Source organism: Girardinichthys multiradiatus, chromosome 24 (assembly GCF_021462225.1).
Source record: "Girardinichthys multiradiatus isolate DD_20200921_A chromosome 24, DD_fGirMul_XY1, whole genome shotgun sequence".
Lineage (NCBI taxonomy): Eukaryota > Metazoa > Chordata > Actinopteri > Cyprinodontiformes > Goodeidae > Girardinichthys > Girardinichthys multiradiatus.
This window is the reverse complement of record NC_061816.1, coordinates 18793810-18907070: the sequence shown is the minus strand read 5'-3', so window position 1 is coordinate 18907070 and position 113261 is coordinate 18793810. Positions and strand designations below refer to the sequence as shown.

Below are 113261 nucleotides of genomic sequence, written 5' to 3'. Positions count from 1 at the left end.
GGCTTGGCCCGGCCGGGTCCCGCGAGGAGCAACCCGGCCACCAGGCGCTCTCCGACGAGTCCCGACCCCAGGCCTGGCTCCAGGGTGGGACCCCGGTTCCGCCGTACCGGGCAACGTCACGTGCCTCGATATTTTGGTCCTCATGAGGGATTCTTGAACCACTCTTTGTCTGACCCATCACCTACAGTCTGTTTGCCATGGGAGACCCTACCAGGGGCATTTAGGCCCCAGACAACATAGCCTCTAGGATCATTTGAGCACTCAAACCCCTCCACCACGTTAAGGTGGCGGTTCAAGGAGGGGCAAAATTGCTTATGTTGTTTATTGTTTCAGAGGTATATTCCAAGCCAGTAATAAAAGAAATACAATGTGTAAATTCTTCATACTTGATAAGAGAACAAAAAGAAAATAAATATAATGTACTACAGACTACAAAAAATAAGAAATAATAATAATAACTTGGAAAGGAGTGGGATAAAGAAAAACCTATTTGCTCTATCCCCCATTCCTTAATGCATTAAATGATTGCTGCCATTTACAGCTTAGTAACTAATTCTTCACTGTCATGTCAACCTAAGGTATTATATCAATACCAATACACATAAAGAAAATAATCAACATATGTAATATATTCTTATTATAGCCACAATATCCAAATATATATTACAGACCCAGTCAGAACCTCCCTGACAACAACAATCATGCATGTATTGTGACCAAACCATTTCCTTGAATCTTGATTTAAATTGATGAATATTTGGACATTGCTTGAGCATGTAACTAGAGTTTAATGATTATAACAACCAATCCATTGTATATAGAGGTTTTTTATTAGGTAAATTAAAGAACATATAGGTGTATTATAGGTAAATAGTGTTTCATATCAAGTTTTCTGTTTTATTTTTGATTTGTGGATATTTAGCTTTGTCTAGTATTGAAAGTAGTACTAAAATTAATATATTTATTTATTTGTTTTTCAAGAATACATTTATTGCTTCCAAGGTGATGTTACCTCTCACAATATGGACTGAGGTCAAGTGAGCCGACAGTCACGCCAGCCCACGGTCTTTCTTAAAGATTAGCGTCGCTCATACCAAGGTGCATTGCGCTTAAAGAGCAGAGCGGACACCGATCCTGGCAACTGTTGAGAAATTAAGAGGAAAACAGAAAAGTAACATTCAGAACATTTATATTAATGACATATTTAGAACTTTCACATACATGTTTATGTAAAAAATAAATATTTAAGAATTTTACTGTAGATTGTTGGAGAAATAGTACCTACTAATGCTTATCCAGTATATGCATTTGTGTCACTTGTGTCACAGAATTTATCTCTCCAAAATCATAAAAGGTGACAACACCATCTCTTCAAATTATTTTAAGGGGTCACCTAAACTATAACCAGAGATTAAACAACTTTGCTAACCTTTTATTTAAGATAAACGGAAATGTATTAACAAAAACAGAACAACAGTTATCAAACCAAAAAATGATCTAAATCTAACTAACCAACAACTTCAAAGCCTGAAAACTATTAACACTTCTATTAGTGACATAGTGGGCAGGCCCATGCTGTTTTCTCCCTTTCTGGCACCTCTGCAGGATCCATGTTCATGCATTGTAAAAGGTACCACCAAATGCATAAGTCACACTGAATCTGTAAAATTCCCACACAAATGTTAAGTTCTTGTCAATATTCATTGTAAGTTTCTTTTTGGTCATTTTATAGGTGTGCCCACTCTCTAACCCAAATCTTTGCTTGAGGTAGGCACCAGACTCCCAGCAACCCTGTACAGAATTATAGGAAATTAAAAAACTTTATTGATGGATACATGCATGTGATTCAAATGTTATAAATCATCTATCGATGGTGATTCACTTTTATGTTTATGATAAATAAACCTTTATTATATATCACTGCAAAATACTATGGGTTCTACAACACTCACCCAGTCAGTGACGGCTGGCCCTGGCATTGGTGGTTTGGATGCTGAGCACATTGTGCTGTTGTTGTCCATGTCAAAAGCTTAAATTAAAGTGTGTATTATTTTTCTACATTAAGAAATGAATATCGCACAGGAAAAAAATGAAAATTACCCAATTACCTCATGATTCAAGAATTTTCAGTGCAAATGAAACCCGGTCATTCTTGGCTTGCCTGGAAATGCCTCCATGACTGCCATTGCCATCTGTAAGAAAAGTGTCATCCAATAGGTACGGTATTCCTTGGTCTAAGATAAGAATTCTTCATAAGCTTGATCATCTGTCATGAACAACAAAGCGATGAAAATTTTGTTGTTAAAGCCAAAGACCTGACAATAATTTTGAAACTAATTTACTTGTCACAGGTATTATTAATTACATTTATCAATGAAATGTACTATGTGAGCCAGCAATTGTGTGAGAGGACTAACATGACCTGACATCAATCACTTTCATTGAATTGCTGTGTTTGTATTAACTGATTTAAAAATGGTCACACAGTTTTTGTGAAGTGATTATTTTCTTGATAAATGTGAAAGACACAGTCTTAGCTGAAAGGGAGGGTGGGACACAGGATTAGAGAGTGTCCATGTTATTTATATTAGAAACTCCCCTTTTTGTTTTATTACAGATAAAGCTTCCCACATTCAGAAGTGTACTTTAATTATTAGATATAGTTACTTAAAGATTTGTCACTATATGATGAGTTTGTGTGACAGTTTGATTCATTCAGTTGGCTTGCTTAGATATATTCTGTCCTGTGTGATCGCTCGTTTATTCAGCGGTTCAGAGTGTAATCATTTATCTTTTATTCAAGAAGCAGACATGTGCTGAAATGGGTCTGCTCATGTTGAAACCAAAGTATTATCACAATCGGGAAATAGTGTTGTACTGTGATCCCATCTTAATTTTTTAAAGAATAATAGTTTAACCAGTGCATTACCTTTTTGTCTGTGGAAACTGGTATTATGCTTGCTGTGATGGTTACATGTTTTGTGCATCTCTGCTTTGTTATTCAGGTTTGTACAAAAATGGATAAAAAAAAGCTTACTGTAGTTCTCCAACAATATCACTGAGTAAGAGTCAAAACCAATTTCACCAACCACACTTGTGGCTGTAGGAAGCATTCCCCTGTCTGGGGGAATGCTTCCTACAGCCACACCTGAAGCAACCCCTTGGACCTACATTTTAAACCACCACAAGCCAGCAATCCCAACAAGAGACAAATTGAATGGCACTTTCAAAGATGCCACCAGACAAAACACTAAGCCCATTAATTGCTGTACAGATATGTGACATTATGTTCATTTTTACCGGAATTTTGGGCTGCAAGGTATGACTACAATTCGATTAAATTCAGTTTATTTATATAGCGCCAATTCACAATACATGTTGTCTCAAAGCACTTCACAATAATCAGGTACATATATTCTAATTAATACTAACAATTGAACAGTGCAGTCGGAGTTAGCTGTTTATTCAAATTGGATGAAACGTTTTTCTGTCTAAGGAAACCCAGCAGATTGCATCCAGTCAGTGACTTGCAGCATTCCCTCCTCCTGGATGAGCATGTAGAGACAGTGGACAGTCACTGGCGTTGACTTTGCAGCAATCCCTCATACTGAGCATGCATGTAGCGACAGTGGAGAGGAAAAACTCCCTTTTAACAGAAAGAAACCTCCAGCAGAACCAGGCTCAGTGTGAGCGGCCATCTGCCACGACCAACTGGGGGTTTGAGAGAAAGAACAGAGCAGAGACACAAAAAGAACAAAGAAGCACTGATCCAGGAGTACACAGAGCCAGGCCAGGTGTAGCTTCTAGGAAGAGAATAGAGAGAAAACATAAAGTTAAAAACTGAAATAACAGCAAATAATGCAAAATTGGAGAGTAGTGTGAGAATGTAGTGAAGAGGGTGAAAGTGGTCGTTATGTCCTAAGCCTATAGCAGCATAACTACACAGATAGTTTCAGTTCAGATTATTTAGTTAAACGGCGCTTATTTACAACAATGTCATCTCAAGGAACCCCACAAAGGGTCCCACTGATGGTCATTGTTATACTAAAAATCATAAGGATTGGGATACCTCCCTCTGTCAGACTGATTATAACCATTGGAAAAGAGAAGGGGTCATATAGGTAACAGAAATGGAGGGTGTGTTTGCACCTCAACCATAATTGAGCCGGTTTAGGCTAAACCTGACTCCTCCTTACTCCATCCAACAGGGAGGGAGGAAGGCTCCCTCCCTGATAACCTAAGCCACTCTAACTATAAGCTTTATCAAAAAGGAAAGTTTTAAGCCTAGCCTTAAAAGTAGACAGGATGTCTGCCTCACGGACTAAAGCTGGGAGCTGGTTCCACAGGTGAGGAGCCTGATAACTAAAGGATCTGCCTCCCATTCTACTTCTAGAGACTCTAGGAACCACCAGTAAACCTGCAGTCTGAGAACAAAGTGACCTGTTAGGAACGTATGGAACAATCAGATCTCTGATATTTGATGGAGCTAGATCATTAAGAGCTTTATATGTGAGGAGGAGAATTTTAAATTCTATTCTGGATTTAACAGGGAGCCAATGAAGGGAAGCTAAAATAGGAGAAATATGATCTCTCTTTTTAATTTTCATCAGAACTCTTGCTGCAGCATTTTGAATCAGCTGAAGGCTTTTAACTGCATTTTGTGGACATCCTGATAGTAATGAATTACAATAGTCCAGCCTTGAAGTAACAAATGCATGGACTAGTTTTTCAGCGTCACTCCTGGACAGGATATTTCTAATTTTGGCATTTTTCCGGACATGAAAGAAGGAAATCCTAGAAACCTGTTTAATATGGGATTTAAATGAGATGTCCTGGTGAAAAATAACACCAAGGTTTTTTACTGTATTACCGGAGGTCAATTTTATTCCATCCAGGTTAAGTGATTGACTAAGCAGTTTGTTTTTTAAAGACTCTGGTCCAAAGACAACAACTTCTGTCCTGTCTGAATTTAGAAGCAAAAAATTTAAAGTGATCCAAGTTTTTATATCTTCAAGACATGCTTGTAGTCTATCTAACTGGTTGGGCTCATCAGGATTTATGGATAAGCAAAGCTGAGTATCATCAGCGTAACAGTGAAAATGTATCCCATGCTGCCTGATAATTTGACCTATTGGAAGCATATATATAGTAAAGAGAATTGGCCCAAGTACTGAGCCCTGTGGTACTCCACAATTAACCCTGGAGTTTAAAGATGATTTATCATTTACATGAACAAACTGGAATCTGTCAGACAGATGCTCCTTTGAACTTTTTGAAGGGTCCCGCAAGTACACAAGCCCATCTGCTGCATGCATATGCTGTAACCATGGAAAGAAAATATTATCACAAAATATAATACTTGAATATGATTTGAAGAGATTGTGTTGTCACCTCTTATGATTTTCGAGAAATAAATTCCTGAAAGTGACACAAATGCATATACTGGATAAGTAGTGGATTAGTAGGTACTATTTCTCCAAACATCTACAGTAAAATGATTAAATATTTATTTTTTACATAAACACATATGTGAAAGTTGTAAATATGTCATTAATATAAATGTTCTGAAGGTTACTTTTCTGTTTTCCTCTTAATTTCTCAACCGTAGCCAGGATCGGTGTCCGCTCTGCTCTATAACCGTAATGCACCTTGTATGCGCTACGCTAATCTTTAAGAGAGACCTAACGTCGGATGGCGTGACGCGTATTCCTGATTGTCGGCTCTCTTGACCGCAGTCCATATGACGGACGTACTTGACGCTTAGTTTATATGGCGCCGCAAAACCAATGCGTCTTCTACTCCTCTTCTTTAAATGGTAGTTACACTTATATTCCAGCAGGTGGAGGTGTCGGACTACGTCAGCTTCAGACCAACGCGTAATTAAGGTAATTCAGTGGTTTGCAGGTATGAAAGCACAGTGGTAATGTCGCACCATTATGCAGACATAACAACTAACACGTTAATTACACTGATGCGTTAGCAGAGCAGGAAAAAACTATGCCCGTAGGATGTGGGTCGGAGATATGATGGGTCGCTTAGTTTGCAGTGCTGTCCAATTGGATACCAATACACAGAAAATGGGCGTGAAGCATTGTCGGAGTTGTTCTCCGGGTTCCTGAGCTGCGGCGTTCGCTATGAGCGACGCAAGTTTGAAGTTTTGCTCAGCTACAATGGCATTGTAAAGCTGTATTATTGTAGGGATACTTTAGAATCCCAACGTTCCCGGTCTCACCTCGGAATTACTGTGCTCCTCTCAGTACCTGGCTATTTGATGCAAGGTGGACTGTGCCATGGCTTCTGCTCCGCCTGAGCCGAGGAAGTTTACCAGGGGGCTCAATAAGCCTGGGACTGCGGCGGAGCTCAGGCAGAGCGTCTCCGAGGCTGTTAGAACTTCAGTGTTGATGGTAAGGAGAAAACAGCTCTCACTCTTTCTCGGCCCTCGTACAAAAACGTAGGTACTATATGAGGCAAAATCAAACCATCATTTTAGGTACATTAAGAGATAATGAGAAACTGCTGCCAACTAGATTATTGATGACGTTTCACGTACACTGTAGTCTGTGTATGTTTGTGTGTAGTTATTCTATTTGCTACCACTGCATGTTTCTCATGCCTGACTCTTGTTACAACTTTCTCAAAGAGGTTGCCAGGTAACTGAAATGCATACTGGCCACTTTAACTGGATGCATGCACACCAACTGGTACAATCTGTCACCTGATCCTATGCACCTTGCAACATGATAGGTTTGACAGAAAAAGTCCTCTAAAGACAAAAAATAGAAGGAACAAGTGTACTGTATCTTTCAGTTGTTTTTCCGAAGATATAGGTGTACAACCCCTAATTTAGTTTTAGGTAGACACTACTTTATAGGTGGTGATTATGGTGTGATCAGAGTCAACCCACTTCCAGTGTGATTGTGTCTTGTTGCATAACAGTACATATCAATATGTACTGTTATATACTATATGTGTTTTTTTTTCTTCTTGCTAATTGCTTTCTCTGTCAGTTGCAGTTCATCGGAAGCAACTTTATTGGCCAAATTCTGTTGCACACAAACAAGACATTTGACTTAGTTTCCTCTTTGCCCTTCATATGTAGTCATTTATATATAAACATTTGTAAAATATATATTTATATATTCATGTGTCTCAATACAGTATGCAAATTTGTGCTGCATTGCAAACATATTCGTAGCCCTGGAATATTTTCTCATTTTGTCATGCTACAACCTCACTCTTCACAGGATTTTACTTTGATGTTCTGTAATAGATCAACACAAGATAGCACACAATTATGATTAAAGGAGGATAATGATGCACAGTTTTGACAATTTTTACAAAAACTAATCGGAAAAGTGTATTGTACTTTTGTATTGTGTAGAAAAACCTTTCACTGCAGTTATAGCTGCATGTCTTTTGGAGTATCACTCTACCTGCTTTGCACATCTAGAGACTGAAGATTTTGCCCATTCTTCTTTGCAAAACAGCTGATGGTCAGTCTGACTGGATAAAGTGCATCTCTAAAGGTACATCATTTAGGTATTCTCTGCTGGATTTACATCTGGACTTGGACTGATTTGTTGCTCTGGCTATATGTTTCCTACTGAACGGTGAACCTCCAGCCAAGTCTCAAGTCTTATGTATTGTGTAACAAGTTTTCTTCTTGGATTGCTCTATATTTTGCCTCATCGTTCCTCCTTTCAACTCTGACCAGCTTCTTTGCTCCTGCTAAAGAAAAGCATCCTCACACCATGATTATAGTCCTGTTATACTCCTACAATTTATATATATATGTATTATCCATGCTTTCTCAAAAGTACACAAAATGGAAGCTTAAGTAAACCAAGTGGTTGGCCCTGTGGAACTCCAATACAAACTTTGGTGTGGGAGGACAATTGGTCATTTAATTGAACATGAACATGAACGAGTGTTCACTGGGTTTTCAACATAGATACTGTAGATCATCATGTTTTGTTCTTTACATCCCTGCCACCTCTGCATGACATCTTTCTGTCCATGGAGACATGGTTTTGGAGTTCTAGAAGCTGCTTCTTGACACGTCAAAGTAAACATTTTTGTGTTTGGTGCCTGATGCACAAATATCTGATTGGTCAGAATTTTAAGGTGGGTGTGGTTATTGCTCTAAACTATTCTGCAGCGGGAGGGCCCCATGAGGACTTTCCAGGAGTTTGAAGTTTGACGATTTTCTTGTGAAGTATAAAATGCTCTGGCCAAAAAGAACATTCTTCTTGATACTTGATGCTGAAGTAAAACCAAAAATGTCTCTGTTCCTTTGGAGTATGTGCAGGCCTTAATATTTTGTATTTTGGTAGCAGTAAAACAGGATATTTACTGCATATCTGAACTAGTTTTGGGTTTGGCTCTAAAGAACTTAGTCCCTGTTGAGCTCTGGACTGTATCAAAGTATGTCATCTCCAAAGATTTGGCAGATATTGCCAGTAGGTGCTCACTTTAGATGGATTCAACCAGCTGGAGTATATGGATATTTTTACAGTTTCTCTAGCATTCCAAATCACAAACCTTTGTGCCTAGCCAGGATCTAGCCTTCAGAGGCTGGACCATCCAACCCCATGGTCTTTAATTAGCTGGCTCGCGTATTCCTCATTTAGGTCAATCAAAGACAAAATGTGCCTGTGTTTCCCCACTGCCAACCAATTCAAATCAAGTTTCATCTTCAGTAAATTCAGTTAAGCTCTTAACTCAGACATGTGCTTGTTGCTGAGGTTAGCTAAAACTTTAAAAATGAAATTAAAGATCTCACGTGGAAGCGGTTAATCTTTTTACTGGACTTATTAATAATCCTTCTTCCAGGTAAATATATGGTCTTTATATCGGTCTTTATTTCATTGTCTGCTTGGCAATTAGGCCCCACAGGTTCATTAATTGTCCTCTTGCACACAGTGTGTCGAGTATCATAAAGGATACAGATCAGAACTCTGGGTTGCATTTAATAATGCATGAGATGATGTTGGGTGTCCGTGCTATTTTTACACCTGCCCCCTTTACTTAAGCAGCTTGGTGTCACACTGAGCACTCTAAGGACCATTAATTATGAATACCTGTGCCTGCAATAAATCATCTAGACCTGTAAGTGAGGCCACTTGCAAACATACACTACTATAAAAACATATCTACCCCTTTGGATTTCTTCTGTTTTTGCTTTTTGTTTGCTCACACTTAATTGTTTTACACCACCAAACACATTTTAATTTCAGACGAAAATAACATAAGTAAATACAAAATGCTGTTTTTTAATAATAATTTAAAAACAGGGGGAAAACTATCTAATATAATCTGCCTGTATAGAAAAAGTAAAGTTCTGAAGTAACTGTGATTAACCATATTTTCTGGCTAGCTGAGTTCAATTTCACCAACCACACTTGATAACTGCTACACCCATTGAATGAAGAAATAATTTAAATAGAACTTGTCTGGCAACATGAAGTATACTAAAGGATCTAAAAAATCTACGCATCATGTCCAGTCTCAGGATATTCAAGAAGATATCTGGAAACAAAGTGGTTAATGAGGGTTTAGGACTCCAATGAACCACAGTGTGAGTCATTATCCACAAATAGAGAAAACATGGAACAGTGGGGAACCTTTTCCCAGTAGTGGTTGGCCAGTTGGCCTAGAATAATTACCCTAGCACGCATCTATCACTCATCCAGGAGGTCACACAGGAACCAGACTAACAAATGAAGCACTTCTGGCTTTACTTGTCTCAGTTAAGGTCAGTACTCATTATTCCACAACAAGAACGACACGGGGCAATATGGTATCCATGGGAGAGTTTCACTTCTGGGAGTGTTTTAGTCTGGTTTTAAAACTCATCACAGCTCTGAGTGATGTTTTATTGTCAATCAATTCGGGTGTTTGTTCTTTTGTACTGTTGGACCTGATAGCTGGTTATGACATTGTAGATCATGTAATTTCCAGGCTTGAACAATGGGTAGGCATCACTAACTCAGCTCTCAACTGGTTTGGGTCATTCCTCTCAGACAGAAGCTTCTGTGTCAGCACTAACATTGTTTCCTCCACCTCTGCTACTCTCTCATGTGGGGTACCACAAGGTTCCATTCTTCCATTCTTGGACCTCTATTTTCTCTCTACCTGCTTACACAAGGCTCAGTCTTTAGGAAACAATATTACATTTCATCTCTATATAGACAGCTTCTCCTGAGAGCATGCTTTGCTCACCTTCATCAGGTGAAAAATGCTGCAGACTATTTAAGAAGGACTCCAGTTTTAGCCTCGCTTTACTGGCAACCAGTTTAATTTCAAATTTGATTCCTGCATCAATATAAACCATCTTGCTTTCTTAGGTCAGCTGACCATAGACTTTTAGTAATTTCAAAGACTTGATTAAAACTCAGAGGTGACAGATTGTGTCAGTTGCTGCTGTGAGACTCTGCAATGGTTTACCAATGCACATCAAACAGGCTTTGTCAGTTGTTTTTAAATCTCACTTACCTCCTGGCCTTCAACCCAGATTGAGAGTTTATCTGTGGTTTTACTTGTTTAATTTCTTGGATTCCTTTATTTTTTTTTATCACTGTTGTATCTCATGGTTCTGTTACTTTTTACCCTGAGTCTGTCTTCCTTTGATTCCATGTTTTTCTGTACAGCACTTTGGTCAGCATTATAGTTTTTAAAATGCGTAATAAATAAAGTGGTATGGTAAATTAAGAAAAACACTGTTGACCAAAAAGAACAAAGGGTTGTCTTACGTCTGGTTTAAAACTAAGACATTTCCAAAAAAAAGTATCATACTGATGGTAATGCATGGTGGTGGTAGTGTGATGGTTTGGGGCTCCTTTGCTGGTCCAGAACCTGGATGACTTGCAGTAACAGATGGAACCATGAATTCTAATCAGCAGGTTTACAACTTAGTGGCTCAGAAGGAACAAAATTAGGGTCTTGAAGCGGCCTAGTCAAAGTCCGGACTTGAATACAATGAAAGTGCTGTGACATGACAGGCCATTTATGCTTTAAAGATCTTCAATGTGGCTAAATTAAAAAAAAATCTTCTAAGAAGAATGGGCCATAGTTCCTCATGGACAGTTATTACAAAAGCTAAAAGGCAGCTGCTGCCACCAAGGGTGGCACTACCATTTAATTGGTTTGGGGAAAAATTTGATTTTCACTTATATCTGGTGTTTGATCTGAACTATAGGTTTTACAAAAAGCAAATAATGAAGAAACCTGTAACATGGCAAATGCTCTTTATATTGTGCAGTGTACTATAAATAATTCAGGCGGGGCTGCTTAATAAATAAAAGTGGAAGCCAAGCCATAAAGGCAGCCCCTGCAGGTTTAAAAATTACCTCCAAATGTGTGAAATGTTGGCACTGAAGTCTCTGTTGGCTTTATTCATCTCTTTGTTCTTTCAAGCATATTCAACAGACATTGTATGATTCATGAAAAAAAATTATGAACGTTTTTTGTATGCCTTCTTCAGAGTTAATTTCTTGCTCCCTTCACAATCATGGACAGTGCCTCCTGAAAGCTTTGCCATCTCCAGTTTTTTAGGTACAGTAGCTAAACCACTGCTATTTGAACTAAGAGTCAACTCTACTCCAGAGGATTTGGTCTGATTAGACCGTAAAAATCTGCCACAGATAATCTGTAGATTTGCAGATGCTTTAGCACTGCTGACCTATATCTGTGCTAGGATATGGAGTCCGGTTCTCTGCTGAGCTTTGTTGTCTTGAGTAACTGCAGCTACTGTTTTTTTGTGGTCACGAGGGTTCTTTTCCTAATTGGGCCTGCTAATGTTTTGTGGCATCCCAGTGCTTGAAATAAATATATTTAAGATAAAATACAGTGGCTTGCAAAGGTATTCATATCCCTTGCATTTTTGTTTTACACTTTGTTACATTACAGCCACCAGCTTTTAAGCCATTTAAACAATCTCAAGTCTTTTGCAGCCTCTAACAGGTTTTCTTCCAGGATTTTCCTGTATTTAGCTCCATCCCTCTTCCAGTCAACTGCGACCAACATCTTCACAGCATGATTCTACCACCACCATGTCTCCTTCTGGAGATGGTTTTCCACAACAATATCCCTGACCTCTCTGGTGTGTATCCTTCTCTTCATGATTCTGATCACTAATTTATGCACCCCACAGGATGATGCTGGCCCCTCCATGTTACAATGTGGGGGTGGTGTGTTCAGGCTGATGTGCAATGTTAGTTTTCTACTACACTGCTTTGGACTACATAAAATTCAAATAAGACACACAAGGTTTGTGGTTGTAATGTGACGTGTGAAGGGTGTGACAGGTTTCTCTTTGCAAGGCGTTGTATGCTGGTAAGAAAAGTTTGCTTCATGTTTCTCTTACAACTGATTGGCTTAAATGTAGTCGTGAGACACCATCAGAAAAGGAGCTAGTTTTTCATGGCACATTTGGACAGCGACCCTAAAAATTAGCTTCAAGCCAGCTGACATCATTTCCATCCAGCTCTGTGGAGCATGGGTAAAAATATCCATTTAATATGAAAAACGTTCCCCCCGGTGGCCAAGTTATGTAGTAATTGGTAAAACTGGAGCACCCCAACTAAGGGACCCACTTAGAATGGGGTCCAAAGAAATAGGCAGGAGTGTGAGTCTTTATAGTGATGTTTCAGCCTGCAAGAATACCTGCAGGCCTTTCATTAAACTTTCAATATCTAAATCACATGTGTGTGACCCAGATTCTGCTCTAACAGTCATTGTCATTAACCTAATTTCCTAATCAAACACATTTTCAATTCAGACAAATAAACCCAGAGCAAATACAAAAACAGTTTTCACATGATGATTTCATTTAATAAGGGCAAAGCTATTCAAAGCCAAACTAAACCCGTGTGAAAAATAATTCCTTCCTAAAACTCATAGCTGGCTATGCCACCTTTGGCAGCCTCAACTGATATTAAGCATTTTGCAATAACTGGCGACGGGTCTTCTACATCACTGTGGAGGATGTTTGCCCCAGTATTCTCTACACAAGTGGTTTAATTCAGCCACATTAAATGGTGTTTAAGCATGCCTGCTTAAGGTAATGTGACAACATCTCAATCGGACTGAATTTTGGCCTTTAACTAGGCCCCCCAGAACCATTGCACTCTTTTTTTTGTATTGAGATAATCAGTTAGTTGTTTTTTTTTTATTTTAATTTTAATTTTAAAGAAATGTCAGACTTTTGGATCTTTTTTGGTCAACTGTGCTTTTGACTATAAACTTTCTCATGGATACCATTTTTGCCAAGTCTCTGTTTTATTGCTGACTCATGAACACTGACCTAAGCTGAGGCAAGTGAGGCCTGCAGTCCTTTAGATTGTTTGGTTTCTTTTCTGATCTCCTGGGTGAAGTCATTTTGACAGGCCTGTCTCTCCTGTGAAGGTTTGCCTCTAGTCCAGGTTTCCTCTCACTGTGATTGACAAGGGTCCTACAGTCCTAGAAATGACTTTGTAACCTTGTCCCTTGACTTGGTTTTTCACGAGTTCTTGAATTTCTTCAGATTAGGACATCATGTGGTGCTTTTGAGGTATATTTGCCTACGTCATGTTGTTAGAGGGGTTCTATTTAAGTGATTTCTATATTTTACAGTTGAGTCAGTAATTAATCATGGGTGTGGGTGGTGATATTAAAATGAAAAATATCTTACCAACAGTAAATTGGTAAGGGAACAAATAGTTTTATTTGTCCCCCCATTACCCTGGACACGTCACCAATCCATCTGTGATGGACTTACACTTATTACTTATAGCCTGGGACAGTTTCAACAAGTCATTTTTATCAAACATAAAGTAGAATTTTATCACCAAACAGACCAAAAAGCCCAAAGGGCTGTGGGTCAGACCTTCCTAATGGAATGAATCTCTTAAGTTCTAAGTAGAAAAATATTGCAACACTTTTCCATGAGAATGCATGTCTCTGGTACTCTTTGTAACCTCCATATGTTTTTGCAATAACAATCAGATGTTTACATAAATCTCATATTAATTTAGGGCTCTTGAGGGTTTATTCTTTTTTAATGGTGAAATAATTGAGGAATAAACAACTTTATTGTGTTCCAAAAACAAGTTGAATGCATACGCTTGCTTTTATTGTGGATTTTGTCTAATCCACTCAGGGTTAAAACCGTACACAAAGGCTTAAATATATACACACATTCTCCTTCAAATCATCAAATCATTTAATATGTAATGCTGAAAGTCTTAAAATGTCTATTAACTTAATCATTATTACTTACTTTTTGGAGGAGACTAAGAAATGACCCCTTTCTCCAAAATCAATATCTTCAGTCAGGATTAAAATCTGTAGCTCCACATGGACTAACGAGTTGCCCTCTGGAGAATGGATTTACTGTCAGATGAGACTAGATGACAAGAAGAATGTTTGGAGGGGTCAAGGTGAGGCTTTCAAACCTTTATAACAGTGTACCAGCTGTCAAGCATGGCAGAGGTAGTGTCATGCTGTGGGCCTGTTTTGCTGCAAATGGCACTGGTGCATTGCACAAGATATGCGGAATAATAGAGCTCCGCACACCTCAATAATCTTCAGGTTCACCTTAAATAAATTAACAGAACTTTTAAACTACTACCCAATCGGTCAGCACTGGTTTTGAAATAAATAAAGCAGGCTAACATTAGGAATCTGGAATAGTCTTAAAGCCTGGTCTCAACCCATTTGAAAATCTGTGGACTATATTTAGAAGTCAACTCCTTTCCCAGACCCAAATGAACTATACAAATTTTGCCAGGACGAATGGACAAATATTCAGCCAGAACTATGCCAGAAGCCTTTCAATGGCTACAAAAAATGTGTAGTTGGGGCAATTTTTGTTAATTAAGCCAAATATGTCATATACGTTTACATTTCAGCATTTAATTAATTAGTAGGAATTAAAGATAATAGACAATACATTTAAACTCTTTCATCCAATGCTTGTTTTTCACACAAGCATTAGAAATTATAAAAATATTAAATTAATGTAGATATTGAGTGTACTATGTGTTCTTTTGGCTGCAACTACACATGCATTTATTTTTTCCCTTGTTTGTCACAGTCTCCTAAAGTAGCTAGACCTTAAAATACCCCAAAATAAAAAAGAAATAAAACGCTTAATTTTTGCTTTTATTTATTTATGTATTTTTAACCCCTTGCTTTTAAAGCACATGGCATAGAAGTAGAGTGTGCAACCAATTTACAGAGGCCTCCGTCTTCGATGCAGGCGTCCCAGGTTCGAGTCCCAACCCTGCTGCATATCTTCTCTCCAATCCACTTCCGGTCTGCCTACTTTGGAAAAATAACAAATAGAAATGCCTCTGGGGCCACAAAAAAAGCAATGCTTTCATAACTATGGCTGGCTGGCCAGTTTTGCACAGACTTGCAGTAAGTCTTGCAGCATTTCTGTATGCTGTTGTTTTTGTGGCTATAGAGGAATTTTTCTCCAGATCCATTTGGACAAATGAGGTAAGGACCACTGAGGTTTTTTTTCCAGTGAGTCATCAGATTTCAGTGCAGTTGCAGAGTTTTTAAACAGACTGTTGGAGGCAGCAGTGATGCACGTCATCCGCCTTGGCAGCTCTTGTTGCATTGTGGAGAAGCAATCATGGTGTAGGAATTCAAACATGTAAAGACAAAGAGTTGTGCCTTTTCAGAGCAAAATGGAAAAATTATGAGTGCATTACTCACTGCAGGAATCTTTTTGTATTCTATATTTTCATTTTAATTTATATCTTGTTTAATCTGCATACTTTGTAATTAATAATTGCTTTCAACCAATAAAGTCTTTCTCTAAGCTTTTATCTAAAAGCTAGAAACCTTAATTTATCCCTTTTTTCACATTTAATTTAGAAACTTGAATGTATTTTATTAGATTTGAAAACAATGTGGTGCATATCAGTAAGTGAAAGGAAAGTGACATGTTGTTTTTGAAACCTTTCCACAAATACAAACCTTAAAAATGTGACGTACATTTGTATTTAGTCCCCTTAACTCTGGTACCCCTAAATAATAATATAGTGGACCCTGTCACCTTCAGAAGTAACCTACGCAGTAAATAAAAGTCCACCTGTGTTTAATTTTACTTTTAAACAGGAAATGTACCTTTTATGGAAGAGTTGCAAGAATGTGCTATTGTTAAAAGAAAGCCAAAGAAAGTGCTGTCAGTGGTATTGTACAAACCATGCAGGCAAAACATGTAGAAGACTGTACTCTGGTCAGATGGGACCAGAAATATACTTTTTGGTGTACATTCAAAACACTAAAAACAACATCTCCATGTGGAAACATGATGTACGCAGCATCATGATGTGAGTATGGGTTTCTTCATTGAGCACAGGAACGGTAGTTGGAGTTGATGGGAAGGTGGATGGAGCTTAACACAGGGATATAAATGCACACTACAATTTTCAGATTTTGTTTCTAAAACAGGTTTTCTTCCACTTCTCAATTGTGTGCTACTTTGTATTCATTTATCACAAAAAATCTTACTAAAATGCATTACTTTTTGAGGCTGTAACTCAACAAAATATGTGAGAGAAAGTTCAGCAGGTTTGAATTCTTTTGCTCTGTCTGTCTCAGTCGTTGTGTCCTTGGGGAAGACACTTCACCCGCCTTGCCTACTGATGGTGGTCAGAGGGCTTGGTGGCCCCTCTGTATGGCAGTCTCACTTCTGTCAGTCTGCCCCAGGGCAGCAGTGGCTACAATGTAGCTTACCACTGTCAGTGTGTGAATGTGTGTATGAATGGGTCTCTGGGGACTTGATGAAGCACTATACAAGTACAGGCCATTTACCATATAATTTGACTTTAACTTTTTTAGGACAGAAAATGAAACCATTTTACTTCATTGAAGGTCATGGAAAAACATTGGGAGCCACAAATATAATCAGAGAAGGATGTGTCACTGTTTTGAGGGTTCAAATCTGAAAAGAAGCTTTTCTTGTGGTTTTTTCTTTTTTTTTTTTCCTAAAAGGGAGATTTTTGTTCATGATTGTTGTGAATTCTCTTAAAAATAATGTTATGCTTAGGATGTTAGGTGCATTACTGGCTGAATTCTGATTTAATTACATTAATGCCTCCTCTTTGACATAGCCAAAATGCAGTGTTGCTGAGACTATTTATAAAGGCTTAATCTTCATCTTATGTGGTTTTTCAAGAAACTGCATGGATTAAGGGGGGTGGGGTGTCAGATGAGGCTGAGGTTGATGGTTCAGTTATGATGAACCATGAATTTGTTTTGTTAGATGTTCTGGGTCTAATTCCATTATGGCCGCCACACTTACAGTCAACATTGCAGAAATAACTGTTTTATTTGCAGTACTGTCAGTTTATATCTTGCTATATAAATAAACTTGACTTGACTATAAGTCACTCACAAGTATAGTACTATACAGTATAGACCAAAAGTTTGAACACACCTTCTCATTCAAAGAGATGTCTTTATTTTCATGACTATGAATATTGTAGCTTCACACTAAAGGCATCAAAACTATGAATTAACACATGTGGAATTATATACTGAACAAAAAAGTGTGAAACAACTGAAAATATGCCTTATATTCTAGGTTCTTCAAAGTAGCCACCTTTTGCTTTGATTACTGCTCCGCACACTCTTGGCATTCTGTTGATGAGCTTCAAGAAGTAGTCACCTGAAATGGTTTTCCAACAGTCTTGAAGGAGTTCCCAGAGATGCTTAGCACTTGTTGGCCCTTTTGCCTTCACTCTGCAGTCCAGCTCACCCCAAACCATCTCGATTGGGTTCAGGTCCGGTGACTGTGGAGGCCAGGTCATCTGACGCAGCATCCCAACACTCTCCGTCTTGGTCAAATAGCCCTTACACAGCCTGGAGGTGTGTTTGAGGTCATTGTCCTGTTGAAAAATAAATGATGGTCCAACTAAACGCAAACCTGATGGAATATCATGCCGCTGCAAGATGCTGTGGTAACCATGCTGGTTCAGTATGCCTTCAATTTTGAATAAATCCCCAACAGTGTCACCAGCAAAGCACCCCCACACCATCACACCTCCTCCTCCATGCTTCACGGTGGGAACCAGGCATGTAGAGTCCATCCGTTCACCTCTTCTGCACAGTGGTTGGAACCAAAGATCTCAAACTTGGACTCATCAGACCAAAGCACAGATTTCCACTGGTCTAATGTCCATTCCTTGTGTTCTTTAGCCCAAACAAGTCTCTTCTGCTTGTTGCCTGTCCTCAGCAGTGGTTTCCTAGCAGCTATTTTACCATGAAGGCCTGATTCACACAGTCTCCTCTTAACAGTTGTTCTAGAGATGTGTCTGCTGCTAGAACTCTGTGTGGCATTGACCTGTTCTCTAATCTGAGCTGCTGTTAACCTGTGATTTCTGAGGCTGGTGACTCGGATGAACTTATCGTCTGCAGCAGAGATGACTCTTGGTCTTCCTTTCCTGGGGCGGTCCTCATGTGAGCCAGTTTCTTTGTAGCGCTTGATGGTTTTTGCGACTGCACTCGGGGACACTTTCAAAGTTTTCCCAATTGTTCGGACTGACTGACCTTCATTTCTTAAAGAAATGATGGCCACTCGATTTTCTTTACTTAGCTGCTTTTTTCTTGCCATAATACAAATTCTAACAGTCCATTCAGTAGGACTATCAGCTGTGTACTGTATCCACCTCCTGCACAACACAACTGATGGTCCCAATCCCATTTATAAGGCTTGAAATCCCACTTATTAAACCTGACAGGGCACACCTGTGAAGTGAAAACTATTTCAGGTGACTACCTCTTGAAGCTCATCAACAGAATGCCAAGAGTGTGCAGAGCAGTAATCAACGCAAAAGGTGGCTGCTTTGAAGAACCTAGAATATAAGACATATTTTCAGTTGTTTCACACTTTTTTATTCAGTATATAATTCCACATGTGTTAATTCATAGTTTTGATGCCTTCAGTGTGAAGCTACAATATTCATAGTCATGAAAATAAAGAAAACTCTTTGAATGAGAAGGTGTGTCCAAACGTTTGGTCTGTACTGTACATCCATTTGTGGACATGTTCCTTTAAGGTTTGAATGTACAAAATGCAGAGAAAAACACAGTTGTTGGTTTTTCTTTCTAATACATGTTAGCGTGGTGACTGAGCACTATTAGCTAATGGCAATTTCGGATGTTAGCCAGAGTGGCTAATTTCTTATCTGCCACTCTGGAAGACACACTGAACGGAGAAATAATCAGACACTGTTACAGGAGCAACGCTAGAGCAAAATTAAGTTACTGAGCTCTTGTGAAATCTGGAAATCAGAGACAAAGTGACCTGAAATATGTAGTCATTTACCAGCACAAACACAAATTGGGATTGGTAAACTGAGGAATTATCAGGAAGAAGACAGTCTGGTTGTCATAAAATAGCATGGATGGATTTATGCGATTCATTTAATACATTCTTGCTAACAGATAAATATAAAAGTGAATTTCTTTCCTTGCTGGTATGAACAGTTGTTTCCCTTTGTGTAGGCCACACTGACACATTTCTTGCCCAACTAGACATAAACTAGTTCTGTAATTCAGAGACAACACCAAGTAGTTCTCCATGTCTATGCAGAAAATGTTCAGCAGCTTTCCATCAGTGCAAAACTGGTTTTAATGAGTCTGGATGACATTTAATCTTCTCTAACTTAATATATGAACTGGTCAAACCTGAACTGATTTACTCTACATGGATCTAAAATTAACTGTTTTCAAGATTTGGAATGGATTTCCTTCTTAAATTTTTAATAGTGTTCTGCTTTCCACCTGCTTTGCAGAATAATCTGCCTAAAAGTGGGTTAGTGTGTAATTTGCTGATGAAACACAATCTATCAGAGAGAAGCTACAGTATATCCCAGGGATCGTCAAACTATAATGCGTCTTGCTATAAACAACCCTGCATGCTTCAGTTATCATCCATGTCTGTAGAAATAAATAATGATGACAGGGAGATGTTTAAGAGGGTTTTTATGCAGCCTGGAAAAGTATGGAATTCAGTTCAAGCATTTTACATGTCTGAATATGTATAGAAATATTTGAATTTCCAGACTTCACACCAGCAGTGTCAATCAATCCATTGTCCGTCCATCGATCCGTCCTTCCATGTGTTTGTCCATCAATTCATTTGACCATCATTCAACTATCTATCTGTATGTCCCTCTGCCCATCCGTCCGTCCCTTGACCCATCTATCCATCCGTCCGTCCGTGCCTTTTCATCCATCTGACTTACATAACCAACCAACCACCCTTACACTCTGGTGTTTGCAGGTTCCATATTTAAAAGCATAATCACACTAGTCAAGCCTGACATAAAATTGTAGGGATATTGTTTTTACACTTCAAGAAAATGCTAAAAATGACTGAAAACCATGTAAATATAAGGCTGGTTACAGCAAGGAATCTAGGCATGATAAATGTGTATGAACCCAGGACAACTCACTGTTGATTTGTAGAAAGTTTGTCCTTGTTTTGCTTGCATTAGACACATTGCACACATTAGAGACAATGTATTGGTTAATTGTAAGTGTTAACATCTGTTACTGTGCAGCTCAGATAAAAGAAATAAAATTATTCCTTGCCATGCCTTTGAGCATTCATATGACATCAGAAGGATGACTACAACACTTGTAATACCACTGTCAGTGGGAGAAAGAGGAAGGAGGGAAAGACGCAGGGACAAAGAGTAAAACATTGTCTGCACCAGCTGGTTTATGTGGAGGTTAGCTTGTGTATGCGTCTTTGTTTGTACCAGTCTGCTTATACTGTGTAGAAAGCATGCAGAGTCAGTGAAATGACTAGGCTTTTTGAATAGGAGGAGGAGGGAGACGAAGGAGTTAATAAATGTAAGTGGCTGGCTTGAGTAAGTGATGGCAACGTTAGGGAAAGGAGGAGGGAGCAAGCTGAAGAGGGAGTTAGCGCCTGAACGTTCGCATCACCCCCAGCAGAAGGAGTGAGGAAGTAAGAAGAGTCAAACAAGCTGACGCCCTGCTTCGAATGAATGAACTGAATGAGCACACGCCATCCCTCACCCCTCATTCGTCCCTGCTGAGCATCACACAATAGGATATAACTCGCTGACCCATCTCCCAAGCTTCACTCTGATTTCCAGTATACAGAGGCTCGGTTTCAAGTGGATAATTCTAAGTCTCTTTTAGCTGTGGAAGATTAAACCTTTTTAATTGCACCTGTAAGAAGACTTTGTCTAGATTTATGTTGGAGGTAAAGTTCGGAAGAAATGTTTGGGGCTTCTGATCCTAAGAAGACCTGCAGTGGAGGTTCTTGATCACAGTGGAAGTGAGTGTCCATTGTCACCATGGGATGCACAACCAGTGTGGTTCTGTTGCGTTCCATCCTCGAGAGGAGCTGTAGTTATGTCAAAGGTTCAGTGGAGCTTCGAGCTCTGGAGGAGGAAGAGGAGACGCACAGTCTTTGGGGATCTCATCCATGGATTCCCACCACCACTCTGGTAAACAACATCTCTACTTTAACCTCAAAGCTGCTCAGGAGTCTTTAGCCACTTTGCCATTTCCTACTCACATTTCACATCCTTGCATTGCCATTTCACCTTTTCTTCTTTCATTATATGTCCACAAACAAGCCCTTTTGAACTCATGAACCATTATGTGTCACGTTGTTTTTAGTTGACGTTTTTCCAGAAATTATGTTAATGAATATTCATAAAAAGTTACAGTCTCACATATAATTCAATTTAGCTATATATTATTGTCTGAAAGCTTTAAATTTCACCATATCTCCCTTTGTTTTGGCTCTGGTTATTTGGCCAAATAACTCTAAACGACCTGCCACTGGGAAGATTTATTGTTGTCATAAAACCACATTTCCATACAGAAGACTGAGAATAATATAGAATATTTAAATAATTTATTGTCAGAAAGGGTGCGGATAAGTTACGTAGCCTGATATGGTTGTTAGTGCCAGACAAACTGGTCAGAGTAATTACAAAACTATCGGCATTTGCAAGCAAAACAATCTCTGGTTTACAAAGAATGGTCTGAAAAAGAGAAAATGTCCAGTTAGCACTCGCTTTGTTATTGAAAATGTCTTGTTGAAGTGAGAGGAGAATAGAAAAACTGGTTTGAGATGATAAAACAGCAACAGTTGCTCATTACAACCAAATATATGGAAAACCATTTCTGAATGCTCAACATGGAGACCCTTGACGCAGATGGGCAACAGCAGCAGAAGTTCTCACTGGGTACCAGACTTATCAGCTAAGAACAGGAAACTAGAAACTAAGGCTACATTTGGCACAACCTCACCTCATTGGACAATAACAATTAGCAAATGCATTTCCAGCTCCGATGAGTCTCGGTTTTGGTTCTGCCATTGAGAAGGTTAGTCAGAATTTGTTCTGAATAACACGGAGGTGTGACTCCATCCTGGCTTGTATCCTGGCTTGTGGCTGGTAGTGATGGTGTAATGGTGTAGGAGATATTTTTTGCTACCAGCTGGGCATTGTTCCTAATTGTGCTCTATTCTTTTACTTCTGTTTTTAGAGTGTGTGTGTTTTTGTGATTTATGTTTAAACTGCCCTCCTTGGAGATGAGAGTTGTTTGAACCACTTTAACCTTCTACTGGCTCCTCTAGTCTGTTTAAATATGCCCAGAGATCCAGAGTCCAACAGTTTACCAACTATTAACACCAGGTATGTGTTGTTAGCACGGGCTGCACTGTTCTGATACCTGAACTGACATTTTCCTGGAAGCTGAGGGAAACAGGACCAGTGTCAACATTGAATATCAGACACAATGGGGACCAGTCATCTGAATGTGAGTTCTTCCCTTACAAGATGGACTGGCTGGTGGAGCTCAATCAGCACTGAATGGAAGACCTGGAAATAAGCCCATTGTAACAGGCTGACCTAATCTGGGCAGAATATCACACGGGAAGGATTTCATGATCTACAGGTCAACATAATTAGGCCAAATGAGAAATCTTCTGCAGCCAATATCCATTCAAGATATAGAGGCTTTTGCCTGCTAACTGATTTCTTGTCTTTTTGTTTTTTTGTCACACTCACATGTTTCAGATCTTTAAATGAACTTTAATATCCACCAAGGATAACCTAAATTAATAAAATATGGAGGTCTCAAATAATTATTTCATTTTGTTTTTCAATAAAAATGAAATCATCTTTTCAAAACTGCTTTTTGTGTGACAAAATGTGACCAAATTAATCATGAACAGGGGAAATCGGTGAAGAGGTAAATACCTTCTGACGCCACGGTACTCTTAGAGTATCATCTTTACTGGGCTTTTGATGTAGTGGTTAATTTCATTTATTATAATGGGATACAGAAACAGTTACATCAGTATGTGACATCTACTTCTTGTAAAGCAATTATATTTAGGGACTTTCTGCACTTCAGGATGTGTGAGTATTTGTGAGAAGTCTGCCATTAGCACTAAGGAAACTCCCATCTCATTAAGTTGTGAGATATTTTTTCTTGTTCTACTTATTGCCTTATATTGTTCAATGCTTTCTTGGTCTAGATTAATAGCAGGTGAATGTGCATTCTAACTTGTATCAGATCATAGCTTTGTGAACGGATAATTGGATTCAGGCATACCATTGTTATTGTATTACTATGAACAACAGGATGAATTTTCTCCGCTCTATAAGCAAGACTGTCACACTTTGTCTCTTCAGGGAGCCAGTAGCAACGGGTGACTCCCAAATATTACGTCAAGACCGCCCTTATGCAATCCTCTGCAGACTTATAGAGCTCCGTCTCTTTTATGTGCACATGTGCTGGGCTTTGGGCGCACCTCTTGGGAAGGGTGTAAGGGGCTGACTTGTTATAATTGGTTCAAGCTGAGTAAAAACAAATGGACGTCATCCCTCTCCAGTCCCTTCCCCCCTTCTTTCCTCCGTGAGAGCTTCATCTTTTTCTTCTGTAAAGCTCTTACACAGATGGCCTTGTGAAATCATTTGTCCTCACTCCACTCATGATCACTTTCTTAGAAAATAAGACACTTGTGGTATCACTAACATGGTACCAGTGGTAGCAATAGGAGGTTTGATGGTGTGAGAATGCTGATAATGAGGGAGGATGACCTCAGTGTGGACAGCGTCTTGACAAGAGGCTGATTATCATGCAGGTCTCGTGATACTGTCACCATATGCCTTTTGACTCTGTAGGGACAGTAGTGATGCAGCATAGTCCTTTTAGAGCTATGCTAGAGGCCACTAAGCCTGCATAAGAACCGTCAAAAATAAAACAGCATTTTTTTCTAATTTCTCTCATCTCTCATTTTTCAGCAGTAAATAAAGCTACTCCAGGTGGGGAAAAAACTCTGCAAATCTGTGTTGTTAGCATAATAACGTTATCATTGGTGAGAAATATAGAAAACAACTGGACAGCCACAGTAGCAAGTATTACATTTTCAAACAAAACAACTATTTTAAGAGTAGCTTTGTAGAATCTTTTATTTTTAAGGAAATGGAGCACCTGTGGCTTCATTTCTGTCCTTCCTATGCACCAATGTCCCAAGAGTTTACCAGATTGTTGCAAATGTTGGCAATGCTACAAACTAATTTATCATATTTTAAGAAAATCTATTAATAAAGTGCCATGTAATGTTGCACATTTTATTAAGTTACCATCACAAGCTTCTTTGTATTTTGTTTCGATTTCATTGGATAGCATAAAGTAGTGCATAATTGTGAAGTAGAAGGAAAATGGCAAACAGTTTTCACACTTTTCTACAAATAAAAATCTCACCAAATGAAAGTTGATAACATAAAATCCCAAAACGTAGCCTGATGTTTGTGTTATCATCTGACAACACAGATGAATCATTGGCATCTTGATCTTATAAATATCGGCACATTTCTTTCCACTAGTTACAAAAACAATAGAGCAATGCTTGAAGTCTGAAGTAGTAACTCCAACTTTAAAATCCTACATGGCTACTGTGCATCTGACATGCAGTGAAATGTGCCGTTCCTGTTTACTTACATTTCTGATGGCTTGTGTCTCATTAAATCATTGGTAAATATAGTATTGTATCAAATTTATTTCTGAAAATGACTTGTTCAAATACATAAGATGCAGTTAAATAAATTGCTATCTGCTTGTTTTGTTAATAGTACTAATGGTCACTTAGCTTAGCCGTTAGCAAATGCCTCTGGTGTTTCATTGTGCAAATTTGTTGGTTGTGATCTCATTCCCAGATCTGAGTTATGAGTTGGAAATATGGATGGAAGAAGAACGGATTATTGTTATGCTAAGTGATCAGGCATGCCAACATTAATAGGCCTAAAACAGTGTATTCCTTTATATTTTATGCCTTCAAACACTTGCACACAGAAATGTTTTGTAGGTGCTACGTTTTGCTTTGATCTGATAATATAGAAATCATGGGGTAAAAAAAGCAAAAACTACTGCAACTATTATTACATTTTACAGGTTAGACATGTTGAATTCTGAGGTTGGTGATGTAAATCTAATATCTTTATTTAACTTTTATTTGAGAAGGAAGTACCTTGAAGATGTTTATTTTTTTCAAGCAAGAGGCAGCCATGAAGGCACATTGTTTCAAGTTACATGCTAAAACTTTAAGGTTAAAATTAACAAAATACCTAAGATTGGGGTAACAGAACTTTTTAAAACAATTTTAACTCTTCCAAAGAGCAAAAGCATTAAGTTTTATTATGCTTAAATGTTTATTCCACACCCAGCATATAGAATAAGAGAAAACACAGTTCTACCAATTTCAGGAAATGATTCTGGGTTTTCTAAAGAGAAAAAACGTTATAACAAGTGTTTCAAGATGTTAAGAATCTACTGTGTAGCTTTGTACATAAAACCAGTGCTGTTGTCGTGCAAATAAAGCATGAATATAAATTGTCTCTGTCGTGAAGAAAAATTTTAAATGTGGGCTGAACATGTTTTTTTTTTCCTTGCTGATAAATTAAAACAACCTGCATATTAAGACTAGGAGCTCAGTCCATTCTTGGACTTTTTTAGTAATTGATCAAGAGGTACTCAAATCTTGAACAATAAAATTAATTTAGTTATATTCACACTAACAAGCAAATTTAACCTATACAGTGATGCCTGTTGCAGGGGAAAGGCATATAAAGCTCATTAACAGCCTGCCTCAAAGAAAAGCCCAATGAAAAAAGTACAGTGAAATCTGCATGATGGTGAACTTTAGCAGTATACATATCCTTCTCAATGTTAATAAGAAACAAATACAAATAAAACAGGGAATAAAGGTAATCATTGCAGCACTGCTTTCAAAATCCTCTGAAAACTGGACTAAGAACACAACGTTTTTCCACAGATTGATTTATCTGATGGGTAGCTTCTAAACTTGCCCAAAGCCCTTCAGTCAAGTGAATTTCACTGAGTTAGAAGCTCATTAGCAAAAGAATCAAATGGCGTGGGAGAGGTCAAAACACAGCACAGCACATTTTTATTCAAAGCAGTAATAATTTTAGTAATGACAAATATAACTCCTGTTCTGGTACTTTCACTTAAGATGTTATTGTCAGCCAGAAAGTGCTTCAGTCTATGTTTATTTTAGATTGTAGAATGTTGACAAGAGTGGAAAGATTGGATATTGGGTGAGACATTATTCTGATGGAGCCTCATCCACTAACTAGAAAAGAATGGTAACTAACTACAGTGACCAGGCTAAGAGTAGATCAATGACCACAACTATTAGCAGATCCATCTGGTTTTCTCTCTTGAATGTGGATCGCTGTTAAGTTGGGCGTCATTCCCAAATCTAAGTCCTAATATTTACCGTGCTCACATTGGTGCATTGGTGATATATAACTGTTTGTCTTTGCATTTTCCATGGCACCTCCATGGCACCTCAGCCCATGGCACGTCTAGATATGCTGGTTATACATCAGATCTTCCATCCCTGCTCCAGTGTTTTTCTAAGATGGGGTTTCTCTGAATGGTGCATTTCAGCCTGTCCCTTTGAAGCTGGTACTGTTGAAACAACTTATGCAAATTATCTGAGAACCCTGCAGTGCGGAAAGTAAAACTCTCACTCAAGCACACGCTCACCCACTTTTGTGTTAAAATTTCTTAGTGGCGATGGTGCTGAAACTACAGTGGAGGAAAAACAGCCTTTAAAGTCAACCTGACCCCTTAGCTTGTCATCCCATCTCCCCTCTGCCTCAGTTTGTGGAGTCAGACACACTTCCAACTTTACTGCCAATGGAGACAATTGGATGAGTTATTAATCTTTCTCTTTGAGTCAGAAAGATTCAAAACATCACTGTGGTGTGGGAGCTGTGTACAACACGACATGTTTTTGTCTGAATGCTATCAATGTCATCATTTCAAAATGCATACTGTGATAGAAACAGCTGAATCATGGCCCCTTTGCTGCTAGAAGATGTAAAGTAAGCAACTGTCTGCAGAGAAAGAGCTGAGTGTTACAGGAAACACGGGAAAGCTCTTCCAGAGTCCTTGAACTTTAACAAGAAAGTGTGTGTTGCACCTTAGAGACGGAGAAGAAGGAAGTGACCCCGCTGTGGCGGTCGGATATACTAGAGAAGCAGTTCAAAGCAAAGGAAAAATAGCAGTATAGGTGTGGAAATATGAAATATCATTACTATAGCAGCTTTGTTATTTTGGGGCATTTGTTCTGTCTTACAGGAAAAACTGATTATAAAGGGTAATCTGCACGAGCAGTATATAAAAGAGCCAAAGAAAAGGACTTTCTTTCGCCTGTTAAGTAGTTTTTAAAATGCAGTAAAGGTTTTGCTACAGCCACTCTAAGGCAATGGTTCCCAAACTTATCAGCTTCACACCTACAAAATAACCAGATAAGACTCTTGACTATCGTTTGAGTATACATTTATTTCCCTTCAATGAAGTAAAATAAACAGGAGTATGATGACAGCACAATCTGTATCTGTTTTTAAGTAGTTTATTATCTCTCCTTACATTTCTAGTATATATACAGTGTCTACACACACCTGTTTTGTGATGTAAAAAAAATGAAACCATCAAAAAATGTTCCACCTTTAATTAGCCATATATTTGGTATATTTCAACCGAAAGACAAAATTAATATAAAACAATAATTGAGCTGCCATAACCTGGGTGCATAACTGTGAACATCTTGAAACTAATACATTGTTAAAACGTCTTTTGATTCAAAACTAGCATTCAGTCTTCTTGAGTAGAAAACTATCAGCATGATATGTCTTGATTAGTTCATATTTCATAGTTCTGCAATTTGGCTAGACCATTTAGGAGCTTTAATTTTCTTCTGGTGGAGTCATTCTGTTGTTGGTTTAGGCTTGGACTCACCCTGATGCTAAACAATTTATTCGGGTCAAAACTGACTGGTATTTGGAACTGCTTATAATGTCCACCTTGACATAAACTTTACTATATTGCCAAAGGTATTTAGTCTATTTTTACATGAACTTTGATTACATCCTTTTCTTAATCTATAAGGTTCAATTTGTTGATGGACCCACCATTGGCAGCAGTAGCAACTTTTAACTATTCCGTAAACATCTTCAACAAGGTTTAAGAGTGTGTTCATAATTAGATGAGAAAACCAGAATTGTAGCCTCCACTCTAATTCATCCCAAAGGTGTTCAAGAAGGTTGAGGTCTGGACTCTGCAGGCCGGTCAAGTTTCTCTACACCAGACTCTATACACCTGCAGCCATGGAAGTGACGGGAACACCATGTTTTACTTTGGACATGGTGTTCTTTTGTGCCACAAATATATCTTGGGATGGTAGCACAAGAAATTATTTTTATTTGCAGACCATAAGGAATTCTCCTATTATAAAATTCAACTACAACTGGATTTGGGACTGCTTCTTAGTACAGTAAGAATACAGGTGTTAGTGTGATTGGGGTCAATGTTTTGATGCATTGAGCTGTAATATGGGCCAACCTCTGTGAGTCACACCAATGCGTTCACATTTTGACTTTTATTTTTGACTCATGGCTAACCAATATAGGCTAAATTGTCAGGCCTTCACCACTGTGCTTGACAGTTGGTAGGTATTTGTACTGATATACTGTATTTAGTTTTCTTTGAATGCCTTCCTGTTTATTATGGTATAATGTCTCATTTTCCTGTATCTGTCCCAAGAACATTGTTCAAGACATAGTTTGTACTAAGGTGGTTTTAATAACATACTGTGCTGGTAAGCCATACTTGTTCAGTATTTTTGTCTGTCTTATCTTGAGTATTAACATGTGACAAAGTATGGGCTGCAGAGTCCTGTTTTTGTTTATTTTTCCTCACAAAAATTCTTCAGTTTGGCTAATGTTTTTGTAAATTAATAGTCCTTGTAATGCATCTTTTACAGTTTACCATCTGAGGTTATTATGTCCAGAGAGGATGTCCTTTTATTTTATCATGACAGTAGATAAATAGACAAGTGGGGCTGGAACAAGATGACATGATCTCTGGGCCTTTTCCAAGTTTTTAATGAGGGAGGGGTAGTAATACCGTCCTCTCCTTCTCCTACTATGCACATTCTTACAGCTGTACAGCTGTGAGGGAGGAGTCCTCCTTTTCTGATGAGAGACAGAGCAGGGGAGAGAAAGGGAGAGGGAGGCTGGGCCCATGGTTTAGTAAAAAGAGGAAAACTCATTGGACGTCATCAAAGCTCTTGTAAGTTTCAGAGACAGAAGCCATCTTTCTGAAATGGATTCTCCCACCTGGTGATAAGGTTCACACTGGCAGGACTGACCACCATGCAGGGTCGAACAACCAAAGCCCCTAAAAGGGAGATGGTGATAGAGAGTCCACAGCAGTACAAAAGTTTGACTGAGATTGAGACAGAAGTTGAAGGACTGCCACAGGTGCCAGTGGTAAGTATGTTTCCATTCTGCTTTTTGTTGAATCCTTCAGACACAGTTTTAAATATCTTTTCAAGGGGCCGACATAATGATGGGAAGTAGCAGCTTAAGTGTATGCCTCTCAAGGGAGCAGATCTTTTTTTGGAAATGGAGCACTTGTTGCTTCTTTTGTTCATTAACCCTTCCTGGGCAACAGAGTCCAAGAGTTTGACCAGTCTGATGAAAAGTTTTTGTTAAAATAATTCAAACTTGTTTTTTTTTTTAAATGTACAAATAGATATTTTACTTAACACAACTATGCCATTAGCAGCTGTCACGATAAATGTCAGACTCACATATGAAATGCATTAATGCGAGTTAATTACTGGCAAGCCATTGAGTTCACAGCTGCTTGTCTGACAGGCCATTATCCCGTTATAAACTGGAGCTTATGACTTTATGCTTATCAGACCATCTTTAACATCCAGAGGGTTCAGATATATGGAGGCGGTCATTGCACTGCATCACTGGGAAAATTGCTTGAATCAAAACTTAAATCTACAGGCCGACGTGTGTTTAATTGGCCTCACGTGTTTGTTGAATCTAGACCAAGAGGCTAACCCAAATAGTTAAATCAGTGGGCATATCGAGCAGCAACATAACTCAGTAATATGTAGTTCCTGAATTTGAACTTTTTTGTAAACTGTTCTTAGTAGGCACTGTCTTGTTGGTTGGAGCAGTTTGATCTATTCTTGGCTTCTCGAAGACTGCACACTGAGATAGATAAACGTCTATAATGGATCACCTGTGTCTCAATAAGAGTAGTAGTAGTCTGGCCATTGGAGGCTTGTTGGTTCAGTTATAGCTTTGCCCCACTACATGTATGAGTCTCTTTGCGCATGACAATGAACCTCCAATTGCCTATACTGTTCTGCATATTGGTGAGGGTTTGGGGGAATGTTACTCAGCTGGTCAGTATGACTACAACAGGATTATATAAGTTCAGTCCACATACCATTTCTCCATAATCCATTTTTCTGTATGGTTTAAGGAAAATTGAACATGGTATGATAAATCTAAAACGAGCTGTGCTAGCTGTATAACTACAGTTGGTAGTGTTGTTCTGTCCATCTTACTCTTTTTACTTTTAGCTTGAATCACATGAAAGTTTGGGCAAACAGTATCACAGTAACACAAAAGGTCCAATGTGATACTGCTATAAAAAGCTGTTGCATGGAGAACAAAGCAATTTATCCTGTTGCTCCTGACTTGTGTGCCTGAGTATCTACGGCCTGCGGGAAGCAGTTAAAACTCATCACCTGCCACTTTTACCACCCTATCTAACTTTATAGAACTGTTATTGGTAAGGTGAATAGTTTGACAGCAGTTTAAAACACGTATTAGTCTGCTTTACATTTCCAGTTTGTTGAAAACTAATAACCTTTACATCACTATTAGCTGTTGCCTAGTTTGTGTTCGGTGCTTATTAACAACTGTCAGCAGCATGCTAATATCACAAACCAAGAGGATGGACATTTAGCTACTATGAAACAAGGTTTTAACACTTTTACTGTCTATGTGTTTGTTTTCATCGTGACTATTAATCAATATTAAAAGTTTTATGAAAGTAAATTTTGACAAAGACCACTTATAAATGATATTATTCTTTCCTCTTATTTTATACATTTTCTTTCACAAATCTTAAGAATTTGAAATATTTTTATGTATATTAATAGTAAACTAGTATATATGATTTTGACCAAGTTTTATGCAGTATGTATGATATAGTAGTAATAGTAATACACAGCCCTATTAATTCTAAATATCAGTAGATTGAGATATTTTATGATTTATTTCAGTATTAAAGATCTCATTTATTTCAGTATTAAAGATCTCATTAAAAAAATTTAACAAATAAATCCACGAGTATATTTAAATGAATTTATATATAAATGTATATATTTTATAGTCTGAACATCAGAGGCTTCACGACCGAATTGCATTCAAGCTCCATATATGTAGATGTAACCAACCAGCCTTACTTTTGTGAACTAAATCAGTAATTTCTGTTTTTCATTCTGGCATTCATACAAGGATCAAATATTACCTAAGCATTTTAAACTGAATCATATCAAAGCTGCAGATACTATAATTTATTAGCACCCAGGTTGTGAAGCATATTTTTACTGTGTGGTGGGGCGATCACTGAATAGACATGCAATTTAGCAACAGAAAATGTATTCAGGGCAAAACTGACGGATGCCTTTTTTTTTTTCACTTTTTTTTTTCCTGCCATGTTGAACATTTGGGGCACCCCCAATGGTTTGTCGCCCTGGATGGTGAGCCATATTGCCAGTATCCAAACCCACAACTAATCATAATTATACAAGGCTCAAATAATAGTGCATTTTGGTTCGAAGAGATGAGAACTTATGTTGCTCATCACTCTTCTCTCTGTACACATTTCCGGAGGCCTGGATTCTGGATCCCAGTTGTTAAGGTTTTTTAAGGGGGACACATCTCAGGGGTTTTCCTGTGGAATGCAACAGCTGAGGTCTGGAGTGTCAAGGGAGTATAATGTCAGAAACTGAGCTCTGCTATCTTGCTTACTGTTCTTTATGCTTCAATGATATAATCTGGAATGATGACCTACTTTAGGCAGTTTATTACAGCTCAAATAATGTAAATAAAATTGAAATAGATTATCATACTTCTTTGGCATCCACAGTCGCAAGACTTCAATTCAGTACAGCACCTTCGAGAGGTGGTGTAACAGGACATTTGTGTTACGGATGTGCTATGGACAAATTCTCCGTAACTGTGTGATGTTGTGATTTTTGTATTGTCCACAATGTCTGAGAAATCTTATTGACCTCTGAATCTATACAGGTAGTTGCAAGGTATAATCAATAAAGTGGTCGGTTAGTGTAGATCGGTCTGTGTTGCATACTGGGATAAAGAGGTTATGTGTACTTCTGAGAAATTAATATTCCACAAGCTCCACTGGCCATCTATTTAGCTCAGATACTGAACATGAGGTTGTGACACTGTGACTGGTACAAATACTCACACAATCTCTAGCTTGCTCGCCTGCCCCTTCCATCATCCAACATCTCCTCTCGTCCATATTCATTGCCATCTCTGTGACAGTTCCTGCGTCTGGTGCTGTCAGTGAAAGAACAATAGCGACTTGTTGTCCGCACACTGTGAATACCACAAATTTCCCATTGTGAATGAGTCCAGAATGTATGAAATGGTCCTGTTGTTCTTGTACAGTCATTGAACAGCCACAGTTCCTTTAAGATAAATCAAACAAACTTTAAATTAAAAAGTTTGGCCTGATGTTGCTTTGTTCCTACAGGTAAAACCAAAGATCATAGAGCCCCTGGACTATGAGAATGTGCTCCTCCAGAGAAAGACCCAGATCATAAGTGATGTTCTGCGTGACATGCTGCAGTTCCCTATGGATGACTTCCAGGTTAGCAAAAGTAATTCTGAACATGTTGATGGGTTAATTACTTCCTTTAAATCAATGATTACCTCTGAGAACTATTATTATAACAGCATTTTTAGTCTGTTTTTGTCAATTTCGAAAAAGAAATACATCAAATCCATATTCACAGTTATTAAACAATTAGATGCACAGGAAAAGGTGTTTTGGATCCAAAGAGGTCCTGCCTGCTTTCAAATATAAAGTAATTCACCTAAAAAAATTTTGTGTGCTCTCAGAATTCTTGCTGTTTGTACAGGTATCTGACTCTGCAAGTTGAACTTATATTTTTTCCTTGGTCTCTTTAATGCCTTCTTTAAAAGTCTGCTTTTACATTTTTGCTTCTAACTCTTGGATTCTCAACTTTCCCTTGTGTCTGTGCCTTAGTTCACACTGCACACACAGTTTCTTCAAGCTGAGACTATGCAGGATCAAACCTTGGTAACCAGGCCTCTGTTGGCAAGCTCTTCCAATCCCATGTCCTAGCTCCATGTGTTCCACAAATATTAATTTTAATTTAAGTTGTATATTTAAATTGGTCCAGCAATATCTTTTAAAAACAACAGACATTTAATTTAGAAGACTGTTTTCTGCATCTGAAAAATTCTTGCAACCCTCATGGGTAGTGTTGGGAACGTATGGGTTCACCTGTTATTAAGGGCTGCCTGATCCTAGTGTACCCAAAGCGAGAGCTGTGTCAGCGTTCTCGGTACAAAGTGAAGCTTGTTCAGTGGGAAGACTGCCCCTTGTCAGCGGTCCAGTTTTAGGTGTTGATGCAGAAGATCTTAAGGTGTGGCTGTGGAGAAGAGGGTCTCTTGTTTGCGGACGTCAGGGGCAGCAGCAGTCATCTTTGTTTTTTTGCAGGTGATGTGGTTGTGTTGGCATCTTCAAGCTATGACTAAGTGTGCACTGGAAGGGTTCACAGGTGTTGGAGCAATCTGTCATTCAAAGTGGTTCAGGCATCTGATCAAGATGCCTCCTGGGTTCCCTTTTTTAGGAGGCTTTCCAGGCATGTCCCTCTAAGAGAAATTGCAGGTTTCAGATCAGGTACCTACTAGAAGGAGTATATATATCCTACAATCCCCCAAGATACATTGGAGAGTGTTGCTGAGGAGAGAGATGTCTTCTTTTCCCCACTTGACCTGTTCCACCCGTGACACAATCTCTAAAAAGAGAATAGATGGATGGCCACAAGAAAATTAACGGTACAGCCTGCAGGAAAGTCAAGGTTTATATTAAACAGTCAGCTGGGGATGTTTGGGTAATTTATGGTAATGTCTCTTGGTCACCTGCATTATAAATTTTTTTGCAAATATCCAATTTGGAGAAAACTCCTTGGCAAACAGATCTTGTTAAAGGAATTACACATCCCATCTGACTTGGGGAGACTTATGGATGCTAGAGGAACAGGATATTGACAGTTGGGAGATGCACGAAAATTCCCTTATGGGTCTTTTACCAACATGACCCAGCTGTGCAAAAGCTGAAGCACATGAAATAGAATAGATCGAAAACCTCAGATTGTCAAAACTCAGATTGTCGAATGTGATGAGTTTACAGTCTTTTACTTTACCAGACAGTAACTAGTTAACTTAATTCAGCTGTTAATTTTATTCTATTTAACTTACTTTTACTTTCATTTATGTTCAGCAAGAGTAAGTTCAGCATACTTTACAGAGGCAGTTCAACTATAGTCCACAATATAGTTTAGTCTCCAATAACTCATTAGATAGATACCCCTCTGTTTCTATATGTTGTTGCTGTTTTTTGCAGCAAAAATAGTGGAACAAGATGAGGTTACTTTAAAAGAAAATACAATCATATTTGTATATTAACTGAAATGCACTAAATCTAAGTGCAGTGTTTGGAAATAAACCTCCTGCTCTTCCCAGATTATTGTGCAATCAGTAGATGATTTGTGGTTTTCATTAAAAGGCTTTCTGCAGTATGTTCTCTATTAGTAACTGACCAGAACCAGTGTGTGAGATATGTGTATAGAAGTGTGTGTGGTTTGACCCAGTCTGTCCATTTATTCAACACACCACATGTTTCACATCACTGGGCAGAGAGAGACACAGCACTGAGACAGCCAGACATATGGGTGTGGCAAGCACGAGGGCTGCTCAAACACAGTGAAAAAACCCAGTTATCATTGATATAAAGAGTAGGGGTGTAACAGTACATTAAAGTCACAACTGAAGTCACTGTTCGGTATGTGTTTAGTATAGTTATGGGAAGATAAAAACACATTTTTTCCCCTTACATTCAACACTAAAAAGTTTGGAACTCAATACATTCTTTATTAAGTAAAACCTAAGCTACACTCATCTGGGTTGGAACATTACTCTGTGCTAGTGATGTTTGCTTTCACATTATCCTGATTCAATTCAACAGAGGGATTAATTAAGTTGGAGGTAGAGCTAGCTAAACACCTTATTGCTGTTATTTTTTAAATATTTAAATATGTATGTGTGTGTTTGTATATATATATATATATATATACAGGTCCTTCTCAAAATATTAGCATATTGTGATAAAGTTCGTTATTTTCCATAATGTCATGATGAAAATTTAACATTCATATATTTTAGATTCATTGCACACTAACTGAAATATTTCAGGTCTTTTATTGTCTTAATACGGATGATTTTGGCATACAGCTCATGAAAACCCAAAATTCCTATCTCACAAAATTAGCATATTTCATCCGACCAATAAAAGAAAAGTGTTTTTAATACAAAAAACGTCAACCTTCAAATAATCATGTACAGTTATGCACTCAATACTTGGTCGGGAATCCTTTTGCAGAAATGACTGCTTCAATGCGGCGTGGCATGGAGGCAATCAGCCTGTGGCACTGCTGAGGTCTTATGGAGGCCCAGGATGCTTCGATAGCGGCCTTTAGCTCATCCAGAGTGTTGGGTCTTGAGTCTCTCAACGTTCTCTTCACAATATCCCACAGATTCTCTATGGGGTTCAGGTCAGGAGAGTTGGCAGGCCAATTGAGCACAGTGATACCATGGTCAGTAAACCATTTACCAGTGGTTTTGGCACTGTGAGCAGGTGCCAGGTCGTGCTGAAAAATGAAATCTTCATCTCAATAAAGCTTTTCAGCAGATGGAAGCATGAAGTGCTCCAAAATCTCCTGATAGCTAGCTGCATTGACCCTGCCCTTGATAAAACACAGTGGACCAACACCAGCAGCTGACACGGCACCCCAGACCATCACTGACTGTGGGTACTTGACACTGGACTTCTGGCATTTTGGCATTTCCTTCTCCCCAGTCTTCCTCCAGACTCTGGCACCTTGATTTCCGAATGACATACAGAATTTGCTTTCACCCGAAAGCACTGGGCTAGTGCTGCTTCTCTGTAGCCCAGGTCAGGCACTTCTGCCGCTGTTTCTGGTTCAAAAGTGGCTTGACCTGGGGAATGCGGCACCTGTAGCCCATTTCCTGCACACGCCTGTGCACGGTGGCTCTGGATGTTTCTACTCCAGACTCAGTCCACTGCTTCCGCAGGTCCCCCAAGGTCTGGAATCGGCCCTTCTCCACAATCTTCCTCAGGGTCCGGTCACCTCTTCTCGTTGTGCAGCGTTTTCTGCCACACTTTTTCCTTCCCGCAGACTTCCCACTGAGGTGCCTTGATACAGCACTCTGGGAACAGCCTATTTGTTCAGAAATGTCTTTCTGTGTCTTACCCTCTTGCTTGAGGGTGTCAATAGTGGCCTTCTGGACAGCAGTCAGGTCGGCAGTCTTACCCATGATTAGGGTTTTGAGTGATGAACCAGGCTGGGAGTTTTAAAGGCCTCAGGAATCTTTTGCAGGTGTTTAGAGTTAACTCGTTGATTCAGATGATTAGGTTCATAGCTCGTTTAGAGACCCTTTTAATGATATGCTAATTTTGTGAGATAGGAATTTTGGGTTTTCATGAGCTGTATGCCAAAATCATCCGTATTAAGACAATAAAAGACCTGAAATATTTCAGTTAGTGTGCAATGAATCTAAAATATATGAATGTTAAATTTTCATCATGACATTATGGAAAATAATGAACTTTATCACAATATGCTAATATTTTGAGAAGGACCTGTATATATATATATATATATATACATACATACAGGGGTTGGACAATGAAACTGAAACACGTGTCATTTTAGTGTGGGAGGTTTCATGGCTAAATTGGACCAGCCTGGTAGCCAGTCTTCATTGATTGCACATTGCACCAGTAAGAGTGTGAAGGTTCAATTAGCAGGGTAAGAGCACAGTTTTGCTCAAAATATTGAAATGCACGCAACATTATGGGTGACATACCAGAGTTCAAAAGAAGACAAATTGTTGGTGCACGTCATGCTGGCGCATCTGTGACCAAGACAGCAAGTCTTTGTGATGTATCAAGAGCCACGGTATCCAGGGTAATGTCAGCATACCACCAAGAAGGACGAACCACATCCAACAGGATTAACTGTGGACGCAAGAGGAAGCTGTCTGAAAGGGATGTTCGGGTGCTAACCCAGTTTGTATCCAAAAAACATAAAACCACAGCTGCCTAAATCACGGCAGAGTTAAATGTGCACCTCAACTCTTCTGTTTCCACCAGAACTGTTCTTCGGGAGCTCCACAGGGTCAATATACACGGCCGGGCTGCTATAGCCAAACCTTTGGTCACTCATGCCAATGCCAAACGTCGGTTTCAATGGTGCAAGGAGCGCAAATCTTGGGCTGTGGACAATGTGAAACATGTATTGTTCTCTGATGAGTCCACCTTTACTGTTTTCCCCACATCCGAGAGAGTTACGGTGTGGAGAAGCCCCAAAGAAGCGTACCACCCAGACTGTTGCATGCCCAGAGTGAAGCATGGGGGTGGATCAGTGATGGTTTGGGCTGCCATATCATGGCATTCCCTTGGCCCAATATTTGTGCTAGATGGGCGCGTCACTGCCAAGGACTACCGAACCATTCTTGAGGACCATGTGCATCCAATGGTTCAAACATTGTATCCTGAAGGCGGTGCCGTGTATCAGGATGACAATGCACCAATACACACAGCAAGACTGGTGAAAGATTGGTTTGATGAACATGAAAGTGAAGTTGAACATCTCCCATGGCCTGCACAGTCACCAGATCTAAATATTATTGAGCCACTTTGGGGTGTTTTGGAGGAGCGAGTCAGGAAACGTTTTCCTCCACCAGTATCACGTAGTGACCTGGCCACTATCCTGCAAGAAGAATGGCTTAAAATCCCTCTGACCACTGTGCAGGACTTGTATATGTCATTCTCAAGACGAATTGACGCTGTATTGGCCGCAAAAGGAGGCCCTACACCATACTAATAAATTATTGTGGTCTAAAACCAGGTGTTTCAGTTTCATTGTCCAACCCCTGTATATATACACTACCTGTCAGAAATTTGGACACCCCTTTGTTATTCAATGGCATTTCCTTATTTTTATTACTTTTTACACTGATATCAACCATTATAACAACAGGTTTGAGTGAGCTTAAGAAGAGGGTGCAGTCAGGAAGGAATGCATGGAGGCATGTAATACAGTGTTGTTGTTACAGAGGAGATGGAAGGTATAGGGAACGTTTGGTACATGATTTACTTCCTTAAATGAGTAACTAGAATAAGACATGATGCTGTAGATGTGACAAAATGCTGTTTCAATGTCTGTAAAAAAACAAAAAAAAACTTTTTGCAGAATGAACCACTGATATTTATAATAGCCAATACAAAAGTGTGCATGTCGAGCTACGGTAAACCTCATGAGTGTATGAAAGAGAGATTTCCGACAAACAAGGTCATTATGTCTCCGCTTCCAGTTCAAAAACCAGAGCACTCATCCTTAGCAAGGGTAGGAGCAGGATCCAGTAATTTTACAGACCTTCCAGCTCAATATCCTTAAGAGCCTGAGGCACATTTGCTATGGACTTATCCTCTACCTTTGACAGTATAATAAGGCAAGGGGGAGAAAAAATTGATTGACTCAGATCCTGCAACACCACTACTCTTTGAGCCCATCTTATTTTGTCCTATTTGCTAAATACTTTCATTAGTGTTGTATTAATCATTAAGAAGTTAGTTAGATTAAGATATAAAACACACAAAAACCCTAGTTTGCAACATAGCTCAGAATGTCGCAAGGCATAAGCTCCAAGCATTCAGCATGCTTAGGTGAGGGAATAGTTTTCAGTGAACACAGAGCGTCTACATAGCGCATCATAAAATTAAGCAATGTTATTATTGGGTTATTGGAGAGACATTTATATAGCATCTCCATAAATTTTGTATCAGTGAAGCATATGAGAAATATATATGCATCTTAGAGTTATGGGGTTCATACTACGGTTTAAAATAGAAAAAGGAAATCTGTTACACCCTGGGTTTGGTTGTGATTAAATTGCATATTCTCAAGTATAAGATGCCTAAAAGAAAAACTATGGTGTTATTTATCTACAGCACTGTATCTTCGGACATAATTTAAATAAAATGAAGATATACAATAGTTTGATGGTTGAGAGGCAGCCAGTGCTGTGAATTTCAGTTAACATAGCTGTAGACATTAACATGGGAAGTGGGGGAAACCCTGGGCTGAAAACCCCCCTGCCAAACGTTGGCGGGGCTGAAAAATTATGCCTTCAGGCTTGGTTGTCTCTGGAGAACACTGAAAAAGTAGGCAAGTATCCAGAAGCCAGAAGGATATATATATATAATTCATATATGGTGATCAGTACATTTCTATGTAATCTTGATGTCTTGTCAAATGAAATTTACCCCACTATATAAAACATCAACAGAATGGATGTGCTTGTCATGGCTGCTTTCTGTCCTCTTCCTTCAGATCTCCACCCTGGGGCGTCAGGGACGGACTCTGCACTCCACTGTGCCAGAGGCTGCTGAGAAGGAAGCTTCCTCTCTGTTTGTCCAAGAGGTAAAACCAATATATGCATGGATGCTAGCCTGGTTTGACCATTTTTTATCCCTCCATGCTTTCCAAAGGCTAGGCTTTGACTGAAGCCCCCCAATGTCTTTTGGATTGTTGTGCTGCCAGGTTTGCTATACATTTAGACAAATACAATTTGCTTTGCTTCTGTCTAGTCAAAGTACCCGGATTTCATTACCCTCAGACCAGACGGATACTGCAACTCTCAAATCAGACATTAAACTCATAATAAATTTACTTTGATTTTCTTGTGCAGGTAAAACTGATTTAATTTCAGAGAGGATTGTTGAGAAATACAAATGCTGATCATCCATTTGACGTTGAGAAGAGGGAAAGCTCGTGGCGCACATTTGGAATGTGACTGTTGGCCTTTATGTGAACTTTTATTTGTGTTCTCCACCCTCAAATTTCCTGACAGTAAGTGTTCAGTGGATTGTCCAGAAATGGAGTCCACGCTTTATTGGTACTTGACATCATGTTGCTGCAGAAAAACATGTGTTCAGTACAGTTGGGATGGAACTCAATATAAAGCACATGATAGTCCCCCATTGCTATAGCAAGGCATTACATCATAACTCCATCTGGGACAGCTGGGGTTACTTATACAGATAGATGTTTTTTTTCCCTGAATTTATTTTCCCACTTTTGGCGACCTTTTGTCCTGGACATCATGTGTTTTTTTTTTGGAAACTCACAGAGCTAAAGAACTCACAGTGAGATAAGGGGAACTACAATTAGTTTCTGTACAATGCTCTAAAAAGTAATTGCCCCCTAAAGATGTACTAAATTTTAGCTATTTTGCTACACTTGAATGTTTTAATTTTAATATCAGACAAGGATAACTTGAGTAAATGCAGAATGCAGTTCTCAAGTGATGATTTCGTCTAAGAGAAAAAGCTACCAAACTGCTGACAATGAGATTTTTAAGGAGTTTTGAACTTATGCCACAATTTAAGCTTATGCCAATTTAAGCTTATGCCACAACGTTTTAGTCAGATTTAAGTCCGGACTTTGTATAGGCCACTTAAAAACCAAGATGTTTTTTTGGGCAAGTGTGTATATTAGCTAAAAACATTGTTTCAGATACAAAAGAAGAATTTTACACATCTAAGCTTTTGTTATAATATCTTTAGTCTGAAAATATTTGAAGGTCCATGACTTCCCTGCTGTATTTGGACAAAGGAGTGGATTCTCCTATACAAGTTAAAACAGATGCCTGCATCATTTAACTTAAACAACAATGACTTTTTTGCCATAACTAAAACCATCTTAACTTGATTTGCTCTCCTCTTATGACAGCTCATCCTTTTTTGTCCCTTTCTGTCTCTGCAGTGCATTAAAACATACAAGTCTGACTGGCATGTGGTCAACTACAAGTATGAAGAGTATTCTGGAGACTTTCGGCAGCTTCCACAGTGAGTGTGTGCTAACCAAGGCTTGTGGGCTTTGACTGGAAAGATAATGTGTACCTCAGTGGTTGCTTAGCATTTGAAGCTTTAAATATACAGGCAGAAATTAGGAAACAGGAAGTCTTTGCAGCAGACTGGTCATTATAGGGTTTGCACAGATTTCAGGCAGGTCAGATTAAAGAAACATTTAGTTGCACTTTGAAAATTGTATTAGGCTTTGTTTTTTTACTCTAGACTTAAAATGTTAGTATGTCTTGGCCACTGCCAGTTATATTTTAAATGTGTTTTTGTTTTGTAATTGTCACAAATTTAAATGTTATTAATGAAACTGTAGGATCTATAAATACATGTACTCCTTAACTAATGTTCCCTAGAAGGTATTTAGCGAATCTTATTGTGCTTAGTGACCCTGCCCTTTGTTTTCCTTCACTGTGACTTATGTAGACAGATCTCTAGAAACAAGGATACCTGCCATGAAGGTACTACAACAACAATAGAGGACTTCCTGTGTTTTTCATTTCTGATACAGAGAACTATTTTGGGAGCAATGTTGACTAATACCAGTTAACAAAAGGAAAATTCCACAATGCATTGTGTGTCCTTGGCCAACCCACTTTCCGTTAGCACAGGAATGAACTGTGCAGATGTTGTCATGTTTAAATCATCAAAGGGCCCATGCTAGACAAACCCTGGCCTTGGTTTGGACACTGTTTAGAGAAATAGTTCCACAGAGAAAGTTGGGTTTTGTAAAGGTCAAGGGTCAAAAGGTGTGTGGTTTAACCTGAACATTCAGAAACAGCTGCAATTTTCCTGGAAGGTAGAATAATTAGTAATACTTATTTGCACTGTTTGTATGCTTTTTGGGTTGCAGAACACACTTTATGTACAGTCCGTTAGAAAGTACTTATACTCTTTGAACTTTCCACATTTTGTCATGTTACAGCCACAATGCTTTAAGTGTGGTGGGAATTTGTTTTCTTCCTCCTCAAATCAATACTTTGAAGTCTTTTAGGGTATGTCACTGCTAGTTTTTCACATCTAATGACAAAGAGTTTAGCCCTGTCTTTTTTGCACAGTTGCTTAAGTTCAGTCAAACTGGATGGAGAGTGGCTGTGAACATCGTTTTTCAAGTCTAGTCGCAGCTTCCTAGTTGTATTGAGGTCTGGACATTGACTAGTATGCTTGGCTCCATTGACATTCCTCTCAACTCTAACCAGCTTTCCTGTCCCTTTTGACAAAAAGCATCCCCCACAGCATGATGCTGCCACCATTATGGATCAACAGATGTGGAGTGTGAGTTTTTCTCCTGGAATTTGTATGCCAGAAATATCAATTGTAGTCTATATGATAGGAGTACCTTCTTCCACATGTTTATTATGTCCCCTACATGGCTGGTGGTAAATTGACAATTGGACTTCTTCTAGTTTTCCTTTAAACAATGGCTTTCTTCAAGACATTGTTCCAAAAAGGCCAAAATTGTGAACCACTCAACAAATCAGTTTGTCCCCCTTACAGGTTCTTCCCACATAGCTGTGGATCTCTGCAGCTCCTTCAAAGTTACCATGGGCTTCTTGGCCACATCTCTGATTGATGATCTCCTTCATTTCTAATCTGTCAAGTGTTTCTTGTTCTTCATGATCCTTTTTGTTCACTCATGTTCCCTAAAAAACCTCTTAGGCCTTCATAGAGCAGCTATACTGAGATTAAATTACAGACAGGTTGGATTTTTGTTTTTAGATAACTTTTGAATGCAGCCCTTTCAACTGGGTTTTATTTAGGGGTATCAGAGTAATACAAATTCACTTTTTTCAGAATTTAACTTTTAAAAAATCCTTTCACCTTACAATTATGTACTACTGTGTTGGTCCATTGCATGAAATTGCAATAAAGAAGTACATGAAAAGATATGACAATGTTTTTGTGGTGTGAATACATTTTCATGGCATTGCATATTACTGTGATGTCAATAATTCAGTAATAGTTCCTACAGTGCAGACCAAAGGTTTGGACACACCTTCTCATTCAAACAGTTTCTTTATTTTCATGACTATGAATACTGTAGCTTCACACTGAAGGCATCAAAACTATGAATTAACACATGTGGAATTATATACTGAACAAAAAAGTGTGAAACAACTGAAAATATGTCTTATATTCTAGGTTCTTCAAAGTAGCCACCTTTTTCTTTGATTACTGCTCCACACATTCTTGGCATTTTGTTGATGAGCTTCAAGAGGTAGTCACCTGAAATGGTTTTCCAACAGTCTTGAAGGAGTTCCCAGAGATGCTTAGCACTTGTTGGCCCTTTTACCTTCACTCTGCGGTCCAGCTCACCCCAAACCATCTCGATTGGATTGACGCAGCACCCCATCACTCTCCTTCTTGGTCAAATAGCCCTTACACAGCCTGGAGGTGTGTTTGGGGTCATTGTCTTGTTGAAAAATAAATGATGGTCCAACTAAACACAAACCGGATGGAATAGCATGCTGCTGCAAGATGCTGTGGTAGCCATGCTGGTTCAGTATGCCTTCAATTTTGAATAAATCCCCGACAGTGTCACCAGCAAAGCACCCCCACACCATCACACCTCCTCTTCCATGCTTCACGGTGGGAACCAGGCATGTAGAGTCCATCCATTCACCTCTTCTGCGCCGCACAACGACAAGGTGGTTGGAACCAAAGATCTCAAACTTGGACTCATCAGACCAAAGCACAGATTTCCACTGGTCTAATGTCCATTCCTTGTGTTCTTTAGCCCAAACAAGTCTCTTCTGCTTGTTGCCTGTCCTCAGCAGTGGTTTCCTAGCAGCTATTTTACCATGAAGGCCTGATTCACACAATCTCCTCTTAACAGTTGTTCTAGAGATGTGTCTGCTGCTAGAACTCTGTGTGGCATTGACCTGTTCTCTAATCTGAGCTGCTGTTAACCTGCGATTTCTGAGGCTGGTGACTCGGATGAACTTATCGTCCACAGCAGAGGTGACTCTTGGTCTTCCTTTCCTGAGGCGGTCCTCATGTGAGCCAGTTTCTTTGTAGCGCTTGATGGTTTTTGCGACTGCACTTGGGGACACTTTCAAAGTTTTCCCAATCGTTCGGACTGACTGACCTTCATTTCTTAAAGTAATGATGGGCACTCGTTTTTCTTTACTTAGCTGCTTTTTTCTTGCCATAATACAAATTCTAACAGTCCATTCAGTAGGACTATCAGCTGTGTACTGTATCCACCTCCTGCACAATGCAACTGATGGTCCCAATCCCATTTATAAGGCTTGAAATCTCACTTATTAAACCTGACAGGGCACACCTGTAAAGTGAAAACCATTTCAGGTGACGACCTCTTGAAGCTCATCAACAGAATGCCAAGAGTGTGCAGAGCAGTAATCAAAGCAAAAGGTTTGAAGAACCTAGAATATAAGACATATTTTCAGTTGTTTCACACTTTTTTGTTCAGTATATAATTCCACATGTGTTAATTCATAGTTTTGATGCCTTCAGTGTGAAGCTACAATATTCATAGTCATGAAAATAAAGAAACTCTTTGAATGAGAAGGTGTGTCCAAACCTTTGGTCTATACTGTAGTTGCACTAATTAACCTGAAACTAGGGAGGTAAAATCCTACTCTTTGAATTTTTTAGTAATGATTCAAAGTCACTATTGAATTTATTTACTATTGCCTTTATACAAGGCAGTTGAAGGTGTTTAGTGAGTGAAGTAAGGGTAGGAGATCCTCCTGATATGTCATTAGTCAGTTTGAGGGTTAATACATTGCAGTTGTTCCTATGTTTGTCTGAGTGTCTACAGAGCTGTTAAAAATTGTTACCCCTTTTCCAAATTTCTTCTGTTTTAACATGTTGAATCATTATTGACATGTTGTTATCATGTAAGCACCATCTGTGTAGTCATTACTCAGGAGTAGCGGCCTGCAGGTACCCAGTGTGAGTCAGGCCATTTAAAGCTCACCCAAAATATTTGATCTTAAATCCTAAATCCCAGCTATGACCCTTAACCCCTTACACTACACATCTTGCTGTTCTTAAATGTAGGTCAGGTTTCTGGAGTGAATGACTGGTAGTTGTAGTGTCGACGGATTCTCCCATTTGAGTTTTGGATCTGTGCATGATTGATCAGTATTTAAAAGTTTATAATTAATAGGTAAAATTCAAGGGATTCATTTGACACACTTAGCTTAAAGTGGAAAAAAAGGTGAACACCCCCATTGTTATTTAATGCAAATGGTAAGATTGTATGACAGCAGAAATCTTCATTTAACTTTTAACCTCCTGGTGGATATTCCTAGTCACATGGTCTAAGGTCACCCTGAGTGATGTATGCTGCAGACAAATTCAAGTTGAAACTGTACTATGTGGGCCATGTCTAAATGGACGTAACCTTTCTCTTTCAGTAAGGCGTTGAGATCTGAGAAACTAGCTGCCCACGTGTTTGAAGTGGACGAAGACGTGGAAAAAGACGAGGTAGTTACTGTTTCCGAACATCTCTCCTCTCCTAGTAGGAAATCATGTTGATCCACTTCTTTTTTAAAAGATCTAATAAGTATAGAGTAATATTACTTGCCCCAAGCAAACATTTGCTTAAGACAATTTTTTAACATTGATTAAGGTTTGATAAAATCTTATCCTAAATCTGTTATTCAGCGTTTCTTCTATCTCCTCCAGGATGCAGCATCTCTTGGATCTCAAAAGGGAGGAGTGTCTAAGCATGGCTGGCTCTACAAAGGCAACATGAACAGTGCAATTAGCGTTACTATGAGGGTGGGTATTCTAAAGAGATTGTTCCCCTTAAATTAAAATGTCTGTTTGGTATCCATCCTTATAGTCATCTTAGTCTTACCCTCTAAAGCTTATGGAACTCGTCTCTACATAATGGGCTTCTTATGTGGGACCCAAGAACAATCGGATACCCTATTGAGGTCTGATCTGGGTATCCAGAAAATCAGTTCTAAAAAAGCAGCAGATCTAGGACCCATATGAGTGTCCCATTTTGCCCAGAGTTGTCCTGATTTAAACCCATACAGAGGTGGGTTAGATGGAATAATGCTCTTCCTCTCACACCTGTTTCATAGTATTTACATGAAAATTAAGAACAAAAATGTTTAGCAAGATCTGTCTAATTGTTTTTATTTAATACAAAAAAGCAACTATTACATTGCTGAAGCTAATTTATTAATGTTATGTCAGGCATTTATTCATTTTTAATATAATTTTGAAACATACAAGGAGCTATTTGTTTGTTTGAAATCAGAATTAACTGTTTCCTGTACTCATGACAGTAATACACAAATAATTTATTTCAGCTAAAGATAGTTTGAAATATCAAATAGTGAAATGAATTTATAGACTATCAAGCTTAAGCAGTCGGGCGTCGTAGAAAAGGTAGATATACACGGTGGTGGGAGACTAAGGAAAATATGGATTAAACATCTGCTGAATGTATTATTGCTTCTTGTTGTTCTGCTCCTTATAGAGTAACACTGAGTCTAACAAGCTGATATATGCTGGTTAATTACCCAGCCTATGGACTGAGATGTGATGTGACGTTATATAGAAAATCATATGTAATCTTGGGGATCATTAAGACTTTTTTGGGGGCAAAGAGAGAGGGGCCTTTGTATTCTGTTTGTCCAGCAGTGGTTTTGACCTTGAAACATTCCCATGGATGCCATTTTGTCCAGTCAGTTTCTCATTGTTGAATCATGAACTCTGACCTTAACTGAGGCAAGTGAGGACTGAAATGTTTTAGGTGTTTCTGGGTTCCGTTTTGACCTCCTGGATGAGTCGTTGATGAGGTCTTGGAGTAATTGTGGTTTTCACTACTGTTTTATATTTTCTCCATTTAAAAAGCTCTCAGCCATTCCAGACTGATAGATATCAGTGATGGATATCAGACATTCCTACCCGGTGCATTATTTATTCTGCCTACTGCCAGAAGAAAAAGCTATTTAATAATTAATCCTTTCAGTTTTTGCCATATATGAGTTTACCAGAGTAATTCTATAAACATGATTTGAGAAACCCAAAAACATTCATTCCTTGAGTGTGCTTTTGCATTTTAAGGCAATCTATTTTTAATTTTTTCCTTGCACATATGGAAATCAGATTAGGCCGTGCTATGGATAACCCATGTTTTCACTTTACCCATGGAGCTTTCCCATGCCCTGTTTCCACTTTATTTTTAGAATAGGACTGATAAAGAACACTGGGGTTGTTAACATTCTTTATTTTAATCCCCCAGTCCTTCAAGAGAAGATACTTCCATCTGGCTCAGCTGGGTGATGGATCCTACAACCTCAACTTCTATAAAGATGAAAACACCTCCAAGGAACCCAAAGGAACTATCTTCCTTGACTCGTGCATGGGGGTTGTTCAGGTAAAGTTGCTTGCACAACCGTTTTTAAAGTTTGCAGGAAGGATTCTTTGAAAGTTAAATTGGAGAGTAAATCCCAATAAAGTTTACGATTTTGTTCTTTCAGAATAGCAAAGTGCGTCGATTTGCCTTTGAGCTGAAGATGCAGGATAAGAGCACATTCCTGCTGGCTGCTGACAGCGAAGCAGAAATGGAGGAGTGGATCAGCACCCTCAACAAGATTCTCCACAGCAGCTTTGAACAGGCCATGCAGGAGAAAAGGAATGGAGACCTGAATGATGGTATTTTCTTAATCAGCTCAATTATTTTTGTATATTTTTACCTGTTTCACACTGTTTGTGCTGCATTTGTTTACTATTGCTTCTGGGTCTTTTAAAGCTTTTTGCACATGTGATTTAAAAACACCCTTGGGAATAATAATACCAAAGAAGTTCCCCTTTGAAAATCATTTATGCATGACAAGCAACTTCCTAACATAAGATTTTCTATCTTTTGGTGTTCTTGGAAAGGCAAAAACCAAAACTTCATTATGTTTCTCCTTTAACAACCACATCTAAAAAGGCTAATTTTGGTCTCTTTAACAGATGAGGACCATGGAAAAGCAGAGATCTCATCAGGAAGCTTTCCAGACAACTTTCAGGTAGACTGCTAATCTAGCCAAGATGCATCCTCAGTCATGCCACCCAACAAATCAAATCTGTTACTATTTGTAAGTCATAATAGGGTCGGATGTGCAGTAGAACTCCTAAACGAGTCTTTGTCGTAACTGGAGCTTCGAGCTGATTATTTAAATGTCTGTGATTCCTGCAACCACATTTTCCGCTTGGTGGTAGTGCTGCACACATCTGGATAAGTGGGTTTTGTTCTCCAAGTGGAATACATTTGCTCAGTAGGACTGCACAGTGGAACGTGGCAGTCTGAAAACAAGCAATTATCAGTAGGACCTATTCTGCGAGTTGCATTTTTTTTTTACATTTGTTTTGTAATAGCAGGAAATGACAATGCCCCAAATTAGATTTATTATTGACTCTGGACCTGCTGTTACCTTTTGTAGTAGCATTTCAGTATATGGTTTTGGTTTTTTAAGCAATACCTTGCAAAAGTATTCACAGCTCTTAAACCTTTGCACATTTTGTCATATGCCAGCAACCAGCAACTATGTATTTTGTTGGGATTTTGTGTGTTAGACCAACACATTATTGTAAATAATTTAGAAATAGATGGAAAATGATAGATTTGACAAACGTTGTTTGGCACGTCACAAATGAGGCCTTTATTGAAGGGTGGCAAAAAGAAACAACAGAACACGTCCCATTTGCAATGTTTGCAAAAAGCCATTTAGGGAACACAGCGTGTGGTAGAAGGTCTAGTGTGAGCAAATCTAAACGATTTGACCTACATGAAAAATTTTATTTGTGGCAGAAAACAAACATCCATAAATATCCACCCTGAACACACCTTTCCCACATGAAACACAGTGGTGGCAGCATCATGCTGTGTGGATACTTTGCTACAAAAGGAAAGCTGGTCAGAGTTAATGAAACATGAATGGAGGCAAATACAATGCTGTGACAAGACGTAAAACTGAGACAGAGGTAAATACATATGTATGCCACACTATTCAGATTTTTATTTGTAAAAGAAAAAGACTTGCAGCTGTTTGCTGCAGGATGGCACTGTTGCCTTGCAGCAAGAAGGTCCTAGACCCTTTCTGCATAGAGTTTTTATGTTCTCCCTGTACCTATGTAGGTTCTCTCTGGGTACTCCGGTCTTCTCCCACAGTCCAAAGACATGGCTGTTGGGTTAATTGGTTATTAAAAATTTGATTGCAAGCATGATTGTTTGTCCTGTTTATCTCTCGTTGTCCTATGATGGACTGGTGACCTATCCAGGGTGTACCCTGCATCTCGCCCTGAGATTTGACTCAGGAGGTTTGAATACAAATGCGCATAAAGGTCACGGTAACAGTATTTTTACAGCTCTCAACAGATATGAGTTTCAAGCCCAGTCTCCTTTTGACTTTATTATGTTGTAATCTATCCAGGTACCTGATATTTACTCCAATAATCTGTGCAAATCACTTTTATAAAACATCTTATAATCATTTGATTTCTACCAGACTGCCAGAGATATTGAATCCAAAATGAGAAGTGAAGCTCGTCTGAAGCTGTTTACTCTGGATCCAGACACTCAAGTGAGGACGTTCTGTTAACTCCACTGTCATAAATGTTTATTTCGACAAGATTAAGCCTTTAACATTGACTACTGTTTGTCACAGAAACTGGACTTTTCTGGCATCGAACCAGACGTGCGTCCGTTTGAAGAAAAGTTCGGAAAGAGAGTCCTGGTCAGCTGTCACCACCTGTCATTCAACCTGCAGGGTTGCATCACAGAAAATGAAGAGGGGCCAACGACTAACGTATGCTTGAGTTTTTTTAGATGCATATGTTCTTGAACAGAAATGAAAGTCTAAAATCATGCTTCAGTGTAATCCAGGGAAATATCCTTACTCAAATGCCAGAGAGCTTTAAAGCATTCAAATGGTCCATTTGGATGGTTGATTTTAAAAGCTGATATTGCTGGCTCAATATCCTGACTCCCAGCCAGGGCTTCACATGAAGCATTAGCACTAAATGTGGTTTCCTGACGTCACTTTCAAGCTTCCTGTATCAGTGAAAGGAGAACTCCTTCTGACATAAGATACCTAGCTGGGAAAACTCAGCTATTAACGCAGAGTTGGACAAATAGCCTGGTGTAATGGGAATGCATAGTGGATAGAGAAAACAAGAAGGTCCATTTGGGCCTGGTTAAAACTGAGAAGTGAATGTAGGAGAATGTTCCTCTGTTGCTTTCTTTTTTACCCAATCTTTCACTGCTTCTGTCTTGGACTTTATCAATGTAACTTCCATCACAAAACATTTAATTTTCTCTCCTTTCTGTTTTTTGTTTCTCAAAGGTTGAACCTTTCTATGTGGTTCTGTCCCTGTTCGATGTCCAGAACAGTAGAAAGATCTCAGCCGACTTCCATGTGGATCTCAACCACCCAATGGTTCGCCAAATGACATGTGGTCATGTTAGTGGGTCCAATTTGGAAATCATTGGTGATGGTCTGTCGGAAGGCCTTGGGCTGGCTCCTCACTATCCCACACAAGGGGTCTTCTCAGTAACTTGCCCTCACCCAGAGATCTTCCTGGTTGCCAGAATTGAGAAGGTCCTTCAAGGAGGGATCACCCACTGCACTGAACCTTATATGAAGAGTTCAGACTCCACCAAAGTGAGCAACTTAGCAGAGATGTTTTCCTAATTTCATTAGTAGATTAAAACATTGAACAAATGTGTTCTTGTTTAGGTGGCTCAAAAGGTGTTGAAGAACGCCAAGACAGCTTGCAGCAGACTGGGACAGTACAGGATGCCATTTGCCTGGGCTACAAGGTGTGAAGTTGGCTTGTGATAGATTTAATTTAATGTATAGATGGACAGGAAAAGAGGTGGTCTTTAGTTGTATTGTTGTTTGTACACCTAGGTTACATTCATTAAAACTATATTGTATATGTCTAATGGCTGATCAATAAAATTACTTTTATCCAAAGTATGTTTATTTATAAAAAAGTAAACTAAGAAAATGTAACATAGAATATATATATATAAATATACGTATATTTTACAAAAGATTTGAGAAAAAAGTCACATCTAATAACACTGTCAACATCTGCTTGCTATTGATGAAAGAAACTACTAAAATTAAGATGTACATAATTATTATCTACAAGACAAATAATACTACTTCTAAGCTGCATGCTACTAGTTGATTTGAGCTATTTTCTATAAGAATGAAGCTGATCAAAACACCTTAAAAGTTATCATTGTGTCAAAAGGAAGATTACTTTATGAGCCTAATTATAAGTTATCCTAACCTGCAAATCCAGGTTCTTATTTTATGTCTCTGCAGGCCTGTGTTCAAGGATGCATCAGGAACTCTGGAGAAAAACGCTCGCTTCTCAGCTCTTTACAGGCAGGACAGCAGCAAGCTGTCAGATGAGGACATGTTCAAACTCCTCAGTGACTTCAGAAAGTATGTTATGCTGTAATGTGTTGTTATTCTTTTCCTGTCCACCAAACTTGCTTTGATAAATTTGTATTGGGTCCTTCTTCTTCTGTTTTCCCTACAGGCCAGAAAAAATGGCCAAACTCCCTGTGCTCTTGGGGAGCATAGATGTTACCATTGATAGTGTTGCACCGGATGTACCCAGTAAATCCTCCTTATGTTTTCCAAACCTCTTCTAACCATCTATTTAAATGACTATACTTTGATCCTCACCCAGTAAGTGGTCTTTTTTGCTGCTTGCAGACTGTGTCACTTCCTCATACATCCCCGTGAGAAACTTTGAGAAAAATGGTCCAGGCAGCGCTCTTCTGGAGGTGGAGGAGTTTGTGCCATGTATTGCTAAGTGTGCCCAACCATTCACTATATACAAAAACCACCTCTATGTCTACCCAAAACACCTCAAGTATGATGGGCAAAAATCTTTTGCAAAGGTATGTATAGAAAAGGTAGTCATTGAATATAATGCCATAGTTACTGTACTTTGCCATTACAACAAAAACCTTCAGTGTGTTTATTGGCATTTAATAACATAGACAAACATAAATTAGTGGATAATTGTGAAGAGGAAGGAAAATAATCCATTTTTCAATATTTTTGCAAAAAGATAAACAGGAAAATAGAGTGAGCATTTGTACTCAGCCCTTTTTACTCTTATGCCACTAGATAAAATCTAGTTGAACCAGTTGAAAAGCAGCCAAAAGGTCCATGATAACTCTGTGTGTGAAGGAGAAATAAAAACGCACTCCGCCCTAAACACCACACATCACAGTGTTGGCAGCATCATGGTTTTCTTAGCTGGGACAGGAATGATGGGGAGAATTAATGGGAAGACAACATACTAAACAAACCGCTAGAGCTAAAGTGGAATGGTCCAGTTCAAAACATGTTCATGTTGTAGAATGGTCTAGTCAAAGCCCAGTCCTGAATTAAATTTAAAATTTGTGGCAAAACATAAAAAAGGATTTTCGCAGCTGCTCTCCATCCAAGCTGACTATGTTGAGTTATTTTGCAGAGAAGAGTGAGCAAAAGTAATGACTCAGGGGCTGAAAAACTCTAAAAGGCATGTATCATTTTCCTTCCACTTCGTATTTATGCCCTAACTTGTGTTGGTTTTTCACATAAAATTCCAATAAAATATATTAAGTCTATTAGCTTTTATGTTGTTCTGCATAGTCAGATACGCAACATTAACCATACTTCCAAAGCATATAAGCTATCGCATTTGGAAAGAGGTTCCTTTATTTGGCAGGCATTCTCATGTAATCATCAGTCTGTGCTCCTGTTTAGCCTATGAGACTACTGGCAACAGCCTCAAGCTCACTTAGGCTAGCTGCAGAGCCGCAGAGAATTATCTTCCTGCCAAGCAGCAGCTTTGTTTAATACATTAAAGGTTTTTTTAAATAGGTCAGCTCATTATAGGAAATCAAACTACACAGGTCTTTAGTCATCCAATTAAATGTCCTCATATATTAAAGAAAAAATCAAAACTCTCAGAAATCTACCTTAAGTTTTATATCTCTTTAACAATTGCCTTGTTCATCTCCTGATTTTAATTTGTATTTTTGTGTTGTTTCCTCCCTCTTCCAGGCAAGGAATATTGCTGTCTGTGTTGAATTCAAGGACTCTGATGACGATGAAGCCCAGCCACTAAAGGTACTTTTACATGAAACAGTATGCTCTTTCATTATAGCTGTTATGGTGCTCTAGGCTGAAAAATCAACCAAATCAGGTGGGGCTCAAATCACATGGCATGTGAACAAGGTGAGCTTGAGTTTTTTACTGAGTAAAAAGTAACTAAAAAGACAACAAAAAAATTTGTTTACTTTTTTTGCTTAAATATATGCTGTTGAAATCCGCATTCTTCTGCAAATGTCAAACGCTGCTACAGCACATGTGAAGGAAAACCTAACACTGCACTCTGAAGACACCATCCATTTAGTGAAACCTGGTGGTGGCAGCATCATGATGTGGGGATGCTTATATTCAACAGGAAGAGGGAGGCTAATCAGAGTTGATGGGAGGATAGATGGAGCTACATACAGGACAATCCTTTATGGATTATAATGTTTGCAGATGACATTGTGATTTGTAGTGAGAGTAGGGAGCAGGTGAAAGAGAGCCCACAAAGGTAGAGGTTTGCCTAAAGGTTACTAATGGTTTATCTATTTGTTCAATCATTTATCTTCTGCTTTTATTGCCATCTTATTATTGCCATCTGTTTTGATTTGCTACAGTGCATCTATGGGCGTCCCGGAGGACCTCTGTTCACTAAACAGGCATATGCAGCCGTCCTTCACCATCAGCAGAACCCTGAGTTCTATGACGAGGTATTTCTGCCTGTGTTGTTCATCATCAGAGTTCATTTATGTAGCAACTTATTCAAAGTATCTTGAATCATCAGCTAAAATCATCCTTACATTTTCTTCAACCACTCTTAATCAGAGCCATTATGAATCTGTATATTTTTGCCTATAGATAAAAATAGAGCTGCCAACTCAGCTGCATGAGAAACATCACCTTCTCTTCAACTTCTATCACGTCAGCTGTGAAAACAACAGCAAGAAGAAGGATGCAGTAGAGACTCCTGGTAGGCTGCTAAATATCTCTGGACATACAGGGGTTGGACAATGAAACTGAAACACCTGGTTTTACACCTACACCACACTAATAATTTATTAGTATGGTGTAGGGCCTCCTTTTGCGGCCAATACAGCGTCAATTCGTCTTGGGAATGACATATACAAGTCCTGCACAGTGGTCAGAGGGATTTTAAGCCATTCTTCTTGCAGGATAGTGGCCAGGTCACTACGTGATACTGGTGGAGGAAAACGTTTCCTGACTCGCTCCTCCAAAACACCCCAAAGTGGCTCAATAATATTTAGATCTGGTGACTGTGCAGGCCATGGGAGATGTTCAACTTCACTTTCATGTTCATCAAACCAATCTTTCACCAGTCTTGCTGTGTGTATTGGTGCATTGTCATACTGATACACGGTACCTCCTTCAGGATACAATGTTTGAACCATTGGATGCACATAGTCCTCAAGAATGGTTCGGTAGTCCTTGGCAGTGACGCGCCCATCTAGCACAAGTATTGGGCCAAGGGAATGCCATGATATGGCAGCCCAAACCATCACTCTGGGCATGCAACAGTCTGGGTGGTATGCTTCTTTGGGGCTTCTCTCCACCGTAACTCTCCCGGATGTGGGGAAAACTGTAAAGGTGGACTCATCAGAAAACAATACATGTTTCACATTGTCCACAGCCCAAGATTTGCGCTCCTTGCACCATTGAAACCGACGTTTGGCATTGGCATGAGTGACCAAAGGTTTGGCTATAGCAGCCCGGCCGTGTATATTGACCCTGTGGAGCTCCCGACGGACAGTTCTGGTGGAAACAGGAGAGTTGAGGTGCACATTTAATTCTGCCGTGATTTGGGCAGCCGTAGTTTTATGTTTTTTGGATACAATCCGGGTTAGCACCCGAACATCCCTTTCAGACAGCTTCCTCTTGCGTCCACAGTTAATCCTGTTGGATGTGGTTTGTCCTTCTTGGTGGTATGCTGACATTACCCTGGATACCGTGGCTCTTGATACATCACAAAGACTTGCTGTCTTGGTCACAGAGGCACCAGCAAGACGTGCACCAACAATTTGTCCTCTTTTGAACTCTGGCAGGTCGCCCATAATGTTGTGTACATTTCAATATTTTGAGCAAAACTGTGCTCTTACCCTGCTAATTGAACCTTCACACTCTGCTCTTACTGGTGCAATGTGCAATCAATGAAGACTATCTACCAGGCTGGTCCAATTTAGCCATGAAACCTCCCACACTAAAATGACAGGTGTTTCAGTTTCATTGTCCAACCCCTGTATATTATATGTGTTCATGCTGTGTAAATTATGGGCATATAATGCATAATATAAGGCTGGTGCACCAGTCAACACCATTAGTGGTGCTAAATAACAAACTGCATCTTTTTCCTCTCTTCAGTGGGTTCAGCTTGGCTGCCACTCCTGAGGGATGGTGGCAGAGTCATCATGAATGAACAGCAGCTGTCTGTGGCTGCAAATCTACCTTCAGGGTATCTCATCTCCCAGGATGGAGTCAACAAGGTAAGAGGAGTGAGTTGTTACTAGAAAAAGCTAGATATTAAATTTGTATGTGAAAGGTTATTTGGGGGTTGGGTATACATAGATGTTTGACTCTTAGAAGATTACAAAAAAAGTTTGCAAATTAATTTGAATCCATGACTTTAATTTGAAAATACAACTTAGCCAATGCAGTTTCCTCAAGTGTCTCCACTTTGTATGAAATTCATTTCAAGGTTAAAAGATCAAAATCCTGTTTTCTGAGATTGGATTAGGACATTATGCAGGTCTTACAGGCGTTTACACCAGACAGCTTTGAAATCGGTTTAGCTTTAAAAATGTAATCTATAAAACAAGCCTCTGAAGTCTTTGATGCAGGTCTGCTTTAACGTAAACTTCATTACTGCCATTTTCTAATCTTGGCTAAAGTGTTTTATAATAAAACCCCTTTCCGCTTTTGCGTTTCTGCCTTATGCTTCAGTAGTGAAGGTAGATATGCTGCTTTAGCTAAATACAACTCCACCATGGCTTTTATGTGCATCTGATTCTTTAGCATATTCAACTGACTCAACTGCTGCAGCCCCTCTTTAGAGAAACAGTGTTCCAGTTTTACCTGCTTCAACAAGAACAAAACAAAGGGGAATTTTAGTAAAACAGAAGAAAATCAATATTGATCAATACAGTTTTGTTTGAATTTCTTGTATTTCTTTTATATCCCCTGTTGTGTAAAAATAAAAAATAAAATCAATAAAGTAAAAACTTTGATAAACCGCTAAAAGCAAACAGCTTCATCAACCTTTAATAGTTAAAAAAAAATAATATGTGTTTTTGGTAAATAACCATAAAGGTTAATTTGTGTAAAGAAACACAGCTAGTTATTAAAATTCAATATTAGGAATTGATACATTAGACATTGAAAAATGGAATAAAATGTGAGATGAACAAATTTAGCAAGCTCTTCAGGTCAAATGCTTTTTTAGCCAAGCATAAAAGAGAAAAAAACAAAATTTATTACATGGTTTAGTATTTCCTATACTTCTTTAGTTTTTCTCCTACTTTTGCTTTGTCAAAAAAGGTTTTATGTTACGTTGTCGTAGGACTACTTTATGTTTAATACTCAAATTAAGTTTCTATTTATAAGCCCGCCTAGTGTTGGATGTTTGGCAAATTTAGTTTTGCCATCAATAGATATGAACTTCATTCACTTCTCAGTTGCGATGTCTGAGATAATGTAACAGATGTTTCAGATATCATCACAGGTAACTTTTGAGCTAGCTAGCAGCTAGCATAGTTGTCTAATTCTTCGAGATTCCAAAAATCATCCATCTTTAGTTTAATCTTTTGGGATATGCACATTTCAGAGCCATTCAGGCCTAAACTCTTGGGGGATTTAGGTTAGATTAAGCATGTTTTTTGCAGTGTAGCAAAAAGTATGTGGGTATTGCCTAGCTTAATGGATCATCTAAACATTCAACCCATAGGTGTATGGTTTCATTTGATTCATAGGTTCATGCTGTCAAGGTTTTTGACAGGGTAAGGTGTATTTTATAGGCCAAAAGACTTTAGTATTAGTACCACCTGCTGGTGAGAGATAGTGAATGTACAGATAAAGCACATAGCTTGTAGCAGAATGTATTTTTCAGGGTTTGGCTGCAGTGGGAGGTTTTATCTGAGGAAGAAAGAAAGGATAACAATAGGGTCCATGCTACGCTGAAGGTATAGAAACACCTTGCCTCTGATAGGTTGAATCACTAAAATAACCAAAGAAATAGGATCCAAAACTATTTAGCAAAAAAACAAAAAAAAAAGAAGAAAAACGTCCAACTGCAGTTATCCGGCCAGCAATTTATTTAAATGCATGCTTTGGATTAGGGTTAACAGGGGTCCTGTTAATATGACATTTTAGGTAAAGAGTATTCTATGAACAGTTAATATGGTGAATTTTTATCTGAGGCACTGTGCCATGTGGGCATAATGCTTTTATTGGTTTTTGTTTTTCAAATTTGAGGAGTTGCTTTCTCATTGATCAGTGTGCAGCACAGTAATTCATACCCATTTATTACTGCAGCAGTCTGGCTCAGAGATTAAATGGGTAGATGGAGGCAAACCTTTGTTCACAGTCTCAACCCATCTTGTATCTACAGTATACACTCAGGTAAATAGACTTACTTCATGTTATATCTAATAATGTTTATCTGCTGCATCACTGCAGGGCTTTCTAGATAAAGAACAATGATTCAGTCTCATAAAATGCAAATAATTAATTATTTCGCCAGGATCAGCATCTGCACAACTTCTTCCAACACTGCCAAAGCATGGACATGTCAGGACAAGCTTCAGAAGGAGAGCTGATTAAATATCTGAAGGTACTATGAGCTCCATTTACCTTTAAATGCCCCAAAGAGAACCGGACACCGAGTTCATTTATCGACCCATTAAAAACCCTTTTATCTAAAAGCTGAGGTTTGAAAATATTACTTATTGTTTTCAATTCCATGCTTTCTAGAGTCTTCATGCTATGGAAGGTCATGTGATGGTCAACTTTCTGCCCACCATCCTTAACCAGCTCTTCTGTGTCCTCACCACGGCAACACACGAGGATGTGGCTGTCAATGTAACCAGGTAAGGCCTGTGCACTGATGCACGTAGGGGAAGCTGCAATAGCCTTTTCCTTTTAACAATGTGCATGGCTGGTATTTAACAACAATAGCTGTTTTATCTGATTTCTAGTTAATACCTGCGTTCTTCTTTTAATTGGACATTTATTACACTTATTATTTATTTTATGACTTATTTTCACACTGACTTACTCAAAAATATGAGTTATTCCTTTCTATTTTTCTTCAGGGTAATGGTTCATGTAGTGGCGCAGTGCCACGAGGAGGGACTTGAGCATTACCTGAGATCCTTCGTCAAGGTAGTTTTGTCATAATATCAATGATATTTAGTGTGTTCATTAAACAAATAAGATATACTAGTGATATTTTCACTTTTGTTTCTCCTTTCAGTTTGTGTTTAAGCCAGAGCCGTACTCCTCCATCTGTCTACGAATGGTTCACGAGGAGCTGGCTAAAGCCATGACAGCCATCCTCAAGCCCTCCACAGACTTTTTAACAAGCAACAAGCTGCTGAAGGTAACCCAAATCTGTTTCTTATTCTACTGTGCATAGGCAAGGGAGGGATTAGACCCCTACAAAATCTGAAGATTTGTACCTTGCAAAACCATTTCTGTGCCATTCCTCAAAGAAAGTGAAAGAAACTCAACAACTATATGGAATAGGTACTCGATTTGTGATGTTATGTAAAAGGTTACATGACAAAAGGTTAAAATGACACTGAATCTTAACAGGACTAAGTTACAGATGGTCTAGCAGATGGAAGTACAGTGCTTTGCAAATATATTCATACTCCTTGAACTGTTTGCTATCGTGACATAAGATCAGATTTGAATGATTAGCCCTACATACATTATTCTATGGGTTGCAAAAAATTTACTGCATAATCTTGAACACAGTATCCCAATGGTTTAACATGGTGGTGGGAGCATCATGTTGTGTAGATATGTTTTTTTTCAGCAGGGACAAAAGATGGTTATAGAATACCAACAGAAGAGATTCTGCTAATCCAACGAACTGAGCATAGAGCATAAGAATGATTCTGTTCTCCAGTGACAGTTAAAGTTGAGTGAAAATTCAAAAATAATTTCTTAATCCCAAAGGGAAATTAAATGTCATGTAAGACCTGTAACTACAAGTTTTTTTTTTTGAATATCTTTTTTTTTAGTCATTAACAGTTAAAGAGCATACAGTAAAACTCTTTTTTGTGAATTGTTAAAATAGGTCTGAACATTTTTAAAGCATTTTATGATCAGTAATCATCTTTTCCATCAGTCATAACAGGTAATTTAGTTCTTTGCCACATAAAATGGATGACCTTCCTGTCTCCATAGGGAGATGGTAAGAACAAAACAGTCAAATAATATGCATTTCATGGAGGCATGATTGAAGAAACATATTTTAGATCAACACCTCTATTCATAGCTTTCAGACCATATGAGAAACAAAAACGGCAGACAGCTCAGAAAGATGAAAGGAGGATGGTTTACAGTGCTTGTTAAGGCAGATGGTACAATACTGGACCCATCACTGTAAAGGAAAACCTTTGCTCAAGGACTATTGAACTGTCACAACTTAGTTTCCATTTTTGCTTTTTAACATGAGCTTGCCAGATTTTTGTCCATGTTATCTACAAAGAAAATATGGTTGGGCCATTTTTTTATATTTTGTTCCACTAGTTGCCTTTATTCATTAGTAGCTTGACAGAGGGATGTGCAGAAAGAGATAAGGAAGACATGCAGTAAATGACTCAGGGTTGGGAATCTTACCAGTGTTGAGGACATAGTCTTCATATATGGAGCGCTGAACCTTGTGGCAACACAATCTGGGGCCTTTTGGAAGCTTTTCCCAAACCACCATATACCGCTATCACATCAGTCAACACACTGAATATATACAGGTCCTTCTCAAAATATTAGCATATTGTGATAAAGTTCATTATTTTCCATAATGTCATGATGAAAATTTAACATTCATATATTTTAGATTCATTGCACACTAACTGAAATATTTCAGGTCTTTTATTGTCTTAATACAGATGATTTTGGCATACAGCTCATGAAAACCCAAAATTCCTATCTCACAAAATTAGCATATCATTAAAAGGGTCTCTAAACGAGCTATGAACCTAATCATCTGAATCAACGAGTTAACTCTAAACACCTGCAAAAGATTCCTGAGGCCTTTAAAACTCCCAGCCTGGTTCATCACTCAAACCCCAATCATGGGTAAGACTGCCGACCTGACTGCTGTCCAGAAGGCCACTATTGACACCCTCAAGCAAGAGGGTAAGACACAGAAAGACATTTCTGAATGAATAGGCTGTTCCCAGAGTGCTGTATCAAGGCACCTCAGTGGGAAGTCTGTGGGAAGGAAAAAGTGTGGCAGAAAACGCTGCACAACGAGAAGAGGTGACCGGACCCTGAGGAAGATTGTGGAGAAGGGCCGATTCCAGACCTTGGGGGACCTGCGGAAGCAGTGGACTGAGTCTGGAGTAGAAACATCCAGAGCCACCGTGCACAGGCGTGTGCAGGAAATGGGCTACAGGTGCCGCATTCCCCAGACCTGGGCTACAGAGAAGCAGCACTGGACTGTTGTGGTCCAAAGTACTTTTTTCGGATGAAAGCAAATTCTGCATGTCATTCGGAAATCAAGGTGCCAGAGTCTGGAGGAAGACTGGGGAGAAGGAAATGCCAAAATGCCAGACGTCCAGTGTCAAGTACCCACAGTCAGTGATGGTCTGGGGTGCCGTGTCAGCTGCTGGTGTTGGTCCACTGTGTTTTATCAAGGGCAGGGTCAATGCAGCTAGCTATCAGGAGATTTTGGAGCACTTCATGCTTCCATCTGCTGAAAAGTTTTATGGAGATGAAGATTTCATTTTTCAGCACGACCTGGCACCTGCTCACAGTGCCAAAACCACTGGTAAATGGTTTACTGACCATGGTATCACTGTGCTCAATTGGCCTGCCAACTCTCCTGACCTGAACCCCATAGAGAATCTGTGGGATATTGTGAAGAGAACATTGAGAGACTCAAGACCCAACACTCTGGGTGAGCTAAAGGCCGCTATCGAAGCATCCTGGGCCTCCATAAGACCTCAGCAGTGCCACAGGCTGATTGCCTCCATGCCACGCCGCATTGAAGCAGTCATTTCTGCAAAAAGATTCCCGACCAAGTATTGAGTGCATAACTGTACATGATTATTTGAAGGTTGACGTTTTTTATATTAAAAACACTTTTCTTTTATTGGTCGGATGAAATATGCTAATTTTGTGAGATAGGAATTTTGGGTTTTCATGAGCTGTATGCCAAAATCATCCGTATTAAGACAATAAAAGACCTGAAATATTTCAGTTAGTGTGCAATGAATCTACAATATATGAATGTTAAATTTTCATCATGACATTTTGGAAAATAATGAACTTTATCACAATATGCTAATATTTTGAGAAGGACCTGTAAAGGTTTTGACCATTCCTCTACTTGCCAACACTTGGTCAGCCAGTCATTTACTTGTGTATTCACTCTTTCCTTCTCAACTTTGCCAAAGCAGCAATTGCTGAGGTAGAATTTGTTACTTTGTACCTGTGTGAAAATGTCACCACACACATCAGATTTAAAACAGTAGCGAAATCTGTTTACTGTGTTAGACAGATTTGGTTTCAGATCAAATTTTACTTAATGTGATTACTGCTTACATATTGCATGGTGGCAAAGTTGTTAGCCCTGTTGCCTTGCAGCAAGAAGGTCCTGGGTTTTAAACCCAGCCTGTGTTTTTTCTGCATGAAGCTTGCATGTTCTCCCCGTGCATGCATGTGTTCCTCCGGATACTCTGGTTTCCTCTTACGGTCCAAAAACATGACTGTCAAAATTGTCCCCACATTTGTCTGTGTGTGCATGCATGGTTATTTGTCTTGTGTGTCTATGTGTGGCCCTGTGATGGACTGGCGATCTGTCCAGGGTGTACCCCACCTCCTGCCCAATGATTGCTGGAGACAGGCACTGGCAGCCCTGCGACCCAGCACAGACAAGTGGATGTAGACAATGGATGGTTGGATGAATGAAATTAGTACTAAATTCAGTTTGCAATGATTATGAAGTATCCAAATCTTTCCAATTTAAATGAAACTCCCTCCCTTTGTCTTCTGTTATTTGATGTAATTTCAGCAGCATTTATCTGATGCTTTCAGCACATTCAGGGCATCTGGACAAGTCACGTCGAACATAAAGTTTCACTTTATGTCGACGACTTATTACTTAAATTTATTTAAAAACTCTAGATAGTGGCGTTGCATGGTGTAGCGGTAGAGCGGGCACCCATATACACAGGCTATAGTCATCAATGCAGCCGTCCTGGGTTCGATTCCCAACCTTGACACCTTCGCTGCCCATCTTCCCCCCTTTCTCTTATTATTTCCTGTCTGGTAACTGTCAATAAAGGCCACTAGTGCCAACAAAATAAAAATAAAATAAAATCCCCAGATTTCTTCACCATCTGTGGTGTCTTTGCTTCCCCAATTTGGTTTCTTTTCAGGTTAAAATAAAATTTGGTAAAAAGTTAACTTTGCATTATGGATGAAGAAGCTCTTAAATCTTACTTGTCATCCCTTTCATGCGGTCAAAGAACAGTTTATCTGGGAAAAACAATAATAAGAAAGTACAAATGTCTTCACAGAGTTTTGTCATATGGATCACGTGATCACTATTTCTATGTTTTTATATTTATTTCAGACATTATCTTTTTTTTAATTATCAATTCCTTTTTGTTACCCTGAATTCTCTTCTTTCATTTTACTTTTGGAAAAGCTAATGTTCCTGAGTATCTAGCAAGTGTTACCCAAATCCAGAAGGAAACCGTTCTGCTTTTATTATTGGGAAACTATCATTCTTTAAACTACTGGTCACAATTCAGGGATGATATAGAGGTACATCTCAGTAAACTAGAACTTTGTTTAAATTTGAATGTATTTCGTTACACGGAATGATATGCTGTTAACAATTAGTTCTGGTAATTTGGATAATTCTGGCTTACAGCTAAAGAGAAGTGAAAATTCTGTTTCTCAGAAAACTATAATGTTACGTAAGAGTAGTAAAAAATATATTTTTTAAGACAGAAATGTTATGCTATGGCCATGTTGAGGAAGACTGCTGATAGTTTACTGACAACATCTACAGCTGGTAAGGCACAAAAAGTCAGGCCAAATGTCATTGCTAAAGAAGCAGTGCACAGAGCACTGTATCCAGGCATATTAATGGAAAGTTGAGTGAAAGGAAAAACTGGGGTAGAAAAAAGTGCACAAACAGGGATACCTGCTTATTTGCTTGGGATTTGTTTTTGGGTATTGTTTTGTGTATTGTTGTTATATCATATCAATATATTTAGCCAAAAACTGTAGCAAAAAATTAAATGTTGACCCTGTGCTTCTACACGTACACTGATGTTTTTGTTTTATATTTCAGCACTCATGGTTCTTCTTTGAAGCTCTGGTAAAATCGATGGCTTATTATCTCATAGAGAGTGGTAAGGTCAAGGTAAGTCTCTTTTTCTCTTTTCTTCTCTTCCTGAGGTTATCCCTTACAAGCCTAACTCCTGTCTGCCTATTCATGTTGTTTCCTGTTCCTAGCTCTCGAGGAACCAGCGTTTTTCCACTTCCTTCTACCATGCTGTAGAAACTCTGGTCAACATGTTGATGCCGCACATTACCCAGAAATATAAGGATAATCTTGATGCTTCTCGCAATGCTAACCACAGCCTGGCAGTTTTTATAAAGGTTGGTCCACCTCCCAGCTCTACTGCAGGGAAAGTTTATATTTAACTAGAGGAAAACTTTAAGGATGGTTCGATGATAATCTGTGTGATTTACTGTCCACTTTATGTCCAGCGTTGCTTCACCTTCATGGACAGAGGCTTCATTTTCAAGCAGATCAATAGCTACATGAACTACTTTGTGCCTGGAGACCCAAAGGTGTCGTCTTTTATGTTTCATGGAAGATTTTACTCTAGCATTAAAGGCTTGCACAATTCCTTAAAATGTTATTTATCATATGGTTCTCCCAGACTCTGTTTGAATTTAAGTTTGAGTTCCTTCGGGTGGTTTGCAACCATGAGCACTATGTGCCTCTGAACCTGCCGATGCCATTTGGAAAAGGCAGAATACAGAGGTTTCAAGGTGAGTCCATCTACAAACTGCCTTTTTTATTGCATTTGTTCCATCATTAACTAAATGTTACATGTGTCAATTTGTGCTTTCTGCAGATCTTCAGCTTGACTACTCTCTGACCGATGACTTCTGCCGAAACCACTTCCTAGTGGGCTTATTGTTGCAGGAAGTGGGCGGGGCACTTCAGGAGCACAGAGACATCCGCCAGATGGCCATCCAGGTGCTGAAGGGACTGATGATCAAACACACGTTTGATGACCGTTACGCTGCTAGAGTAAGTGATGCAGCTTTCTTAACACAGCGTTTCCTACACTTCTCAAAGATTCACTAGACTCGTAGCATAAGATTCTTTGTTGTTCTAGCTTTATAAACGTGTTTCTTACATAAATTAAGACTGTCTTTCAAGATTAACTTCCAAATTGGTAGAGAAGGATTTTCTTTATAACTTTAAGTTCTGCTTTGAAGGTAATGGTTTGGGGCGCGGTGCATGGATTGCTGCTAGAGCACCCAACCCATACAGGTGTCCCTGGTTTGAGTCCTGATCTCACATGCCTGTGCTGCTTCTGTTACCCCTCTCTCCATGGCACTTCTTGTCTACCAACTTTCAAAAATTAACAAAAATAAGGCCCCAATGCCACAAAAAATCTTTAAAGGTTATAGTTCCTAATGAAACCGAGGCACCATTGATGACGACTGTATTTACTGTATCTCTGGTAACAAATGTTTTCTATGTGATTTCTATGCATAATACACATGGCTTTTAAAATTTTATTACAAATTAAAACATTTATGTTTGTAGAACCACCTTTGCTGCAGTTTACCGCTGCATGTTTTCATCGTTGTCCTGGAAGGGGAACATCTGTCTTAGTCTTAAGTCTTTGCAGCAAGATTAGCTGCATTTATTGGAATTAGCTTTGTCCATCGTCCAATTAACTCTGACCAGATTTCCTGTTCCAGCTTAGAAACAAATCCATAGCATGACGCTGTCTCCATCATGAGTTCAACTTTCCAACTTTAACTAGTAAAGCTTTTGAAACTCAGGTTTCTTCCTGAGGATACTGAATCGAATACAAACAAGCAATCTTGATGGGGGATCGTGGTGAGTTGAAGATTTACTGCTAGCTGCTGGCTTTCTGCTGGTTTTCTTAGAAAACTTTGATGAAACTGTTTTATTTGATGCTAGCTGTTTTTATGTACAGTTGTTTGTAAGTTGGCACTCAGGCACAGTCTGACTCCTGAGCACCTTTTGTGTTTTATTTTAGAGTCACCAAGCCAGACTTGCCACGCTCTACCTCCCTATGTTCGGTCTTCTTCAGGAGAATGTCTGCCGACTTGACATCAAGGACTCCGCTCCTCTCAGCAATCACAATGTAAGCCTCCCACCTAAAGGTGGGAATCCAAATTGGAGCTTGTCTTTGTTTTGTTCACCTCATAGTCGAAAGCAGACCTGAAGTCTCTCAAAAAAAAAAATGGCTGGATTAGCTTGCCAAACATGATTACAGCTGCAGGGACAAACACTTCCTTGGTTGGTTTTTGCTTCAGACCATGAGGGAGGATTCCCTGGTACCAAACTCCATGGTTACTCCTCAAAAACCTGGAAGCTGCATAGAAAATGCTCTCCACAAAGATGTGTTTGGGGTCATCTCTGGAACAGGTGACTCCTCCCCGCCTTGCTTCAAAATGAACTAACAATTATTTGGCTATAATATCACTGAGAGCATTAATATATATCCTGTTCATTAGCCTCACCTCACAGCTCCACTCCTAATGTGAACTCAGTTCACCATGCCGACTCTAGAGGCTCTTTGGTTTCGACCGACTCTGCAAACAGCCTTCTGGACAAGAGCAGCGACAAGACCAACTCTCTGGAGAAGGTGCGTTGAGCTTCAACTGTTATGTGTGTAACACTTTGGATCACATTTTTGGGATTAAAAAAACCCTATTTGGTGGCATCACAAACGATGCTGAAAAGGACCAGAAATTCAAATTGGTTAAAATAAAAAAATCTACATTTCTCCAATTTCCTCATAACAATTACAGACCTGCAAAATAAGCTCTGGTGTTCTTTGAATTTTTTCATTTTGTCACGTCACAACTACATATTCCAATGTATTTTTAATATAGACAGTGTAAAGTAGTGCATATTTGAGAGGTGGCAGGAAAAATGATACATGTTTTTTCTACTTTTTTATACCTAAAAATCTAAAAGGTATGGATTGCATTTAATGTTCCCTCTTATTTTTCATGTTTCTGGGCATACACACAAGCTCCCTGAGTGCACTGAGGACCACTGTGGCCACACACCATTTATTACACCTGTTCAAAACCTGGGATCATAGCAAGTTACATGGCTTATTAAAATAATGAAATTACAGCAGCAATTTCCATTAGTTTGTATTTATTATAAGTGATTTGGCCCACTTAAAATGAAAAAGACAAAAATCTTATTGCTCATGAGATGTGTAGTATGTTATGTTATGTGAGAGTCCTGCTTTGGCCTGGATGAGGGTCCAGTTGTGGCCTGGGTGACGGTCCTGCTCTGGAAGTAATGAGACATATACACCTTTTCAGACATTTTGTTCACATTAAAACATTCACATTTTGCACAATGACATGTGCTGTAGCTTGTGATACCATGTAAATTCCTGCAACTCTTTGTAAAATATGTATTTACACAGTTTATAAGCCTTCCTACTACCCATGAAGTATCTGGTAGTAACATCTATAATGATTAATATCCATAGATAAAAAATCTTCATAAATGTCACTAGAATATGCAGAAATCTGACTTGAATTTTACCTCATTTTTCACATTTGTCCTCACTTCTCCAGTGGTTGTACACTTTGTCCAGGTTGATGTCTCCGGCTGCTTCTTGTTTTGGCTTTATGTGCATCAGCTGGTCCAAATGTGTCACTTCAAGATGATTTTTGAATGCTGTTTTGATATGATTTATTAAACTGAAGCCACATTCAGTCCACATTTTCCCCTCTGAAAACTTGCTTGCTACTTTGTCTTCAGTGCATGTTTTGCACTTCAGACTGGGATGCAGGTTTCATTTCCTAGTAACCTAAATATAAAGCCACAGCTTCAGTGGGATGATTTAGATCATTGCATAACTGTGTTGGATTGGCCTAGTCACAGTCCAGATCTAAACCCAATGTAGAATGTGTAACAATACTTGAAAACTGATGTTTACGGACGCACTTCATCCAATCTGACAGAGCTTGAACTATTTTGCAAAGAAGAATGAGCAAATCTTTCAGCCTTTAGATGTACACAGCTGGTAGGGATATGCCCTAAAAGACTCAGAGGAAAACATAGTTCTACAAAGATCTGACTTCAGGGGTCTGAATACAAATTACATACTTATATTAATATATGTATACAGTACAGACCAAAAGTTTGGACACACCTTTTCTTTATTTTCATGACTATGAATATTGTAGCTTCACACTGAAGGCATCAAAACTATGAATTAACACATGTGGAATTATATACTGAACAAAAAAGTGTGAAACAACTGAAAATATGTCTTATATTCTAGGTTCTTCAAACCTTTTGCTTTGATTACTGCTCCGCACACTCTTGGCATTCTGTTAATGAGCTTCAAGAGGTAGTCACCTGAAATAGTTTTCACTTCACAGGTGTGCCCTGTCAGGTTTAATAAGTGGGATTTCAAGCCTTATAAATGGGATTGGGACCATCAGTTGTGTTGTGCAGGAGGTGGATACAGTACACAGCTGATAGTCCTACTGAATAGACTGTTAGAATTTGTATTATGGCAAGAAAAAAGCAGCTAAGTAAAGAAAAACGAGTGGCCATCATTACTTTAAGAAATGAAGGTCAGTCAGTCCGAACAATTGGAAAAACTTTGAAAGTGTCCCCAAGTGCAGTCACAAAAACCATCAAGCGCTACAAAGAAACTGGCTCACATGAGGACCGCCCCAGGAAAGGAAGACCAAGAGTCACCTCTGCTGCAGACGATAAGTTCATCCGAGTCACCAGCCTCAGAAATCGCAGGTTAACAGCAGCTCAGATTAGAGAACAGGTCAATGCCACACAGAGGTCTAGCAGCAGACACATCTCTAGAACAACTGTTAAGAGGAGACTGTGTGAATCAGGCCTTCATGGTAAAATAGCTGCTAGGAAACCACTGCTGAGGAGAGGCAACTAGCAGAAGAGACTTGTTTGGGTTAAAGAACACAAGGAATGGACATTAGACCAGTGGAAATCTGTGCTTTGCATCTCTGGGAACTCCTTCAAGACTGTTGGAAAACCATTTCAGGTGACTACCTCTTGAAGCTCATCAACAGAATACCAAGAATGTACGGAGCAGTAATCAAAGCAAAAGGTGGCTACTTTGAAGAACCTAGAATATAAGACATATTTTCAGTTGTTTCACACTTTTTTGTTCAGTATATAATTCCACATGTGTTAATTTATAGTTTTGATGCCTTCAGTGTGAAGCTACAATATTCATAGTCATGAAAATAAAGATAACTCTTTGAATGAGAAGGTGTGTCCAAACCTTTGGTCTGTACTGTATATATACTGTATATATAAAACAATAGTCTTTTCTTTACATTTCAGTATTTTGCACCATTTTGTGCTGGTCTCTTATGGCAGTTCTTAAAACATGAATGCGCTAGGTCCTACAGCATTGGGTTGTCTGTTAAATTTTATGTTTTAACACAAATCCTGTTTTGACTCATTTCATTTTTACATTATCGACACCTCTTCTCTAAAGAGGTCACACACCCGCCCTGTGGCCTCCCAACTCCAACAAAAGGAGAAATTTACCAGGAGGCACTCTGTCAATGCCCCTATCGCCCTGGACCCAGAGGAGCGAAATCCATCTCTGAACCTCGTGACGAAGCGAGTCACTATGGACTTCTCTCTGCTCACTGTGCCCCTGCCTGACCTACTGCTGGACAGAGACAGTGACGATCAGAAAGCAGCTACACACTCGGGGGTGGATGGGGAAAACATACCAATACAAGTACTCAGTTTGAATCTGCTGGCTCTCCACCATCTGCTTTTTGTTTTAGATGTACATAGTCTTGATTGTCATTTTAAAGCATTCCTTTGAAGTGTTTGCAGTTTTTTGGTTTTCAGGCTTCAAAATGAAAATGGTTTGCAGATATCTGTACAGTTTATCCAACGTCTTTCAAAGGTTTATCCTTTACCTCTTTGTTTCCCACTCCATGCTGCTTCAGGTGATGTGCAGCAGCACTGAGTAAACCTCTCTGGCTCTGTTTAAAACGTTCTTCCTCTTGTTTGTTTGTTTTTTATTGAGTGATGTGCTTGATCTCTTCTGTTAACAGTTTTCTTCAGCTTTGCCAACTAGTACCAACATTTTTTCTCATGGATTTTTTTTCTTTGTGCATCAGAGCCAGTGTGTGTCGGCAGTGGGCAGTGCTGTGCTGCGCTTTGACAAACTGGACCGAGACGAGATTGGAAAACTGCTCATGTGCTTTCTGCACATCCTCAAGAGCATGTCAGAGGGTAGGACTGCATGTTGGACTTGGAGCTCCTTGTATAAGTATTCAGTGCCTTGAGCTTGTTAATTTCTTTCTGTATTAAAACCACAAACATCATTGTATTTTATTGGGATTTCATGTGATAGACCAACACAAAGTAGTGTATCATTGGGAAGTAAATTATACACTTATGTAAATTACTTTACAGTAAAATCCACATATAAAAGTGATCCATGTTTAAACCAAAAAAAGTTAAAACCAGGTATTCACATACATTGTTTGAAAAAGACACCTAACTTGTTTTTTTCTCATTATCTGGCATAAAACCCAAAAATCAAACTTTTCTTGTTTTAGCTCATTTTGGTTATTCAAAATAATTTATTTACCACATGCCAGAATAGTATGACAGAAAACATTTTTGAGAGTTTTTTTTTATTACTGTCCTCAAATTTCTATGCCTAACTAAGTTAGGAAAGTCCATATGATGTTATGTGTTTACAGGCTTCTGATAGGTTAATTATCAATCTTTGAGTTAAATGGAGGCACACCTGTGGATGTTTTTTAAGATAACACCTCAAATACACTCCATACTTGTGTGACAGGAAACAAATCAAAACAAATAGGATGAGATATTAGAAAGAGAATTGTGGACCTCTACAAGTCTGGTTCAGCCTTAGGTACAATTTCCAGATGCCTGAAGGGGCCACATTCATCTGTTCAAACAGTCATACACAAGTTAAACAGATTTGGGATGGCCAGCCATCATACATAGGAAGGAGACAGGTTATATGTTGCAGAGGTACAGCAAATTACCCTCAGAATTGACCGTCAGAACTAAAGCAACAGACCATCGGAAGAGGCTGGATGAAGCCGAGGAAGTGACAGGCCTCTGTTCAGACATGGGCTGAAAGGCTACTTGGTGAGGAGTAATCGCTTACTCCAAAAGTAACATAGAAAGCCATATTGTAGTTTTCATATGCACAGAGGGAGAGAGACTTTAATTTGTGAAGCCATGTCCAGTCGTTTAATGAAACTGAAAGTGAGGCATTTGGCCACAATGTCTGTAGTTACATTTGGAGGAAAAAGCAGAAAGCCAAAAAGCCTGAAGACACCATCATGTCGAAAGTACAAAGGTAGCAGCATCATGTTGTGGATGTGTTTTACTGCAAGGGGGCTGGTACACTTCACAAAATAGACAGCATCATGAGGAGAGAAGTATGTCGAAATACTGAAGCAACATCTCAAGACATCAGCCAGGAAGTTTACACTTCGACAACAACATGTTTTCCCAATTTACAATGACCCTAAGAATACATACAATTAAAACCATGTCTTTCCCTTCCACTTCACAATTATGCATCAGTTTGTGTGGGTCGATCTTATAAAATTCCATAAATTCCATAAATTACATTGAAATGTATTGTTGTAAAGTATCAAAATAAGAAAAGGTTCAGGGGATATCAATACTTTGTAAACCGTTGTATTAAACGTTATTTTGATGCAGTCTAATGTCCGGTAATTATCCTCTCTCTGTTTTCTTTTTCTTTTGCCAACTTTAGAGGCCCTGTTTGCCTATTGGAACAAAGCAGCTCCTTCAGAGTTAATGGACTTCTTTACTCTAATAGAGTAAGTACTGCCAATGACTACCTCTATGGGTAGGTGATGGAAAACAAACTCTATACAACTCTCATACTTTGAGTGCGTCAGAGTCTTCCTGGCTGCTGGTTCCAAAGAGGCAGCATGATGTTTACCCTGAACAACAGCTTGATTCTTAGAAAGAAAATTCAGCGCATATATTGGTGGAGTAAATTGGATTTCTGAGGGGTGTCAGTGCAGCTGCTGTTAAAAAATCCAATAGATATCTGCTGTTAGCATATTATTAGGAATATAAAATATTTGTGCCCACAGTGTTTTGTATAGATGATATGAAAATTGTAAGTTTAAAAGAAAACGAAAGACTTGTGAATTTGAGTATAAATTAAAAGACTAAACATTCAACTCTAGTGTAGGTCAATGTGTTAGCTTTGCTAACACATTTAAAATAGCTGTCAATCATGATTTTGTTTATGCTAATGTGCACATGATTTAAGCATTTAAACACCACAAAGCAGTTAGTTGCAGTATACAGTTCAGGCCACAATTATTCATATTCCTGACAGAGAATTGTTTCTGCTTGTACAGGAGGCAGACATCCTTCAAAACTAAATATTACAATGTCAAAGGAGCATCAGTTGTATTTACAAAACGGCATGTTGAAAATTATTCATGTGCTTCTCGATGATCGGTGGAAAAATCTTTATTAGCATTATAGCAATCAAAGCTTGAAATCTCTGAGGTTGGAAGGCCTCCTTTCCATCTCCCTAATCTTTAGCTCCCTCTACAGATCCCCTATCAAACTCAAGCTGGGATTCCGCTTGAGGTTTGATAGAGGCTAGGCTGCTCCAAAATGTTAATATTATACCCAGTCAGAATAAATGACGGTCAAAGACGGGATTTGAAAGGTTTACATTAAGCTTCTTGAATGGCCTCAGCCCTATTAAAAATAGTAAATACATTTGTAATTGGAGTAATTAAAAGCGGGGTTTTGGTGTCAGCAAATCAAATAGTTTAAATTAACTTGATCAATTCTGCAAAGAACAGTGGTCAAATATCCTGCCAGAATACTGCAGGGATGCTACAAAAAGGTGTGGTTTCCTTGCAACTTGCAAAGGGACATTTAACCAACTATAGATTGGGGCCACACTGATTTTGTTTCTTGTTATGAGTGTGCACTTCTTACCAGATGCATTCAGCTGCAAAAGCTAAGGTTCTGGTAACGATTCCTCACTGAGGTCCATTTGTGTTTTGTCCTGCAGAATCTGTCTCCATCAGTTCAGATACATGGGGAAAAGATTTATTGCCAGGTAAAGTCCGTCTGGTTATATGGTTTGTTGATTTAATTCTTGAAATTAAACATATTTTGCTTTTAGTCTTTTCACTAACACATCTATACCTATACAAATATACCTATGAATCTAACTACTCACAGAATGTTTTAATCTTTAGCACTTGGCTTTATCTTTTATCTGTAACACTGCTGCCAAGTTGTTTTGCGAATATCCTTATGGCCCTGAGCCCCTCCTGCATGGGTAAGAGCTTTTTTCCTTCTCTTTGTGCTAGATGCATGACATTGACTCTACAGATTTGAATCTATCGGCTGTGTTTTGTCCGCTACTCTTGTTTTATACTTGAAAACAGATGGAATAACAAATAAAATAAAAAACACATTTGTAAATATGTTAGGGATTTCTGTTTTTTTTTTTTAAACCTAAATGTTGTGGTGTTTTTCTTTTCCTATCAGGAGTCAGGAGGGTGCAGGACCTGTAGCTGCAGACAGGAAGTCTCTGACTCTTCCTGTGTCCCGTAACAGGGCAGGGATCCTGCACGCTCGTCTGCAGCAACTGGGAGCTCTGGAGAATGCTCACACCATCAATAACAGTAAGCTCTTGATCATGCTAAATCATTATTTATATGGGACAATAATTTGTTAATTTGTTTGGACTTTTATCAAAAAACAGTTTTTATTATTCTTATTCAATGATAAGGTTTGTAGAATTGGAAATTTGAACAAATCTAGAATTTGATGCAAGTAAGGTGAATAAAAAAGGTTGTAGTAGATTTTCTTTTTATACCCAGGTGAGGTGTGACACCCTCACCAGTAAGTCATCTTATTTTAAAAAATGTACATAAAGCGGTCATCCTGTCATTATAACTAGTATCTTGTTGCAGTTTCTTGCGAAAGTACTCATATCCCTGTAATTTTATTTTCACAATTTTTTTTAATTAAATGGGGTTTATATGACAGATCAACACAAAGTAGCGCATAATGTGGACATTATTGCTCAGTAAGTAACAGAGAGAGTTCCAGACCAGCTCACTTTCCTCTTTTTATTATCTTGGCTAAAACAGTTCTGTCGCAGAAAATTAGAATAGTGTCAAAAAGTCAATTACTGCATTTATAGAAAGTTCAGTGGACGACAAAAGTGTTTTAGGAAAAGGTGCACCAGCAACAGGGATAACTGCAGCCTACAGAGGACTGTCAAGCAAAATCCATTCAAAAATTTGGGGGAGCTTTACAAGAAGTGGACTGAGGCTGGAGTCAACGCCTAAAAACCCACTACACACAGACGAATCCTAAACATGGGCTACAAATGTTGCATTTCTCGTGTCAAGCCACTTCTGAACCAGAAACAGCGTCAGAAACTTCTTACCACCTGGGCTATGAAGAAAAAGAACTGGACTGTTGCTCAGTGGTCCAAAGTCCTCTTTCCAGAAGAAGTTAAAGTTTGCATTTAATTTGTAAATCAAGGAGTCCGGAGAAAGAATGGAGAGGCACAGAATCCCATTGCTTGAAGTCATGTGTGAAGTTTCTAAAGTCAGGGATAATTTGGGATGCCATGTCATCTGCTTGTATTTGTCCAGTGTGTTTTCTGAAGCCATTTCCAAGAAACTTCATGCTTCCTTTTGCTGACAAACTTTGTAGAGTTGCTGGTTTCATTTTCCAGCAGGACTTGGTACACACTGCCAAAGGTACTAAAACCTGGTCCAGTGATCATGGTGTTAATGTGCTTGATTGGCCAGCAGATCTGACCCAAACCCGAGTATTGTCAATAGGAAGATGAGAAACACCAGAGCCAACAATGAAGATGTTAATTTAAGATCAAACTGGCTTGAAATTTCTCACTCTGTGTGTAATGAACCTATGTAATATATAAGTTTCACTCTCTGAAATTAGTGACAAAAAATATGAATTTACTACTACTTCTATATATGTTCCTAATGGCTGTTTTTGCTATGAGCCAAATGGGCTGTTGCCAAGGATGGCAAAAGAGGGGGGTGGCGCACAATCATCAGATTAAAAAAAATACAACTTAAAGTCGCCTTGAACAAATTTTCCATTGCTTTGGTGAGTTGGCGCCCCGTTTCTGCTTTTAAAAAACAAAGGAGACTATTTTATGGGTTTCGTGTGGCGCTACACAAATATTTTGTGGATTTCCTGTTTTGATGAATAAAAATGTATGTCGCACAATGTCTAATGAAAATATGCATTTGTGCAACATATGTAAAGCATACATGTAGGAACATTAAGAAAGGGAAACAAAATAAAACATTTAATCATTTAGCAGAAATAGCACAGAGAACCACAGAACTATGTAACAACTGTCATAAAAATACATAAAGATGTTCTGCTAGTAAATATTGATAAAATCAAGCATATTCAAATTGATTACATTGAGCTAAGCTTCAGAGAGCTAACAGTTCAATTTACATGGAGTGATATTAAATTTAAATAAGGAATAAAGCCAAATGTCATTGTTTATATTTGTTTGGTGGAAATCTGTTAATAGTTTGCTGACCTCTAGTGGTGGACATTTGTAAAAACAGCAATGGGCTTTTAAATAGTACTAAATCTGAGTAAAAAATGATTTAAGGGCACTACTGAAGAGGTAAGCAAGATGTTTTTGGTTCTGATTCAGTACAGTTCAAAATGTTTTAATAGTAATGGGATGAAAACAGAAGAATTCACTGTATTAATCACCTAAAATGAAAACAAGTCATTTGTGTGTTTTCAGTGTACACCCATACAGAAGCAGACATAAACAGCCAGTCCCTGCTGGAGGCCAACGTGTCTACAGAGGTCTGTCTGACTGTCCTGGACACACTCAGCACCTTCATCATGGGATTCAAGGTATTAATCTTCTAGCACTTAAACATTCATCATGCTTGAAATGGTATGTTACTGGCTGGTCATCAAATAACACACACCTCCTTATGTTTACAGACCCAGCTAAATTCAGATCTGGGCCACAACTCTTTGATGAAGAAGGTGTTTCAGGTACATCTGTGCTTTCTGCAGATCCCTCAGTCAGAGGCTGCCCTTAAACAGGTTTTCACCTCCGTCAGGACCTTCATTTTTAAGGTGAATAAATTGACTCCTGTTTCATATCTCATCAATTCACTAAGCTTCTGCTCCTACTTACAATCTAAATCCTTCATAACCATTTCTTCCAGTTTCCCTGCACGTTCTTTGACGGCAGGGCTGACATGTGCGCCTCGCTCTGCTATGAAATCCTCAAGTGCTGCAACTCCAAGCTGAGCTCCATCCGCAGTGATGCAGCCCATCTTCTTTACTTTTTAATGAAGAGTAACTTCGACTACACAGGTCGAAAGTCATTTGTACGAACCCACCTGCAGGTATGAGATACAGCGCCTCGCAAAATTGTTCATGCATCTTGAACACATTTCGTCATGTTACAGCCATAACAACATATTTTATTGGGATTTTATGTGGTAGAGCAACACAAAGCAATGCATAATTATGAAGTGAACAAAAAAAATAATACATGGTTTTTGAAATGAAAAAGGGAAATTCGAGGCATTCATTTGCATTCAGACCCCTTTACTATTATGCTTCCAAATAAAAATCCAGTAGAACCAGATGCTTTTAGAAGTCAGTTAATTTGAAAACAGACCCCACCTCTGTATTATTTAATCTCTTTTTTTTTTGTCAAATGAGTTAATACATTTTGAAAAACACCTTTCATTGTAATTACATCTGCAAGCCTTGTCTGATTAGATCGAGCCTCTATGAACATCAATTTTCAAGTCTTGCCACAGATTCTCCATTAGATTTAAGTCTAGACTTTAACTGGGCCATTCTAACACATGAATACACTTTGATTTAAACCATTCTGTTTTAGCTCTGGCTGCATGTTTAGGGTTGTTGTTCTGCTAAAAGTTGAATCCCCATCCTCCCCATCCCCGATCCTAATTCTATAGAGTTCCAGTGTTGTCCTGTATGTACCTCCCTCTGTCTTTACATCATCTCTGACTAGCTTCCTGGTTTCTGCCAAAGAAAAACATAAAAAAAAAAGCTTGATGCAGCTGGTTGCACTTACTGTAGTTTTATTAATGGGTATCAGATTGATTTATGGGTGTTAGATCTGAACACATATGGTCACCACACTTTTCAGGTTTTTATTTGGTTTTAGAAATGAAAAAATCATTTTCCTACCACTTCACAATGATGCACTATGTGTTGGTCTATCACACAAATCTCTGTAAAATACTCTGTAAAAGCCACTTTTCTATTTATCACATTGGGTCTGAATATTGTCTGACTCTTTTGTGGTCTTTGTACAGTTCATCTTTCGTACGTTACAAAAAGCCATAATGTGATGCTCATATTATGCATCTACATTTCTTAGGTGGTAATAGCTGTTAGCCAGCTAATAGCTGATGTCATTGGAATTGGGAGTACACGTTTCCAGCAGTCTCTATCCATCATAAACAATTGTGCCAACAGTGACAAGAGCATAAAGGTGGGTGATGTGCGGACACAGACCACAGTGAAAACTGTTCAGTGAGTAATCCTTGAATTTTTTTTTATTCAGTAAAGTCAACTACATCTCTTTCCAATCTCAAGTATATTTATTAAATTGATCATCAGCAGGTGTAACCACCTCAATAAAAGCAGGAGTTTGACAGCTTGCTGGTCTGGAACTAACACAATATCAAGGTGGAAATATATCAGCAATGACCTTAAAGACGTAGTTGTTACTGCGCATCAATTTGGAAGAGTTATAACATCATCTCTGGACTATTTGAGGTTCACCATTCTAAAATGACAAAGACATAGTGAAAATGTTTCTGGCAGCTGGCAATCTTCACAGGATGGAACTTTAGCGCAAACATTTCTTCTCTCTAAAAAAAATACAGCAGCACAACTTACGTTTGCAAATTTTCCACTAAAAGAAGCAGAGAATTTCTGGAACAATGTCCTTTTAGAAGGATGACATCACAAAGTAGAGGTTGTGCGTGAGGGTGGAGGTATAATAATTAGGGTTTATTTTGCAGACACAGGATGTGGAAACCTTGCAGCCATTGAGTCAACCATTAGCCTCTCTATATTCCAAATTATTGTAGAGCTACATATTAGGCCATCTGTCTGACAGCTGCAGCTTTAGCCCAAACTGGGCAATCAAGAGCCCAATAATTCTAATAACAGCAGCAAAATCCAGGACAATGGCTAACCACAAAAAACTAGTCAAGATTCCACTATCTTTATTAGAATCCAACCATCTACAAGACCTAATAACTAAAATGAGTTAGTTTCAACCATCACTATGTTATTCCCATGAAAATAGAAATAACTTTAATATTTTATGTATCCAAACATCAGTCATCAGTTGTTGGTCATACAGCCTTTAATTGCTTTTGGGATTGGCTAAATTTAGCATAGACATTTTAAAATTTGTTAGATTACTGTATGCAATCACCAACATTTGTACATGTGCTGCTGTTGCATCTGACAGCACACAGCGTTTCCATCAGATGTAAAGGACCTCACCAAGCGCATCAGGACTGTGCTGATGGCCACTGAGCAGATGAAGGAGCATGAGAACGACCCTGAAATGTTGGTGGACCTCCAATACAGCTTGGCCAAGTCCTACACCAGCACCCCTGAGCTCCGAAAGACCTGGCTGGACAGCATGGCTCGCATCCACAACAAGAACGGCGATCTTTCCGAGGTATGGAACGTTTAATGTGCCGCAGTGGTAGGGTTCATTGTGTAGCCAGTGGGTTGCCAGTTCGAACCCCCGCTCTGTCTGTCTGTCATTGTGCAAGACACTTCAACCACCTTGCCTCCTGATGGTGGTCAGAGGACTTGGTGGCGCCGATTGTATGGCAGGCTCACTTCTGTCAGTGGCTACAGTGTAGCCTACCACTGTCAGTGTGTGAATGTGGGGAAACCTTCAGGCTGGTTTATGACCCATAAATGGTAAAATTACATGTTTGACCTGCTCCGGCCACTGTGGTCCTTAATATTATTGTAGATGCTCTTGAGTATTATTAACTTTTCCCCTTCTCCTCCTACGGCCAATCAGTGAAAAGCAGTCTGGTCACATCACATGTAGTCCCTACTCACCCCCGGTCGTACCTGCTCAGGAGCAGGGACCAAAAAAGTAGGTACCAGTACTTAAAAAACTGTTATGGATGAGTGGAGTCGATAGGGCCAAATCGAGCCAGTAGAAAAGGGGTATTAGATGAGTTGTCGATGTGCTTTTGGAGTAACTCTTAGTAGCTGTCTAATCCTTGAGAGTTTCACCACTATTCCATGTTTTCTCCATTTGTGGAGAATAGCTGTCACTGTGGTCACTGGAGTCCTAAAGCTTTAGAAATGTAACCATTTGCAGACTCAATGAATTTATTTCTCACCTCATCTTGAATTTCTTAAGACTGGTGCTTGGGGCTTCTTTAGCGCGCTTCATGGTTTGCAGTGATTTCTTGATTCTGAAATTAATCATTAAAATCTTTATTTTCATAAGACCAGGTTGGTTTTAATAACATGTTTTCCTTAATTTAAAAAAATGTTGTATTTACTCAGGTTGTCTTAGTCTGATAATAAATTTTGTTTCTTGACCTGAAAGATTGTGTGTTAATAAAGCAAAAACAGAAGAACTTCTTTATGGGTAAAATACATTGTCACAGCACTGCTCAATATATATTATATGTGATACTGCTCCAACCTCTGTCTCCTCTCTTTTTCTTCCTCATCCTCAGGCAGCTATGTGTTACGTTCATGTTGCTGCTTTGGTTGCAGAGTATCTGTGGAGAAAAGGTGAGTCTAGGACATTGGGGAGGTGCTTCTCCGGCATTTGTTATCTTTCATGGGAAAAATAATCCTTTTGAACTATGTTTATTGCATTGATTACTTTTATCATAAAGGCCATAAAATGAGTTACTAGTTAATGTTTTAACTAAAGAAAGATTTTCCTCAATTATTTGATTCATGAAATACTGTATACCTAGAAATTGTATTTTTCTTTATAATGTTAACCATTTTGCGTTAAAAAAGCACATACATCCTTTATTTACTTTCATATAAACTTTTAGCGATATTATTGGATATTTAGAAACATAAGAAAATAAGATTCAGTAAGCTTTTTAGCTATTAGAAAAATGCACATCAAAAAATAAAATAATGTATGCTCCTAACTCACACACACCTGCTAATTTACAATAAAACTCACCTTCATTCTCTATGTGGACACATGTTCAAGGGTCATCGGTTGCTTCCTGTGTTAACATATCTCCAACAAGGCATTTTCTAGATAACAGCTTTTCATTAGTGTCTTTTATGCTTCCATTGCTAAACTGTGAAGTTGATCTGTCATATCATAGGGCAGGCATTTATGAAAGTCAACAGCCGATTACAGACTCAGTGTTGACAAGTGTAGTAAAGTCAAAACTGACATTTGTGGCTATTTGTATGGAGCCCCTGTAATACTATCGATTATAAAATGCCTCCAAATCTACAAAGCAGGTTGTAATTGGGAAGTGAAAGGAAATGACAGTTTTCAATATTTAAAAAAATGGAAATCGGAAAATTGTGGTTTGCATTTGCTTGTTGCATTTGTTTCCAGAGCTCTTTTCTCATTTACATGTGCATGACAGGGGCCCTTAAGGACAGATTTTGGACACCACTGCTTTAAACTATTGTCACTCTGTGATGTAACAGAGCTTAGTGAAATCATTAAATACCATCACAGTAAAACTCCTGATGCTGTACACTTCTTGTCTGAAAACCATTAATATTTGTACATATCTTAGAGTTTTCTAATAAATAAATGATCCTTTCTAAACTACTCTGCTTCTAACAGGAACTTTTTTCTCCATTTGAAAAACAGCTTTGTCAAGAAGATACGATAAACCAACAAAAAAAATCTAAATTCCCATAATGTACTTGGCAGTACCACAAATAGAATACATTCCATTCACCAAGGTATAACATTTGGAGCATAGTTTGAATTTGGCTCATTTTTGGCACAACTCGAGCCATTTCTGATTTGACTGGTACACATAGTTTTGGTGTGCATGCATGAAGTAGACTGTTATGTCATTGTTTCTTAAAATGTTTCTGTTAGTCTATTTGAATTTGCCAAAACTGGAATCATTTTCTTTCATCTAATAGCAGTTTAAATGTTTTTACCAATTTAGGTTAAAATATTCAGTTGCTTTTTGTAACTTGTTTTGACCATATAATGCTGTGAAAGATCCAGCAGATTTTACTTTTTATTTTCAAGTACATTTTCAGTGTGGTAGACCCATATTGGTGCGAGCACCAATATGGGTCTACCGCTTTCTGTCTTTCAGCTATGTTTAGGCAAGGCTGCTCAGCATTCAAGGTCATCACTCCCAACATTGACGAGGAGGCGGCCATGATGGAGGATGTAGGGATGCAGGATGTTCACTTCAGTGAGGTTAGACAACAAAAACAAAGTTTTGTGTGCCTCCAGAGATTCATTTCAGATCTCTGGTTTTTGTAAATATTTGACCTGAGGTAAATTTCCATTGCTTTATATAGGAAGAATGGCTGTGAAACAGGGTTTTACTAATTAAATCACTCTTACACAAAATAAACACAAAAGCTGTCTCTTTATCTATGTGATAAACAGAGGCGTGCAGAGCAGTTACTCGTCCATGAACAACTCAAAACTGTCAACTTCTCCTTTCCTCTCGTGGTCCAAATGGGGAAAAATAGGATGAACCGACTGAAGTCGACTGAAACAAACAAGGACGAAATTCGTCTCCCAGAAAACCTCTGTGGGTTTTCACCTGCGCCTGGATAGCGGCTGATGGTCTTCAAACGGGATATGAATCTTCTGATCTTCTTATATCAGACAGATTTCCAGCTTTGTCAAGCTTTTTTGGGGATGGCCAGTGTGGAGGAATAGTAAACCCACTCGCAAGTTTCGATTTCTCCTGAGATTGCCTCAGAGCACAGTAGCGGCAAGATACTATGGCTGGAAATGGCGCCAAGCATTGGCTTCAGCTCCTATTTATCACTTCTGCCGGTGATGTGAGAGCTGCAATGCATTCTGGGAGGTGTAGTAGCAGTTTATTTCCTGTCCAAATGGACAATGGCCCAACGATGGATCTGCTCCAGCGTAGACGGCTGCCGGCGGGGCCTTTGGGCTCCTTGCTGCAGCTCCCTGGGGCTTATGCATTGTGGCTGCCAGTAGTCCCGGCTGTGGTCTTCTGAGTTTCCCGTGCTCTGGGTGCCTTTGGATGTCCGTGGCTACGATCTCTTCCGTGTCTGCCTTGGGCCCTAGAGGGCAGATCTGTGGTTCCTCATGCCAACTATTGAATGTTCTTATGAAGAAACCTTACATAGACAAGCACGCTTACAGATACACAGATATACAGATATACTCTATATTGAGCTGCGATTGCCACTAAATACATCTTACATTCATTAGTACAGTATATTTTTTAGTAACATTGTTTTTGTTATATATGCGTTTTTGCAGGTCTTCTGGGGTCTTAACTCTTATTCCCTTTTCCTTTTTTCACTCCTCTATTCTTATCTCCGTCTCTCCCTTTTACCTTTTTGCCCCACCTCTCTTTCTTTCTTGCTTCTCTTTTTTCCTTTTGCTTCCTCTGTGTCCATTATATTCTACTGTAATGTTTAATTTGTTAAAGTAAATCTGTAGGGCTTCTTCTTGGCACTCCGACAAGAATTGTGAGTACTGCTCTGCCGGACAGGACACATAAAAAAAAAAGAAAAAAAAAAAGTCATGCTCTCTATTGCATTTTTACTGCCCAAGTCAATCACAGGCATGTTTCGACATGTTGAAAATACAGTTTCAGGGTCGACCAAACTGACAAACAATTGATTCTGGTTGCCAGCCAATTTGTCAGTGATTCCCTAGTGGTCACCAGTAGTATTGGCTATATTTTCTTAATGTTTAAGGCTTCCTTTGGAATGAAGCACCAAATAACAACTGTGTGGAGCAAATCTTGTTTTTAAAACAAGACTTGCCTCTCTATGAAATTCTACCTGTTCTAAGGTAAAACAGCTAGGTGCAGGGAATGGTTGATCTTACGTCTGCTTTTGTGTATATGTTCAGGAGGTGCTATTGGAGCTGCTGGAGGAGTGTGCTGATGGCCTGTGGAAGGCTGAGCGTTACGAGCTTATTGCCAACATCTACAGGCTCATTATTCCCATCTATGAAGAGCGTAGGGACTTTGAGGTAATATGAATACTGCTACACTGGTGTTATTCTTACACTATCCTACTCAGTTGCCTAATCAACTGTAAAATAAATATCCAGCTGGAGAGGAAAAAAAGTCAATAATTTGATGCCTGAGTGATTTTGAACGCTTCTTTTAAAGACATTAACAGTCTCTAATTTTGATGGTTGTTTTACTCAACTTCACTACATTGAGGTGCTGGTGGCTGAGGTCTTATTCCATGAAAACCTTCTTTGCTCAGACTGAAGATAGATCTTGAATGGATATTTTATGGTGATGGTCCAAAACATGCACACATGGCAACAACAAAAGACTGGCTAAACAATTACCACATTGAGACGATAGAGTGACCTAGCAAGTGTCCTAAGAAAGAACCTCTACAAACCATAGAACCTCTAAGAGTAGAAACCCTGACCCTAAATCGCCCTGAGATTTGATGTTGAAGCTGGGGAAGCTTTATCATTCTACTCTTAAGTTGACTCGGTAAGGTACTAATCTAATACATCTCTTTGGGCAAAATGTATTTATGTATTCACAGTCAATAGAAATTGCACTCAATCATTATCAAGCCAACAATGGACAATTAAACAATTGTTTATTTTAACCCACACACTCTTCACAATTTTAAGTGATGTCTTACTGTTCATTTGGATATTCAGAACATTGGGCTGCAGTGATCCTTGTTGTTTGGAGAATTTAACCTCTAGCTCTAGATGCCAAGCAGATAACCTGCTATTCTAATAACTCCAAATTGTTTTTACATTTTAAATCGCCTCTCCTCAACCCAAACCCTTCCAGACTAAAGTGCCAATTACCAGGTCATTTGTCACATAATTACTTGTAATTTGTTCTCTTTCTATGTTTCTTTGTGGCGTGCTGTGACAATTTTTAAAAAGTAAAACATTTCATGTGAAACAGAAACTGACACACCTCTACGACACGCTCCACCGTGCCTACACCAAAGTGATGGAGGTGATGCATACTGGGAAGAGACTACTGGGCACATACTTCAGAGTGGCCTTCTTTGGACAGGTGAGGTTCAAAAGCATTTCATTAAAGCTTGATAGGATCAAAATATGCATGAACCTATGCACCAAAACCCCTTTAAAATATATTACTGATAAATTAATCTTTATTCATCTGTAATTTAATTTTTTTCCCCTTTTTCACTTGCTCTCTGAGGCTGCGGTAAGTCTTTGGAGGTGTTGTACTTTGTTTTGATCCTAGTCCTCTTTTATGATAATTTTTTTTTCAATAGTTTTCGAGACCTAGGTTACTTGGAATTCTTTCCATTTAGATTCATTAGTGTCTCTCTGGTGCTTCTTTGAAATTTTAAGGTGTACATTATGTGTACTTTAGTTCAAACAAAGTATTTGAACTGTTGTGACATTCAGATAAAAGTAAGAAAGAACGCAGGGTGTTCAACTCAATGGTCTTAATCCTGTTGACTAAATATCACAAAAGGAGTTCCTCAATGCTCTGTATTAGGGCTTTAGCACCTTTTACAATTTATTTATTTATTTATTTTACAATTTATCTTTAAAAGTGGGTCCGAAAATTAGCGGTGCACCTTTGTCTCTGTTCTGATGACACAGTTGCCCGGTTTGTTTGAGGTTTGCGGTCGACATAATTCAGTTTTCCCTGTTATTCAGCCAACAGGCACACTGAATTTGTGTTTTTAATGTTAAGGTATTTTAGTTGTTTTAACCTTAATTTCAAGTTGAATAGTGATCTTTTACCAAACTCAAATTAAAACAGTTTTTCATAAAAATAAATCTGCTTTTCATTAAATGTGAAAATCTAATTGTTTCTTATTACTTGACATTCACTACAGTGAACTGAAAACTTTAAGGTCTTTAGATGTAAGATATATATTTACCATAGAGCACTCAGATTTATCACAGGTTGTGAACCTTTTACCAACCATTGCTCTTTATACACCCATCGGCCACTTTATTAGGTACACCTGTCCAACTGCTCGTTAACGCAGATTTCTAATCAACCAATCACATGGCAGCACCTCAATGCATTTAGGCAGGTAGACATGGTCAAGACGATGTGCTGCAGTTCAAACCGAGCATCAGAATGGGGAAGAAAGGTGATTTAAGTGACTTTGAATGTGGCATGGTTGTTGGTGCAAGACGGGCTGGTCTGAGTATTTCAGAAACTGTTGATCTCCTGGGATTTTCACGCACTACCATCTAGGGTTTAAAGAGAATGGTCCAAAAAAGAGAAAATATCCAGTGAGCGGCAGTTCTGTGGGCGCAAATGCCTTGTTGATGCCAGAGGTCAGAGGAGAATGGCCAGACTGGTTCAAGCTGATAGAAAGGCAACAGTAACTCAAATAACCACTCGTTACAACCAAGGCATGCAGAAGAGCATCTCTGAACACACAACACGTCGAACCTTGAGGCGGATGGGCTACAGCAGCAGAAGACCACACCAGGTGCCACTCCTGTCAGCTAAGAACAGGAAACTGAGGCTACAATTCGCACAGGCTCACCAAAACTGGACAATAGAAGATTGGAAAAACGTTGCCTGGTCTGATGAGTCTCGACTTCTGCTGCGACATTTGGATGGTAGGGTCAGAATTTGGCGTCAACAAGATGAAAGCATGGATCCATCCTGCCTTGTATCAACAGTTCAGGCTGGTGATGGTGGTGTAATGGTGTGGGGGATATTTTCCTGGCACATTTTGGGCCCCTTAGAACCAATTGAGCATTGTGTCAACGCCACAGCCTACCTGAGTATTGTTGCTGACCATGTCCATCCCTTTATGACCACAGTGTACCCATCTTCTGATGGTTACTTCCAGCAGGATAACGTGCCATGTCATAAAGCACGAATCATCTCAGACTGGTTTCTTGAACATGACGATGAGTTCACTGAACTCAAATGGCCTCCACTGTCACCAGATCTCAATCTAATAGAGCACCTTTGGGATGTGGTGGAACGGGAGATTCGGATCATGGATGTTCAGCCGACAAATCTGCAGCATCTGTGTGATGCTATCATGTCAATATGGACCAAACTCTCTGAGGAATGTTTCCAGTACCTTGTTGAATCTATGCCTCGAAGGATTAAGGCAGTTTTGAAGGCAAAACGGGGTCCCACCCGGTACTAGCAAGCTGTACCTAATAAAGTGGCTGGTGAGTGAATACTGACCTTTACTGTGGTTGTATGCTTTGGCATATTTTCATTTTGAAAACCAATAACTGGTTTACTACTACCATTGTATTTATTGGGGCCTGCCATAGCAATGCATAGGAGAGCAGTGCATTGCATGCGGCCCGAACCGCAGCGTGCACCCCCACAATATATACATCAAAACGACTGGCTCGGTCCCGTGAGGTGTGCTATTACTTTTATTGGCGTTTCGAGTTACCATGGCGACGTAATTAACGAAAAACCACCCCCCAAAATCCCCATAGGAATGAATGGAGTCAGAGGCGAAGAAATCCTCAAAATTCACTGTTTTTGAGGCTCTACTGTATCGCCATACTTTCACCTAGAAACACAGTTTGACTTTCAGTTTGTAGGAAAATCCGCCGGCTCTTCAGAAATGAAAACGGTTTGTTGATAACTGCTACGGTTTCTCTAAAATTAGACTCCAAGCGACACAAAGTTTGCCAGAAAATCACACTCTTAACAGTGGAGATGGCAGTTACTAGAGTGTAGAAAGAGGGGATTGTTTGAGGAAAAATTATTTTCAACTGCCACTCACGGCCACAGATTTCGCTCGCTCTAAAGTCACAATTTACGGTCAGTTTGTAGGGCCGGGCCTCTGCTTTCACACAATAACTTCAAAATTGTTCTAAGTCTCATAGATTTCTGTCAAAACACCCTCGATCGCCAAGAGTCAGTACATTTCTGTAGGCCTTCTCCCATGTATTTTCAATGAGAGCTTGACCTGTAATCCATGAGTGACACCATTTATTTCCATAATCATATTTTATACTATGAATGACATAGAGCTATGAAAATCTCCATGATTGGGGACGAGGGATAGCTGTCGCCCACAGTTTAAAAAAATTTCAAATACCATGTACGGATTCCGAGATATTAGACTTTGTTCGGGAGCATGTTCAGGAATTTTTGCCTTTTTCTCCATTTTCCCTCTCTTTTCACCCAGTGTTATGTCTTTATTATTATATTTTCAACAAAAGTGTGTTAATATTCTCGATCCCCTGTCCGTTCTGATAAAAACGGTCCAAGAATGACATCGATCGCCCCTACGCTTTCCGAGTTATGGCCAGTCGTTCGGGAGCATGCGCCTCCATGTTATAAAGCCTAGACCAGGGGAGACAGAGAGAGAGGTGCTGTGTGAGTGAGAAACAGCAGGTGTCAAGTTACACTGACGCTCTTTGCTGATTGGCTGATTCATTCCTCACTGTTCTATTTATAGCTCTGTGTATCTCCTACTGTATATGTCTGGATGGGATTCTGTCTTTCTTTCTGCCTCTCTGTGTCTCACACTGGGACACACACCCACACACACACACACACACAGACACACACACACACACAGACACACACACAGACACACACCCACACACACACACACACACACACACAGACACACACGCACACGCACACATGCATGGATTACTATCTTTCTGAGGACTTTGCATTGACTTTCATTGATATTCATTCATTTCTATGGCTTAAACCTGACCCGACCCCCTAACCCTTTGACCAGCTTCATAGGAGGCAACTACATGGCGGCCATGTTGTGTGGGGTACTTAAACAGCATGTACTGCTGTTCCAACACCCAGACAACAGTGATTGACCCTAAAGGTCAATTTCTTTCATCAACCCTCCATGCTTACTAATGATTATTTAAAGCTTATAATAACATACAGAATGGTTTTACAATAGCAAGCAGGTTCTATATAACTATTAGAAATAACCCAGACCTGAAAGGACAACCATGCTTGATTTTCAAAATAAGACAAAACCTGCTCTACAAAATAAAAGCCTTTAAACAATAGATGATTGCAGGAGTGGGCTTCACACTACTGTTGGAGCTCCCCCAGTGATGGGAATGGGACTATGCTGGTCCTTTGAAACAGGCTTACTGAAACTTTCAAAATAAAAGCCTCAACCTTCCATACTTACTAATGATTTTTGAAAGCTGATAATGGCATACACAATGGTTTTAGAAGAGCAAGCAGGTTCTATGTAACTAATGGAAGTAACCCAGACCTGAAAGGACACCCATACTAGGTTTTCAGAATAAGACAAAACATGCTCTACAAAATAAAAGCCTTTATACTTTAAACAATAGATCATTGCAGAACTGGGCATTACACTACTGTTGGAGTTCACCCAGTGTTGGAAATGAGACTATGCTGCTCCTTTGAAATATGGGTTACTGAAACTTTCAAAATAAAAGCCTCAACCCCCCCTAATTACTATGGATTTTGAGAGCTGAAAAGAGCATAGAAAATGATTTTTAAATAGCAAACAGGTTCTATATAACTAATGGAACTAACCCAGACCTGAAGGGACAACCATGCTGGACTTTCAAAATAAGACAAAACATGCTCTACAAAATAAAAGCCTTTGCATTTTAAACAATAGATCTTTTCAGGACTGGGCTTCACACTAATGTTGGAGCTCACCCAGTGTTGGCCTTTTAAAATAAGGCTTACTGAAAATTTCAAAATAAAAGCCTCAGTCTTCCAGAGTTACTAGTAATATTTTAAGCTGATAATAGCATAGACAATAGCATAGACAATAAAAAAAATAGCAAGCTCTGGTCGGAGCAAAACGCACCAAGAGGCAGGCCCCGTCTAAATTTCTTCCGAAATTTTCTAGTTTAATTTATTATTCAAACAGAGCAACAGTATCCTAAGTTCACACCTCTGTCTGTGTTAACCTTTACTTTTATGTTTGTTTGAAATGAATTGTGCTGAAAAATGGGACCTCATGTGTCAATAAGATTTATTTGTAAAAATAAAGACAAAACTATAACAAAACATTTCCTGCTTCTATTGCAGGGGTTTTTTGAGGATGAGGATGGAAAAGAGTACATCTACAAGGAGCCAAAGTTTACACCGCTCTCTGAAATTTCCCAGAGGCTTTTGAAACTCTACTCTGACAAGTTTGGCCCAGAGAACGTCAAGATCATTCAGGATTCTGGCAAGGTGGAGTCACATGTTTATTTGACTGTCTGACTGCAGGCCATACGGTTGGCACCGGCAACAGCAACCGGTGGTCTTTTTAAGATTTGTTGCTAAAGGATAGATGCATTGTGTTTTGGTAAACTTTAGTAGAAACCAATTGTTGGAGAGCAGTGGAAAACATAAAGGTGCAGGCCATCCTTCAACGTAAGCTAACCAATAAACATTAAATCAGCTGCATTATGGGGGTGACCATTTTGGTCATTTGCTATTTTCTACTTTTGTAGCTTTGGTCCTTTCATACCTGACTTAATGTATGAACTGGCAAGTTGACCCTGATTGTAGCAAGAACCATGTCCACTGTTTGGATGAAACCACAAACCCTGTTCGTACACATAATGAAATCATAGCGTTCTCCAACAGATTTTGTTAAACCAAGATAACCAAATTTTCTCCGCTATAAAACAAACTATAACTTCTTTTTAACTTTTGCACCCACAGGTTAACCCTAAAGATCTGGATTCAAAGTATGCCTACATTCAGGTGACTCACGTAATGCCTTACCTAGACGATAAGGAGCTGTATGACAGAAAGACTGACTTCGAGAAGAGCCACAACATCCGACGCTTTGTGTTTGAGACACCATTCACTGTTTCAGGCAAGAAGCAAGGGGGAGTGGAGGAGCAGTGCAAAAGGCGCACAGTACTAACCAGTAAGTCCTGCATTGATCAGCATTTGTTGATGATGATGATGCAGCTTGCTTGATGCATGCAGACGACGATGAGCTAACAGATGCTGAAGCTGCCGAATGTAGGACTTGTAGCCATGGATCTGAGGCTGTTGAAAGTTTTGCACTCTTCAGCTCTGATAAAAATCTGGTGCTTAACCAGTTGCTTCCTCAGATTAGAAGTATTCCTGCCGCTGGCCTTGCACTTCATGTTACAAATATCTTAGTGAGCATAATCTGCTTCGCATTTTAAAAGTGGAACCCTCCTCTGGAGCGCTTTCTATCAGCCATGCTTGCTTTGTTTACTGTGGCAGCGGTGTCTGACATCATCACGCTATGATGCGTGCAATGCTGTGTTCATGTCCGTTATGGAAAATCGCCCACTCTTTCACTCCCTCTGGGCCACACTGATACGTTTAGGTACCACAAAATGGTAGCGTTTGATTTTACGTGAATAGGTATTCGTTACTACCGATGGAATTCGGCTTCTAGCTATAAAAGTACTGAATACCCATCCCTAGGTACGACCATGTCCACATGTAAACCCACTTTAACTGCTGTGCTAGATACAACACAATTGTCAGCACAGAAAAAAAAACATAATTAATATGAAAAAAAAAACATAATTTCTTCCAGCGCCCTTTCCAGGGTTGCCGCCCTAGGCAATTGCCTATGTTTCCTATGCAACAAAACGGCCCTGCACATCATCTCAAGGTTCAGTTGTTATTTTGCTGTGAAAATAATCAACACTTTATGACTTGACTAACTTGTGACTGTTTACATTGAATGGATACATTTTAATATCCTGTAAAAATGCTACCATAGAGACATAAATTGTTCTGCACTATAGAAGCAGTTAACGGGTAGATCCAGTTTGCTTGAGTAATGCAGTGCTTTTTCTCACCCACCCAGCAACCCACTGTTTCCCATATGTTAAGAAGCGCATAGCAGTCATGTACCAGCACCAGAGCGACCTAAGCCCCATAGAGGTGGCCATAGATGAGATGAGTGCTAAGGTGGCCGAGCTGCAGCTGCTGTGCTCAGCGTCCGAGGTGGACATGATCCGGCTGCAGCTCAAGCTACAGGGCAGCATCAGTGTTCAGGTATGGCAGAAAAGGCATAGTCACATTAAAAGACAAAAAGACTGTAAATCAATTGACCTCAAATGTTTTTCAGGTTAACGCAGGTCCTCTTGCATATGCCAGAGCCTTTCTAGATGACAGCAGTGCCAAGAAATATCCTGACAACAAGGTCAAACAGCTAAAAGAAGTCTTCAGGTACTGATTACTAGCAAAAACACCTTCCAGAAATAAAATCGGTCTTCTTAAACTAAATACTGTGCCTTGCAAAAATACAGATTTTGTTACATTACAATGTGATTTTATGCAATAGATCTTTACAAAATGACACATAACTGTGTGGAGAAACATGGTGGTGGCAGCATTGTGCTGTGGAGATGCTTTTCTCCAGCAAGGTCAGAAAAGCTGCTCAGAGTTGATAGAAAGAAGAATTGAGGGAAATGCAGGGCAGTCCTTGGTGATAACCATTTTGAGAGTGCAGAAGATTCAATGTGCTTTTCTATACCTCTTTAGGCAGTTTGTGGACACCTGCGGTCATGCATTGGGAGTGAATGAACGGCTGATTAAAGAAGACCAGCAGGAGTATCATGATGAGATGAAGGCCAACTACAGGAACATGATCAGAGATCTGTCAAACATCATGCATGAACAGGTAGGAACCACCAAATATAAGTGATAGAGTATGTAATATGCTAGGACATTTTCCCACCCTTTATTTACCAATGTTTTGTGATATTATGTTTTTTGCCAAAACGGTGGAGTTTTGAATGTAATAAGGAATATTTATAACTGATTATCCTAGTTGCTGCTGTTTACATGAACATTCAACAGCATGATGCACCATAACATGTATCATTGCTATGTTTTTTACTGTCTGCATTAACTTTACTTACTAACCATGTCTTTCTTTCTGCTTTCTTTATGCTGCACCTGAGCAGATTGGATGGTAATGCTGTTGTTATTTGATAAATAACTGTGTGTGTATAAGAATAAAACGGTGTGTTTAAAATTTTCCTCTGAAGCAAATTATGAAAACTGACTACTATGCATTGGTTTCCATAGATTCTTTTTTAATCAATCAGCATTTTGATAGAAAAAATATTCTAAAACAATTTGATTTAATTGTATTTACAAAATGTATAAATGTAATACTTTTTATGCTGAAGCTAAATTTTATTGGAAATTGGAAATACAAAATTAAACTAACATAAAAAATTTATTTTTAATTTTTGGTGGTAATTAGTTGGAGTTTGAATTTGAACTTGCAATCAGAAAGTCAATTTATGAAATACAAGGTATAATTAAATTTGAATTCAATATTGAATTTCCATAAAATTAGCTTTTAAATTTACGCTAAGATTCTGCTTTAAATTACAATTAAAATGTTAAATTAAAATTTTAAATATGTTAAGCTTTTTTAGGCTTCAAGTAAAATTGATTTTGCATTTATGCCTGAATTTGAACATTTTTAGCCAAAGAATTATATTTAATGTTTGATAGTATTATTATTCATCTTGGATCTCAGTATGAATGTAATAAGAATTTAAATTTTTTAAAATTTTATTTAGAACTTGAAGTTTGAATCAGAATATTACTTATAATAAAAATTTCAATTCAAATCTGAATGAGAACTGAATTTTATTTTAGATTCGAATTTTGTATTTTATTTAGACTTTGATATCCAAAAACAAAATTCAGTTAATGTAATTATTTAGTTTATTTTATATGTAAAGTGCTCAAAAACTCCTTTTATTGTCAATTGGTCGACTCCAATTAATATCTGCTGTTAAGTGATGTTAGTATATGACGCAACAAAGCCAAAAGGTCCAGTCAAATTAACTACATGAAAACAGTTCAGCCTAGTACAGCTAAAATCAAATTTAAAACAACTTTTAAAATATATTTATCACCTCACTTTCATAATAAATTGCCTCATTCATAAGACAGAAATGTATTCAATTAATTTGATTTAAAATAAATAGGAAAATTCTATAAAATGTATTAAAGTGAAACGTTTTTTTTCTTTTCTAGATAAACCCAGTGGAGGATGGTACAAGGAGTACTCTGTCCAACTCTATGGGTATCTTTAATGCCATCAGTGGCACATCCAGCACCAACTCACATGGGTCAACCACCATCCTCTGAGTGGGTTGTGTCTCACGGGACTTCCGTCACCTATAGTGAACAGACAACCCAAGAAGTAAATTGGGGGCAATTTACAGAAAACCTGTTGGATTATTTCGGTCCATGTGACCAGCTGAAAACCTATGTATTCTTGTCTTTTTTTCTTGTTTCCTATGGAGACCTTAGTTTATGTTGTGGAGCTTTACACTTTGAAAGATCTTCTTTTGTTGCATTGTTTTAACTGTGGGAAAGACATGATCTACATGATGTCTCAACAACCGTTTAACAACCAGTACTGTGACTGAAAACATACTGGTTTCTTCTTGTTCATGTGTCTAAAGCACCTAAAGGTCAGTCCTTTCCAAGAGCAAAATGATACATGAAGAACTTCAGTATTGGTTTGGCTCTCAGTTATGTACTGACAGCTTTACAATGCAGAGATAGAAAAAGTCTACTGCTGTAACTGTACACCTATTAGTGATCATGTTGTACAGTATTTTTTGAATTACTTTTAAAAAATATTTTTCATCAAGACCCAGTTAGAGCAGATGTATTTTGTATTTCATTTTTTTTAAATGAATCAATTTTCTATTTTGGGCCAATGCATCTGTATATAACCTGTCTAAAGCCAAGTGAATCTCAATATTTTGACCTATTTTATGAATAGTGTGTGCAATATTTCACAGTTACCAAGGCTACCTACAGGACAAAAATCAGTCTTGCCAAAGATGATCTAAACCAGGACAAGGATGTCCAAGTGTGTCTTTTGCTCTTTCTTTATCTGTAGTATAGATTTATTATCTGTGAGCCTAAATTAAATTGAAAACATTTTTACTCAGTGCCTGTAAATATGTTTAAGACTTACAAATAAATAAAACCTGGTATATGAAAGTTTTTTCCTAGCTCTTTCTTTCAAATATTAAACTGACGGAACTAGATCAAGCATTCAGAGATTATGCGTCTTTTGCCCCTTTTCCACTGGCTCGATTTGGCCCTACTCGACTCCACTCTGCTCGCTTTGCGAGCATTTCCATAATAGTTTTTTTCCATACCGATACCAACTTTTTTGGTCCCTGCTCCTGAGCAGGTGCGACCGGGGCAGAGTAGGGACTACATGTGACGTGAACCGACTGCTGTTCACTCATTGGCCTGTGGGACAAGGAGAAATGAGAAGGTTTTCGTTGAGACAGTGAAGGGAAAAGTTAATAATACTCAAGAGCATCTACAATAATATTAAGGACCACAGTGGCCGGAGCAGGTCAAACATGTAATTTTACCATTTATGGGTCATAAACCAGCCTGAAGGCTGACAGAAAAGAAAAAGGACAAATCACCTTTTTGAATTACAATAACATCCTAAACCAGCTCATCACACATTAAATCAGCTGTTCAGAGGCACAAACATTTCTCCCAAAACACACAAAACAAAACCACCATGAAACAACCTGTTTGTTTCGGACATTTTTTACGGTCTTTTAGCGAACCAATGTCTGCAGGAGCAGGGAGCCGACAGACAGCAGCTGCCCGTAATCAGACTCCCTGCATCGAATCAAATGGGAGAAAAGCCCCGGTGAATCCCGGGAGCACGAATATCCAGCCTAAAACTAACTTCACGTGGTTTTACTCTTTTAAGTCCTTGTTCTTGTTATTGCCATGGCTGAGACAAAAACTTCTTCATAAAGCCCAAAATTGTAACTTCTTCAGGCAAACATTGCAGCTTCACCATCCAGACAGCAGCGTCTCTCCTCTCTGCTTCTCCTGCCACACCCCCTAACATCAGAACCCCTGAGCCTTATTTTATAAAGTTCTGGCTGGGCTGTGGTCCAGATAATTATCCCAATGGATCATTTTAGACATAAAAACATAAATAAGACATTCTTGTATATACAATAATAAAAATGTTATTAGTATTTAGTTTATTTATGTCTCTGTCAGTCAGTCATTTTCTACTGCTTATTCCATAGTGGGTCACAGGGAAGCTGGTGCCTATCTCCAGCAGTCTATGGGCAGGAAGCAGGGTACACCCTGGACAGGTCGCCAGTCCATCACAGGGCAACACACACACCTAAGGGCAATTTAGAGAGACCAATTAGCCTAACAGGCATGTCTTTGGACTGTGGGAGGAAGCAGGAGTACCCGGTGAGAAGCCACGCATGCATGGGGAGAACATGCAAACTCCATGCAGAAAGACCCCCGGCCAGGAGTCGAACCCAGGACCTTTTTGCTGCAAGGCAACAGTGCTACCTACTGCTCCACCATGTACCGTGTAACACAGTAACATTAATAGCAGCACAGCTCTACACTCACGGGTGGAGGCGAAGCTTCAGTCGCCAAGCTTCTGCCGTTGGGGGGTCAGTGGAAACACAACAGATACCGTACCGAGTAGAGCGAAACTGAGTGGTGCAGAGCCGTGCCGGCTAAAACGAGCCAGTGGAAAAGAGGCATAAAACTTGGCTCCTTAGATCCAGAAAAAGAAAATTTTAATGCAGCAATATGCTGAGACATTTTGGACAGTTTTATGCTTAGGAATGGAACCTTCCAGTCTCATTAAGATGTGCAGCAGTAAACAAAGGCAATGTGCATAAGCACAAGGACACCCGGGTTTGGAACTTGACTGGTCTGCAAACCAGGCCGGTTCATCCAACATGGGTATCTGACCCCACAAATATTCTCCTGGAAAAATGGTCAATATATCTTAGACCCTGTGGACACTCATTCTTGTTCTACTTGTACTTCTTCTACTTGTTCTACTTGTACTCATCATCTTCCACTTATCCCGGACAGGGTTGCGGGGGCAACAGACTAAGCAGAGAAGCACAGACTTCCCTCTCCCCAGACACCTCCTCCCGCCCCTCTAGGGGAAGCCCAAGGCATCCACTGGCCAGCCGATAGACAAAGTCCCTCCAGCGTGTCCTGGGCCTCCTCCTGGTGGGATGTGCAGCGAACACTTCCCAAGGGAGGCATCCAGGAGGCATTGGGGATAGATGCCTGAGCCATCTCAATTGGCTCCTCTGGATGTGGAGGAAGCAGCTCTACTCAGAGATCCTCTCGGATGGCCGAGCTGCTCACCCTACCTCTAAGGGAGTGCCTGGCCACCCTGCGGAGGAAGCTCATTTCAGCTGCGAGTATCTAGGATCTCGTTCTTTCAGTCATGACTCAAAGTTCATGCCCATAGGTGAGGGCAGGAACGTGGACCGACATGTAAATCAAGAGCTTTGCATTTTAGCTCAACTCTCTCTTTACCACAACAGACCGACACAGTGTCGTCGTTACTGTTGGAGCTCCCCTCCAACCTGGACAAGGGCAGGCCACCCTTTCGCTCGAGAACCATGGCCTTGGACTTAGAGGAGCTGATCCTGCACCTAGAAACCCTGTCCATGAAAGTTATGAACAGGACCAATTACAAAATGCAGTCATGCCAGAGTCTAACATGCACTGGGAACAGGTCAACTTAATGCTGGCAATGTGGACAAGACTCTTGTTCCGCTTGTACAGAGACCGAATTGCTCTTAATAAAGGGATCCTGCACTCCTGGAGTGTCCACCACGGGGGACACGGTCGAATGCCTTCTCCAGGTCCAGCAAACACATGTGGACCGGTTGTGCAAATTCCCATGAACCCTCGAGCACCATGTAAAGGTTATAGAGCTAGTCCAGTGTTCAAGGGCCAGGACGAAAACCACACTGCTCCTCCTGAAGCCGAGGTTGGACACCAAAAAGGTGATTCAACATTACCATTCAACCATTTATTTATGTTTCAGAACCAAGGTATATCTTGAGGAACCTGGAAATGAGGTTAGATTAGTCTTAGAACTAGTTAGGAACAATAATTGGTTTACCTTTAATCAACCATTCACAATGCAAGATCAGAATGGCAGGTAAATAATTGTTTTAATAAAATATTATTTTAAAGAATTATTTGCTGACTAAAACAACCTTTTGGATAATTAGGTCTTAATGGTGTTTAATTAGCCGTGCTTATTTAGTAAAATAATATTTAAGGAAATATTATCTGGAATGAGTACCAACAACCTTTCTGGATAAATGATTCTTTATTGTGTTTAATTATTTATCACATTTAGTAAAATAATATTTAGGGACATATTATTTTGTAGATTGGAAACAAGTAATCTTTCTGAACAGTTCTTAATTAGCCATCACCTGGGTAACGAACTGCTAGAATGGTGACGAGGAACGCCTATAGACTCATAAGATGGCAACGAATCACGTGTAAACCTCTGACTTGACTGGTGTGAGCATCAGGCGTTAGTGGTTGGAGCTAAAACTTGTTTACCACTCCTTTATAATCAACCATTGACCTTAAAATACCATTAATATACCTTAATGTCCACATGAGCGCTGACGCCACGTTATGGCTGATCTGTGTTTAAAACCACCCTTTAAATAAAGTTTGTCTTAAGAAAAACCTGGCCGCAGGCTGAAATGTCTGTTCACATTAGCCTCCTAGCACTTGGGTAGCTGAGTTTTCTCAACATAAACACAGGCAAACATCATGAAATAAACAGTATTTAAATTTTTTCATCCTATACTAATTTTCTCTGCCCAAACACCACCTCTTACGTGAACTGTTCTGAAGAAAAGATATTTTACGACAACGAGATGAGGAGCGAAGTTGTCTGGTTCGGTCCAGCCTCATGATCACAGAACCAAGGAAAGTGGCAGCTACTCCCAGTAGCAGTAGGGTTTGGCTGCACCAGCGTGCAGTACTGCGGTTCCAAAACCTTTTTCTCCAGGTTGCGGGGAAGACCGCTTAACCCAACGTTGTTAGAGACAGGGTCTCTCCTTGGAACTCTCTGGTAGCTTCTCTGTTGACCCCAGAGAAACGTTCAAACCATGCTTTGATTACCCCTTTTATAAGAGCGCTGGATTATTTGATGCAGCAGATTGCTTATCTTAATGTCCTGATTTATAGACTCATTCATAAGTCATAGACTTGTTAGAAGATCTGTACATTTTGTACTATGACTTGTCACTGCTTGTTCCTGTATTCAGTGCTGTGAAAAAGTGTTTTGCACCTTACAGATTTCTTCTATTTTTACTCACATTGCCCTGAACACATCCTCCCCACATGTTGGTGTCAGTATCTTGTTGTAGGGATATTAATAATCTGCAGGGACAGGGAAGCTTTTCAGAATTAAAGGGAACATAGATGGAGCTAACTGCAGGGGAGTACTGGAAGAAAAACCGTTAGAGGCAGCAAAATGACTTAGGTGAAAAGTTCACCTTCTAGCAGGACAACAACAATAAATACACTTTTGACTCTTTTTGTGAAAAATTGTGAAAACTATGCATTGTTTTCCTTCCATATGTTTTGGTCTATCACATAAAAATAAAAATCTCATACAATGAAGTTGTTTAAAATGTGCACAAATTTAAAAATGTTTAAGGAGTATTAGTATTTTTTCAACATAGTTTAGCCTAAGGTCCTTTCCTTAAGAAAATTTAACGTGGGCTAGAAGGTTTATGGATTTTATAATGGTAATTTGCCCAATGTTGTGTCATCTTCTCATCTAGTCTCCCCTTTGGTTCTTTACATTATTGAGCGATCTTGGTCACTTACCTTGGACATATAATAACTAACCGGAATAAAACAGAGACAGAGAATGTGCTGACCAGGTGCAACTGATCGCTGAGCATAAGGGGAAGGGTCAGGCTCCATTATATGGTGTGTGCATTTATGGCACAAAAATAACACAGCTGAAAAACTAATAATATAAATAAAAGTAGCTGCTGAGTGCAGAAATCGTGTCTTTGTGCAGAGGGTTTTCTTTTGTTTTGTGTGTGATTAGGGTTGCAGATCCTAATGTTGGAATGATGAAGGCAGCATGGAGTTGAAGGGAATTTGTACTCACCTCTGTTATTTTGCAAGTCATTTTAAATGTTTGCACAGTGCTAGATTTGACTACAATTTGTGACTGGGTAATTATGTGCTCCTTTGTGATCATAATCATTGATTATTTTATTTTAGTACCCACCCCTTTAACTTTATACCTGATGTTTTGAGACATTGCTTCAATATTTCCACATAATGTTCTCTTCTCTTGATGCCATCTACAGTGCCTTGTGAAAGTACTTGGCCCCCTTGAACTAATCAACCTCTTGCCACATTTCAGGCTTCAAACATAAAGATGTAAAATTCTAATTTTTTGTGAAGAATCAACAACAAGTGGGACACAATCGTGAAGTGGAATGAAATTTATTGGATGTGTCAAACATTTTTAACAAATAAAAAACTGAAAAGTGGGGAGTGCAATATTATTCGGCCCCTTTACTTTCAGAGCAGCAAACTCACTCCAGAAGTTCAGTGAGGATCTCTGAATGATCCAATGTTGTCCCAAATGACTGATGATGATCAATAGAATCCACCTGTGTGTAATCAAGTCTCCGTATAAATGCACCTGCTCTGTGATAGTCTCAGGGTTCTGTTCAAAGCACAGAGAGCATCATGAAGACCAAGGAACACACCAGGCAGGTCCAAGATACAGGTCCTTCTCTAAATATTAGCATATTGAGATAAAGTTCATTATTTTCCATAATGTCATGATGAAAATTTAACATTCATATATTTTAGATTCATTGCACACTAACTGAAATATTTCAGGTCTTTTATTGTCTTAATACGGATGATTTTGGCATACAGTTCATGAAAAAACCCAAAATTCCTATCTCACAAAATTAGCATATCATTAAAAGGGTCTCTAAATGAGCTATGAACCTAATCATCTGAATCAACGAGTTAACTCTAAACACCTGCAGAAGATTCCTGAGGCCTTTAAAACTCCAAGCCTGGTTCATCACTCAAAACCCCAATCATGGGTAAGACTGCCGACCTGACTGCTGTCCAGAAGGCCACTATTGACACCCTCAAGCAAGAGGGTAAGACACAGAAAGAAATTTCTGAACGAATAGGCTGTTCCCAGAGTGCTGTATCAAGGCACCTCAGTGGGAAGTCTGTGGGAAGGAAAAAGTGTGGCAGAAAACGCTGCACAACGAGAAGAGGTGACCGGACCCTGAGGAAGATTGTGGAGAAGGGCCGATTCCAGACCTTGGGGGACCTGCGGAAGCAGTGGACTGAGTCTGGAGTAGAAACATTCAGAGCCACCGTGCACAGGCGTGTGCAGGAAATGGGCTACAGGTGCCGCATTCCCCAGGTCAAGCCACTTTTGAACCAGAAACAGCGGCAGAAGCGCCTGACCTGGGCTACAGAGAAGCAGTACTGGACTGTTGCTCAGTGGTTCAAAGTACTTTTTTCAGATGAAAGCAAATTCTGCATGTCATTCGGAAATCAAGGTGCCAGAGTCTGGAGGAAGACTGGGGAGAAGGAAATGCCAAAATGCCAGAAGTCCAGTGTCAAGTACCCACAGTCAGTGATGGTCTGGGGTGCCGTGTCAGCTGCTGGTGTTGGTCCACTGTGTTTTATCAAGGGCAGGGTCAATGCAGCTAGCTATCAGGAGATTTTGGAGCACTTCATGCTTCCATCTGCTGAAAAGCTTTATGGAGATGAAGATTTCATTTTTCAGCACGACCTGGCACCTGCTCCCAGTGCCAAAACCACTGGTAAATGGTTTACTGACCATGGTATCACTGTGCTCAATTGGCCTGCCAACTCTCCTGACCTGAACCCCATAGAGAATCTGTGGGATATTGTGAAGAGAACGTTGAGAGACTCAAGACCCAACACTCTGGATGAGCTAAAGGCCGCTATCGAAGCATCCTGGGCCTCCATAAGACCTCAGCAGTGCCACAGGCTGATTGCCTCCATGCCACGCCGCATTGAAGCAGTCATTTCTGCAAAAGGATTCCTGACCAAGTATTGAGTGCATAACTGTACATGATTATTTGAAGGTTGACGTTTTTTGTATTAAAAACACTTTTCTTTTATTGGTCGGATGAAATATGCTAATTTTGTGAGATAGGAATTTTGGGTTTTCATGAGCTGTATGCCAAAATCATCCGTATTAAGACAATAAAAGACCTGAAATATTTCAGTTAGTGTGCAATGAATCTAAAATATATGAATGTTAAATTTTCATCATGACATTATGGAAAATAATGAACTTTATCACAATATGCTAATATATTGAGAAGGACCTGTACTGTTGTGGAGAAGTTTAAAGCCGGATTTGGATACAAAAAGATTTCCCAAGCTTTAAACATCCCAAGGAGCACTGTGCAAGCAATCATATTGAAATGGAAGGAGTATCAGACCACTGCAAATCTACCAAGACCCGGCCGTCCCTCTAAACGTTCATCTTGAACAAGGAGAAGACTGATCAGAGATGCAGCCTAGAGGCCCATGATCACTCTGGATGAACTGCAGAGATCTACAGTTCTACAGCATGCATGTCTTCACTAGGACATGCATGCCCACACACAGACACACACTAAACCTAACTATTACTAGCAGGGCTTGACATTAACACTTATTTAATACTTATTTGCGCACTCACTGCACCACAAATGCGCAACTACGCGCACTGGGAGAGACAGACTCCATTCTGGAAAAGTCCAGAACAGCAGTTCACTCCAGGGCCGTCGACCTGCCTCGTTCATTACCGGAAGAGTTACACTAAGCGCCTCAAGCAAGGTTCATTTCAGAGCAACCGCGGAGCCAACCAGAGAGTGGGAGGCTGGTGCGTGTGTGTGTACAGGAACAGGTGGCAGCAGAGCGGTATAACCCAGGCTGAAGACAGCGGTAAAATCTGAATGCTGACCCAGAATGGGCTAATTGTAAATTACAGCTAGTCACTTATTAATCCAGCATTCTAGCGGGATTTGCATCATGATGTGAAAATATCTGGTCCTTTACTTCAGTCAAAATACAAGCATTTAATCCTAACGTAGCTGAACACATTAAAAGTCCTTCAGATAAACACATTGCATCTCATTGCAGCAGCCAGTCTTATAGCCTAGTTCTACATGTAGACAGAAAAATTTTGCTTAGTAAACCAGGAAAATATTTCCTGGTTCCAGTAAGACGTAGTAGAAAGAGCAAAAGTAAACCTCCCTCTTCTCTTTCATATCTTCTGTGCTGATTCTAAACATACAGCTCTGGCTTTAAAGATGCAGCATAATTAAGAAATAAATCATAGCAATTAATCACAGATGGACCATTGATTAGTTAACTATTTTATTTTTCTGAATTACACATGTAATATTATATAAACTAAATTAATTAAATAAGGATACAGTTTTACTGACAGTGAGACTTACATACCATATGTCTAAAGTTATTAATAACTGTGATATCAGTACCGATAAGGTCCAGGTTGAGGCTCTATGCTATATTTTAAACACCACAACTTAACACCCTTTCCTCTCAAAGTGTTTAATAGTAAGAACTGCACTAATGTCTCACATGTTCAGTGCAGAACAAAAGACTGTGTTGAAAAATGTTTCATTTATTATTTTTGGCAGGCCAAATTTCTTCAGAAGTTGAACGAAGGGCTGAAAAGATGGCGATAAAAGAGAACAGGTTCATAAAAGAAGGAACAATTTTAATGAAATGTTTTGAAAGCTCTTGTCATAATTAAATTAAATTAATGTGTTTTACCATTTGACCAAGATTTAATAAAAATCCACTTTATACCAGTTTCCTTTTTTGAAATGTAAGAAATTAAGACAATGGAGCCTTAGGAGTGGAACACTTTGATGAGAGTGTAATGTTTAAATTAATTTATGTAGATGACAAATGAAGAATCTCTGAGTTTAAGAAAAAGTTTTGTCGTTAAAAATTCAGATTACGTTTTTTTTTTAAATACCTCAAAATGTGTAATTATTTGCTACAGCAAAATGGTTTTTCATCAGTCCTAAACTCTGTTTCTTCTTATCCTTCATTCAGCTTCTAACAAAAATAAAAAACAAGTTCAATTATTGTAAACCTTTTTTGTTTGATTCACAATAACTTACATTCAGTGTAAACCCAGCTGAGACAGAGAACTGGTACAATATGTCCTATGTTATTTTAACTTTAAATTACTCATAAACTGTCTTATGGAAATATAAACATTTTGGGTTTGGGCTAAACCCCTCAATGTTTTTAGACCCGAAAAACGCCCCGGCACAGAACCTTATCGGAGCTGAATGCTTGATAATGACCTGAGGTGGTAAATATTTTATGTAGTCTTGATATGATTGTGTAAAAGCATCATTTACATAAACAAATGTTGTAAATCTGGTTCAAGTAAACTTTAGCACGCTATAGTCAGCTTTAATAATATTAATCATAAATTTTCAACAACAACATTGTGGCCTGTGAAAATGCTGAGTGGCTGGTAACTTTGGAAAACCACTAGCCACAGTGGCTGGTGAGCAAAAACATTAATGTCAAGCCCTGATTACTAGTACATACTTAACTTAAACTTAATTCATAACTTTGTCCTAAACCAAATCCCGAATCCAACAACAGCATTTCCCCCCATGGAGACCAGGCTTTCGTCCCCACAAGGAGCAGTTGGTCCTCACAACGTAGTGTATTTTCAGAAAATGGGCCTCCATAATGTAACAAAAACAGATACACACACACACATATCCCTGTTTTACTGCCATTGTGAGGGCTTTGCATAGACTTCCCTTAACTTCCATTATTTTAATTCATTTCTATGGCCTGACCCTGACCCTACCCCTAACCCTGTGACCATCTTCATAGGAGGCACCAAAATAGCGGCCATTTATATTATAGATGGACTAAGTTAATGTTAGCCTAGGGATCAAGAAAGGAGAAGTTCCCTAAATTTTAACCCCTTAATAAAAAATAAAAAAACTCGAAAAAGACCTAATCAGTGGATGGCAAGGAATTTTTCATTGTGTGGTTGTACTCTACTTAGTAAGGTGAAGGTATCTACAGCGCCTTGAGTGCCTTGTTGCTGAAAACGCTATATAAATAAACTTGACTTGACTTAAAGGCATTTTCAGGCTTACCTATGTTGCACAGGCCTTAGATCTGGACAAAAAGAGTGAGAAAGAAATTGATAAATTGCTATTCAATTTTATGTGTAAAAACCTCCTACTCTTACTCCCATACATTCTCCTGTTGGCAAAATATGTCTGAACTCTTCTTAGTAACAACAATAAAACAATTAGATATCTCGTCCAGAGGGATGTGACCTATACAACAGCTGTCATTTCATATTGGAATCGTTTTGTGGGTTATGTGTCTTTGAAACATACTTGGCTGCTGCCAAATAATTTTCTCCTCACTAACAGGGTAAAAGAAGTGTGCTTTAAACTCATACATAGAATTTACCCTGCTAAAGTCTATCTCAAGACGTTTAATTCTGACGTTATTGTAAACTGTACTTTCTGTGATCTTTCTCCAGAACCTGTCACTCATATGTTCTGTTGCGTCCTCATTCCAAAGTATATTGGCAACATAGTTGCCAATATACCATGGAACTATGTAACTATGTTGAGTCCAAAATAATCACCAATTTTCAAATACACTGGAAAAATTCTCTATTTGGATTTAATCAAAGACACAAAATGATTATGAATGTTTTCCTTATTAATTCATTAATCTTTCAAGCCAAGTTTCACATACATAAATGTAAATTTTTGAAGAGAACCCCAATTTTTGAAGGTTTTTTGATTTTCAACTAGGAAAAAAGAACTAGATTGGCTTGCTCCCAATATAAGATTTTGGACAATGTTTTGTCTTAATTTATTTTTATATATGATTCTTTGGCACCAATTTTATTTTAAATGCAATTTAATTTTTGATATCTTACAATGCTTTGTTATATTGACTCTTTTTGTTTAATTTATTCTGTTCCCCTCTTTTTTTGTGCTGTCATGGTTACACTCTGTTCAACATTCGTTGTTATGTTATTTGTACAAATAAAGTTTGTTTGAAAAACAGTTTGTCAGAACAGAAGACTAAGCTAACCTGGTCACTTATAGGATAACTTTATCATATCAGTAATATAATTAAGCATTTATTACAGCTTTATCAGACTTCCTTGAAACCTAGGAATGAAGAGGATAAGGTGATTTAAGATAAATAAAGTGTGTCACAAGTAGGTAAACAGGTTTGGGGAAATTGAGCTGTTACTGTCCATGTTGTCCATGAAGATAAACATAAAGGTGCAGGCCATCCTTCAACATGAGCTAACACATAAACATTAAATCAGCTGCTTTAGGGTGCTGGCCATTTTGGTCCTTTGCTATTTTCTACTTTTGTAGCTTTGGTCTTTTCATACCTGACTTAGGCCGGGGCTGCCACAGGACAATTTGTGCCGACCAGGGTTACGTTTTGAAAGCATGCAGTTCGTCTGTCAACATGATAAGCTAACAGACAGACAAACATTAAATCAGTTGTTTCAAGATACCATTTAATTTGTCCCTCTGCCGTTTTGGTTGTTTTGTACCTGACTTTGTTGTGTATAAAATGGAGCTGTTTGCCACAGGACGTTTTTTACCAACCATGCTTCAATTCTTACCCGCCTGGGGAATGTTTAGTAAATGTGCAGCTCATCAACAAACAGTGATTTCACCTCTTTTCCAATTTGTATTTGTATTTTAGTTTTTTTTTATATCGGATTTTTTTAGGTACGAAATGGAATCATATGATGTTTTAAGAGGAACACGCACCAGTTCATAATGGCCTGATGCTTGAGTTCTACCCCATCTGAAAACTAACAATTTTTTTCTTTTTTAATATTTAACTCATGATCTTCTTTTTTGAAATGTGGTTGTGTGACTCGTACAGTACACAGGTACGGAATGGATTTATTGACCAGATGGCAATTACATTCTCAGGGTATGAACTGGCAAGTTGACCCCGATTGTTGCAAGAACCATTTCCACTGTTTGGATGGTCGGACACATAACGAAATCATAGCGTTCTCAAACAGATTTTGTTAAACCAAGCTAACAAATATTTTTTTAACTTTTGCAACCACAGGTTAACCCTAAAGTCCTGGATTTAAAGTATGCCTACATACAGGCAACTTACATAATGCCTTACCTAGGCAACAAGGAGCTGTATGACAAAAAGACTGACTTCGAGAAGAGCCACAACATCTGATGCTTTGTGTTTAAGACGCCAATTACTGTTTCCGGCAAGAAGCAAGGGGTGTGGAGGAGCAGTACAAAAGGCACAGAGTACTAACCAGTAAGTCCTGCATTGATCAGCATTTGTTGATAATGATGATGCAACTATGTCTCAGACACTGCTCATAACTGAAACATATTAAGGAATTTAAAGCCAGCAACATTTTCCTTGTTATTACTGCTTGTTTTGTTGATTACAAAGTATCACGTTTCTGCCAGCCTCTGTAATTTTATCAGATATGGTTAAGGGAGGAGGGGGGTTATTACTCTTCTGTCCACATCATCTCAAGGTTCAGTTGTTATCTTGCTGTGTAAATAATCATATTTACATGACTTGACTAACTTGTGACTGTTTACATTTAATGGATACAGTTTAATATCCTGTAAAAATGCTACCATAGAGACCATGCAAATCTCATAAAAATAAACTTAACTCAGACTGAAAAGAAAAATAAAATAATTAAATGTGGCTTATTGAAAATATGATCTCTTTCTTCAAAAACTTTGTTGAAGTTGATTTGTGACAATCAGATTGATTTATTTTGTCTCACAGATACCTGGCTGCAGCAAGAGGATTATGTTAGCATAAATGAGTCAACTCCTTCTAAAAATAAAACATTTCCCATACTGTACCTCTGTATACTGGAAGAGGAGGAGGAGTAGCAATCATCTTTCAGTTCTATTTGTTGGTTAGTCCCGACTCATTAAAAACTCCAACTCTTTTAAATATTTAATCCTTAGTTTTCTTCATCCAAATTGCAAAGCACTAAAACCACTACTGTTTGTTGTGGAATCGCCCACCAAGTCCTTATTCTCAATTTTTAGATCAGTTCTCAGACTTCCTATCTGATGTAGTGTTAAATACAGATAAGCACATTATAGTGGGAGATTTTAACATTCATGTTGACACTGAAAGTAATTGCCTGAATACAGTCTTTAATGCTATCTTAGACTCAAAACAGTAACAAACCTACCCACCTTTGTCTTCATTCTCTGGACGTTGTGCTGACATATGGCATTGTGTGTAAAGAAATAACAGTATTTCCTTATAACTCTGCCCTGTCTGACTATTTTTGAATTTAATTTAACTAGTACTCCACACCTAAAAGAATTTTTCACTATAGTAGATCATTATCGGACAATGCTGTAACAACCTTCAAAGAATCTGTTCCATTTTTAATTTCCTCAGTATCACAGAAAAACTCAGTGGAGGGCAGTAGTAATGTTTCTCTCCTTTCACAAATTGATTCTCTTGTTCATAGTATTACTTCCTCATTGCCTGGTGAATTAGACAGCGTAGCCACCTTGAAAAAGAAGGTAATCATTCATAGGAGTCACTCCCTGATTTAATTTAGAGCTGCGTACAATATTATTATTGCTATTATCAACATTATTTTTACATGAATATTATTATTGTTATTATTATTATTATTAATAAATGTATTTTCCGGCTGACAACCATGTCTTCAGACTTCAGACCCTGGCTGACCCTAATTTTTTTTTTTTACATGCAGAAGCCCAACAAATTTACTTTTACAAGTGAAGCATTAAAGCTTATGAATTAAATAAAGTTAAAGCTCTGCTTGATTGATAAAAAGTTTATTGGAAACTGCTTTGGGATCATTTTAATTGCAATGGACACGGAGACTGAAACCAATTTACTTTTACAAGTGGAACATTAAAGCTTATGCTATAATGCTCTGCTTGATATATACAGTACATATATATATATATATATATATATATATATGTATATATATATATATATATATATATATATATATATATCCATTGCTTTGGGATCATTTTAATTGCAATGGACACGGAGACTGAAATCAAAAGGATAAAGGGAGAGAAGGATGAAGGGAATACAAGATACTAGAAGACTGCTTCTACATCTGCAGAAATATACACTACTCAAAAAAATAAAGGGAACACTTAAACAACACAATATAACTCCAAGTAAATGAAACTTATGTGAAATCAAACTGTCCACTTAGGAAGCAACACTGATTGACAATCAATTTCACATGCTGTTGTGCAAATGGAATAGACAACATGGGGAAATCTTTGGTGATTAGCAAGACACACTCAATAAAGGAGTGGTTCTGCAGGTTGGACCACAGACCACTTTTCAGTACCTATGCTTTCTGGCTGATGTTTTGGTCACTTTTGAATGTTGGTGGTGCTTTCACACTCGTGGTAGCATGAGACGGACTCTACAACCCACACAAGTGGCTCAGGTAGTGCAGCTCATCCAGGATGGCACATCAAGCGAGCTGTGGCAAGAAGGTTTGCTGTGTCTGTCAGCATAGTGTCCAGAGCCTGGAGGCAGAACCAGGAAGCAGGCTAGTACACCAGGAGATGTGGAGGAGGCCGTAGGAGGTCAACAACCCAGCAGCAGTACCGCAACCTCCGCCTTTGTGCAAGGAGGAACAGTAGGAGCACTGCCAGAGCCCTGCAAAATGACCTCCAGCAGGCCACAAATGTGCATGTGTCTGCAAAAACGGTTAGAAACCGACTCCATGAGGATGGTATGAGGGCCCGACGTCCACAAATGGGGGTTGTGCTCACAGCCCAACACCGTGCAGGACGCTTGGCATTTGCCAGAGAACACCAGGATTGGCAAATTTGCCACTGGTGCCCTGTGCTCTTCACAGATGAAAGCAGGTTCACACTGAGCACATGTGACAGACGTGACAGTCTGGAGACACCGTGGAGAGCGATCTGCTGCCTGCAACATCCTTCAGCATGACCAGTTTGGCAGTGGGTCAGTAATGGTGTAGGGTGGCCTTTCTTTGGAGGGCTGCACGGCCCTCCATGTGCTCGCCAGAGGTAGTCTGACTGCCATTAGGTACCGAGATGAGATCCCCAGATCCCTTGTTAGACCATAGGCCGGTGCGGTTGGCCCTGGGTTCCTCCTAATGCAGGACAATGCTAGACCTCATGTGGCTGGAGTGTGTCAGAAGTTCCTGCAAGATGAAGACATTGAAGCTATGGACTGGCCCGCCCGTTCCCCAGACCTGAATCCGATTGAGCACATCTGGGACATCATGTCTTGCTCCATCCACAAACGTCATGTTGCACCACAGACTGTCCAGGAGTTGGTGGATGCTTTAGTCCAGGTCTGGGAGGAGATCCCTCAGGAGACCATCCACCATCTCATCAGGAGCATGCCCAGGCGTTGTAGGGAGGTCATACAGACACGTGGAGGCCACACACAATACTGAGCCTCATTTTGACTTGTTTTAAGGACATTACATCAAAGTTGGATCAGCCTGTAGTGTGTTTTTCCACTTTAATTTTGTGTGTGACTCCAAATCCAGGCCTCCATTGGTTAATAAATTTGATTTCGATTGATGATTTTTGTGTGATTTTGTTGTCAGCACATTCAACTTTATACAGAACAAAGTATTCAATGAGAATACAGGGGTTGGACAATGAAACTGAAACACCTGGTTTTAGACCACAATCATTTATTAGTATGGTGTAGGGCCTCCTTTTGCGGCCAATACTGCGTCAATTCGTCTTGGGAATGACATATACAAGTCCTGCACAGTGGTCAGAGGGATTTTAAGCCATTCTTCTTGCAGGATAGTGGCCAGGTCACTACGTGATACTGGTGGAGGAAAACGTTTCCTGACTCGCTCCTCCAAAACACCCCAAAGTGGCTCAATAATATTTAGATGGTGACTGTGCAGACCATGGGAGATGTTCAACTTCACTTTCATGTTCATCAAAACCAATCTTTCACCAGTCTTGCTGTGTGTATTGGTGCATTGTCATCCTGATACATGGCACCACCTTCAGGATACAATGTTTGAACCATTGGATGCACATGGTCCTCAAGAATGGTTCGGTAGTCCTTGGCAGTGACGCGCCCATCTAGCACAAGTATTGGGCCAAGGGAATGCCATGATATGGCAGCCCAAACCATCACTGATCCACCCCTATGCTTCACTCTGCGCATGCAACAGTCTGGGTGGTACGCTTCTTTGGGGCTTCTCCACACCGTAACTCTCCCGGATGTGGGGAAAACAGTAAAGGTGGACTCATCAGAGAACAATACATGTTTCACATTGTCCACAGCCCAAGATTTGCGCTCCTTGCACCATTGAAACCGACGTTTGGCATTGGCATGAGTGACCAAAGGTTTGGCTATAGCAGCCCGGCCGTGTATATTGACCCTGTGGAGCTCCTGACGGACAGTTCTGGTGGAAACAGGAGAGTTGAGGTGCACATTTAATTCTGTCGTGATTTGGGCAGCCGTGGTTTTATGTTTTTTGGATACAATCCAGGTTAGCACCCAAACATCCCTTTCAGACAGCTTCCTCTTGCGTCCACAGTTAATCCTGCTGGATGTGGTTTGTCCTTCTTGGTGGTATGCTGACATTACCCTGGATACCGTGGCTCTTGATACATCACAAAGACTTGCTGTCTTGGTCACAGATGCGCCAGCAAGACGTGCACCGACAATTTGTCCTCTTTTGAACTCTGGTATGTCACCCATAATGTTGTGTGCATTTCAATATTTTGAGCAAAACTGTGCTCTTACCCTGCTAATTGAACCTTCACACTCTGCTCTTACTGGTGCAATGTGCAATCAATGAAGACTGGCTACCAGGCTGGCCCAATTTAGCCATGAAACCTCCCACACTAAAATGACAGGTATTTCAGTTTCATTGTCCAACCCCTGTATTTCATTCATTCAGATCTAGGATGTGTTATTTGAGTGTTCCCTTTATTTTTTTGAGCAGTGTATATAACAACAGCAATGTTACCAAAAAGTGCACTAACGAATGCAAGATGTATTTGGTGGTAACTGCAGCGCAATATAAAACATCTGTGTATCTCTTAACACCTGGACGTGAATACCAGGAGGACCACTGCCGGGACTACTGCAACCTCCCCAGAGAAGAGCAGAGGAGAGCAGTAGGGGAACCACCCAGCTGCCGCATTGCAGAAGCCCCAGGGAGCTGCAGCAACGAGCCCACAGGCCCCACCGGCAGCCTTGGACCCAGAGACCCGAGATGCCGTGGCACGTCACCGCCCAAGGAGTGCCCCTGCCGTTGTTGTAGAGTGCATATAAAAAGATAGCAGGTGTGGAAGAGGGTCTGTACCCCCTCAAGAACCCTCAATGTCTACATGCAACTTAACCCTCAGAGGTGGGTTAACATACACTCCCCTCTGGATGCCATTAAGCATGCCCACCCCCATGGCCCTACATGTGCATGGCATTAAATTGTTAAAAATGAGAGTGTCTAAGTTGCATATTAAAATTGGGGCCCAGGGTGCCATGGAATCGTGGAGATGGAAGACCCTCGAGACACTCTAGTGACACACCTGCACCCCGGGGCCCTACATGAGTGGTAGTTTGATGGAGCGGGACGGAGGGAGGTGTCCAGGGACAAGCAATCTTGTCTAATGACAGTGCCTCTGACGAATGGTTTGGAAAATACCACAATCTGGAAAATTTTCCAGGTTACACCCCACACACACACACATACACACGCACTAATGTCAATATTGCTGGGATCTTGGCTGGTGAACATCATGTGTCTGTTGTAAGTCTTTTAACTCTTTAATTTAGTTTTTTGTGAAATATGCAATAAATTAGAGTTAAGCTTATTCTTCTTTAAGCTTTTATATGTTTTCCTCACTGTTGTTACTGTCATGTAGCTGAAACTGAGAAAATCACTGTGCTTCTTCATAATTACATATTTGCTCAAATTAACATTCACTGAATTTCCCTATTGATTATTTTTTACATATTTTGTCATGTTACCGCCAGAAACTTCAGTGAGCTTAAAGTTGAACTTTATGGCCTACATGTAAAATGCTATGTGTGGAGGAAAACGATTACTGCCTATTACCCTAAAAAACGCTATGGTGAAACATGATGGTGGAATGATGAATGGATAGAGCTTAATAGAAGGTAATGCTAGGAGGAAAACTGGTTGAGGCTGCAATAGGCTTGATGGGGTGGAGGTTCAAGCTTCCTCCAGGACAATCCCAAGGTTGTGACGCAGACCTACTTAAATGTACATTTTAAAAGGGTACCTACTGTACCTTTTAAAATGTAATCCTAATGCAAACTATAGTGCATAACTGTGAAATGGAAAGAAAATGATAAACAGATTTCAACTTTTTTTACTAGGAAAAAAGTATCCCCCTAAATCAAGTTGGTTACCTAGTAGTAGGCAACTTGGTAAACCAATAACAAGACAGTGTAATATATTGAAGGATATTGCTTATCTTAATTTTTTATGTCCTGATTTATAGACTTATTCATGGGTCATAGACTTGTGAGAAGATCTGTACATTTTGTACTATGGCGTTTGTACTATGACGTTTGTTCCTGTATTTAGTGCTGTGGAAAAGTATTTTGCCCTTTACAGATTTCTTCCATTTTTGCTCTGTTTTATCCTGTTCTTTCCACCTCACAGTTAGGTTGTGTTGGTCTAACACATAAAATGTCAATAACTCATATTAAAGTTGGTGATTGTAATGTGATCAACTGTGAATTATTAAAGCCTTGTTTATTGTAATATTCTGGATT

General features: G+C 39.1%; 1 protein-coding gene across 14 annotated transcripts; it reads left to right on the top strand.

The window, feature by feature from the left end:
• Window positions 1-6136: 6136 nt before the first annotated feature.
• LOC124861568 (dedicator of cytokinesis protein 9-like) lies at window positions 6137-94523 on the top strand. Of its 14 annotated transcripts, XM_047355389.1 has the most exons (54): window positions 21087-21479; window positions 33181-33297; window positions 40154-40243; window positions 41588-41670; window positions 46068-46137; window positions 46339-46434; window positions 47915-48049; window positions 48153-48327; window positions 48631-48686; window positions 50166-50240; window positions 50325-50465; window positions 51003-51320; window positions 51396-51478; window positions 51996-52118; window positions 52216-52295; window positions 52395-52582; window positions 53739-53804; window positions 54386-54478; window positions 54627-54738; window positions 56145-56266; window positions 58311-58397; window positions 58519-58608; window positions 58749-58864; window positions 59090-59159; window positions 59251-59376; window positions 64318-64389; window positions 64482-64628; window positions 64740-64823; window positions 64916-65027; window positions 65114-65292; window positions 66281-66388; window positions 66561-66672; window positions 66762-66892; window positions 70410-70524; window positions 72059-72125; window positions 73355-73402; window positions 73840-73976; window positions 76112-76227; window positions 76321-76458; window positions 76551-76733; window positions 77747-77860; window positions 78854-79069; window positions 80103-80160; window positions 81645-81802; window positions 83453-83575; window positions 84495-84608; window positions 84759-84764; window positions 89580-89726; window positions 90204-90414; window positions 91342-91532; window positions 91606-91706; window positions 92022-92160; window positions 92447-92454; window positions 93540-93677. In XM_047355389.1, coding segments are annotated over exons 1-54 (6201 nt in total). In that variant the 5' UTR covers window positions 21087-21326; the 3' UTR covers window positions 93541-93677. The 14 variants fall into 14 exon arrangements, with proteins under 14 accessions (XP_047211341.1, XP_047211349.1, XP_047211347.1 ...); XM_047355385.1 differs by lacking the exons at window positions 21087-21479; window positions 92447-92454 and adding an exon at window positions 6137-6404 and having other exon boundaries at window positions 93540-94523; XM_047355393.1 differs by lacking the exons at window positions 21087-21479; window positions 92447-92454 and adding an exon at window positions 6138-6404 and having other exon boundaries at window positions 73909-73976; window positions 81696-81802; window positions 93540-94523.
• Window positions 94524-113261: the final 18738 nt, after the last annotated feature.

Coding starts and splice junctions, on each gene's coding strand:
- LOC124861568 (XM_047355381.1), top strand. CDS start 21,327: ATGGGATGCACAACCAGTGTGGTTCTGTTGCGTTCCATCCTCGAGAGG. Junction 58,865..59,089: donor GTGGCTGTCAATGTAACCAG/GTAAGGCCTGTG, acceptor ATTTTTCTTCAG/GGTAATGGTTCATGTAGTGG. Junction 89,727..90,203: donor TCATTCAGGATTCTGGCAAG/GTGGAGTCACAT, acceptor TTGCACCCACAG/GTTAACCCTAAAGATCTGGA.